Source organism: Carassius auratus, unplaced genomic scaffold (assembly GCF_003368295.1).
Source record: "Carassius auratus strain Wakin unplaced genomic scaffold, ASM336829v1 scaf_tig00018441, whole genome shotgun sequence".
Taxonomy (NCBI): domain Eukaryota; kingdom Metazoa; phylum Chordata; class Actinopteri; order Cypriniformes; family Cyprinidae; genus Carassius; species Carassius auratus.
In genome coordinates this window covers 1-110,427 of record NW_020524890.1, presented here as the reverse complement: position 1 = coordinate 110,427, position 110,427 = coordinate 1, and the positions used below count along the sequence as shown (strand labels likewise).

General features: G+C 39.4%; 1 protein-coding gene across 1 annotated transcript; it reads right to left on the bottom strand.

Annotated features, from left to right (window-relative positions):
- Positions 1-13,697: 13,697 nt before the first annotated feature.
- LOC113076046 (ELKS/Rab6-interacting/CAST family member 1-like) lies at positions 13,698-104,804 on the bottom strand. The gene is made up of 7 exons (XM_026248694.1): positions 104,645-104,804; positions 94,753-94,884; positions 82,998-83,158; positions 46,304-46,451; positions 32,590-32,688; positions 16,069-16,403; positions 13,698-13,887 (listed from the first exon to the last, which is right to left on the bottom strand). Exons 1-7 carry the CDS (start codon positions 104,774-104,776, stop codon positions 13,698-13,700), a joined length of 1,197 nt encoding a protein of 398 aa, XP_026104479.1. The 5' UTR covers positions 104,777-104,804.
- Positions 104,805-110,427: the final 5,623 nt, after the last annotated feature.

The window sequence follows — 110,427 nt, the reverse complement described above, 5'->3', positions numbered from 1 at the left end:
CACACTGGTTCCACTCTCCTCAGGTGCTGTTCTCCAGAGAACTGTTAATAGCCCATAGAGGAGGCGTCTAACGAATCAAACTGACAAAGATTGAGAAATCAGGAAACTATGGGGGTGATGACGCAGAGCGCAGACATGTGAGCTCACGAGGACCTCAGTAAGAGGGTCTCTCTCTGACTCTCTTGTCTAGCCATAAAAGCACTACTGAAAACAAATCACCTCACCAAGCACTTCTTTTTAAATCGTTATATAAAAATCAACGCTTGGAATTTGCCCGAAAGGGTTATTTTTCCACTCATTAAAAGAAACTTAAACTAAGAGAGGGATTTAACATTTTACAGCACCTCTGTCTAATGACAATCACAGGTGTGGTTATCTTTAATGCTCAATCCTTTTTCCAAATGATTTCCGTAGAGGTTTGGTGTGGAGAAATGAGAGGAGAGAAAAGGGATTCCTGGGCGCTGGCCGTGCCAAGCATGGCAGGAGCAGGTGCCCCTTAACTAACTAAAACACACACACACACACATGTGTGCACACACTGTGGCAACACAGGAAGCAGATGCTAATGTGGCCAGCAGACAGTTTATTTTCTTTCAAATGATTTAAAAAGACAAAAATATACTCTCATCAAGCGGACTAATTATTTAAACGGTGTGAGACAAAGAGAGAAGGAAAAGATTAATAAAGGGAGCTGAAGCATATGCGTGGATGATCTATTCCATAATCACTATTTTTATCTTGTTCTCCAGTAATAATATTTAAAGATCTTAAAATAATAACTTGAGAAGCAACTTGCATAACATAATAAACTAGCTTAAGATGGTAAGATAATCACTGTCTGATAATCGAGAATGTAACCGTTATGTTTATTTAACTTACCCACTGGCAGGCCAAGGAAACGTTTTCTGCATTTCCTTTGCTGATTTAGAGGAAAAACAGCAGAAGTTTGTGCAATGGGTTTCATTTTGGTAATGTTTGTTGAAATGAAGAGTAAGCAATATTTACCGGTAGCTAAAACATAATTAATATGCCAAAACATTTAAATAATAAAAACATGAATGGGTTAGGTGAAATGAATGCTATTGATTTTATATAATATCTATAAATGTGTCTAAATATCTAATGCAGTTTAGCTTAAATAAATGTATATAATAGTTTTAGAATGTTTTTTAACTGAAAACATAAAAATAACTGATTCATTTTTTAGTTTGCAGTAACAATTGCACTATTGCACTTTTAAACACACATACACAGTCTCTGATTAAGATCCCACTGAACCCAGACTGTCCGGGACCCAGTGTGTGGCCTCTATTTGCCCTATCTGGACAATCAGTGTTTTGTGGCGCTGCACTGCTTTTAAATTGCTTTTCGGATTTGAACACAAGCCACTGAACCGAAGCCCATAGAAAGTGGAATATTTCACAAAACCCACAAAAGTATTTTTTTTGGCTCTCTTGGGCTATCAAGGCCAACTTTAACAAGGTTAATGATAAAGACATCTGTAACAATAACTGGAAGTAATATTCATAGATCATAAAATATGTTTCCCTTTCATGTGTGTTATTGTGTAGGATTGTAACATACAACTATTTCATAATTAAACAAAACATGCCACGTGGGTCACTGGGGGCAAGCGGTGCGATCCTTCAGACTGTGTGTGAACAACTGTTGGGCAAACATGCTACAAGAGCCACACAGCTAGTGCTAATGCTATGCTAGGTGCTCTCAGGCTCTGAGAAGATTTGAAAAGGGATGGGTTGAACGGATACTGCCCCAAGGAAAGTCTTTCCATTCTCATGGGCCTCAGAGCTAGGAGTTGAGCAAAGGGGGCTGGGGTCCAAATCCTGGATTTCAAGATGATACATAATAATGGCAAATCACTGACAAAATGCTCAGTAAAGAAAGACAAAATGGCTACACGAGAAGTCCAATTCTGTACAATAGACTATTAAGGCCAAGATTATGGTAGTACTGAGAAACATGCAGTTGAATGATGAAAAGTTAGATGTATAAAGTCCATACAAATTAATGTTGATGCGGATAATGAAGAGGGCAGGGGTAGCTGGTGTCCCAATATAATGCTGATATTTATACATTAACTAAATGCCAAATTGTTGCCTAAATCAAATTGAAGCACCATATTTTGTGAAATATTTGGCTCAAGTTTGATGCAACGGTGCTTAAAGACTGAAGTCTCAAATGACCAAATTTTGACCAAGCCTGGCTAATATATTTGTTTTGTAAGTCAATGTTATACATTCCTGAAGAAGCTGCATATTTCTAAAATATAGCACATCAATGGAAAAAAAATAAAGAGGAGGAGTGTATTGAGTCATGAGAGGAGGGCCTCATCAGGGGCTGATGTATGGGCCTTCGTGAGGGCGCAGCTTGGCAGAGCGCCGCTGCTGTAAGCCCCATTAAGAGCAGACAGTGGAGAACTGAAGGAGAGGGAAGAAATGGCCAGGGGCCGGCTAATGCTGCCACACGTGCAGCCCACTAGTAGTAGATGGGCTAGAAAAATTGAGTGGGCATGTGGAAGTTTGTGAAGACAATGCTGCTTTTAAGCTGCTGGCAAAAATGGTTTAAGGTTACATCATGCCGTAGCTCCGGGCAGAAAGCTCAGTGGGAACGCCTGTCATGTACAGCGTTTTACACATCACATTCTGGGTCATTAATTATATTTGTGGCTGATTTGTGCTTTCAGCAACTAAAAGAGTGTGGCACACTCAGCTAGTCAGCGAGGTCAGCAAATTCAAGTCAAGTCACCTTTATTTTATAAAGCATTTTATACAATACAGATTTTGTCAGGACCATATTTAAAGTGTTAAACAGGCCAATTATTTTGTCAATAATGCAAACATAATTAAATTCTGCCTGCTAAAGCAGCTCTAAAAAGAGGACAAAAGTAAAGAGTCAAATCAGTCTATTATGGATGTATAATTATTCGAAATTAAAATTACAATATTGCGAGATGGTTTAGCATGATAATTAATCTCAAATGGTACGAGTTAATAAAAAAAATTATATAAATTTGCTGCATGTTTCAGAGTAGGGCAGCATGATTAATTTACATGCGATTGTCATTCGTGTTCTCTTTAGTAAAGCTGGTACTAAATATCCATCACCTGCTTTCAAATGGAGTGGCCACTTAATATACGTAGGTCACTGACAGGGTACGCCATATCGTGTCCATAACAAATGCGATTCATCTGCAATTTATGAACGCGATATTGCGTAGCTTGTCAGCGAACTACGGCTCTGTGTAGTAAGTGCCTCTTCATTTGGAAGCAGGTGATGGATATTTAGTACTAATCACAGAACCAGCTTTACTAAAGAGACATGATTGACAATCGCATGCAATTAATCATGCCAGCCCTATTTCAGAGTGAAGCACAGCACTGTTTTTATGAATTGGCATCTACAACAATTTTCCCCCAAAGTGTGCCGCACTACTTTTTAAAATATTTAATGAAAAATAATATCAAATTTTATTTTTTTGCTATTACTAGAGTAGTCATATGCTTGTCTTGTGGTTGTTTTTCTGAGAGGTATTTATGCTGTTTACAAGTTTTATTCCTCATAGTTTGCATTAACAACTTTACCTATAGACATTGTGCAACTTTAAATTGCTTTGTATACAATTATTAATCATAAGAGGAGTGATAGAAAGGATTTAATTCTATTGGTCAAAGTTCAGAAATGAAATTAATAGAGAAGCAATGTGTTACTTATATTGGTGTACATTTAAGAAGTAACACATATCTTTATTCATAACTTAAAACTACACTGCTTAAAAATCTGAACTTATTTCAAAATACTTGATTTCATACACTTCCCAACTATGTAAACGATTACAGAAAATCAACTGAGCATCATACAGTAAACAACTGAGGTTCGCACACTACTTTCACATTGTCCCGAACGCAACAAATGCAGAAACATATGCCTCGTTGCTAGGAGATGCATGAGAAATTAAAACAATGTGTTCTAATTTCAGCTCAAAATATCAAGCATGTTTAATATCCTCTGACTGGATGGAATCACATTCTGAAGCTAAAAATATTTCTGCCCATCATATCCTATGCAAAAAAAATTTATGAAATCTGTAGACTAGGCTTTTGTCAACTAGCAACACATCCAGACTGCAAATCAGGGGAAAAACTGTAAAATTCATAAGAGTGCCATGCATCATCCCAACATTGCTGCAAAGAAATCTGAATGTTTAAACAAAGGGACTTATAAAAATAAATATATAATTTCCTTTAAAAAGTTGTATGCAACTAACACCTGAACAAACTTTAACAAGTGCAACACAGAGGACACACACATGAAGAAACGAAGCTCTCCGGCTATGCCAAACAGGACCGTCACTTCCCTTGATTATATGGACTGTGTACTTAACCAAGAAATCCCTAAAACAGCAGCTATAAAGTAACAGATATAATGCACTATTTACAGGGAAAGTATCCATATCTGTCCCCACGCCATCCTTGACCCAAAAACATGAGGAAAGACGAGAAAATGAGAGACAGAAAGGAGGGAACAGGCAAGAATGTAGCTTATTATAGTGTTATCATTGCAGATGATTATCAGGTGTTATTGTGTGCATATGTTCAGCCTCCCCTGCCTGTCTTGATAAACAACAGCTACATTAATGAGAGCAGAACAAACACAGCAGCGGACCATCACAGCCAGTCAATGACAGGAGAGTCTGGACTGTGCTGACGGCACTGACGGTGACTCAGAATGGACGCGTTTCAACAAATGCTGGACCACACATTTTACGCCTGGAGTGGCACATGGAGATCAAGTGGCTGGTTTCATTCAAAACTGTTTCAAGCAAAAACACTCTCACATCACCCTGGATGACACAGCCTCATCTCTGAAACATATAGTCATCCAGATCGTCCAATTAGTGGGACAATGGGGAATGTTTTCTAGTTCGTTCTCAACCCTATAGCTGAGGCAAAGATGGCAATCAGGAGCATCCTAGGCCTTGGCTAACAAGCTCTAATCAAAAAAAAAAAGGACGAAAAGTGTGAAGTAAAGGGGTTATCTGGGGTTGAGGATTGACCGTCTTCTGCTAAAGCAATCAAGACTTTGTTCAATAAATCTGCATGACGAAATAACACCATTAGCCTTTTCCCTAAATGTGACACTGCTTAGAGTATATAGAGAGAAAACAATGACTCTTTTAGCACAGAACTGTATTAAAAGGTCCTCATAATTTTCGAGGAGGGAAGGGGGTGCTGATTTACTTCTCACCCCCCCCCCCAAAAAAAAAAAAACCTTAGGGCCCCTTTCACCTCTAATAAAGTAAGATGAAGTCACTCAAAGCTCCCTTTCTTGAAGGTTCTTCTTTCCAGTCCAAGCTTCAATTGGTCCCCTCTTGGTGTTCTGCTGGTTCTTGTGTGCTGTTACCTCCGCCAACCTGACACACCTCTTAGATGGAGGTTTTACCCTCTTCCACACCAATTATTTTCCAACAGGAATGAGCTAGATGAACTGGAGTCTCAGCCTCGGATGGCACACTGCCCATGGACACATAAATACTGCACATATTCCTTTATTCTGATTGGCTATACACAACTTCAAATGTGCATCAGTATACCAGGAAACAAACCCAAGATGTTGTATTTGCCAATGACAAACTTTAACCGCATCAATTTGAATTGAAAGGCACTCAAATTACTCTCACTCTTTGTTTGTGGCACTTGGGAGTCAAAAAAATATCCAAAGGTAAACTAGATATCCAAAAGCAGCTACCTTTGGATGAAGGAAAATTCTGATAAAATCTACACACATTCCTGCTATAGTGTTCTCTCTACAGCCGATCATGGTCCAACACTTCTGTGCAACTACAAGAGAGAGATAGAGAGTTTTATCATCATTATTTTGAGGTAATAACTTTTTCAGATAACCTGACCCCAAATGGTTGGTTGGATGGCTTTACTCATCAGTCAAATAGCCTCAGGATGGGTCTTGGACGGTACGAACTGCGAAAGTATCAAACCATCCACTTTGTCATCTTCCCACTGTAGATGCAGGTCTCTCAATGCAAACTATTAATAGAGAGTTATAAGAAGAGGATTTACTGTACTCTCCATCCTATCTTCTATGGTTGGGTGGCTATGCTACAAGCTCCAATCTTTGAAATCTGTTTTATCTTTTTTTATCCAAACCCAGCACTATTCTCTCTTATCCTTGCCTCGGCTCTCCCAAGCTTCTTAGCAGACACACAAACATCTCTAAAAATGGTTTCTTTGGATCATATTCAGCTCATGATGAGCTCTTTCCCCACTTCCTCCTCATTAGAGCAGGAAGCCTCTGCAGCTTTATAAGAGCCACTTAAACTGGGATCTCTCTCACCCTTTCTCTGTTTGTCTTTCCTTTGCTTATCCTCTTACTTTGCTTAAAACATCCTAGCAGCTTAACACTCCCATTTTAGCTCCCATTTTCACCTCTATTTCTGAACTAAACACTCCCAGCATGACTAGCCACAGTGTAATTATGCGAACTGCATGATTTGAGCCAATTGGAACGGAGGGGCGTGGCTGTTTTATAAAAAGCGACTGCCTAGCGACCGCATCTGATTAGAACCGCCCTCCGCCTCATCTGCGGCCGGATCTGTGCACCCCATCAGTCAAGTGTAATTGAGTTTCAGGGGGGAATGCGAACACACGAGTCGCACCCCTGCCCGCAACTTTGAATGAGGCTGCAGGACTTTTGCGGAGTGGGGCACATATTACGAAGTATGTGGTCAAGTCAGGGACGTAATCAAGTTTGAAACCCAGACTGAAATAACTGTAGTGTTAACAACCCACCACAAGTTGATGAAAGTCCCATTTTTGATTTTTGCACTGCTTAGATATTTTTTGCTTTTGTTTTTTCCCCCTCCAATGATTTAGACCAAACTGCCGCAGGGGCTTCAGGATGCATAGGGATAAATTACAACCACATTCCTCCACAGGCTCCGAGCAGCACAAACTTTCCTAGCTGCTCCTAACGATCATGCCTAGACTGTTGTGAATCCTCATTTGCTAACGAACAGGAGACTGAGCTATGTGAAATTTCACCACTGTAAGAGACAAAAAACAGCATAGCAACAAACCAATCAATTTTCTAAGGCAATTCTCTTAATGGAATGGGGCTCACCCTAAACAAACCATCCCTATGGTTAATATGGAAGCACTCTGCCTTTAAAAGAGCCCAACAGACTATTAAATATTTGTGGAAAATAACCCACTTTCAAACACTGAGTTTCATAAAACCCTTCTCAATCCTTAATGCCTTTTATTAATCTGATAGGCCCTGTATGAGCTGTAAGACACGTAATACGGCTGCCTACTGGCTTAGGCTGTGAGCAAAAAGAGGAAAGAGTAGGATACATCAGGGTATTTTTTTCCAAGCAAAAGTTCAATCTGAAACAGATGCCATGACTGTGAATGGTGTGGGTTGTGTCACATGTGACTGCAAATAAAGCCATCAGAAAGGCAGTGCTACAGACTCACAGCTCCCCTCTTGATTCATCAGCTGTCCGATAGAGTGACAAACCTCTGAAATATTTTGTGTTTAGACTGAAGCACCATTTTTCATTCATTTCAAAGGACTAAAGAACAAACAAATACATACATGAAAAATCGGAACATTGCTATGACTGAAATGTTCAGTTTTATGGCACGTCAGCTGGTGTAGTTTATGCAGTTGTGGCTCGTTCACTGTAATCCAAACCGGCAACCAGCTCGGGAACACAAAAACCTGATTCGTCAGGGTGCGAAAATCACAATAAACCTGCTAAAGTATTTCGCTGTTTGCCTTGGCGGCTTCCAGCTAAGAAAGCTCAATCGCGCTTATGGTTTCATCATTTGGGGTATTTATTTCATATATTAATCTTCCTCTCGCCCCGAGTCAAACGTGTTGAGAGACAAACCCTCGTTCCAGCTCTGGAGTCTGAGGTGCTTTCATACATATTCACTGGGTGGGAAAATAAAGGAGAAGTGAGGCCTGGAACAGACAAGCACAGGACACAGAGGGCTCATCTCACATCGCTTTGAAGACTGAACCACACTTTACCTTGCTCTGGATTTAGGGTTCGGATGAGACGTTTTGTTGGTTTAGCCGGTCAGCACCCCTTTAGGATTAGCACTCGTTGAAACAATGTATTACAAAAACACCATTTGAGAGTGGCATCTAGAAATACTCAGAACAAAAGGAACCAAAGCAACAGGACGTACTTGAGACTTCAGTTCAGATTAGAGTCTAAAAAGTAGCTTTGAATTTATTTATGTTTTTTAGAAAAATCACTAGTGCTTAACCTGCAGTCATAATTTGCTATGATTTTACTATGTGATTGCTAAGGTATTCAAAGTGTTTTTTTTATTCTCTATGATGTTTTTGTTTTAAGACATGACCTTCAAATGAACAGAATTCTTTTTATCAGTTTATTGTCTTTCAAGTAAAAACTGTAAAGGAAAAGCTGCAGATTTTATCCTTGTCTGTGTGGGATGAGCAATAAATCAAAGATTTATACTTGCTTAGATGTTTGTTAAAATCTGTAATCCTACGTATGAACAATACTACCAGTAATGCAAAAATCAATAAGTGGTCAGTCTATGACACCTCTGTGTCTCACCTCCGGTCTCTGTGAGTGTTCATTCAGACAACCGCAGTTCAGATGTCTCAACTACTTTAAACTGCCTGCAACCACACACCTCTGTGACTTATAGATGACTACTGTTATTGCTGATACACGGCATTATTTGAACAATGAAGTGAGTAAATGATAAAGAGACAGAGAGGCTCGTAATGTAAAAGCCCACTTAGAACAGATATATGCACCGGCTCCATGTGTTTTCATTAATCGTGGCTGTGCAGGTTGTGGGCTTGTTCGACTATGTTTACTCCCATTTCCTGCCTGTTTAAATTACACTGCACTTACGCAGCCCTGGATTCATGGGCCTGTCAGACGGCAGCCCGCCTCACCGGGCACAGACGCACTGCAGTCACCAACATGGCACATCAGGGGGCTGATCCAGAACCAGCTTTGGCTGCTTTTAACCAACAGTCCTTCCTGACAGGTGGCAGCCCATCAGAAGAAGTACAGGAGCCAGAGCCTCCTCAAATATCAGTTCAAATTAATGGAAAGAAAAGGGGATTTTTTTTAAAATATATTTTTTAATATAGGTACAATGTAAAACACATATGGACACAATAAATGCATTGTATCAAATAATTAATTGAAATGTAAGTACATAGTAGTAATACATAGTAAATAAGACACTGGGTCCAAAATGTTAATAAATAAATCAATTCAGTTATAAATGCTACAAGTGAATTCAGTCATCACAACATTACATTGTACAGTATGAAAAATGTATATTCTTTTGAGATTTGCTAAAGATTATATCAAACAGTTATTAAATTATAGTGTATACATTACAGAGTGTAAACCATAGTGTTTTTAAATATTTAGTGTTAGGGTACGGGTAAGGTTACACAACAGAACCACTAGATTTAAATCAGGACAGCCAGAGAAGGATCGGACGCAACTCTTTTGAACAAGCACACCTTTTCTAACAACCAAAAAATGTTGTTGCCCGCTGAGGAAGAATAGATGGCCGCACAACGATAACGACATGTGAATAATCCTGTCAACTCTAAAGCAGTACTAAAAAGCAGTGGAAATGCAAACCAATCAGAACCGTACTGAACCATGCCGAGCCGAGTCGTACCACGCAGTGGAAAATTGCCATTATGCAATATGCATAGAGTACCATTTCAGTTACAGACAAATATGAGTTTTTTTATGCAATTGACGCCTGACAGTATGTTCCCAAATGTAACCGAAAAAGGTAAAAAGCAGAAGAAACTAAATTCGCTTTCTTCTGTATCAGAGGAAAACTTTCAAGCTAATTAGTTTTTATTATCACTCTCATATGCAACAGGTGAAGAAAGATTATCAAACTTGACCAAAAAACTGACTAAACGGAGTCTATATTATTGAAGGATCTCATAAAAAAAAGAATGACAGGGCCAAATGAAAAGTTGAGGATAAAACATTAGAAATAGTCCAAAAAGACCACATAATTATCAAAAACCTACTACAATCTAGTATTGGTTCGATTTGAATATCAGCCTCCCTGGAAAACTCCCTCACGGACCACTACTGGAGCTCCGACAGGTGTGAGCCTGTGAATCATCACAAAATCTGCATGAATCCTTGCTGAACTCTTGATCTATTCGAAAGGGGAACATCTGAAAACAGATGGCTAAAATAAACATCTATCGGAGTGACAATCAGAAAGAAAACAGAGAGAAGTGAGCGAAAGATGGATGGAGGTGAGCTGAGGACGAGTGCGGAAAGAGGGAAGGAAAAAGAATGGAGGACTCAAGGCCTAACAGATTATTTCTGTTCCAGCCCTGAGGTCATTAATAATCAATCTTCTCTAGTTCATGTTTTATTCAGAGTGACCCGTAAAATGCAAGACTCTCCCCTATTTATACAGCTGCCTTTGTGCTGCCAGATCACAGCCAGACCACTTTGGCCAAGGGTGGTCAAGCACTTCGTTTCTCTCCTCCAAGATTGTAAACTTTACATACTGATCTGAGATCAGCAGTCTCTAAAGTAAACAGCAAACTTTTACATTATAAGAGAGGTGAAACTGGCCACAGAACATAACTGACTATCATCAAACACTGACTGCTCATCATAGACAGAGCTTCCTCTCAAGGAAATATTCATAGTGAGGTATTGAAAGCACCAAAAAAGTAGCATGGCATTACCAGCATTGGGTTTATACATTTATGTTATGTATATGCTCATATGAAGAGTTTGTTTTCAAAACGCAATAAAATACATATTGATTCATTTGAGTAAAAATGTGTTTTCTTTACCAAGAAAGTGCCAAGATGAAAACCACTATTTTCTGTTTCAAACTTTCACATAGCATCTTTAGGTCCGGATTTAAATTTTCAAGGATTATTTTTTTTATTGCAATAAATCCATGATAGGTTTTTTGCAATAAACCCAATGAATCACTATGAAAGTTATTTTTCATATTGAAACTGATGAAAATACACAACAGTAAGTTTATCCACATGTGGTCAATACTAATCTTATATACAGGCACTGGACTAAAAATACAGTCTGTTATAGCTTCCAACATGAATTCAACAGGAACATTTAATCTTGATAATGCTATAAATTAATTACAGCAATAAAATGACATTTAATCATGAACAAGAACATGAACAACAATATCACATTAGACCACAGAAGACTTGGTATTCGGTATTGTGATATATCACGGTAATGAATATGCTATCGTGGGCACTTCTAAATAATTATACATTACAAATTATTCAGAATTTGGGATGCATTTTAAGAACAATTTTCCCATGAACTGGTAAAAATGCATAACACTGCTGTATAATGCTTGAAAGACTTGTGTGCGCTCTGATCTAAACAAGCACACATGAGAAGCACATGGGGGAACACGTGAGAGATGGGCTGAATGAAAGCACATTCACTCTAAACTGCAGAAAACTGCAGCCATTACCCTGGAAACCCTATAAATAAAGCAGCTGTACCACTTTCTGAAACCTATTTAAATAGCCATTAAGATTTGTGGATTTGCTATGTTGTTCATCACAGTGCCAGATACTCAAATATTTAGACTTAATAGACTATTCATTTTCAAACGTTTTTTTTTTTTTACATTTTAATCTGGACTACACCATGACCCAGATATTGTTTGAAAGTTTTTTGATTCTTTATTGTTCATTCACACTTTACATTAGGGATTCATTAATTAATTAGCTAACATAAACTGCCAATGAAAAATTCTTCTGAATTCATTAGTATTCCAATATTTAATAACACGTTAAAATCGAAGGTTGGAACTGTGTTATTTAATGAGCTAACATGAACTAAGACTTGTATTTTTTAACAAAGATTAATAACTTCTATAGCAAATGTAGTTATTGGTCCATAATTGGAATGTTAATGCATTAACTTAGGTTACCTAATGAGATCTTATTGTAAAGTGATACCTACTGGTCTTTATAGTTCTTGTGCATATGCATTTAATCAGTGTAAAACATTTAACTTTATTTATATATGTATTGCTTTATTGCATTTAAATATGCATTTATTATGTTATAAGAAAAAGTTATTAAGTTGTTATATTGTATTATGCCCAAAAAATAATAAAAAAGCATATGCACCATGGTATCCAATGGATACCAATATCCACTCTTTTCTCTTTTGTAATGGTGTATTTATTATTCACAACTTAATAACCCTAAAGCTGAACTCTAAAGGCCCTATTAGATGTATAATGCACAATAATTGTGTTTTTGTTCCTGAAAACGCCAATTCTTCATCTAAATGGGGTACGTTTTTGGTGAGTCTATTGTCTTTGTTGGCTCTGTGGGTTGTATGACTGAGTGGTTCTTTCAGCGCCGGCTTAATCACCTTCCTGCATTCCAGCCATTTAAACAGAGATGCTGTAACATCCTGTGAACAGCTCAAACCAAATAAAACAACTTTACGCCATAAACAGAGAAAAAGAACAGGCAAGGAGGACGAGTAATAAAAGAAGCATTGACCACAACAGAGGATGAGCTGGCAATGAGGCCTAATAGGGCGGTCTGGCGGAGTTTAAGTACTATATGGGGATGAGTTCACAAACATGTGTTTTTGTGTGGATTATGGTCCTCTTGTGTGTTTGCATTGTCTACATCCTGATTAGTCTATGCTGCTGATGCATTGCGGGCTTATGTATAACTTGGTTGTGCAATCTTCAATTTTCCTTTCTTAGTAACTCCGCCAGTCACCATTAAAGGGACAAGAGCTTTAGAGAAGAGACCAAAAAAGGCTGGGTACAGAGATGAAAAAAAGAGGAAATAACTTATTTTGCGTTCCACAGCAGAAAGTTCAAAAGGTTTGGAAACAACATAAGGGTGAGTAAATGACGACAAGAATGTCATTTTTGGGTGAGCTATGCCTTTAAGAGAAGTGAAGCAAAAAGGACACACTGTCTTTATATGCAATAAACTGTGAGAGAGACAAAGGAAATCAGGGTAAAAAACCTCAAGTCCTACATTACCCAGCTCAGTGCCAGCTTAGAGTGCCAGGCCAGTAAAAAGGAAGCCCATAAAAACTTAATTAAAAGATCAATGTTTAGCTTCAAAGAAAGGGCAAGGGCTCAAACAGTGTACGGCCCCTCGTAAATACTTAAGAACATTTTGAATGCAAGAGGCTTGTCATTAGTAGAGGACTGGGCACAGAGGACACCAACCTCAATCCTCTACGGGCTCAATGGCAACTGTGCCACAACGGGCCATTCAATTAGTTACTAATAACTTGGTTTCTAAAAATTATGTTCAGCAAAGAGCCCCCTCCCAAATCGAGCCACTTAAGGGTCTACTGAGAGGCATACATGCCATCAAGAGACACCACAAGTAAATTCATGTGGACGTTACTAACAATAATGGACTGAACAGAATATGCTAAATTAAGCCAATAATGAGCCCAGACTTTTCTCATCAATTTGAGCATGTCATGGCCAAGCGGGCCCGTTCTGGCATCTTCCATGTTGAAGGGATCTAAATGGGCGAACTGCAGTGTGGAGAGAACGCTAATGTAATGTGCTACATTCCCAACACAACGAAAAGAAGAGAGGTCAAAGAAGACATCAATCAAATGGGCTTGTGAACGCCGGCAGCTCGTCCAGTCCACCATCTGCAACTGATTCCACCATCAGAGAAAGACCAAAAGTGTCTTCAAGCGGATTGTGTCTTACATGCAGGACATGTAACTGAAGAATGAGCAGGATTCCGTACATGTGGATACCATATGGATACAAAATGCCAAATATCCTCAAGCTATTGGATTTAGAGAGGAAAAATCAAGATATGTGTGTAACCGTTTGAGATGTAGAGCCTAACCGGTGAAACATGAAATATTCATTATCTCTGCCTTAATGTGTCCGACATGAAATTGCCATGTTGGCCAAGCCAAAACAAAACCCTGCACAAACCTGCATGCTCTTGAACAATCCTACATAATTCATTTGCTCTGCACTCACCAAAATATCTGAGAACTCATGAGAGTCAAAAACCTGGCACGAAGGTTCAGGAGTTCTTATCACCCCCCATGAGAGTGGTGCTTTCTAAACACTGTCAGTGATAGTTTGGACAAGATAAACACAGAATTGTTGACCTTAGAGAAGGTCCAGGAGGAATAACAGTTTGGAGGACCAGAGCACTTTTCAGGATAACCACTAGTGAAGTGCTGGAAACTGCGAAAATTCTAGCCCTTTTTAAGCACATCATGTGAAAGAATTAAATTCGAAAACCAAATATCAGACCTCATGTTTACATAGCGCATTAGCCTCAATTGACCAGTGGCAACACTCAGTTTGAAAAGGCTGTGCAACCTTTCAGTCCGTTCATAGTCTGATGAAAGCGGTTTCTCTCAAAGGAAAATAAAAGTACAGACATCTCTCTACTTCATATTAAACAAGTATGGGGGTGGGGGGGTACGGAGTGCCTTGGAAAGTGCCAATTTTTGGAAACAAAGTTTACTTGCAGCAAACTAAAAATCTTAAACATTATTTGTTCACTGGCCAAAGGCTTGTCATCAGGCAGCCCACATAAAAAAATGCATTTCAATAATGTCAGAGCAAGCCAAAAACCTGCCAAGCAGATAGTTCCCTGTGCAGTGAAACACATAAGCATTGTATGAGCCTTGGCACCATCACAGCAGATCACTCTCCTCTCCTTTTGGGGAATGGGGCCGATTTAAAGTGTGTATAATGTATATGTAGACTTCCAGACAATTTATTTTTATGATGTTACAAAAAGCTTAGGGGATGGATGCAGAACCAGGACACACCGACTCAGGGACTAAACCCAGTGTCCGTTTGCAGACAATTTACTGTTACGGTAGGTATGGCAATGGGTTCAAAGTGAAGTGCAGAAAACGGATCCATGCATACATTTATTACAGCGAAGGGATCGTTCATCATGGTGAGACTAAATCTAGCCACTACCTCCTCAAACACTTCTCTCTTTCTCCGTCCAAATGCTGATACTCCTTTTCTTTATCGCGCCATTCCAGTTGCTCTTTTTTTTTTTTTTTTACGTCTTTCTCACCCCCCCCTTCCTCCACTCTTGGCTCTCCTCTGCCTTCTAAGTTAGCCTTGGGTAGCATTTTGGTTTTCTTTTGTTAAAGTAACAGTAAACGAAGCTAATAAAACACAATATATTGGACAATTTATTTTCTGTAGGAACACATTCCACTCTATAAAGAGGACTAATGGCATTTACACAGAGCTGGACTGATTCTTAAAGCCAACAGCAGATTTATAGACAGTGATGGTTAGCGTCAGCTAAGGGCTGTTCGCTCCAGGCCAGATGGCTCCAATACTTAATGGGTGACAAATTCAACTACCTGAGAAACCTAGCAGTACCATGAGTGCACATATACACATAAATACACAAAGTTGTGGAATCGTGAAGAAAAGGCAAGATGTATAAAATGTTAGCTATCATTTTTTCTTTTAATGGTAACGTTTGCAATAAAGTTCAATTTAGTACCATTACTCAATGCAATATATATATATATATATATATGGAACCAGGAGGGAAAATTTAATTTAAAAGTCTTCAATTGTAGAACGCAAACTTCTAGAGGGCCCACAAGTCTGAAGTAATCAATTTAGGTAAAGGGGTGGAGTTTTTTGTAGTCAAACATCAATGCCTTGAATTTTATGAAAGCAGCTATTGGTAGCCAGTGCAAATTGATATGCAGAGGTGTGACGTGTACTCTTTTCAGCTCATTAAAAATTAATCTTGCTGCTGAGTTCTGGATTATTACTAAAGGTTTGATAGAACTGGCTGGAAGACCTGACAAGAGTGCATTGCAATAGTCCTTGATCTTCTTGATGTTGAAAATATCTGATCTATTAGAAGAAAAGAATTGTTTAAAAAAATATATATTACCCTAGTTAATGAATGCTGTTCGTGCAAGCTAATGCATTAATTCATGTTAATGCACTGAACCTCACTGTAAAGTGTAATCCTTTACTTAATGGGAATCCACTGAAAAACACAATTGCTAATGGAGCAACACTAGACAGGTCACCATAATCAATGGATACATACAATAAAAAGTGATACATTAATTGAAAAAGAGTATCAGCCTTTCTTACCTGTTCGGGGCTCATCTTCTGGAGCTCCTCCTCCCAGGCGTCCTGTTGGCTGCGGTGGTATGCAGAGGGTGGGGCCAGGTCCTGCAGGATGTGGGGGTCTCTCTCGTGGCACAGGGCTGTGAGATGGCTGATGTACAGTTTCAGTTTACTGCGGTTCTGATTGAGGTCTATGAGTGGGGGGATAATCTGTCCAAAACAGGAATGAGGAAATGGGTTAGAGATAAAGAGTCATTTTAATCTCAGTTTTCCTTTACTGTTCAAGAATTAGATATTTGTACACGAGCCAGGGAGATAAAACGGCGGCGGGTATGCAGACGCATGCTTTAATGACAACACTTTTAGCAAGCCAGAACACAAGAGTTCAAATTTTGCTTGGTCACATATGATTGCATTCAAAAATGAAGAGGAAAAAAGAACAATATTCAGTGAAAGGTTGCGGATGATTATGGATGATAGACCACAGCTGAAACACATGAATCACGGTGAGAACAGTGGTAAAATAAAAATGTGTCAGGAGAAATATTACCATTCCAGGAACACAGACAAATAATCTCAGTTACCTGGATCGCTGCCGACAGATGCCCGGTCTTTACAAAACATCTCTATACACACAGCAGACACTCACACGGCTTTTCCATATCCATCAATATAATACATACACTTGTGAAGGGGGAATCCAGAAACCATATGTCTCGTGCCATGTGTGTATCCTACAGACTTCAACAAAGGATTCGGGTACAATGCATGATTAAGCCATTACATTTGTTTTCACATCCATCTAAAAATGAGATAAATAGCAACATGCTTGTGTTGATGTGAATAAGAGTTTGTTCTATTCTTTATTTTGAATGTCGTTGCCTAGGTCTTAAAGGCTTGAACTGGAACTGAAAGGCTGTTTGTTAATATATAATAATATAATAAATAGAATAAAGTATAAAATAGAATAGAATATATATAGAATAGAATATAGTGTTCCTGTAGCTCAAGTGGTTGTACGAATTGCGTTAGCAAGTGCAAAATTGGGGGTTCGAATGCCAGGGAACACATGTTAGAAAAAAAATGTTAGCCTGAATGCAATGCAAGTCACTTTGGATAAAAGCTTTTGCTAAAATGCATAAATATATAATGACATTCAGTACAGTTACATAGATTAAGAATAAGAATTACTGTATGGAGTACGAGCCTTACTGATAAAAAGCCATAATAATATAAAATGTCTTTTTAGAATTATCATATTATATTAAATTCAAATTATTTTAAAGTACTATTAAAGTAACATTTTAATAATTTTTAATACTACGCTAACATTGCGGATGGAAAACAGACTCAGATAACAGATATTTAAGTGTCATCTACACAAAATGATCAAACTTGCACACATTATGCACAATAATGCATATCTATGTAAGAGGACAGCTTGAATCAAGATGTTACATTAGCTGGTTTTTGGCTGCAGTGGTGAACCCATAAATTCTGGGATGAGAGAGGTGAGTATTGTTTTTGAAATACTATAGTACAACACAAGACGGAAGAAGATCTATTGAAATATTGTCTTATAAATACCCGCTCAAAGAGGGCCGAGAACATAGTAGGGCTTAGGGAGCTCTGTGAACGCTCCTCATCGCTCAGTAGCAGAAAGCAAATAGTTACCTGATTGTCGAGAAGCGGGGAGAGGAAACAGAGGCTAAAACGAAAGAGTGAGTAATGAGAGAGATGTAAGAAAAGAGTCTGCTTTCGTCTGAAGCAGCCCGAGCTCGCAGGAACATTTGTGTCCCCGCACTTTATTAATTCTTATTAACCTCATCTGTATCTTTCCAGGACAGAATGTTATTCTGTTTTCGTTGGCTTGCCTGAAGCAATGAAGGCTCTCTAGGGTGGACCCTGGCCGCGGAATGCGATCAAACGAAACTGTGAAAGAACAAGATGGAAGAAGGTGGAGGAAGACCAAGGTTGAAGAGCTTATGAGAGAAAAAGAAAGGCTAAAGTGGGCCGCTGGTTCTTCCTGGCTCTGGAACCAATTAGAGGGACGCAAACTGGGTTTCTGCATAGAACCGGAGCAGCAGACGCACAGAGACCTACATCAAGCTCTCGTTAGTCTACGGTCTAGCACAGCCCGGTCTCCAAAACCTACCAAGGCACATTTGGGTGCCAAAACTCAAACCCCTGCCTCATTGTGGATGAATAATAAAGCAGGAATTCATCTGTTGAAATCATCTTTTAAATCAGCTGTGACAAAAAATGTATCTACGTAACACAGGGCAGACCAATGGCGGATTCTTTTGTATCAAAGCCAGATCTAAAACAGCTTTAAGGGGTGACATGTCCTTCCGCATCTCCATCAGGTCTTGTCTCTCAGCCAAGTGGAGGATAGATGGGGCCTCCATTTTGACTGGCAACCACAGAAAGAGGGACGAGGCCTTAAAAAGGCGGTCTGATAGAAGCCCTCCAAACCACTGTGACAAAACGGCCGGGTGGATATGCTCGAAAAAACTGCTGAGTTAAAATAAACCCAGCCTTTGCGATGGTACCACATAAATGTACGCACACACACACCATTACACAGAGACTTGCTACATACATGGTTGACTGAAAGCATGCTGTGCACTAATAAGCTTTAAAAAGGTCCAACAAGTGATGGGATTTGACGTTTATTCCCTTCCCTTCCTCCCCATCTGCTCTTAGAAAGGATGAATGGACTCCAGTTTTCAGCTGTAGACAAATGCCCAAACATAGCGATATCCGTCACACTCTGGTTGTAAGTACTAAGTCAACACCTCTTTGATGGCAGAAATGGTCCAAAAAACCTCACCTGGAATCACCTGGAATCAGGTTAGTAATAAAAGTAAAAAAAAATGTGTATGATAGGGTCATGACCAGGCTTTGAAGATGGCCAAAGTTAGACCAGCTCTAGTTAACGTAGCACTAACATCAGTCTTGTCATGGCTGGTGATGTTTTCTGTCAACTGGGTGCTGTCATAACTGTTTGGCTTGTGCCTGTGTTGCCATTACCTTAAAAAAAGCCCTGTGGTAGACTGAGATCATAAATAATGCAACAATAACAGAAACAAATATCATGCCCAGGTGACAGATTTACAGCAGGGGAATTTTCCACCCAAAGCACCATTTGTCTCGTCTTGCTTTGTACACACGAGGGATAGAATTGGGTTCCTGTTTACCCATCATGCCTTGCATGACGTCTTGGAAAAATGATCTATTTAACAGCTCGTCCATCTTTCCAAGATGTCTCCAAGACAAGGTGTGCCAATATTTTTTTTTCAATCGAATTAATTACATGATACATCAATTAATTAATTAAATGGATTTAAATCACATATATTAACATTTCCTAAAAAGCCCCCAAATTAAAGTACAGGAAATCTAAAATCTTTATATTGTTGTTTTTATATCAGATATTAACATAGGCTCATTGTTTGTTCTATTTCCATATTATTGAACATAAACACCTTCTGCAATCCACATGTTTTTTATTTTTCTTTCTCACAGACATGTAAATGCATATATCTGGTATTTTTCGCTTTAAATGTGCTACATAAAATCTAATTTTAGAATAATTTGTGGTATCACTATATAATTTATTTTTTGGGGTTAAGTTTTTTTCCAGCAATAACAACTGTATTATTGTATATACTTTCCTTGTGATATAAAATATCTATGTCATAAGAAATTGTTCATTTCACCTACCCAAAGGTTCTCACGATGTCACTGAAAATAAAAACTACTAAAAATACTGCTAAGTGTGCCCTAACACAAAAAAAGCTCAATCACCACTGAATGACCGTTGATGTGACAGTGACAGAGAAAAGTCAGAGTCAGGACCCCTGGGACCCTCTACTGACCATCCAAGGACAAAAATATCAATAGACTCGGGGTATTGACCACAAAGACCCTTGTCTGTTCTCTTGCTCTTTGCCACATTGATCACCTTCTGGACCCCACACTGTAGCTCCCGCCTAAAGACTAACATTCGCAAAAGGCTTTACAGAGGAATCTGTCCATCTGCCCTTTCATTATGTTCCCTCTAAAAGAACCTGTCTTCACCAGATGCTGCGGTGTGTTGCATACCTATTCCTACCTGTCACTGTCATAACTTGAGAACCCTCTTTCTCAAAAAGACCAGGGAGAAAGAAAAGTCAGACCCCCTCAACAATGACTGGCCTCCTTTACATTTTCCCTCTCTCATTTATCACCTATCAGCTCATCGGTCGCCATTCGATACCCACACTGAGAGGCAGGAGCCTGGATCAATGCTGTCAGTCAGGCGGTCCATCAGAGACGAGCCACTGGCTGTTTCCTCAAAGACTCCAGAGGCTCGGCAGAACAGGAAGCCCCCGACGTGGCCTTGAAGCCCAGCTCAGAACAGCTTGCCCCAGGTGGGGGACAAAGTGCGGATCGCAGGCCTCTCTCACAGTAGCCGGGCTCCGGCACACGTCCTTCCCCGTGGCTGAGAGTTTTATTGGGCTATCCTCTTTCAGACTCGCTGTGCTATGTGTCCATGAGTGTTAAGGGGATAAAGATAAGGAGGGACTGCAAAGCTTCAAACCTGCGAGATGCTGACAAGGCTTGAGGGCCTGCCGTCGTAAAGTGCTTTTCAAGAAAGAGACAAATCACCTCCGCAGCATGCAAAAATACATGAGAGAATAATGACTGTCAAATAAAGGGTAAGGGGGTGAAGAGACACACACACCTCCCCAAAGCTCACACACAGAAACATATGTAATCCGAGCACAGAGCAGATCCGGATGGCAGATTAAGAGCAGGTGAGTCAGTCTGTCTTTCTATACTGTCATTTCATAAGCAACTGGCCACAATGCTTCCATCCACAACTCTTAATATATCTCGGTAGACCCCTCATACACACACACACACACACACACGGACACAAACCAATCTTCTAATTCTATCATTTGCTCAAGCATTATAGAATAAAAATAATTATTATGGTATAATCCAATAAAATAATCCGATCTAGTAAAATATTAAATTATAAATTATGGACCAAATTTGATTCTAATTTAAGTAACAAAAATGCATGTGTTTTACATTTTTATTATGATAAAAACATATCACTTCACATATCTAGAAAATGATTAAGTAAAAAAGAATTCAAAACAAAAAAGATTCAAAACAAAAAAAGAAAAAGTACCAAAAAGGTTAGTAAAATGCATATATATTTTAATCTTTATTAATAGCAATGCATATATATTTTATAGCAAAAATATTAAAACATTAAAATAAATATCTTAATAAATGTTTTTTTTTTTTTTTAAACAAAGTTGTCCTACAGTGCCTTTTTCTCTCTCGTTTGCTACAAAACAGCACTCATGTTTTAAGAGATGCAAGATTTATGCATGTCAGGGCTCCATTGCTGTAGCTTTTTATGAACTCAGAGCTTCGTCACCTATTTACGCAGGTTTTTATATAAATGCCATTAGATTTATACTGGTGGTGGGGGGGGGGGGCGGTTATGACTGTTAACTTACATGCCAGAGCTCTCCCAGTCTCTGCCTAATAGAATAAGCAGGTCTTTAATAGCACTGGGTGGGGGAAAGCAGGACAAAAAGCCAAGGCAGAGTACTGTTGACTCTGGAGAGGGATGGAGAGAGTTTTTTCACCAAGGAACTCCCAGTGTCACCATCATAGCGCCATTTAAACAGACCATGAAGGCTGGCGTCTAGGGACAGCATTCCATTCATTGTGTGTTTGTGCGTGTGTGTGTATCCAAAGCCGTAATGAGCAAAAAAGACTTGAAGCTGCCAAAAAGAAATTAGCCTCTGGAAAAGGGAAGTAAAGCTGTCGTGTGGGCTGTAGTTTAACTCCAGGAAGTCGGAGGAGTGGCCATTGGGGTTGTCACCCTGAAGCTGAGGGGTGTTAGGGTGAAAGGAGGTCCTGACCTCTTCAAACGGAGGTTGAGGGGCATCATTAACCGGGTGTGCTGAAGAGAAATCAGAGGAAGGGGTGAACATGTAGCAAAGCTCCAGAACATCTATCCCACTGTGAGGGCCAACCAGACAAGTTAATGACTTAAAGCCAGATCTGAGCATAACTACAGGGAGCTCAGAAAACATGGACGGAAGACTTCAATCTTAACCATAAATGTGTCACATTTGACTTTAAACTTACGATCCAAGGAAGACCTTTGACTTGAGTCTGTTTCTTTAATGGCATCTTTTATCTGAGGTCTCAAAAAGCTGTCTGCTGTTTGCAGTATTTTTGTTGTTTGACCAACTTCTGTCTCCTTTGCTATATTTTTATGCCTCTGAGCATCCTAAGGAATCAAAGTTTGTCTGGAATAGCTGAGAAACTGCAGATACGATGAATGGGAATGCCAACAGATACTGTAGCTTTCTCCGGCTATTATAAGTGACTTTAAGCAATTTTGTTGCAGAAAGATCCAAACAGCTCCAACTTTTGGTGTCACTCTCTTGTCTCACTGTCAGTGCTCCATGAGAGAAGGAGTTTTGAGAACAGCTGTGGATGGAGAGATCTAAGGAGAACCACATCCTGAGGTCAAAGGTTTTCCCCTGTTTACCACTCAACACCAGAAGACTTATGCCGCTACGCATGTAAAGACGGGGCAGAGGAAGCAGAGAAGCTGAAAATGGGGTTTGAGGTGGGTTCAAGGGTGCAGACTTGGTAGAGATGGCTCTAACAGACTCCCTCTGTCTCAGAGGTAAGAAATACACAATCCTCTGCTCTCACACCTGGTCCTCAGAGACGGGAATAATTTAGGTGAGGAGGAAGTGTGTCTCAGTGGTTCAAAGAGAAATTGACATGTTCACATAGGCCTATAGAACACACACAAAGATATATAATAAATTAATTATTCTTTTTTACATTTAAATTTAATTTTATTAATTTTGTTGTTTTGACTTTAAAAAGTTAGATTTTTTTTCAGTAAACATTTTCAAGTAATGAAGAAGGCTTTCTTCACATTTTTAGTTTTACTTTAAGTTTAATTAACTATAATGACCCTGTAAATAATATAAATATTTAGATCTATTTAATTTGCAATATAATATTATTTAGGAATTTATAATAAATAAATAAATAATCATAAAATTTTAAATATAAAAAAATACCATGAACAATCAACCAATGTATGTAATTTCATAATTTAAGTGTAATATCTTCTTTAATTATAAAACACTTGAAAAGTATGTGACACATTAAAACTTATAAAATCTGCATTTAAAAAAAAGAAATCACTATGTGGATATGTGGTATCTCTATGCTTTTGATATAAGTTATCTATATATTTTATGTTTATGTAGTATACACCATTGTTTCACCTAGCTCTAATTTCAAATGTGTACTTGTGTGCTGGTGTGGTAAAAAAAAAAAAGCTCTGCACATATGTGTAACATGTTCACCTGCAATGCCTCTTTTAAGTGTGAACCACACATGGCAGGTTTCCCTTTTTATTGACTGATAATAGAGGTAGTTCTAGGCCCTCAGTTTTAGGCTTAATTGGAGAGCTGGGTAAACGGAAACAGACTGAACCCAGGGTTAGGTGGGGGAGAGACAAAGAGGAAGCTGCAACGGAGGAAGAAATAAAAGAGAGGCAGAAGTGCTGCAGTTTCCACCCGTCCGGTCTCCAGCACTCATTCTGTCCACGGCTGGTTAAGTGCTAAATGAACTGGGAGATTTAAGGTAGTTGTTGGACAGCTTAGGCAGGGTGCTGAATCTGAGTCAGCTCTATCCTATCAGCTTTAAATCAGACCAGTGGCATCCACAGGGGGGCCAGGAGCGCTCAACTTGTTCCAGGCCCCCCAGCCACAGCTCTGGAAAGCATTAAGGCATATTCAAATGTCGCAAGGATTTTTTTTAGCAGTATGAAGCTAACATTCAATGGGCGGACATTAGACATCTTGCATACATGTCTAAGCAGCCCTAGCAAAAAAATAAGAATCTGGAAGTGAACAAATCAACACATTTTCAGTGATGAATCCCGGGGATATACTGCATAACTAATACAACACCAGTTCCAGATGCATTGTTTTCCAATGAGTTTGGTTAACATGCATGGTACTTGCCTTTTACAACTTGGCGCTCACTGCAATATTCATTCTTTTCAGTCTTTGAAACGAATGACTGCATTATCAGTTAGCAGTTAGACTCTCTAAAGTCATGAGGATTTTCCACAGCTCACGGTCATGGACCATTACTGAGTAATATTATGAGCACTTTCCCCTCCTAACCTGGAGAGGGAAGCCGACGGGCACAGTGCCCAGGGTAGGGCTCCCACGTCCGCCCATTAACACATCCAGAAATGGCACCCTGGACCAGGGGGCCAAAACGTTCCGACCACATAATCCACCACAATGAGCCTCAAACTTTACTGTTTCAACAGCTTACGCAGAAACTCTGGCCATGCTAGGTTCACTGGGTTTGAGGAGGGAGGAGTCATGTGATTATTTGTTATGATAGGATTGTTAACATTCATTTGGTAATTCTGAGGTCAACAACAGAAATTCATAGTTTTATTATCGCCAGCACCCAACAATTAATGAAGATTCTGAGGGGAGATATGATGCAATGGTGGGTGAACGCAAAAAAGAGGGCACTTTCATCAAGAAGCATTCAGCAGAAATGCGGTGATTCGATTGATATCTTTAGTCTATTTTCCTACTTTACCCTCTGACATAGACTAGGCAAGCAGAACCCAGCTGGCCAGTATGTCCTTGGGTTGCTTAGTTCCAAGAGGGAAACCAGAAACACGGATGCACCATTAAAATGTATTTTTCCTGAGTGATGCATCCTGGGAGAGAGGGCCAAGATGTGTGGTTTGCTGAGGCCTTAAAAAGCAGGACAGTCAGGCAGTGAAGCAAGACCGGGCAAACAAAACTGCCCAAAAAAAGCAACATTATGCCTGAGGGAGTGAGAAAGAGAGGGAACATTAAGAACGAGTGAGAGAGGGCAAGAAAGTGTACATCAAAAGAACCACTTATGTATCTTCAAAAATGAACAAATTTTGCCCCACAAAGCAGATAAAGTCCAAACTGCAGGACTATTTATAGCTGGACTGGAAATCGTGAGAAACAGAACATGTTGAGATAACTTCTGACATGACTAGTGAACTTAACCTCCCCAAACACGTACCATCTCCAACTGAGCCAGCTCAGAATTCCTCTCAGGAAAATACATATATTGACATACACCATGAAAACCAGAGGTGGCGTGGGAAGTCATCACCTATCCGGCTGATGCTAAGCAGAGTCTCTCTCAGAATTCAGCAGAGAATGTTCAGCCAGAAGCCTTGATAGAGGAAAGATTCAATCCTATACACTCCTATACAAGCTCTTATTGGTGAGCTCATCCTTCATGACATCATCTCAATTCTTAGATGCCGCTGTCTCAACTCTCTTCCGATTGGCTATTTAAAAGTAACCGCTGCAGAACTACAGCCATTCATCTCTTGTCCAAGAGTAGTCATTGGTCTCTCATCAAGCCGAGCAAGAGGCTCCGATTACAGTGTCAGATAAAACACGTTGTATGCGTGCTTCTGGGACCAACTGGTTGATATCTGTCGCACACTTAATTGGCTCAAAGTCATTTCAGTCTACTGGCCTCTCCCGAGACACTGTGAGCAATGGCAATCTGTTAAATGACCTCTGACCCCTCGTAAGGAGTTAGGGTATGTTTCCAATGACACCCTATTTCCTAATTTCCTGTGGCATGCTCCTACTCTGACAAAGGGAGAAGCGATTCCTCTTGGAGAGTGACTGATTGAGCCATTTGGGGTACAGTGACTATCTTCTGTTCCTGGGATGTAGATCTCAGTTTCATGGTAGAGGAAGTGGGGCAGCATGGTTCAGGGGCTCCGCAGAAACCCCAAGTTTGTGCTCTGCCAAAACGAAGTCCCCTAGACTGAGTGGGGGCCCCACCACTGTCTACCCTCCTGTCTGCACCAGGCGCATGGAGCCAGAGGCCAGTTTTATATTGAAATCATATGGAGGTGGGAAGGTTCAACAATGACCCCCTGCAACTTCCCTCGCCGCCACATGTTTCCCATTTTAATCTAATTATAAATATTTGGACTGGAATCAGTTGGAATCAGAAAGAAAAAAGTCAAGCTGGAATAAACAATGCAAGTAACAAAAGGCAAATAAGAAAGCAAACATGCATTTTGGGTTTATATTAATGACTAAAACAGAGCTGTTGAAATTTTCCCCCTCTGACCACTGAGCCATTTTTGAGTTGAAAAAAATAAAAACCAAGTCAGCAACGAGGTCTCTGTTCTCTTACTGAGGGGTGGGACAGTTTTAATAATGTGGGCAAATGGTGGGTGGTTGCGCTCATGGGACGAGTTCAGCAGAGGTTACAACTTCAGAAGGGTACCCACTGACCCCTGGAATATGCGAGTGATAGCCAAACTGTTTCACAGTTTTCCATTGAATTGAACCATCCAAATGGTAAGTAATGTCTACGGTTGTCAAATAGAGGTGACACGACAATGGTCTTCAATACTTTTGTTGCTCCACATGCTAGCACCCGCTCTAGCATTATGTCGTATGTGAGTCACTTTAAAAACAAACTAGTGACAAAAGAAAGATAGAGGAATTAGAAATTTAGTGAGGCAGATACAGCAAAGGAAAAAAAGTGGTGAATTAACCTGTTTTGGGAGGATGGAAACAAATGCTCACAAGGATGTCTTGCATCCTGCTCTGGGCCTTATGGTTTTCACCGAAAATGAAATGATACAGTCAAGTTTGTGTTAGTGAACTAGGGCTGATCCAAATACCATTTTTTGAGCTTCGAAGCTTTGGTAGTAATGAACACTGAATATTTGAAGCTTCGGAGGGAGGGGGCTGAACATATTCTTCTCACAACACCGTGCCGACACCGGACGTCACGCCATGACAAAATACAAGAGAAACTATTGTGACATACTGACACAAATTTCAAATGTTTTACAGTGGTCGCTTTGTCGTTCCAGTGTAGACAAATTTTAGCTGTTGCGGCCATATAACTGTCTGGTGTAGACTCGGTGTAATAAAGGCAGGAATCTATGTGTGTCTGTCTGCATTTTTATTACATCGAGAACCGGCATACTACTTACTGAACTCTTTGTCAAACTTTAAAGGTTTTTCAATCTTGATGTTCTGTTTCAAATCGCATATTTGGCACATTTTGTCTTGTCCTCACTCAATTTAAAGTGCTCCCACACAGCTGAGGACTTCTGCATTTTTGTCTTCTCTTCCAGATGAAATGAATCATGACGCTCATGATGTTAACTCATGGGTTGGTTCATAATCAAGCGCGAATGAGAACCATTTTGCGGCAAAGGCCAGGTGTTGATAAAAATAAATAAAAAAGAACATTCAAATCTCAAAATTTAAAATCGGATGCCAACCTAATGAACAAATATTCAAGTATTCTGGTCCAGCCCTTAGGTTTTTCCCACTTCCTTTAGACATCCAGTCTAAAACTGGACAAACAGACAAGAAGCCAAGTTACTTCAAAATGGTTGATGCTTTATCAGTCCTACTGACATTTGAAGCTAACTCTGTCTTGACATTTACCTAAAGTCAGAGCTTATAAATATTCTGTTAGCGAAACAGGAATAACTCTGAAAGATCCCTTACTCGTGGGTGGCAATTTCCAGAACTCCAGAACATTGAAAAACCACACACATTTATCACACAGTGACATTGAAATGATTGAAGAGGACATCAAAAGCAGACGTGTATCAATTATCCACAAATCTACAAGAGAAAATGCAAAGCCCAAAAGTACAACACAAAACAGAGTCAAGGACCAGAGGGCATCTGTTAATACACACCTTACAACGCACCACACCGATTGAAATGGACAGCATTTCATTATAGCTAAAACCGATTCCGGGGTTGCTGTGGGTTATCATGCCAAAGGGTGAGCAATTAAATAGACCTCGACCACCCACAATTCAACATGAGGGAGATCAGAGTCATGTTCAGATTATTACCCTCTCTAATTATGTGCTTGTACGTACGACTGCAGTTTGCCCTGAGAACATGGTTCGGAGAATACGGGTGCCCTTTATGTGAGCCTTAATACATTCAGAAGCTTGGGGTCTTGATCTCCCCTGCTAAATGCCATTACAAGTTTTACATGGTCATATGAGCTGCAACGTGGGTGCAGTGGACGATCGGAATTCTCCCTCTAAATGTATCATAGAGGCTCAGACGTTAAGAACTGCGAACGAAGCAAAGACATTAGCGAAAGGGGCCCATTAATTGCTTGAAATAGGACACAGTGTATGTGGGCAGCTTTCTGATTAAAACCCTCCCTTCACACTGCCCGGACCACTGCTCACACAATTCCACTCTGTTCTCCAGCGCTCTGTTACGCCTAATTGCACTCACAGTATAGTGCACAGTTTACCACATGCGATTGTTCATGGGATGGACATGTGTTATCTGTGGGCTGCATCAACGGGGAGCGACCTGCTAATTAATTCAAGTCAAAACGCCACATGGCATTTAGCATCACCATGGACATGGGGCAACGGCTCTGATGGGAGAGCGCAACCGGCTGTGCATGTGTCCTATGGTTTGAACATGTGCAGCTCATATGTATTCTACGGTCTATCTGTTTCCTCAAAACCATCCATCAAAACTGTCAGGTGTGGAAGCAAATATGAGAATGTTGTTGTTTTTTTGGAGGGAATAGACAGGAAAAGACCAGAGCAGTCAAAAAGCAGACAGGTCGATTTGTTCCTTGGCTGTCTGTGTAAAATAATAAAGGTGAAGGGAAGAATTCAACTCTTCTGCGTGACAGAAATCCTGAATAGATGTTTGACAAGGGATGGGAAAGTAAATGTCAATTCAATAACTGCTTGAGTCATTTATCGAAATCAAGAGTGATTTTAAAGGTTTAAGCTGCATTGATTTATTCATAAAAGCAGAAAGTAAAGCAGTTGGCTTTGTAAACTTTTTTTTTTTTTGGAATAAAACACTTAAAGGGGGGTGAAATGCTATTTCATGCATACTGAGTTTTTTACACTGTTAAAGAGTTGGATTCTCATGCTAAACATGGACAAAGTTTCAAAAATTAAGTTGTACGTTTGAAGGAGTATTGTTCCAAAAAAACCTCTTCGGGTTTGTCTCAAGTTTCGGAAAGTTTTTTTCGAGTATGGGTCTGTGTGATGTTAGATGGAGCGGAATTTCCTTATATGGATGCTAAGGCACTTCTGCCGGAAGGGCGCGCACTCCCGTATAGCAGAGCAATGAGAGCATAACATACATTCACTGATCAGAGCGAGAGCATCGCGAAATGTCACAAAAGAAGTGTGTTTTTGGTTGCCAGGGCAAGACAACCCTGCACAGATTACCAAAAAAAAAACCAGCATTAAGGGACCAGTGGATGGAGTTTATTTTTACAGAGCATCAACGGAGTTGTGCAAGTGTTTTTGTTTGTTCCCTGCATTTCGAAGATTCTTGTTTTACAAACAAGGCCCAGTTTGATGCCGGATTTGCACATCGTTTATTTCTTAAGGATAATGCAGTCCTAACGAAAAAGGTTCACGATCGTTTGTTGGAACCGCAGGCGGTGAGTAAAACTGCTTCAAATATCTCTGTGTTGTTAACTTAGCTATCGGCGCGTAAGCACATCAAGTAAACAACATGCGATGTTGTCATCAAACTGCACTTTCCACATATACAGCTTAAAAAAAAAGAAAAGAAAAAAAGACGACATAAAGTGGAACTTAGTCATTTTCCAAAACCGCTAAGCAAATATATACAGTTTCAATACATACTACATAGAGACATCCTGCTGTACTCGTTGCTGATGCTGCTCTTGTTCAATTTCAGCCTCTGGATCGGATTCTGGATCATAAATAAATGGCTGAATCTGACTGTTAGCCATGGTTTGTTTTGGATGATGTTTTTTTCTTCATGGTAATGTCACAGCTTCCACATGCTCTCAACGCAAAACCCTACTCGCGCTCGTGATTCTTTAGCTCCGCCCACACGTCATGCCTCCAGGCGCTCGTGTTTTTCCGTGAAAAAACGGTACAGACTGTCTTTCTCTTATGAATATATTAAAACTAAAGACTTTTTGGAGTTATGAAGGATGCAGTACTACTCTATAGGTAACAGGATATTGAGTGAAAACAAGCATTTCACCCCCCCCCTTAAAAAATAAATACATGCATCATAAAGATACAAGAATAAAAATACAAAAGCTTCTGTAGCCTTCTATTTTTTATGTCATTCAATGTTAAATAATAATAAAAAAGAAATATAATACATATAGATGCTTCTGGTATTTTATGATATATTTCATTTATTTATTAATTTATGTTCAATTGTTTATTCATTTATTTTTTACACTTTTCTTCACTGCAGACCAAATCAGAACAGACATGTGACCTATTTTTGTGAGGACAAAGGGAAACTGTTTGTGTGTTTCTGACCATTTTCTGACCAGTTTCTGACCAGTAAAAAAAGTATTAAACAATCAGCACCAACCTATTCCGAAATGAGGCAGACAAAAAAAAACAGAATGATAGAAAAATCACAGGACATGAGAACAATGAGAGAGAGGAAAAAAGACCAAAAGAAGAAAGAAATGGAAGGACGAACTGGAAAGTGCTGGTGGAGAAAAAAAAGCACACTCAAACACTTAACACACAATGAAATACAGAAGAAGAGTGTCATTCCCCATTTATACATTCCTCACCCTTCTGAACAAAATGGCTGGGAGAGGGCATGTGATTGGCTATGCCCAAATGCCCTCCTCATCGTCCTATTGGTGGAAAATGAGTGCAGGTTTAATCCAAGGCAGCATGGGATTAAAGAAAGAAGTTATTAGTGGGTTAGAGCAGGTCATTTGATGCGCTGAAATTTCTTAAGTGACCAATTTTAGAATTTTACAAACACTCAGTGAGGAGCAGCAGAGTTTTTCCCATGAAGTGAAAAAAAAAAAAACCCCGGAATAGTTATAAATAAGAGTTAGACAATGCTCCCATTGATTTGGTGATTAGTTAGCCATTGAACCAAAGTGAAACAGCATTAAAAGCAACAGGTTTTGCCCCAAAAAGTGGCGGCTATGCTGCAACAAGAATTGAAACCATAGCAGCATGAGCTTGAAATTAGTAACACACGTGGCCTCTATCCCATCTGTCCTGGATGGCTGTGGAAAATACCTGTAATGAATGCTGTCTGAGGTCCCTGTTGGTCCCAGGTCTGCAGTCGGCATGTTTAGGTGATAACAGTGTGATCGGGGAGGTTTGGAGCGGGCTCAGGTGTTGATGTGTGAGGGGTTTCTTATTTGAGTTGGAAATATGTAAGTGAGAAATGAAGATCACAGGAAAATGTGAGCTAAAAGACAATAAATAGGGTTTGCGATGGGGGAGATGCCCTGGGATAGCTTTATAGCAGATTTCTGTGTGAACATGGGAGATTGTGTGTATAGACAGAGTTCCAATGAGCTCACATACACACACACATGTAGGTAGGTGGGAATAGCAGTACATGTGTCGAGGCCTGGGCGGAGTGTTGTTGATTGATGCGTTTCTTTCAGCATGTGAATTAGGATGTAGCACTTGAACTGGATTACTCCAGGAGCCCATGGACAGGTATGACACACAGCGTTTAACGCATCAAGTCATGTCATTTGTGCTTCCTGGGAGAGCTGGGACAGGAGAATGCAACAGGCTGTCCTTTCTCTTTGAAATTTCACTTTCTATTCATCCTTTATCATGTCAGTTCTTTCCCTTTTCTCTCGTTATGAACTAATTCCTGTTGGACAGCCATCCAGAGGAGAGGCTTAAGGCAAAGGAATTCAACATTTAAAAGCAACAAAGAACAAAGCCAGTTAAATCTTCCAGAATCATCCTGTGTGCCGGAACTATTCCAAGAAAAACACTACACTCAGGGATGTGTGTGTGCGTGCACATTCATGAATGAGAAAACGTGATCTTTTTTTTCGGGGGGTGACCCAATATGAAATATTACACAAATTGGAGCTGAGGATGCTGTGCCTTATTGGATATGAAATATGTAATTTCCTGTTGTTTACGCTTGGTTATAATGGCTTTTTTTTATAAATCAGGATATGGCCTTTAGGGGTAAATCGGATGGAGTGAAAGAAAGAAAGAAAGAAAGTTTGTGTAACTTCTGTGATTTTTTAACCCGTTTTATGGTGATGTGAAAGTTAAGCCCATTCATTTAAGATAACTTGTCTCATCAGGCTACACATAATTTAAAGGAATAATTCATATCCTTACATAAATGGCATGGGATTTAGGATTAGGGTTTGTCTAAATCACTTAACCTAAGTATGATCAATCATTTAAACCCCACTGAAGAAGTAAAGGATAAAAATGTACAAAGTGGTTCTGTAAAGTGCACTCTGATTGACTCACCTGATCTGGAGAGGGTTTGTGATTGGTCTGGTCAGAATTGGAGGCCTTGAGGTGGTCATCCTCATAGTTATCAGCTATTAACTTCATGCGGTTCTGCGTCTGTAAAAGATACAGCTCATTGTAAACTACTGCCAAAACACACAAGTACAGACACACTTTTTCCCCATCATTTCGAAATGAGCCCAGTCTGACTCTAAGCCTGGTAGTCTTGGGGCTTGAGTTATCAAATCTCCATCTCAGCCCATGCTGTTAGGAGTGGAAATTTTATCTGTATGAACTCAATTACAAGCATTATAAGCAGTGATTCTGATATTCGTTTTGATAGACAGAGTATTACTCCAAGCCCTACTGCGAGAGGGGATCACAGCATATTCACGCAAGTTTCAGCTGGAATGAATTTGAGCGGAGATCAGTGGAGATCTTTTAAACCCGGAGGAGAAGGGTGTGAAAAAGCAATAACAGAGACAGTGAGAAAAGAGCCGGGTTGTAGAGAATAGAGAACAAAACACTAGCTTCTCTCAAATATAAACACATATGCAAACTCACCTCCCTGCTTGATACAGATTCAAGCCTCCACATGTTCAAACCATTGCACAGATTTAACAAGCGCCCCAAGGTTTCCGTGTCTGTGCACCTCTTGGATTAGAAATGCTCTAATTTGTTTGAGACAAGGCTGAGCATACATGCTTTGACACACTCAGCCGTGGTGCTCATGTGGGCGGCATGAGTTTGAATACAGCATGCAACAATTAGACATAAAACAAACATTTTTCACAACTTCACATTTTGTGTTTTACATTAGAAATTGACATTTGTAACATGAGGGTATATAAATGATAACAGGAATGTCATATTTTAGGGTGAAATATTTCTGCAAACTTCAAGTTGGGGTCAATGTAATGAAGCCTTATCGGATATCATCCTTAGTTTTCGTTAAATACAGCTAATTTGAATTGACATCTATGGCAGGAATAAGGAAAAATGCACATGATTACTTCTGGCAAGCCGACCATCACAACTGACTCCACCACCGCGCAGGGATGAAATGAATCAATATGACATTACGTTCGAACAAAAGTGGACCCACACCCTGGCCTTCTGGATTCTTCGGCTTGTTTCCCGGCTGCTCCCTGACCAGAATGTGATGGTTGGGCTCCTTCTGTTTGGTTTTCTCACCCTCTTCCCTCTACCTCTCACACTTCCAATTTTTCTCTCCTATCCTCTCCTCTGTTACAGTAATAAACAATGTTAACCAACCACAGGGATACCATTGGGTTAAATGGGCCAGATAAACCAGTCTTTGTACATGTTTGAGTCATGTCAATGCAAGTGGCCTATGTAAGAGTTAGTATCTTAAAAGGACAGTCCACAGAAAAAAAATTAAATTATGTCATCATTTATGCAACCTCATGACCTATTCCAAAAATGGTTTGCTTTGCTAGGTGGAAGTCAGGATGGTCCAATGTTCTCCCCACAAAACATTCTTTAAAATATCTTCTCCTGATCTCAACAGAAGAAACAAAGTCATATAGGTTTGAGAAAATGCACAGAAAACAGACATCAGCATTTTGATGCCTCTGGTTGCCTCGATTTCTTGTGTAGGCACGACTAGTTCTTTACCTGTTAACAAGCCACTTAGTCAGAGGTTAAATAAAAATGTTGAACAAACAACCTCTGAGCAGCTCTTAGACACCTTGTACTCAACAACCTCTTAGTTTTTCACTCTGCCCCAGAGAAGGCAGCAGTCAGCATGGAGGAGGAGAAGAAGACCAGAGGCCGAGACGCTACGAGGGGAAGCTATTATAGCCCCTGGAAAAAACCCCGCAACATTTTAGATCAACTGTCACTACCTCACAAGGAAGAAAATACCCCATTCGAGACAATTTGTTCCACATGCTCAGTGGGTTAGTGCGAAGGATTCAGGGCGAGGGTTCGGAAAGTCAGGTTTAAGCTCTCTAGCTTGTAGCATGTATATCCTGGTATAGACCAACAGAAAGCATAAAAGTTATCATGATAAAGACAAATGTAGAAGAGGGGGGGGGGAAACATTAGGCATAACTGGATTTCCCAGCGTGAACATGCATTTTTCATTTCCTCTCTTGAAAAATCGGAAAAAAAGAAACATATGTACAAGAAAAAAAAGGATAGAAAAAAACCCCCTGTAAAAACAAACAGTTTGCCTTAAAGCTGTAAGATTTCAGGGTTTGAGGGCCACAGAGCACCTACAGATGACTCTGGCCACTGGAGAGAGAGAAAATCATTTGCAAAGCAAAGGAGAGAATGAGAAAGAGAGGGAGTTGGTATTTGCTCATTTGCCGGCTCATGAGTGAAGTGGTTTTCGATACCGACCGAGTTTAGTGGGGCACAGGGACTCATAAAATGTATATTGAACTGCACTGGGGAAATCTTTGCTCATAGGTTTGTACAATCGAACAAGTGTGTATATGTGCACTGGGGCGCAATTTTGTTTCTGACATTGTGACTGACTCAAGGAACAGTTCGCTGAAAAACATTTATTCACCTTCTTGTGTTCCAAACTGTATGACTTACTTTCTTCTGCAGAACACAAAAGAAGATATAATGATGGATGTTTGTTCATGCTATAAAAGTCAACAGGGTTCAAAACCTAAAAAGCAGGACATTTTTCAAGAAATTCTCTTTTTTGTGTTCCATAGAAGAAAGTAAATTATACATGAATATATGGTGAACTATGCCTTTATATTTTTGTCATTTCCTCACACAAAGTTATTGAATAGTTCAGGAGACTTGTATTATAGTTGTTTGGTTCAATTTTGCTGGGCTTTTTCAAACTTGACAGCAAGTATGGAAAAAAACAATGTGAATATTCTTCCAAACATCTCCATTTTGGGTAATAACAGTCAGAAAAAAAAGTGTATCATTTTTCATTCAGTCAAACTGTGAAAGTTCTCAGGGTTAATAAAATGATTTATGAGGCAATACTGCAAATCTGCCACAATTTTCCTAAAACATGCCAGAGTTACTTAAACATCACTAAGCAGTTCCCTCTACCTCCCTCAGGCTGACCCACTCTAACTTACTGAGAATGAAAACAAGGAGATGATTTTAAAAAAATGCTCAAGCTCACATTTTTGTTTTGAGAACAGGTGAGGAGTGTTGTTGCCACTCTCCAAGCAGAAGAGGCCCTCCGCCAGGAGATAAACTCACAACGAAGAAGAGAACGATAAAGAGGAGACAAATAGCTACAAATGTCCATGTGTGCCCTTCGACCCTTGTTCATGATCGCACCAATGACATCATGTACCCTACATTACTAGGAGCCACTATACCTCCTGGATTTACTTTGGCAGAGCATCCAACCTTTACACCAATCCAAAAGACGTGCCTTCAAAAAAGCAAGGAGGGAGGAATCTCAAAGATGTCGAGGGGGTCCACAGGGAGGTGTCTGTGTATATACATGAGGAAAGAGGAAGGTGCGGGTGTACGTTTGTGGAAACCGGATCTCCTCAAAGGGCCGGAGGGGTTCTGAAGAGCCGATCCCAGATGGTTATAGAACAGGGAGGTACACTCCAAACTTAACAGCTCATATGTGAGCCATAAAGCAAAAAAGAAAGGAAAGGTGGCCGGTGCAGGAAAAAAGAGGAGATGGTGGTGGACAAAGCGGGCTTGAGTCAGAGACAGTGAATTGGAACAGAAGGTACTGGGCAAGGGGAGAAATGGGGAGGTTGGGAAGGAATGTAAAATGGGAAAACAAAATGTTCAAGCTAGCAGGTTAACAAGCAGATGGATAAGCAAGAGCCTGTTAAGAAGCCCTCCCTTACATCCATGTGTAATAAAATTGACCATGAAACCAGATCCTTGTCTGAGTGGCTTATGGCAAGGGAACGGTTGTGTGTGTGTGTGTGTGTGTGTCGGGGGTTCAGGAATCCAGCACATGGGGCTCTGCTTCTCTACTTTGCTTCTTGTTCCAAGACCTCACTTTCCTCAAAATTCCTTCAGCTACAGGCAGTGATATGGACCTGATAAAGCAGAGCGGATGGGGGACGCACACTGAGCCCCGTTGCTTGAGTGCACTGCAGCATTTACAAAAACGCAATACAACTCCTCAAGTTACTGCCACCAGCACAAAACATCGCAAAGCTCGAAGCTGGAATGCTTCTAAATGCCACACTTTCCTGTTCTTTCTACTTCCCTTATCCGTCTTAGCATTTCCATCTTTTTGTCCTGCATACCTTGATTGCTTGTTTGGATTTTTCCTCTCCTTCTCTCACACATTCACTTTCTCTCTCTCTCTCTGCTCTTATGATAATTGTCAGGAATGCTGACCTCAATTCTTTGGTTTCCGTCCCAACTGGAGAGCTCATTTGCTCACTTAATCTAATCATTTTCACAATTATTCTACTTCTCCGCCATTATCATTTTTCTCGCCCACTTCCACCCTCCCCCTGTCTATTGCAACTCAAAAAATGCTGACGCGCTGCCAAAAAAAGGGGACAAAAATTGAACATTTGAAAAAGCACCGACTCACAATTCTCTGTTGTTGCTCAGAATTCAGTGCGATATCAAAGGCCTTTTTGTCAAGCTCATAATTGGAGTCACGGAAGTAAAACAACATAACGAGAACCTTTCCTAAACTTCCAGAGTAAAGTGACCTTTCCACAGCACCCCGTGACTTCTAGAGTTCACAACCTCAATCTATTTCCTCTACATCCCACCTTTCCACACCTTGCAAAGTTTATCTTTAGTTTCAGACATAAAAAAATACAAAATATTGTGTATACACAATGCAAAGATTTAACTATACTGGCAAGACTAAAACATCCTGACTGAATAAGCATAGACTCACTGCTTGGAAAAGCTGGAAGAGGACTGGGAGAGTTGCCAGAGATATGACATCCCCAAAGCTGCATCTGAGTTGACAATCAAAAGTTTCACACGTCAAGGTTTCCTTGGAATGGAAAGCAGTAGCTTAAACCAGAGGACAGCCTGGACAGCTCAGTGAGCTGAGCAGCAGACTCTGAATCTGAGGCTTCTGGGTTTTCAATTGCACATATTTAATGTGTGTCAAAGTACTCAATCACAATAATAACATAATGACTATAAAATTGCGTAATAGATGGGGCAGCATTTAGTATTTCAAATCATGTTTTGTCTTTGGAACAGGCATGACTCCTAAACTTTTTATTACACTGAGTAATGAATGTAATAAATAGATTAAAAAATCGGTCTGTGTAAGAAACCCAACATTTGAACCAGGTCATGGACAAGAATCAGACTTTCACAGACATTTGGATTACAGGCAATTTTGCTGTAAATAATGTTCAGTTTCTTGCACAAACTGATAGTTTCACTTCATAAGACCTCAATATATCATCGAGCCACAGATATACATGTTTTGTTGCCTAATATGCTTTTATTCTCTCACAGTCACAGTAGCTGTTGGCTTGCATTTTATGAATCACCAAAGACCATGATTTCAGCTAATAATCTTTACTGTTACACTGAAAAATCAAAAATGTCATTTTTTTCCATGGAAATATTCAAAGTGTAAAGGTTAACTATATAGAGTATTGATGTGTAAAGTATAAAGTTTGATGTAAATATAACTGCTTTTATGCAAAGGTTAAAACAAAACACTTTTACTACTTTTGGCTCATAAAGACTAACATAAATGCAACAAAACAAGCATCTTCCACTATAAACATAGGAAAACTCCAATAAAATGATGAATATTTACAGGATACTGCACTAATATTAGGTTTCCACTGTCAACTATTGAACTTTACTTTGGTTTTGTGCACTTTGATGTTTGATGTTGCTGCCCTTTACTACTCTAAACAATGAACATTAGAATAATGTGATTGAGGATGAAAAGAAAGTCACAAATAGTCAAGAAGAGTTTAGATCTCTGTCATGGTCTTTTTTCAAACCATTAAAAGTAATTACTAAGTCTCAGAAGTTGTTAAAGACGCCAAGACATCAAAAGCAAAGATAACACAAAAATACAGTCCCAGATCCCTGCATGAATAACAGTCGCTGAGATAAGCTCCTTGGACAAGCATGACAGAAAGGATTCTACAGTGCTCCCATGATTGTGAGCTGCAGTGCTTCCAGTGTTAGAGGTCTGGGATTATAATCGAACAGAACAGATAACTGGGAAATAGGTGGAAACAGAATGGTCTCTCTGTTCTGGTAGCCCAGAGGGAAGCAAACAGACTTCTTTGCTCAGTTAGAACAGCTCTTTCTCTCTCTCTCTTGCGCCATACATACAGTACACCAAATACGAAGGGGTGGTAATTGGGAAAATGTACAAACTGGTTCATATTTCCTTCAAATAATATAAAACCGATTGCATTGCATTTAATATTTTTAGATTTCTACATTATTTGATGGAAATATGAGTGGTTGTGGAGGATAAATATGACTGGGAGAAATCATAACATTTAATATGGTGGCATAAAAAAAGTGAATTTCCTTTCTGTAAAACAGTGGGTGGAAAAGTTATATAGTTTTACTATTTTTTGTGTGTGTGGTTTTAGCTAAAAAGGCACATTTACTGTATGAAACCATTGTTGTCAAACTGTATTAATGATTTTAAATGTTATTAAAATGAAATCTTACAGTTTTGGAGATTTCAGACTTTGTTCATTCAAAAAGAACAGTGAACTGACTTGCCTAAATAAAGGAACTAAGGGATTTTTTTAAGGGATTTTTGTCAAAACGGACTATATTTCAAAATCTGACAGCCAAGAAAAGCTGCATAATTTGAGGTATCGTTTGTGCCTGTTGAATAAACATGAAGGACGAGCTAAGCACCAAAGTTTGATACTTAGGATTAGAGGTTTGCTTAAATCACTAATTGTGAGGAATAGTAATAGTGATGCTTGGATTAGAAAATACCACTAATCACACCAGAAAAACATTGAGCAAAGCTTTAGAAATAATCTTAATTTTAACAAAACAATTATGTGTAACTGGCTAGGAACTGAAGTAAGAGGTGAATAATCCCAGGTCATCATTCTGACAGGACAGAAGAGCCAGAAATGGGAATCAAGGAAAAGAGTGGACAGTCTCCCACCCTCATTAGAAATCACTACTAAACAGCACTTTCAGTGCAGCAGAAAAGCAAAGTTTTACCAACTACAATTAGCGATGTTGAGTCAAAACCCTGTAATAATAAAGCTGCCAAGCCTTCACGGCTTGCCAAAGGGGCACACAACGTCCTAAAAAAATTCATTTGTCTGACCGAATAATAACAACATAGTAAAATGTTCTCCACAATCGGAGATGCAGTGGAAAATCTCCATTTCCTCTTCTCCACAACGTCACACGTTGGACGAGCTGGACACCCACAGGCCTTATTCAAACAGCCATTTAGCGGCTTGTGTTTTGAGGTCTCGTGTTCCAAAAACACAGCAACTCTTTTTTCTTAAACGAGCAGCGAGAGTTGCATCAGATCCAAGACAAATCCAGCACGGATGGGCCCGTGAGCCACGACCTCCATTCGCATGGCCCCCTCAGCTCAAGCTCTCTGACGTCTACAAGATCCTGTAATGACTTGAACGCTTGTTGATGTTGTCGTGTTCTTGTGAGCCCTTTTTCTGGATTTCTTTCCCCTTTCCCTCACTTATCATTGGCTGCAAAACGCTCTAATTTAAGCTCTGTGATCACTTTGGCCACAGCGGGGACATAAGGCACCCAGAGCTCATCCTTTGCAACAAAACATCAGCGTTTTGAACCCAATAAAGGTACGCTTTCAAACACATGCATACAGTGGCCTTGGCAAGGACTTGCCGCTTTCGCATTTTAAGTTTATTCGTGGGTAGTTGCAAGACAAAACTATTTTATTCCTCTGAGGGGTGCCCAAAACCACGGCTCTGCTGAGAACAGCAGGCCTGGAGCCCTTTACTGAATTGGCATCTTAGTCCATCCTGATGCCCGCCGTCGCCCTGAAGCCATGTGAGGACAGCGACTCTGGCGGGGCCTCGCGGAGGCACTGTAGCAGGTAATGAGAGAAAGACGTATCGACCCAAATCCGCAGTTTGCGAGGGGATGGAATTACCGACGCCATTCCAGGACTTGTGGGAACTAACACTAACACTCAATCTGCGGTTACAGAACTGCAACGAGACTTTTTAACACTGTCCCAGAGGACCAGCAAACTGTAATTGGTCTGAATCACTCCGGGTCATCTCCTTAAGAAGCGGATGGGGTTAGTCATGAGATACACCGGTTACAAACAAACGAGAGACCAAAACTGCAACTCTAGTCCTTGGAAAGCAAAAAGAGTAATGAAGCTTACCAAAATTGTCAGGTTAAATATTGTTTCCCTCCATACGTCTTGATTTTCTAACATAGACACACTCAGACGCCTGGACAAATTGGACTCTGGAGGTCTACAGAGGGAAAGGGTGAGTCGGACACTTTGGCACATCTTCAATCTCTGAATAGAGACTAAAATACACATTCACTTGACCAATGTCTCTCTCTCTATATCTGAAAAAGGCAACATGTCAGTGCAGCCACACTTCATTACACACACACTCGATATCCTCATCTCCAAAAAGGACGAGTGCGGTGTTGATGCAAACTCACTCTCTCCATCTCTCACACACACACACACACACACACACACACACACACACACACACGTGACTTACAATGGAAGAACAATAATAACTTAAACCTTGACCTTTGTGTACAAGCAAGGATGAAATTTTTTTAAAAGTGCAGTACTAAATCAATACTAAATAAAAAAAATATTTTTTTATAATGCCTTTTCAAATGCTCACATGCATATATACACACACATATATACACACACACACACACACACACATATATATATATATATATATATATATATATATATATATGCATATGTTAGACACATATAGGAAATCTTTTTAAGTGGCAATCTGCACCACAACATTTTTTTTCTTGAATCATTTTGTAGAAGAAAATTAAAGGTGACCCCATGAAAAGGAGTCTTAATGTCATGCAGCTTTAAAGCAGCATATCATAGGTTACTTTAAACACCATCCATCTATTTCCAACAGTTCATTATGTTGCAGTGTTTTTTTTTAGGTTATGTTAAGATAATACTCTGCACTATACACGGTTAAAATATAAGAGTACGTTCATTAAAAATGATAAAAAGAATTATGAAATTTCACTAGTATTGCTATCGACTACTGACTACCTAGCATACTCGAGTCCCCCCATAACACTCTCAGGGACATAAGAAAACCCAAATACACATTCATACGCATACATGTCTGCTGACATACAGTTAACAGGGGAAAAGGCAGGAAGTCTCTGCTGAGATCCATCAGGAGGCTGAGAATTATGATGGAGGAGGGGGTTGGATTCAGGAGCGGTGACCAAACTAACCATTCTACACCTTTCCACAGCACACAGAGAGCTCACTGTGCATGAGCAGAGCCTCTCACAGCCGCTGAGGTGTCGTAAAGATTTCAAATTTGAGCAGCCAGATGATTAATGGTCTGAATCATGCTCCATGATAATGGCGTGGATTAATGCAGCCTCTTCAGACCGCGCAGGGGCAAGGATGATAAATTTTAGGACTTATCAAATATTTTCTGGACGCCTTGTGCAGGTGGGAGCGTTTTCTGCGGGGTCGGAGCCAGGACAGTTTTAAGAAAGGCGAGGTTGGGTGTGGGGAGCTCAGATGGTCTGCGGTGGAGGTTTTGGTCGCCCTCCCTCGCCGGCTTCTGTTCTTGTGCTAATAACATGCAATATTTCAGCACTATGTATACTGTGCAAATATCCTGTATGAAAGGCAAAATGTACAGTATAAAAGACTGTGTATGACCTCATATAATAGTCCTAATTTGATGAATGGATCAGAATCTGATTTTTAACATTTCATATTTCACTTGTTATTTGTTGTTTCAATGAAACTAGTCATGAAAAATAACTTTGGATGCAACTTGCTATCTTCTGGCAAACTTCTTTGCTTCTTTCTATAAATATAAAACTTATATGAAATATTTGTTAAATACCAAAAATTCTTTATTTTTTTAATTAAATGCTTAAAACATAAATCATTCAGAAAAATTGTCTATATGATTAAAAGTTGAAAAACAAAACAAATAGATATAAAAGAAATATAGATAAATAGATAAAAAAAACACATGCACAAATTGTTGGGTACTTCAAAAAAAAATCCAATGCCATCCAATGCCAAATCATACGGATGACCCTGATGAAAGATTTATTGCTAAATTTCAACACATAAATATATCTTAAATGTAACTACAAACAAAATGAAGAGTGAAAAAAGTCAAATGGAACAATTTCCCTCATCCCTAACATTTGAACATACATTATCAGCCAAAACTTCATCCACACTTGACTGAACTTAGATTTTCATGATCATAAAATCCAAAAATAATTTTGATTTGATTTGGCAAAATTCAGCACAGTGCAGGGGAAGCTATTAATATCTCTGGTCCATTTTTCCAGAAGAGTGAGTTTGTGTACATGTGCATATAGTGAAGAATGACCTTTGAAGGCAGTGTATAAGTTCTGATCTCTTCTTATCCAGCTCTCCTGAAGCAGCAGTAGAAACCACCCTCCTTCCACAGCTAATTGTACCATCAATGAACCATGTGATGGCAGCGGGGAGCAGTTCTCACTCTGCCGTTTAATCTGCGGCCTGCAAATATGCACAGGACAACTCTTAAAAACCCACTCCTGTGCTCCACAGTGACATGCCGTTCCACTCTCTCAAGTCTGCTAATAAAACTTGGACAGCACATCAGAGATGGGTGAGATGTCACGGCGCGCAGTAAAGATTTATGGAAGGGGAAGAGATGTGATGGAGAGAACATTTCACTACACCGCCGCTTCAAAAGATGCTCACCAGAAATCAGTCTTATTTTTTCACTGTCATCATCACAGAGGCTGACAGACACACAGACGGAGACCAGAGAAGAAAAAGAACAAAACGGAGGAAGAAAAGAACAAAGAGTTCATTTTCTCCCTAAAATACATCAGAAAATATCTTGAAAATTGATGTATCCCAAAACAAAAACAGATATGGGATGTCTTCTCTCGCCTCTCTCTCTTCGTTATTAAAAACTTCTTTGCTTATTTTCTCTCATCTATGGCTTTTTTTTGTTTGTTTTATGTTTCATTCTAGTTCATTTCCTTCGCTCCAAATCTCTGGATCACAGAAACGGCTGTTGGTTATGCAGCATTTTGTTAGACATCAAATAGTCCCATCTGCTCGTCTAGAAAATATAATTTAAACATGATGACGGGCTCCATTTATCACACACTGAGTACATCCAAACCTGCTGCAGTGGAATAGAACAAGTGAGAAGCCACGTGATTGGCTGAAGTTTCTCAGGAAAACATGCACAAAAATGTTTACTTTCAGAACGATATTATACGATGAGTTTTAAAGGTTTATTCAAAGTCAGTCTGTCCTACTGCAAAATTACAAAACCCTGACATAAAAATAAATAAATTACAATTAATAATATGAAAAATATTAAATATTTATTATAAAGAGAGAAACTATTTTTAATTCTGAACTGTAATTATTGGTAGAAAGATTTTTGTTCAAACCTCTAATCAAAGTTGGTTAGGACCAAAAGTATAATGGAAGCAATATATTTTGTTGTTCCACATCACTTGACACCATCACACCACAGTAGCTCATGACCTGGTATAAGGCCACACTTTTGACACCATTTTTTCTCTTTTTTTTTTGACAAGATTGGACTAGTATGACCAGGAATTTCCCCTCCTCCAAGCCATTATCAGCCCTGCATCTGTATGCACATCTGTCTCTTCAAAAACCGAAAGAAAAATACTCCATTTATGTACCACTATGTCACACTCATCCCCTGTCACTCAAACCCTACGATCCTGAACCCTAACCCTAATCCAGAGGCCGCAGCAGTAGACAGCACTCGCCCTTCCCCTGGGCCACGTCAAACACCTCCGGGCTAGTTACGGCCATCCATTTTCCACAGAACAGAAGTTGCAATCTTAATGATTATAAATGACAAATAATGCCAAGAGACTGCTTGTAATGCTATCAATTAAGAGCGGAAAAACGTGTCCACGAGGGACAGGCAAACTGAGGGTCCTTAACCTTTCCAACGTTGGCTCCTAACTTTGACCCTGAAGTAAAGCTGCCCCAAAAAATTACGATTTAGGACCACCGCGTGCAACCTTTATCGCTGACCTCAACCATTAGTATGTCAGGAGAACAACCGGCCTCTGACCGGCTCTTAACCAAATTTCCCCCATCTGTGATTGACAGTGAGCAGGAGGGGGATGCGGGCTGCCCTCCTGATCTCAGGGGTGTGGGTGAGAGCCGAGCCCTAAAGCTATCTGCACTACTGACACCCATTTCCTGTGGAATGCTGCAGCTATGCAACACGCTGATAGCCTGTCATTCAGAGAAACAGCCAGGGAGGGGTGTTTTCCAGCAGCGCGAGCGTGTGCCCGTGAGCATGAATGGAGCCAAAGTGAGGATGTGTGTGTTGGTCCTCTTGCTCTTTTTGTTTTTCTGTGGCTGCTGGGTTTTGTATATGCGTGTGGTCTGCTTGAATTGGAAACGAGGATGCTAAATGTGCATGCTGGTTATGAGACTCATCTGGATGAATGGCAGCTACATCGCATTAAACAAAGATTAGAAAATGTAATTTCAGGCTTTCAACTTCAAAATTTGTTTAATTCAATGCCACTTCTTTGTATACTGAAAAAAATGGCATTAAAAAACAATGTTCACTCATAGATTGCTAGTAAATTTCACAGATAATTACAAAGAAATTACAAGTAACAAACTGAGTGGAGCAGAATGACTAAAATAATGTTTTCTTCCCAAAGTACTCCAATAATCTTTTTTTTTTTAATTTACTATTTACTAACTATGCAAAATGTTTTTGTAATTACTTGTGAAATTTGCTAGCAATTTCTGAGGGAAAACTGTATCATTTTTTTTCAGTGTAGTCTGTGTGTGTTTAAACTACCGTGTATGTATTTGCAGGTGGTTTGTGGGAACCTGGAGGAGGAGTCAAATAATCCTAAAATTGCCCTTCTTGACGGGTCTGCGGCCAGACATCTGTAGTCTGTTTGCATCTCCAAACTTTGAGATGTCATTCCCAACATGTCTCCTCCAGAAATTGTTTTTTAGCCTCTCCTTGAACTGCTAAACAGAACCACGACAGCAAGGTCAGCTGGTTACTGATACTATAAACACACCATCAGGATATCCTGTGCGATCTTATATTTCGGAGCGATCAAGACCCTCTTAAAAGAATATTCCAGGTTATTGTCAACTTAACATCTGTGGGCAACATCTGTGGCAGGCTTTTGACACACAATCATTTTGACTCATCTCTTAAGTCTCATCTCTTAAATAAAACACAGTGAGAGCCTGAATGGAAAGAGAGTCAGGGAGTTAAAAAGCAGAAAAGCAATGCTCCTATTTGAGTTACAACACAATTCGTCAGTGAAACAAAAATGTTTGTTACTTGAGCTGTAAAGTCTAAACTTTTCCTTTGAAGTGGGACTATTTTTTTTTTATGCTGACGAATGTCTGGTTAAGCTTCACCAATGTAATTCCTCCGGGTGTGGTTGCAGAACTCCACTAGGAAATTAAGAGGACTGAGGTCTGTGTTCATTTTAGTCTATGGTTTTGCCTCGTGCTTTGGTCTGGGGTGTCGACGTCCAGCATGTTGGTTGTTCTCACCTGCTGTTTGAGCTGATGTACCAGTCGGTCTTTCTCCCTCTTCAGCAGAGCCACTTCATCTTGAGTCGTCTTCTTCTTTGAGGATGACAGCTCTAGAAGAGCGATGTTGGCGTCTTTCTCGCTGATGGCTGCCAACAGTGCCTCCTGCCTGTTTGGAGAAGAAAACACAGTTAGTATTTAGATGGCTTTGGACAATGCTTTCTAAGCAAAAGTGATATGTAGCCAAGGATGGAGTCCCATACTCTGAATTTGTGCTCTGCATTTAACCCATCCCAAGTGCACACACACAGCAGTGGGAAGCCATTTCTCCGTAAATAAAAAATACAGTAAAACAAATCAAATGTAAATATTATTATAATTTAAAAGAATTATTTTCTATCTGAATATATTTTAAAATGTAATTTATTCCTATGATGACAAAGCTGAATTGTCATCATCATTACTCCAGCCTTCAGTGTCACATCATCCTTCAGAAATCATTTATGCAAGCTAACATGCTGATCTGATGCTCAACAAGTATTTTTAGTCAATGTTAAAAACAGTTGAGCTCCTTAATAGTTTTGTGGAAACAGTGATAAAAAAATTTCAGGATTCTATAGCATTTATCTGAAATAACTTTTTCTTTTTTTTACATTCCCAATGTCTTTAGTGTCAACTTTGATAAATGTAAAGTTTTCTTTCTGAACAAAATATTTAATTTCTGACCCCTACTGACCCTAAACTTTTGAATTGTAGTATATAAATAATTGAAATAATAAATTCCAGTCATCAGTCAAGTGCAGCTGGTTGAGGGAGTGAGTCCTGTTAGGTCAAAGCTGTAGTAACGGACTGAAAGGGAGGGTGAGCATCTCATACCGGCAGTTAAGAAGGTCAAAGCCTTGCACGTATTGACAAATAGAGGCAGCAAACTGGAGACTGTCTTGGGGTTAGCGTTAGTCATGTGTGCTAGAGTGTCAGTAGTGAAGTGTGTGTCAAATACATCCTCCCCGTGCCTCTCTTTCTTTTCCTCCCTCTCATTTACTCGATGAGCATGGATATATATACAGAAATTCACTGGATCCGTTCCAAAATCTAACGAGCTTCCTCACTGTCTACTGTCTACCTAGACAGTTACCTTCTACGGTAGCATGCTAACTGAAACGGAAACTCATAAGAGATTGATTTGGAATGCTCTATGTAGGTGGCAACATAAAAAATAGAACTTCTAACATGAAGTGCACTAGTGGAGTGTGGTGTTAGCATGTTGCTAAGCTAACAATGAGATAGCATAAGCATAAATATAGCAAACACCATTTGTGTGTACAACTTCTTTCTTGACCATTTTTATTAATTCAATGATTTTATGTATATTTACATTTGACAACAGACTATATGTGCCAACTGGCCGCATATTTGTGAGCTTCTGGAATAGCCGGAATGTTCTACTATAGCAAACTGTGGTAGTACCTTACCCTCTGTCATATATCTAATAACTGTCAATCAGATGCATGCAACTCGAATTTGGCCAGAATAATTGCATGAGAAGCCTTAAAATTAGCACACTTGTTTTATAATGTCACACCTGTGTTATTCTGGTGGTAAGGGTGAAACTTTCTATTTTCATCAAGGGCTTATTGCAAATTAGCTTTATCTTTGATCAGTCTCTCAACTGCTGACAAAGCCTCTCTTTTTCTTTCTCTCTGTTTCGCTGTGTTCTATTCGGTTCCTTGGAGGAACTGACTGACCTGATTCCATCCAGAGTGACATCACTGCTGTAGAAAGAAGCCTGTGTACTTGACAGAAATATACACACACACACACACACACACACACACACACACACACCATGTGATGCCCATAGGCCTCCATACAACTTTTAATTCTGTCATTTTGACCATCAAAAGCAATGGAGATGTGATATATCCCACAAAGACACGGGCCACCCAGGTCTGTAAAAACCACAGTGTCCTGGCGCAAACTAATAAAATGAAAGCTGGTGATGTTCCAGGAGGCTTCTGAGCACTAACATGTCCTGTCAGAGAGGCCTTTTAATACAGTGACCTCCTGACTAGCCATGCTCATTATGGTCAGGTTCAGACCGCAGGCAGCAGCTGCCCCTGAGGTGAGTCAGTTTACTTTGGGCAAAAAGGAACTTCCCCTTCAGCTCCATAACCTCTCTGCCTGATCCCAATGAGCCCTAGAGTATCTGCCCTGCCAAAATGCATGAGGACGGCAAAGGCTAAAAATAAAAATCAAAGCAAAAGATGAGGTGAAAACAGAAACCAAGGGAGGGCAGCATTAGGAGAGGCAGATAACAGGAAGTGGAGGGATGTGCGCTGGGATACGTAGGATAAGGAGTCTGAAATGATGGATGAGAACGAAGAATTGCTTTGTGTGTCAAATTTTCCCATAGCAAGTGTCTCCTCAGATTAATCATTTAACAAGAATGGTATTTTTCCTCCGTGATCTAATCTTTCCCATTGACTGGGTATGTTGATATCACAGATGGCCACAGGGAGACAAGGAGGCCTCGATCAAAGGAAAATTATGACTATAATCGCGACCCGCTTCTTCCCTCACTAAAACTCCTGATTTGAGAGGAGGAATAAATATAAAAGGAATACGTTATATACACTACAGTTTCTAATGTTTGAGGTCTATATTATGTATCAAAAAAATGCATCAATTGTATTAAAATAAAAAATAAATTCACATAAATAAATAAATGCACCCTTGGCGAGCCTACGAGGCTTCTTAAAAAAAAGAAATCATAAAATATTGACTACTTGGTTGCTAACTTGCGAGAAAGCAGTGCTAAAAACTGTTCAAATACAATTATTCTTGTGTGCTCTGTAGTTTCATTATATTGTACTGCTAGCTTAGCAAAATGCTAACACCAGAGTCTGCTTGTTAAGTCTGACGTCATTTTCTATGTTTCTCATGCAGGCTACATATATGGCTGCTGAAATAGTATTCTCAATTAAAAAGTGGAGAGACTTGGACACAGAAAAATATTCCTTAAGTCAGGACTTAACAAGCTGATTGGAATCAATTGCGGAGTACAAAAGCTTTATTTGTGAGGCACATGGACTTGCTGACTAGAGTGCTCCATTTATGCCACTTTCATTTGGGTTAAGATGCTACCTTAACAGGGAACTTAATAGGGAACCTCATATGTAGGCAGTAGACAGCAAGGCAGAGCTTGTATTCCTGGTACTAAAAGAAGACAAAGCCTCTTATCTGGAGCACAGGGGCACAATGGGCCCCCACACATTTGTTCCCAGACAGATAGGGAATAGTTCATATTGATCACTAAGAGGTCAAGTGGTCAATCACCTCCTCCCATGATAAAGCCAATCAGAGTGAGGGGAAGCGGCCTATCAATCAATCCATTTCATCACTCAGCACTCAATTTCCTCTCTCTGAACTCTGCATTGCTTTAAGCCTCTTGCTTTCTTCTCAGGGGTCCTCAAGCAGGCCTAAAAATACGCATCCTCCTCTGTTCGCTATCGGTTTTGTGTTTCTATGGGTGTGTACGCCAGTGGAGAGATAATGAATAGCCGAGGGGGTGGGTAGCTGTGACGGGACACACTGTGCTGGTTAAACCACCGAAGAGGAAAACACAGCACAGAGCGTCAGGAACGATCAGTTTGGCGGGTCCTAAACGTGACTTATCACAGCCATTCCTACTGTATGACGATAGCCGGACATAAATGATAGCAAAATGAGAGCGGAATGTTAAACGAATGCAGATCTGAGGTCAGCCGACATTCACCGCTTGAAATTTTTAATGGTTGCCTCAACCGGGACCATTCTGGAAGAGAGATAAGCTTCTTGGAAACACAAAGGAGGAAAAATGAGAAGCAAAGTTTGGACTAAATACTGAAATGACGGATGGACGAATGAATAGAAAAAATGATATTTCAAACTACTGCAATATTTTACCTGGATAGAGAGAGAGATGGATGGATGGATAGATGAAGAAATATAAACTATTGATTGATTTATAAATATGAATGGTTAGATGGATAGAGAAATTACTAGATAGGGGGATGGATGGATAGAGAGATTAATGGATGGAGAGAGAGATGGTTGAATGAATAGATGGATGATAGATGACCATATATTATATATATATATATATAAATGTACAGTAGGAGGTTAAAAGGTAGGTTAATGAATGGATGAAAGACAGATGGAAGTTAAATTTCTTTTAGCATAAAACAATCACAATCTAAATACCAAATCTAAAATCACAGGGCTTCTTTTACACCCAAAAATAACATTCAACAACACCTTTTTTTTCAATTTTTACAGACTCATATCGATGCAATATTTAAGCTGTAATATAAATGTCTATTCCTTTAACACCTCAATATTTGCGGGCCGCTGATTTGAAGGAGAGGGATTTAGAGGACACCATTAGCAGGGAGGAAAGAGTTCAGAGAACGCTATCAGCCGAATCCATCAGTACTAAGTCCTACCTGATACTGCCTGATCTAGCACATAAAAATAAAATACAGGCCAGCCGCGTTAAACAAACTGAGCGTTGGAGGAGCCCCAGCACATTAAAAAAATAAAAATAACCCTAACTCTCCATCACTCCCTGGCCCTGAGCCACAGCTTGGCTTTCTAGGCCCTTTTTCCAGGGATGTGTGTGTGTGTATGATGTGGGAGAGAGAGAAATACAGTGTCAGTTCTGCATTCAGTGCATGTGTGTATCATGCAGGAGACGTGTGGAGAAATATGTGTATGTTTGATGTTCATCGCTATTCTGGGGGCACGGAGGACCTTCAGTGGCTGCTTTTACGGTCTTAAAAAAAGAGAGATACATCCTCTGCTATTGGAGTTGGTACCGCTGGTAATAACGGAGAGTTATAGAGCACGCATATGCTGAACATCCTCTGTAGATGGGCACTGTGAAACATTAAAGAAAAATCGACAAACTTGAACCTTTAAAAGTAATATTGACTCACCAAAATTTCCAGGGTGTAAGCAATCTGAAAATATGGGTTTTGTACTTCCTGAACACAGTAATAGCTGTATTAATCTTGTATTATACAGAATAGGAGCGCTTGAGTGACTGCATGCAGATCCACAAGAGAGACAAAACTGGAACAAGCGAGACACCTGGAAACACATACTGAATCATATCTGGCACGAAGGCTTCCCAGATATTAGATGTGAATTTAAAAACCTGCTGTCAGCGTCGAGATTGTACGGGGAAAATCTTGTGTGTGTATAGAGGAGCAGTGTAATAATAAGAGAGCATTTAAATGAGCATCTTTATTGCTGATGTGTGGTTTTGTGATAATGAGAAATTCTCCCTTTCACACTGGTGGGTCCCTTAAAAGGAGGTGTGTTGCACAGATTTTATTTGTTGCTATAAATCAATCAATATTCACAATTTTATACACAATTTTCTATTTTTTTTTTTTTTACATGTATGTGCATTTGCGTTTATTTACTTGAATGCATTTTTCGAAATAACAAAAGCAGTAAAATGTCAAAAGTTCTGAAAATAATTATACAAAATGTATCACTTGCAAAGTAGAAATCAGGATAAGGCATAAAATAATGTCTTCAGAATCATTAATAGAAATGAAAATCAACTGAGAATTAAACAAATAATTCTAACCAGGCTCAGCCAGACACTAGTTTTTGGAATAAGCACCCCGAAATTACAAAATAACTAATATGATCCAGAGTCATGATATAAAAAAAAACAAAAAAACAACAACAAATATTTGTTCTGTAAACAATGACCAAAAAAAAAAAAGTGTGGAAATGAGACTCATACACACAGATGCTGACCCCTTCTCTTCAATAGCACTCCTGCTCTTATCAGCTGCTCTAAAGGCTGACAGGCCGAGCTTAATTAATGCTGATAGCAGCACGGCGAACGGGGGGCCAGCACATCCCTGAACCAAACACAAACACACCTATCTCCTCTGGCCCAGCCTCCTCTGGGAACATACACACGCCTGGACTGACAGCACCCAGCCATCTGGATCACATCAGCTGGAGAGCGAGAGATAGAAAGAGAGAGCGCACAGTAATCTCTAAACCCTAAGAGGAGAACGTAACTCTTGTTGAACTTTATGCAAGGTTGATGTTGAGTTTATGGAATTTAACATCATGGTCTATAAATTTCAGATTTCATAAACATTTTCTTAAAGATCCCATGCAATCAACATTATGATTTAGTGGCTTTTAGTCTTTGTGCGTTAGCTTTGAGGTCATATATATGTACAGCAGTGGCCAAAGGGTTTGAGAATGACACAGATAAATGATGTTGCCTCAGTTTTTATGATGGCAATATTTATACACTCCAGAATGTTATGAAGAGTGATTAGATGAATTGCAATTAATTGCAAAGTCCATCTTCGTCATGAAAATTAACTTAATCCCAAAAACATTACAACTATATTACAGCCTTGCCACAAAAGGACCAGCTGGGGAATGGGCTGCCCTCAGTCAGGGTGTGGCCCAAAGGTTGATTGACAGCATGCCCGGGTGAATTACAGAGGTCTTGAAAAAGAAAAGGTCAGCACTGCAAATTCTGCTCTTTGCATGAACTTATCGTAATTGTCAATAAAAGTCTTTGACACTTATGAAATTCTTGTAATTATACTTCAGTACACCATAGTGACATCTGAAAAAAAGATCTAAAAAAAAACACTGTAGCAGCAGACTTGGGGAAAATTAATATCTGTGTCATTCTCAAAATGTTTGGCCATAGCTGTATATGTTAGTTTTACATGAACAAATTTAAGCAGAATTATGCATTTAATATTAATAATGAGCCAAATTATTCATGACTCATCTTTCACTACACAGACTATTGTTTAATCAGATTCTCTCCGATCAAGAAAGTAACAAAGCAATGTTCATGGCATATTCAATGTTCGTGACATTATTGAGAAAAAAAGACAAGAAAAATGTGTTCAATGTGTTCTTTTCAAACTTTTAGTTCCAATAGCAAAGTAAAAATAAATCCATAAATGAAATCACAGGGGGTTTGAGGTCAATTGTTTATAACAAAGACTAAATAAAATACAAATGGAATTAAAGTAATTTAAATAAATAAAAGCCAAATGAATTAAATTAAAATTGAATCCATTATGGGAAAAATTTATATAATACACGTATATAATAAATTGTATATTATAATATAATAAATCTAATAGATTTATATAAAATTAATATATATTTTTAAGTCGCTCTGGATAAAAGCGTCTGCTAAATGAATAAATGTAATATAAAATAAAATAAAAATATGCAGATACTGATATTTAGAGACTATAATGGTATAAAATAATGCTGAAAAATGGGATGAAATGAAACACACACACACACACACACACACACACACACACACACACACACACACACGTGTATGTATAATAAAAATAAATAAAAATAGACAAACAGATAAAATAATAATTCTAAACAATAGTAAAAAATGGAAAATAAATTGATGCAATTAGTGAGATCTAAAGAAAATCTTGCATTCTGAAACATCCTTTGTTATGTGTTCGTTACGTGACTAAAACCAAATACTGTGAGGCTTTCCATACTGTACATCATTGAACACAGGAGGGGGAAGTAAACACACGGTACTTCACAGCATCCTGTATTTACACTCGCAAACATTATACACAAAATCCTTGACAAACAAAACCAGACCGTAGTTAGATAGACAGATAGACACGCACAGTGACAGACAGACGGAGCAGGTGGTGGAAGATGGGAAAAGCCGGTCAAACCATGACCACTTCAGCCACGCTACACGGAGCGTGACCAGGAAAATGCAGCGCTCCACAGGCCGCCCCGGCTCACCGGAGTCCACTCAAAATCCCTGTTACCTGGGAAACGTGTGGAAAGTTGCAGCGAGCAACACAGCTGGGGCCTCTAAACAAAACCAGGGAGGAAGACGAGGGAGGAGGGCAGAGCTTGCTTTCTGGGAAATGAAGCTAGTCAAGGAGTGGCACCTGCGGAAACCATTATTAAAACAGATGGAATCAGGGGAGAAAGATGCGCTCAGACTAAGCAGAAGAGATGTGCAGACACAGGAACACTGAGGCTTACCACTGGACACCAAACGTGAGACTACGCCTGTCAGTGTGACATACAGCCCTTAAGCCCAGCTCATGCTGCAACTGGCCGCTCGGTGTGGCTTAAAAACATATTTCATGTTCTCCCCCGTGACAATGTAGATGGTTTTAAAATGCATGCATGGATTATCCATATATGTTCTGCAGCTTCTGGACAGTTCATGGTTTTTATTGTGACTAATGTGGCCGTGACAAAGCTTATGAATTATTAGTGTAGTGAAGACTCTGTTGTTTCATTACGTGTTTGGTAAGAGGTTTATAGCGGATCTGCTCCGATATGAGGAGGATGACATGACAGGCCTGACCGAGCACCCTGTACGATTTTCCAAATGTAAAGTATAAATCAGACCTGAAACCTGAGGGTCGAGTGTAGATGACTGATTTTTTTATTTTTTATTATTGTGTCTACTGTACAAGTCTCCCAAATAGAAAAATATATATATATATTAAACTAAATCACAAATACCTTTCATAAATACTTATGCAATTTACGATTTAAATTTACTACTGTCAGTGTAAAATTATTCTTTATGGCTTCCAGTATCTTTAAACTCATCCTGTGTGCCATAAACTGTAGTCAGCAGAGTTGTCAGAGCAGCAGCGACAGATACTGCCACTTAGTGTCCCATGTTTCCATGCGTGTGTGTCTGCGTGTTTAGGGAAGGAAGGAAATGTTCATCCCAAAGTCAGTCACTGTAAATCTCACCTAAATCAAACAAGGCTCGGTGCAGACAAACTGCACTGTCTGTTTCTCAGGTCTAAGTCCAGAGAGAAGGTGGTCTATAACGAATTCAAGGCCTCTGATTGAAGGACAAGTTCCCGAAGTTTCTCCACAAACAGGCCTGGCAGGACAACTCCGCCTGTGGGGAACCCAGCAACCATGGAGTCGTGTGTGGTCATCTTTATAACACACACACATTCAACTCCATCATACCGCAGCACAGACAGAGCAAGTTTTTTCCATTCTCCTATATAAAAAAAAGACCCATCAGACCAAAGCCGGTTGTCGGGAAGCTAGTTTAAGGGTCCGGTTACGTCATATGGTGGATGGATGAAAAGGTGGTTTCATAAATGGGGCCATTTATTGGATCGACAAAGACAGAAGGGGTGTATGGAGTAAGGCTACCACAGACCAAAATTAAGTACCCTCAAGTACCCCCACTGGCCACAACCCAATTACCAACACCACACACCACCACACTGAATGCAGTAAAACAACTCGGGACCCAAAGCTACCAAGACTGGGCCATCCTCAACCGAAAACAAAAGCTCCAACTACCTTCACTGTTGTCTGAAGACGGGCTTGATGTAGCGGCTCCACAGAGGCCAGTTATATTTCTACCAGTGTCAGACACTTCTTTGTGTCCGCACAGCACTGCATCTGGGTTGCTTGTTTGACTAGAGATGGCAGTTTTTCAGATCCTTCACTCTCAATGAGCCCCCAATGAGTTTAGCTCATCTGTGGGTGTATAATTCGTCTCTCGGTCCAAGACCACCCTGATTTTTATCTTCCCTAACCTTTGTTAACCAGCTTGCCAAATATAGACACTTAAATGATATTTAATACTTACATGCACAACAGACACTAAATAAACACAAAATAACAAAGTGATTATTGCTAATCTCTGAAACCTCACACTCCATACAGACTTTTTTTGTATCTCAGGGTTAGTCATATTATACTGGATATCATTTAGCATTATCATGATCAAAATGGATGTTTTTACAACTACTTATATTTCAACTAAATCAATAGGGATGAAGATCAGACTCATTCTCATCAGCACTATCTATCTATTCATTAAACACATTTAATTCATTTATATCATTATAAGAAATAAATACTTTCTTTAGCCACATTAATTGATATTGACATATTAACAATGACATAACTATTAATAATACAAATTGAAATGTTTATTAAATTATTACTAATAGTAAAAATAATAATACATTAATAATAAATTATCAAAAACAATAAATAATACATTTTAAATATTACAAAAGATGAATATTTCAAATCAAATCCTGAAAAAAATGTATATATAAAAAAAAAATAACTTACTTGAGCAGTTAGAACTGTTTCTTTGAGCACCAAACCAGCGTAATGGTTGCTGAAAATTCAACTTTACCATCATAGGAAAATAAATTATATTTTAAAATATATGAATATATATTTAAATATTTGCATTACAAATGCAGCCTTGGTGAGCATAAGAGGCATCATGAAACATAAAAGAAAAATCTTACTGACCCCCGAATATTTGAATTAAAATGTATAAATAATCTTTTTGGGTTATACAGAAAAGAACAATTAAGCCATACATGTCTGGGACAACATGATGATCCAATTTGGATGGAGGGTTTTTGTTTCTGGAAGAACAATCCCTTAAGCTGCACATCTGACCAAATTTCTATCTGTCGTGCATCCAAGTCACAAGAGATGGATGACACTGGAGTGAAAGACAAGAGTAGCTGATTACGAAAATGACAAGGAAAAGCATCAGAGTAATAAGGCATTGGTGAGAATGCCAGGAGAGCTTAACCTCAGAGCCACAGTCGTAATCCCCTCCAGATCCAGCCATGAAGGTTCAAACAGTCAGGCCAGTGATGACAGAGCAAAACCACCACACCTGCCAGGCCCGTGCTGACGGCTTCTTTTCTCTCCCTCTTTCACTTGTTTTCTTTCCCCACCCACTGTTTTCCCACTCTTCTCTTTGAGGGGGCTACAGCTGTCCGGCCTCTCTGACGGCGGACAGGAAGTTTTTTCCGCTCACCAGACCGCATGTCATGATGTCACCCGTGTGGCGACACGGAGTGAGGTTGAACAGATGGTTTGGACCGCGCTCAGACCAAGCGACCCGTGGCAGCTCCGCTCAGCAACCCTGATAAACAGGGCCAAGCCACCTCTGAGCCGAGCAGCTTTAAAAAACACTTAGAAGCCCTTTATCACCCTAGCAATTGAATCCCCTTGATCCCCTAAAACAGGACCTGTAGCTGCCTGCATTCTGCTTTACAACAGGGGGAAAACTCACCCTTTAAATCACAACAGCCCACTTTCCAGGCCATTCCTTTATCTGATCCATTGATGGGCGCTCGGATACTTCTAATGGCTCCCAGTCAAAGGCAAACACCAGCGAGTGTTTTCTCAGCGATACGAATCGGATAGCAACAGCCTTCTAAAACGTCTGCTGAGGTGCTGCGGAGGCCTTCCAAATAGTTTCTATATCTGCCCTGTAAATCACCGCCGTGGGGATCATTGTTTGTCAAAATGTTTGATTTCGGCCAATTTTTCAAAGGTTCAGTAACCTGCTGTGTCTGGAGCTGCTATGACGGCACTCCCAGACCTTTGAAGTGTCATAAAAAGCGCCCTTCAAAATACGCAACTTTGAATATTATCGCCAAACCTTCCTCGCATAATCATTGCGCATTCATTTGGTTTCTATTAATTTGCCATCTCTGATTTTTTTCTGTTGCTTTATTTTATTTTAAAGGGATAATTCACCATGTCGTTATTGTATGACTTTCTTTTTTTCTGCAGGAAACAAGAGAATTTTGCAACTGTTGACATAGAGTCAATTGGGGACACTGAATTTTATTTAATTAAAAAAGGGGGTAAAAACTGATTTTCAAATATTTTAATATTTTTTATGATATTTTAAATTTGGGGGGAAACAATCCCTTCAAATTGGGAGAATTTGTAGTATAAATAAATAACTTTTATTAAAATGTTTTTCTCAATTTAACTTATAGGAACTTATAGTACCTAAAATAAAACGCTTAAACTTAACGGGAACCCAAAAAATTACAATGATAATAATAATAAAAATAAACAACTAGTCTCTTTCTCAGAAACCAGAACTCCCCATTAGCAGTTGAATGAACAAGGGGAGGAGGGTGGAGGACCATTTCCCACACTTTACAAGAGATTTAAGTTCAGTATGCTGGAAGGCAGACATATACAATCATACCATGTTAACAGCAGACAAGCTGCCATGCCCGATCGTGGTGGTACAGGATGGAGACACAGCACTTGGCACCAGCCTAGTCGACCACATTACAGATGCCAATAAACGCGCGGCGTGGTCGCCCACCGCAGCTTGCCCCATTTTTAACAGGTTGGACCTGGACAACGCCAGTGCGGCCTGTGCCAGCTCTTGTAACACCACTTTACTATGTTATTATTTGCCTTTCTGCTGTTTATTTTATTCCTTTAATTAGGGCCGGGTTTCAGTCTAAAGGCTTAACTCTGGAAAGCCGAGGTTTTAACGTGTCCCACTGCACTTGTGTTAGTGTTGAGCAATCAACAGCGAGAGTGTTTCTCACCCGCTCGGCGAGAAGGATTTAAAACATGTCAGAGCACACAAAACCCCTTAAATTATTCAATATTATAAACACGCTGAAGGGAAAAAACACATCAACTGGGCGTTTATGAAATGAATCGCATTAAACCTTGGCTTGTTTTGCAGCAATCTGTCGGATTTCACCATCGAGCCCCCGGGTTGCACTTTATAGTGCATGATATCCCCTCTGGATCCTGACCGTCTCTCACAGACTGCCATGCACGTGATTTAGCCTTATGCAAGACTATGTGATCTGATTCCTAACGCATTATGATGGACAGACAATTCACACAGAGACATTCGTAGTGCTAAAGGGGGCAGAAAGAAGTCAGGAAGGCCTCAAATTACCAACCAAATCTGCCCCCTTGCTATTCCATCATTTCACACTCAAGATGTCCATCAAACAAGCCAGTTTTGGCCGCACGGCATTAGTCACAAGAGCTATATGCCCAAGCTGATGGCTGAAATGTCCCATGAGTCCTACTGTTTGTGTGTGTTTACATACAACCTGACAGCTAGAGTTCGGTGGGGCATCTTTTCTAAAACGTGATGAGATGTCGGTGAGCCAAAGGGGGAAAAGATGCTTGACCCTCATCTACAAATAGAGAAATAAGTACCACAAGGCTTCACCTGCGAGGCAGATAATGGGTTGTGACTTCGCCTGCGGAGGTCTCATGTACGTATCCATTAAAAATGGGTTGCTCAGTATGGAGGAGCTAATCAGAGGCGGAGAGGTTCAGAACTGGTCTGTCACGGCCGGCGGCCCCCCTTAGCCCATGCTATTCCTCCTGCTTCACAAACCTCAGTTTCCTGGGCCCCTAACAAGTCCCAGCTGTGCCTGTAAGAGCTGACAAAACACAACTCTTCCACACTCTCTCAAATATACACACAGACATGCACACACACTCACATTTAGTGGATGCAAAAGCCACTGTGTAAAACATACTTTGTGTCTGCCTGGGGAAGAAAAAAAAGCCTCCCTCTTTGCCTACATCCATCTAAGGCCTCTGCTTTTTACCCTCGCCAGCACTGACAAGCTACGTTAGCCGCTCTGCATGTGCATACTACCCAGCATGCCTTGCTCCTGGGGTCTTGGAGTACGAGAAGGGCAGGCCATACAGTACATTGCATTGGGAGTCAAGTTTCACCTTTCAGGGAGCGTTCTGGATCCTTCCCACCAGCAAACCACTGCTTTACAAGACCCGCTTTACATGGAAATCCATAATAGCCTATTTACATACACATACATGTGTGTGATGTCATCATCTTGCAGTCTCATGTATATAAATATTTCAAAAGGTTAATGCCAACAACACTTAAAGATGAAAATTGCCCTGTAAAATAAAAATAAAATCTAAAATCATTAACTAATTAACAATAATATGCTGAATAAATTTATAAATTATTAATAAATTATTTGTTAAAGAATGAACGTTTTATATATATATATATATATGTTATACAAAAAAATATTTTGTCCCCCAGACATCAGTTTGAAAACCATATTATATTATATTATTATGTTTAATATATAATTCAAGAACATTAAAATATATATGTAAAAAAATATATATTGAAATATATAGATGGTATTTTTCCCCCATTAAGTTGCCGGCCAGAATAAAAAAAATATATAAATCTAAGAACCTAGAACATTAACAGCACACCTCTCCTTATTAAGCCACATGATTTGAGGCAACATTCACATTTGTATTGCAATCACTGCATGATTACTTATTTGTCAAAGTTTAATACTTAACATTAGGGTAATGCTCAAATCCCCAAGTGTGTGCAAGCAATACCACAATAACAAAATAACCAAACACAAATGTAAATCTTTCCATGATGCTCTTAAAAGATGGAAAAATACACACCAGTAGCTGTCGTGTCCGCTGCAGAACAGACAACAGAGGAAACGCAGGCAGAAAGTGTCCAGTGATTACTCGTTTGCCCCCAGAGACGGGGTGATAGGCGCAGACGCCTTATAGGTATAGTGCACTTTGTGTGTGTGCTTGTAATTCTTGAAATATCCAAAGAAAAACACAGAAACAGCCACAGTGGAGTGTGACGGACAGGCTGGGTGTGGAGGGTAGTTGGTGTGGGGGTACCAGTGACAGACAGAGATTAATGAGAGCCCGAACCCCCCTCAAATTTCCCATCTCTCCCCCTCCAGCAAACCATAATGCCTGCTAATCACCTGGGTGTCAGAGCTTATTGTTGAGATGATGGCGATCCTGCTTACACACACACACACACACACACACACACACACACAGGTCTCACACTACATCTGCCTGACTGAGTCTGCTGTTCATGGCAATGCATAATCTGCCTCTCTCTTTGATTTTAAAATCGATGTTTCCCACTCTAGCTCTTTGCATTCCTTCATTAAGACCAAGCTCTTGTGTTTCGATAAGAATCATTTTTTTGTGCATGTCGAAAATTTCTATCAGGAGAAGATGATTGAAAAAAAGAAAAAAAAGTGTCAAATCAACAAAACAGGGATAAACAGAAGCAATTGGTCTTAACGTCTGTCCGCTAACTGGATGAGATGAAGAAAAAGAATAGAGCGAGAAATCAAAAGAACAGATACAAAGGCGGACAGAAATCAGAGGTGCTGCTGAAGCGTCGTCACGCTGGCACAGAATGAGGCAGAATAGTGACTCGTCAATCAATGTCACACAGGGGACGTCCTAAGACAGTCTTAAGCACATTCCTGTTACCAGACGTCCCCTGGGACAGCCGCCATGACACTGTCATTCAGGGGTCAATAACGTGCAGTCGCTCGACTTAAGTGCTGAAATTGGACAAGAGTCCACCACTGAAGTACATATGAGAGGCTTGATACAGCTCTGTTTTATGTTTATGCTAATGGTTAAAATGTGTTTTAATTGCATAAAGAATTCCCAACATCACAATTCCAATAAATACAATAATAAAAAATAAAAAAATTGAAACATGGAAAAATTATATTTAAATTCACTTCTAATTATCACTTCAAAGCAACATCTCACTGAGAAGCACATTTAAAAACAGACACGCAACCACACACTCGAGCTCTATTTATGACTCAAATACTGCAGGGTTTGGGAAGGAAGGCCCCTGAGGGCTATATTTCTGGCCCCAGCAGGGTGTAGCAGTCATTTACAGTGGGGAGTGAGGGTCTGGATCTCATCTCTACCCAACACTTCAGAAGCAGCTCCTGGGCCTCCTTGAGCCCAACGAGCACAGGGCAGCACCGGGGGTTGGGCAAAGAGGGAGGGGGAGGGGCTTTGAAGTTTGAAGTTTAAAAATAAAAACGAGGTGGAAAAATCGGCTTTGGTGCACAAGACCGAGAGACAAAGGTAAAGTGATCGATTCGGCTTTCAAAGTGATCCTTTGACACACCTGGGTGTGTGAGGTTTCAAAGTCAAGCTTTTTCTCGGCTCGCTCAGAAGTGTTCAAGATGTTCACTTAAAAGCAACAAAGTCCCATAAGCACTTCAGCGAACTTTTAGGGTTTTTTTTTCTTTCTCAAGGGAGAACAAAAGCAGAGCAGAGGTAAGTCTCTCTGCTCTCTTCCTGCTGATGTTCGCTATCACAAGCTTCATCTTTAGAGCCACTCAGAGCAACTTTAAGAGGGCGAGCAGCTGCCGGGGAGGAAAATAGTTGGACCACACAAGCGAAAAGAGAGAGAGAGAAAGATTGAGAGACGGAGAAAAGACAAGACAGCTCAGACTCCCTCACTCCACTCCAGCTGAAACAGATGACAGGACAGAGAGCACATATCAGCCTTTCCCCCTCCAGCCATCCCAGCTAATCTTTTCCACATTCCCCTGCTCTCTCTTCTCCATTCTCTTGGTTTCTTACCCCCATATCCCCCTCTCTGTGTCAGTGATGTTAATCTGCTGAAGGAGTTGAGCGCCTTTGACAGATGCCGGTATGGCGACAGCTACAGAGTGACTTGTGACAGGAGGCCCGCACTGTAACTGTGGCTCACCTGTCAATCTAACTGGCAAAAGTTCTCCACACAAATAAGAGGGAGGAAGAGAGAATGAATGAGAGAGAGAAAGAGAGAGAGAGAGAGAGAGATTTTTTTTCCTCAGAAATGGATTTTAATGAACAAGATTCAAGGGTCTGATACTGTGGGAACCATTTCCTGTCGAAAATATGGACAAGCACAGGCTGAGCCAGCACACTGCCATGACTGGCCTGTCAATCATTTTCTTTCCCCTACAAACACACACACACACACGCTCACTAATAGATAAGCATTTTATTATTACAATAATTCAGTTTGAATCTAAAAACAATCCAAATTGTGAATGAAAATGAATGAAGCTGTGCGAACAGCTTCGTCTCCCTTTAATAGGACACCTGAGCTTGTAACTTTTTGACAGTTCAGGGGACCGCTATAGAAAAACTTTCTTAGAAATGTTGAATTTTATAAAGAAATGGGGCATAAAAAGTAAAATCTTTTGAATTACTACTCCGAATATTTTTTTTATTTAAAGTGTAAATTCAATAATTTTTGTAACGTTTCGTAAGCTCACTGTTTTCTATATCAATATATATATATATATATTTAAATGTAATACATTCCGGTAATTACAATACTGAATTTTCAGCATCAGTACTGTTTTCTGTCACATGATCATTCAAAAATCACTCTGATATGCCGATTCACTGCTCAAGAAACAATTCTTATCATTACCAATGTTGAAAACAATTGTGCTGCTTAATGTTTTTTGGGGGGAAAAGGTGAGTTGAGTGTGTGTGTGTGTGCCCGCTATTCAACTTTTTTTTTGCCTTTATTGAAAAGATCCCCGAGGGACAGATTTTGTTCACCTCCTTAAAGTTTAGCCAAGTAAACCTCCACAGACACTCACAAAAGGTAAGAGCTTAAGACTAAAAGTACGAATCTGAGAATTATCAGTCGTCTGCTGACGACTTTTAGCTTTTAGTGAGATAGTGTTCTAGATATTTCCAGAAACTGGGACTGAAAAGCTGTAATGGTGAGTACAGAGTGGAGTCAGGAAATAGGTCAGACGTCCAAGGGCACCATATAAATGATTCAGAATCATTGCTGAGAGAGAAGAGGAGAGGAACTAAAGGGACAGAGAAGACATGGTCTTGGGGTCAGAGATGAAGCTGTCGCAAAATCACCACTTTTTAAAGAGTTAGAGTAAGCAAATAGAATCCCTTTACACAAAGATAGAGAAACACGTACAATCAGTCTGATATAAACACTGAACGGCTGCAGTGCTGTTATGGAATGCTGCTTGTCCAATCAAATTAGAGAACTGCTTTATAAAACACAAACCCTACATGCAGCCTTCAACACATCTTTTCACATCAAACAGAATCTTAAAAGCGTTATTCACTGAATCTGCATGCCTGTGTGTCTAATTTCTTATTTAACCACATGCAGAAATGGCAAGATGACCAAAACGCAAAAGAAAATTCAGCATGTTTCACACAAATGGATGGAAAGTGAAGACAGGAAAAATTATAAAACGATTACTAATTAAAACTAAATTCCAAAGACAGCATGCTTCTATTGAAACACTTTGATATGAGAAGGAAAAATACAAAACGCCTGGAATAGATCTTTAGAAATTGGCAGTTTTCACTCTGGCAGTGCAAATCCGCTCAGTAGTGAAATGATTTAAAATTGACCCCATGTTCACTTGATTATGATGAAAGAAACTCACTAAAATGAGTTTGATCTTTAAAAATGGTTTAAGTTTAATATCCAGTATATTAAGACTTGTATGGTGGAGACATGAAAATGTTTAACTGCTTAACTGAAATGACCCATAGGCACCCTTCCTGCAAACGACTGATAATTGAATATCTCTTGGGGAAAAAAAAAGAGGAAAAAATGATTTTCGTTTGCTGGGATCACTTCTTTGTAAAAGGATTGCCTGTCAGTTCTACTTTGTGTTTCGTTTTTTTTCAGTCGCTGCTCTCTTTGGAAGTCAATCTTTCTTTTTTCCTTCCCTTTTTAAAGAATAGATATTTAAGGACGATAATTGCTTGGCACAGGGAACGTATAATCAACTGAAAAGGCAGCGTTTTTTTTTCTTCCTTTGCCTTTTTTGTGAAATCCGTTTTGTTAAGCAGAGATTATAGCTGAAAAAAACTGGCAATACAAGAGCAATTAAAGTTAAAAAACACAGCATGGTATTTAAATGAAGGGTTGACTGAAGAGTCCTGTGGGACTCATTTTTTTACAGCTCCATTTTCTTGATTTCGATCTCTGTCCTCTTTAGCTGAGATTTTAAAAGAGCAGGAAGAGTAAAATCAGGACGAAACAAAGCCAGCGAGAGTTTTACAGTGCCTTGGAATGGAGAAAACATGCTGAGCTCTGAATTTTTTGATATTGTATGCACAATTTCCCCAAAAGATCACACAGTATTGTAATTTTAGGGCAGCGAAAGCTGCAGCGTCTACATAATTTCTCCAAAACCTGAGCAGGAGAGAGAGTGAAATAGTGCGAGAATGCCACATTCACTCAATAAGGATAATAAAAAGTTAATCAAAAAAAGTAATTTCTGCTTTACTGTGAGAAAGTTGCATCACATTCTGACACGGTATTCCCACTTGATTTCAAACTGACCCGGCTCAATCCACACACTCTAAATGGATATTATATATTCCCAACCGTCAAAACGTTCCATCTCTAGTAATCGCCTGTAATCATTGCAATCTAGGACATTTTATAATGATCTCATAGACATAAACACTGTCAGTAATACCGCAGAAAAAGGCAGATCTGCACATAACTATATGTGTGGAGTGACGTTAAGCCCAGACAGAGTTGAGTAGTTATTTTGAGGTTGCCTTGTTTGGCAGGCACTTTATCGCCTGTAGCGTTCAGGCACGTGTTGACGGCAGCACTTCATATCAGTCGGGAGAGTTTTGGGGTGTTGCTCAAATGAATTTCCAGCACAACTACGGCCCATTAGCTACTCTGTACGAATCCAAATCAGCCAAGAACCCCCCCCCCAAAAAAAAAACACAAATGCAAACAATGCTGCAATTAGGAAGTGTGAGCTACATGTTTTCAAGAAGAAATTGAGTCCAAAGTTATCCTGATCCTAATAAACTACACTGTTTATGCATTTAACAAACCCAAGCAACAAACCATTTAACCTCTGGAACGGTGGATGTCTAGTAGCCCAGTTTCAAAAACAAGCGAGCTGCTGATAAACACAGTCATTTTAAGATATTACAGATATATTTTTTTAAATATAGATTTTTTATTTTATTTTTGTAGATAAATATTTAACAGCCTTATTATGTTATGAATGTTCAAACAACACTAATATTACATCAACAAAAGAACCACAGTAGTAGTTGTGGCCAAAAAAGAAAAAGAAAAGAAAGAATATATAACAAACATAAATAAATAAAATGTATCATTTTCGATCTAACTAAAATTGTACTATGTGTCCTAATATTTCTGTCATTTCCATGGCATCAGCTTAGCAACAAAACAAAACTACTGAAGATTAATTGATGAGCCAAGTCTCTTGTGAGTACTTTTTTTGTATCTACAGTATTGCAAATGAGTAAATTTTGATGTTCCATTCCATTAAAATGCTCCCTTAGTAGGCAGCAAGCCAGTTTACTACATTTTAGAATACAGCCAGAGTGATGGCAAATCCTCTGTAGAGGTAGAAGAGCAGGTGAAAAGAGCATGTGATGCCAATTCAGGATGCACATTTCAGTCCTCTATCACAACTGAACCAGAGTACATACTGAAGATGTGAGAGAGTGAGAGGGAGAGGAGTGATGTAGGGGAGAGTGATCTGATTCATCTCAACGTCAAACAGGGCCATTGGTTTGTGATGCTCACACAGGCCCACAGTGCTGCGCCAATCCGATGGGGGTTCTGGCCATCGGTTTATCAGATAGCATGGTGTGGAGATGAAAGGTCTGGCGAGGAGGTGGGGGTACGTGTCTCCTCTTTGTTGCAGACATGTGTTAACATCGTTGGGGATCAGTGAGCTGGACCGCGCACATGCCGATCATACCACGGAGAAAAGCAGCGGAAAATGGGACCTTTAAGTATTCATGTGTTCAGATTCACACAGTGCTCAGGCCTCAGCAAGGGGGGGTGGGAACAGAGTGCAATGGAGGGAAATACGACAACTGCTGATGAAGAAGAGAACAAAGGCTGGGAGAGACAAAAGACAATCATGGATTGAAGAAACTAGACAAAAGGAGACTGAGCTGGAAACAGAAAAGGATAGAATTGGAGGGGGAAAGGGAAGATAAACAGGTGCATATAAGATATTAAGGAATGAGTGAGATGAAATTATCAAGGGTGGGAAATAAGGGCATCACATGAGTGAGGTTTTCACAGCCGGCCACCCACCTGCATCCCCCTCCGGACTAAAATAGACTGAGCCCTTTTCCAGGCCAGACACTAATCTTCACAGGTATTCCCAGGACTGGGACCGTGAACCAGAGAGGGATGATGCAGCAGAAGCAAAACGTCTTCAAACCTGCGGGTGCCTGAGAGACAGACAGGAACAGTGGAGTAAGCTCATGATCAAAGCATGATCTACCATAAGAAGACACAAAAGACAGCAAAAGAGAAATGAGACAGACAGAGAGACAGGGATCCAAAAGTCTGAGACCACTTGTTAAAATGCTTCTGCTCTGCATTTCTCTCATTTAACACCATGACAGACTGTTATAAACAAAAATTTATTAATAAAAAGTATTACATTTTTAAATGGTTCGATTAATTAAAAAATATTATTATATTTATTGCTGCTGTTATTTTTTACAGCATTATTATATTAATAACCATAACAAAAGAAAAACTGTAACAACAACAACAACAACAATAATAAAAATATTTTAAAATAATATATATTTTATAATATATATAAATAATATATTTTATTATTAAGACTTAACAACAAAAGAACAAAAATAAACAACAACAATAATTATTGTTATTAGTAGTAGTAGTAGTAGTAGTATTGTATTTTGGTATTGTTAGACATCACGGCTGCTTTTGACACTATATCACATGCTGTCCTTCTTGAAAGACTGTCTGTATATTTAGGAGTCTCTGGTACTGCTCTTACATGGTTTACATCTTATCTTACAAATCGTTCCCAGTTAGTGTCCTTGGTGGGAAACAAATCTTTATCAACTATAGTCCAGCAAGGTGTCCCACAGGGGTCTGTGCTTGGTCCCATCTTATTTAGCATCCTTATGTTGCCTCTGGGTGACATTATTCGTAAGTTTGGTTTAGGTTTTAATTGTAATGCTGATGATACGCAGATCTATATCAGCATGCAGCCTGATCCTAATCTTGCGGTTACAGCCCTTAGCACCTGCTTCGATGCGATAAAAGCCTGGATACATGATAATTTTATTAAGCTAATGCAAGAAAAAACAGAAATTCTTTTTGTTGGTACATCAAAATTAATATTTCAGAGTTGACTACTGTCAAGCACTTGGTTACTCCGTCCCTTCAATTACGTAATCTTGGCATTATTTTTGACTCTGAACTAATGCTCGATGCACATATAAAAAAGGTATCAAAGATTGCATTTTTCCATCTTAGAAATATCGCTAGACTTCCAGATTGCCAGATGCAGAAAGGCTTATACATGCCTTTATTACATCAAGGCTTGATACTGCAATGTGTGCTATCTTGGTCTCCCAAATAAATCAATAAAAAAATTACAATATATACAAAATTCAACCACATGGTTATTGACACATACAACCAATCGTCAACATATTTCTCCAGTACTCTCTGATTTACATTGGCTGCCGATACAAGCATGTACTGAATTCAAAACACTGATCTTAACATATCAAGCTATTCATGGGATGGCTCCTGCTTCTCTCTGCAGTTTAGTCACTGCTCATATCCCAGCTCGCACTTTGTGCTCTTCCAGGTCATGCATTCTCTAGCAGTCTCGATATAAATTAAAGTCTATGGGCGGCCGAGCATTCTCAGTTTCAGCACCACGTCTATGGAATGCTCTACCACTTGTATACTGTAGCGCTTTGAGTCTATGAAAAGCACATTAGAAATAAAATGTATTATTATTATTATTATTGTTTGTTGTTTATTATTATTTTTATTATTACTACTACCACCACCACCACCACCATCGGTCAATCTTAAATACCCCACAATGCACTGCTGTGAGCTGATACACATACATTTAAAACAATTTATTATACATTTTTATTTTGCATATATAAAATAAAGAAAAAAACAACAACTTTGCTTATGATTAAAAGAACAGAGAATTAGCTTATTTTCCAAATCCTAAAACATAAAATGTTTCAGTGTGATCCCAGTCTGTCTGATCTCAGTATACTGTACAAATATAGAGCCCATGTGTCTCAATCCCAAAACCAGCAGACACTGAATATCCTCAGCCATTCAGCAAACAGCACAAAACCTAACGACTCCTAGTTTACAAACTATATAGACAGACACCCGTATCCGACTAGATGAGTAGATGTGTGTTTTTCACATAAACATGATCGCTAAGGAGGAGCCAAAAGGGAAAGAGGATGTGGAATAAAGAGAGACAAATGGAGGGAGGGAACGCAGAAGGAAAACAGATGGATGAAGGACTTGGAATGTCTCCTTGGGCTTTAAATGAAGTCCTTCGCAAGTCAATCGCTCCTCTCAGCCCAGTGGTTATGTACACAGATGTGGGGTGGAAAAAGTGGAGGGGGCTCATTGACCTTGATTTCCAGACAGAGATGCTTTAATGTGGGATGGAGGGGGCGGAGGATGCCCCCCTGTGGAAGTCAAACCCACTGCCTTCCGTATAATCGCAGCCTTGGGACGAGATGGCTTTCCTATTAGCAAGACAGGCAGATATATACACTCTAGCACAACCTAACATACGGCCACAAACAAGATATTTGTTAATGCAATACACTAACAAGAGCTTCAAAATGGCCTGCAGCCAAAACAAACATATCATATACAGATGCCACACTCTCTCCACAAACAAAGCAGCTACGGCGGTAATTACTCATGAGGAGTTTGAAGTGGGCTTAGAGATCCCCCTCATTAAACAAATGCAAACATGCTGGAATAAAGTACATATAACTAAGTATGTGAAGCTCGCTCTTTTTAAACAGACGTTCACTTTCCCTGAGCACTGCCATATGTATGTGGTCCGGCTCCGCCGCATACCTGACCAATGGGCCAATGGCGAGGCAACAGAGAAAAGCACTGGAATAAAAGCAAGAGATGAAAAGAAATAATATAAAGATAAGGGAAGAGAGGAAAATGGGGCTGCTATTAGGGAAATGAGCTCTTAAGAAATGCAGCTGTGATGCGGTCCCTGGAGGGCGGCTATCAGGAGTCCTGTTGGCCAGCGGGGCAGAAGGGACTGACACGGAGCCAGTGCTGTTAGCCCAATTAGCTTCAGATCTGTTCTCTGCCTTCTGCTCTTGGCTGGGCTGGACAGCTGCACTGGGTTTGCATTTAAATATGCAGAGAAATGAGCGCCTCGAACTGCTCCTCATTTAATCGCCTTGAAGTAAGAAGCTCACCAACGCCAACTCGTCCCGACTGTACGAAGAAAGGTACAGAGTAATGAAGCAGGATTGGGACTTGGTCTGCTTGAGAATGATTTCCTTCTTAGAAGCCACATTGAAACCTGCTATTAAGATGTTTCAGTGATCTGATCGACTGTGGGAATCTTTGGATTCGATCACTAAACACATTCAGAATAAAAAAATGCACAAAAACACAACTGCATCAAAAATGTAAACACTGATGCACACGGAGGCATCCTGAACAGCAGGATGACTTAGCTGTCAATCATTCACTGCACTCAAAAGGATTTCAACTTTGACTTTAACTGAGAAATGAATAATAACTGAAATACCAGACAATTCTACTGATAATGTTTCAAGTGCATTTAGATTAAAATCTAGGAATATTTGGGGCAAAAACAGTAATTAATTTTTTTTATTTTAGTGTGTTACAAGGTTATTAAATAAAACTAAAATCATTAAAAAAAGCTACTTAAAAAAACATTAGCTGAAGTTATTTCAGCTATTTTAAAATTATTTAAATGTATGTACTAAAATAACTAAATCTGAAATACAAATTAATAAATAACACATACAAATATAAAAAAATAACGACAATGTTACTAAAACTGTATAAATCTAAATGTTATCTGAAAATAATCCATAATATTAATGAAAACTATAAAAGTATTAAAAGATCGTAAAACTGGCATACTACCAACATGAGATAACACTGATGGAGTCAGTGCTTTAAAATATTAATAACTCAATAAATTAATACTTTTACATTAATATTCATATTAAATTTAAAATTCACTTATGTTTACATTTTCTTCAACAATTAAATTAAGTAGTTTATTTAGTCTACTGACTACAGCAGTTTCAAAGTCCACACTTTTCCTCCCAAGACAATGATCTGGAACAGACAGATGATTTGATAATGACTTCAGAAATTATTAAACTGCATCAGAATTGCAGATGAGAGGAGTTGTCTTGCCTTTTTCTGCTTTATGTAGTGTAAGAAGTGTTCTGTAGTGATGTATGCTACAAGAGTGTATCCAGTGATGTTATTCTTCTCAGATTTTCCTCAATTCAGCACAAAGCTGCCTCCTTAGTGAAAGATTCATACAAGCATCAAATGGAGAAAAAGATTAATGCCGAAAGATGGTAAGAAAGAAACACAAGAGGGAACTTCTGCAAGCATGCAAAAAAATCTACGCAATGTAGCTTTACAAAGGACTCACGTGGCATTACAAAGACAATGCACAATAGGAATTCGAAAGTTATTAAAGCTTGAGATGGCGGAAAAGCCTGTGATGTATCAGAAGTTTTCCTTCCTTGAACTATGTGCCAAGTCAGTCCAAGTGCACCCCTAAAATACAGGACAGTATTCAGTAAGCCAAATCTCTACAAGACAAGACAATCCCCACTCGTTGCTGCCCCTGCTTTGGCATCTAATTAAATTCAAGATTTTAATTTGTTACATACATGGAGAGCATATGACCAACACTGAAATGTAAGTCAGGTCCGATCCATGGACAGTGCAATTATTAAAGAATACAAAAACAAGAAAGTTATTTATAAATATGGTATGGAAAAAGTAAGATATAAAAATAAAATAAAATGCTTATAAATTTTTTTAAAAGGGGCAGGACAGTATACTGTAGACCAGGAGTCGGCAATACATAGGGATAATAGCTGGCACGCGAGCAATAGGGAAAACTGCATACTGACATACTGTACATTTTGAGGAAATAACTTCTCAGTCACACAGCCTGTTCGGAGCTATAAATACTATTTAAGTTTGAGAATTAACTTGTGCTAGTCTACTGATGCGTGCGCAAACGCTGCACTTATTAGGCAGATGTGTGAAGTCCAAGTCAGGTCCTCGGATCGCATCTGGGACATAAAGCAAAAGTAGGATTCTTTAGGGATGAGTGGATGGAAGCAGACCCCCAGTGCTGGAGAGGTGAATTTATCCCTTTCACCTTGAGATGGCAGGCAGCAGATTTAGGATGCTGTTCTGTGGGATGGGGGTCTGACATAGGGGAGTAAATAAATAAATAACAGTGGAGTGCAGGACTGTCTGAGATGACTCCGAAAGCCCTCACGTTCACTGTATGGAATGCATGAGTGTAAATTTCACACGCCCCGATTATTCCAACACACTTATATATATCATTCCAGTACATTCACCTTTACTGGACAAACAATGTCACATCTATCGGATATGGACTAGGAGCACTAGGAGCAGAGAGAATAATAAGCACATGATATTGATACTTATACTGTAGGCATTTGCCTACACTGTTAAAAATAAGTGTTCCTTATTGCCAGTCATGGTTCCATGAATGAACTTGTACTATAGGTTCATAATAGGGAACAAAGGTTATCAGAAGAGAAATCAGAAGAGCCCAGCAAACATGAGAGAAGATTTTCCATTTTGATACATTACCTATCGATTAGGGCTACAAGTCCCGAATCGCGATGGAGAATCATTCACTGCTGCTCTTCAATTAATGTGAGGTCACAGCGGGCTCCCAGTTTCCAATCCAAAACAACCTAATATTGACGCCACTGTGGAGGGAAAATTATCCTCCAGTTGCAAATCAGAGGAAACTTATAAAAGCCGCCACTAGGGTCTTTTAACATGAGCTTGCCGAGAGGTTTATTTAGCTGTATTCAGATCAAGTACAATAATCGTAAATGAGTGACAGATTAACATGCATATCAGCCGTGCCATGGACGATGAACCCGTTGCTAACCAAGCGAAATGAAAACAGAAAAAAAAAAAAAACTCGCTCATTTGTAAAATCAATTTTCCCTTTCGTAAATCAGACATTTCTGAGAAATCCAGAGGGCTTTCGTCTCTCACGTCACATGATAAAACGGCTGATATGTATTCCATTCTTTTTCCTGCGCACAGCATGATTAGTGATTTTTTTAAATCACCAAATGTAAACCATATTGCCCAGCTCTAACCTGGTAAATGTGGTCTTCTACTGTACTGTACTGTAATTTACCATAAAGCTGCTCTGAAACTTTGTGAGTTGTGAAAAGTGCTATACAAATAAAACTAACTTTAGAGTAAAACTCTGACAACCCATCAAAAACCAGTTTCTGAAATTCTCAAGACGTTCAGAATACAGTACAGTATTCAAAAAACGAGCTTCACGGTAATTATGATTCAGTCAAATATCTTAAAGCACACGAGTTTTAAGCATTTGATCTGTTAAAGCAGTTATAGTATGGTTATTTGAACTCCAGAGAGTTCAATGGGGGGAAAAAAGAAACAGGTTGACTGGGAATGTTGAATGTCCTCCGCTGTTCCATCCGCGATTCTTATCCAATATATACAGTGAAAGTAAGACACGGAGAACCTACAATATAATGTATGAACTCGGGTGCCAAACAACCACTCACTCCACAGTTAATTCATCTGATGTAGGGCAGAATGACAGGGTGTGTATAAAACAGTGGATAAAGAAATAGCCTCAGCAGCTTACACATTAATGCAAAGAAACGGCTCTGACCACAGACCCGAATGAAAATGAGAGTTACTACGATAGCAAACGTGTGAGAGAAACACATGGTTCAGACATAAATTCACAGGGTGTGCACGGAGGTCTTTTGGCCGCAGTCCACTCGTCCGTGTTGTGTTTGGCCTGAGTGGCAGCGTTCACTCCGTTTCCCTCTCTGCCCAGAAGTTGGCAGCTCTCCTCAGTTTCATCCCTCTTTCATCTTATCAAGCACCTGCCATCAACACGAGGCCGTATAGCTCCACAACACCCCTCCCTTCATTCCCTCACTCATCCTGGCACTTCTTCGCTCCCGTTTCCGACTGTTTAATTATGCTGTCCCAACCTGTCACCTTGAGCAACATCCCCCCCCCCGGGCAGCAGCCTGCGGACCACCGTGCCAAAGCAAACTGCCTCAGGAGCAGGTGTGTGTGGACAGGAGGCGCAATCAAAAAAAACAGCTCACAGTAAGTACAGTGTGTGTATATCAGTGGTCGAGTATTTTTCATCTATAAATAAAGAGAGTGAATGAGATCTTGGACATCGACACAGCCTGCCTTGATGACACGCCACCTATAACAAGTTTGACTATCCACTAACAACATAAAAAATAAAATAAAATAAAACACAAAAATAAAACTCTGTCAAGGTGCTGGAGCAGTGAGCCTCTAGTGTGAGTGCCGTTTTCCTAACAAGCAGCAGGGAAAGCTCAGCACATGGCCAAAATTATAACAGAGCATGCTCCAGGTTAAAAATAGATTTGACTCATCACTTCAGGCTGCTGTGATGGTATCTTACCACAGTAAAAAAGGAAATGAAAGCTTTTTTTAAATTTGGATGTGGCAATTTCACTGACTGAAAAAAAAAATGATATAAAAAGGGCGAAAAAACTCACTGGCTAAAATTTCCCCAGTACTATATAAAAGCCCATTTTTTCTACACTTAAGACATTTTGAAAATGTTACCATATCAAATAGAATGACAGAAAAACTAAGAGGATTACAGTCTGAACTAACATAAGAACAACTGAATTACAGAAAGAATAGATAGAGACACAGACAGACAGCTCAGACAGTGCCCATTGAGAGTACGGCTGAGCCGGTCAATGATTTCTTTGCGGACAGGAGCTGCCAGCATGAGCTCCTCGCGTCACCTCAGCACTGATAAGATGTATGGATATATGCACCCGTGAGTCGCAACCTTGAACATTCCCAAGCCGTCAGAGTGGAGCAGAAGCGGAGGAGTATTCGAATGTTTGCATTGGAGAAATACATTTTTTCACCCATCCATATGTTGTAACATCACTTTCTCCATTTGACCTCAGTTTTTTTCCCTTCAGAGTTGTCGTTAAGAGTTTTCCAGTTCACCCTTTCAAATCAGAGCATGATTTATGGGGCACTGCTAGAATCTCAACAGGGTTAGGATGGAAAAGCCAAACACTTAGATGAGTTAAAGTCCTCGAACGCTCTGATATACAAGTTCACATAAACTATAGCTCATCCATTACAGATTATCCTACGAGAACACCTATGCGTAAAAGAAGTCTGCATGATTTTCTGAATAACTGAAATGAATAAACACCACAGCTGGAGTGACAGAGGTGTAAATTCACACTTCCAAAACTGTCCTAAGATGTGGCGTAACGCTGAGATAATCCTAAGAATCTCAGTGGTGGTGGAGAATCAGCCAAGGCTGTTAGCATGAAGATGTTGGTGATTTAAGTGCAGCCTTGGTTCTCAGTCAGACAGCAGGAGTTCCCCGTAGAGAACAACTTGATTTATTCCTGCCAAACCAAATGCTGACTTGAGGCACAAGAGTCTCCTGAGCAGCAGTCTACAACAGTGCAGAGTACAAATGCAGTTTTTCTACTTTATGAATCAACCTCAATCCCACCCTGAGTCTTCCTTGGAACGTGCTTGCATGAATCGTTCTGCCTCGTGCTCATGTCTTTCCAAACTGATATGACAGGGTGTTAGGTGAATGTCCCAGGTGTTCTTTTCAAAACAAGAACAACAACAAAAATGGAGACAAGATCCAAAAAGCACCATAAAGGTTTAATATAAATAGTCTGTAAAATTTATATTACTATTTACCAAGTCCTTCGTATCCATAAAAGAGCTTTGTGTGAGGAATTTAAAAGGCCATTTAACGAAAATTCTAAAAATTCTCTAAAATTTTATTTGAAAATTTAATTTGCATTTCCAAATATTCACAACCAATTATGATTAATTAAAAGATGCGACAGCAATGGTGTATGTCAGCATTCAGAGATGAATAAAAATGAACATCACAAAAGTAAACTTTAATAACATTAATTTCTATACACTCTCAGAATAAAATGGCAAAAAAAGGACCTTTAGGGGTACAACAGTTTGTGACTATGGTACTCTAATAACAATACCCTAAAAGAGACATCTCTGAACCTTACTTACCCCTAAAAGATTCATAGTAGTACCTCAAGGGTACATATTATTAGTACAAAGTTTTTTATATTTACTTTTTAGAGGTAGATAAGCTACAAAGCTGTCCTGATCCTGAAGACCTTGATTAGTTGGTTCAGGTTTGTTTAATTGGGACTGGAGATAAACTTTGCTGGAAGGTGTTCCTATAGGAGAGGGAATGGACACATTTGCCATAAAGGTACAGTTTTGCAATTTATTTCTGACTGATTTATTTAGACTGTCTTATAGAAACACATTAAATGAAAAGTTGCACAAATTTGGCAAAAAGGACAACGCTTATGGTGCTTTTGTGCCTTTTTGAAACTTTGAAACCTCCCAAAGTCCCTATTTATTGTAACTGTGAGGAAAACACACACACACACATATATATATATACAAATGTGTCCATTCCCTCTCCTATAGGAACACCTTCCAGCAAAGTTTATCTCCAGTCCCAATATATATATATATTTTTTTTTTTTTAAGGTTAGCTGTGGTTACTACTAAGGCAAGTCTAGCTTATGATTAAGTCTCCAGTGCTGTTGAGGTTGCAATTTCCATTTCTGTAGGACAAGAGAACTGCCCTATCACTGCTGGTTTAACAACGAAAGATTAAGCCACTCTTAATGGGATGTAATTATAATGGATCCAGCAGAAGACCCCAGAGCAGCGAGCAATGTTTGATGTGATCTGTTAGGGTTATGTTATCTTTAAGCACCCTTGACATTTACAGAGACGTTACATGCATCTTTGTGCTTTCCTGACATTTTGCTGGATTATGGCTCTAGGGTACATGAGCGACAGGGTCGAGACAGGGAGGGCCGAGGCCATTATACACTGTTTAAAATCTAATCGCTGCAGGGCCCGCTTGGCCTCTCACACATGTCCAGCCTCATTGGCTCCATGCTGTAATAATCCGTGTTCACATGCTTGCTAAGATCTCCAGGCCAGGGCTTTATGGCCCCTGACTGCTCCAGCCTTCTTAGAAGAGATCATGTCAGATTCTCTCTCTCTTGCCACCCAGACACCGTAGACAAATCCGCCCCAGCGCCCCTAAGAACGTTACATCAAGGCTGCCAAGATCGGCTTGCCTGGGAGAGTTAAGTCCGTTGTTATTACACCCATTATGGCAGCTAAATCATACCACCCACTGAACTTGGCAATTTGTTTGTTAACAAAAGCATCGTTCAGTACAAGATGGTAGCATTCACAGATTACAAATCTACAAAGCCAAAGAACATTTGGACTTTGCGATTGACATCTTTAAACAATAAAAACAGGGCAGTGGGAAAAATTAAATCTTTAGAACTTCCTCGAAATCTTCGTTTGATGACACTAATGGGTGTTTTATACTGCATACCTATCAAGCACTATGAGGTGCCAACATTTTTTCCCCATCTCTCATTTTCGCTTTGTTCAGTCTAAGTGAACCAAACAACAATCCCTTTAACTGTGAATCAGTTGTGTGAACATGATAAAGCATTTTTGGGTTGTATTTTGGTTGGGTTTCATGCTGGACCTCCACAGGTTTGTTTTCTAAAGCATTCGTCCCTGTAATAAACAGACCGTTCTGCTCCGCTTCTCGAAACCAGGGTGCTAACAGGGGTAATTTGCAGCTTCACCCACCCTTCGAATAAAAACTTTGTGGGCAGACGATAACCTTGCCACCACCCCGTGTCAATTTAATCACCTTTGAACATACTCCTCACATACCTGCGCTTATGCTCAAACCTTATAATTGGACTCCCACTGGAGATGAAAAGCTCCAGCTGTGACATGAGTGGGGAGTTGTTGGGAATTTTTTTTTAAAGTGATATTGATCTACTACAGCAAGGGCAAGCGGACAACTGCTGCCGGTTTAGCAAAAGTCCACAGACTGAACACAAACCTGTACACAAAACTAAACAGCACTTTCTTACTCTGGCAAACTCTAATCTGATTGCAGCTTCTGTGATTAAGGGTCATAAACTAAAACAAACCAGCGATTTTGAATTTAATCAATGGATTAATGGATAAATCAAAGGAAGTTTTCTAGGCTAGTAGAATCAAATCTTTAAAAGTTATTCAGAGTTTCACCAAAGACGCTTAATAAAAATATTTCAATGGCATATTATACTTCATTGTACTTATTTATGTCTATGAAATAACAACAAGAATACCTTTACTTAAATTAATATTTTTCACCACTGTTTATTATTGTGGTATAATTTCAGATAAACCTGCTCTGAAAAGCAGTGTTGTTCACCATCAAGAATTCGAAGGAAATTGTCGTTTAAATTCCTGTTAAATTTTTACGTTTGCATTGAGGAATCAAACAAGATATAGAACTGCAACTTGAATTCAATTATGAAGAACTACTGTAGAATTATAATAAATTACAATTCAAAGAAATGTAACTAATTTTTAACTAAACGACAGCGCGACTGTAGAATGATATAATTTTACACAGAATGACAAAGTAAACTTCTTTCAAATCCAACAAACTGTGTGTTGTGGCCAATTCAGCTTAAAATCACACTCCAAATGAAGCCAATTGGCCTGGCTCTTTACATGTTGATCAGATGGTCTCTTCCTGCATAAGTGGATGGGTTCTAATCATGTGGACCAGACCTTTGGAAAACTAAGCAAGAGCCTGAGTTTCACAGTAACACCTAAGTTGAGAACCACTCAGGTGGTGACAGCTCTTTTCAAGTCCTAAAAAATGGACAAGTGGCTTAACGCCTTCAAGCAAACTTCTGAGGACGGACTCTTCATCAAGATCAACCCCTCCATCATCATCCACCTCTCAGGCGGCCTCTTCAAAATGTCCAGCACTCCCAAACAACAGCAGAAAGAAAGTTAAACATTTGTTCAAAGGGAGACGACTGATGTCTGCCTTTACTGAGCTGAGAAAACCTGGAGGAAACCACATCAAATGGAGGAACGCTGGGATATCACCATATCTCATATCCAGCGGTCCAAGGGCATTTCAACTGTGCTAAATGAAGAGGAAACATGAGGATGGGATGGTGTGCTGGAGATCTCATTACCTTCTCAACCCATCGCTCTAAATACTCTGCTCATTCCACAAAACAAGCCTGAATGGAAGTACCACACTGCATATAGCACAGTTACGTTCATAAACCTTGGCGCCAGCACTGCTTGAGTCCACCTCTATGCATTATCAAAGAACCCCATTGAAAGTCCATTTGGATTTTAACTGAGTGATGACCTCATAATGGTCTCTTCTCACTGCTGGTTACATTCAGTGAGTTTTATCTGAATAATGACCTCATCGTGGTCTTCATTTTACCTTAGTGGTTGTCAGTAAATTTTAATTCATAACTAATGAGCTATTTGTTGTCTAAACTGTCAATTAAAGCCCTTAGAGGTAATTTCTTACAGTTTATCCAAATAAAGATGAATTCCCTAATTTTTCATTTGTATATTTTCAAATATGGTGCGTTAAGATGCATCTTTCCAGATTTGTCAGTCCAACAATCACCATTTTTCTTATGTACTATTTTTCTAACCCAGTGGTTCCCAATCCTAGTCCTGGAGAACCCCCAACACTGCACATTTCAGATGTCTCCCAATTCAAACACACCTGATTCAACTCATCAGCTTAATAGTGAAGACTCCAAGACCGCAAATGTGTGTGTCAGATAAGAGAGACACCAAAAACATGCAGTGTTGGGAGTTCTCCAGGACCCGGATTGGGAACCACTGCGTCTAACCAAACGTGACCCTGGACCCAGGTTCAAGTCTTAAGTGTAAATTTCTCAAAATTGAGATTTATACATCATCTGAAAACTGAATAAATAAACTTTCCATTGATGTATGGTTTGTTAGGATAGGAATATATGTGGCTGAGACACAACTATTTGAAAATCTGGAATCTGAGGGTGCAAATTTTTTTTTAACCATCAAGAAAATCACCTTTAAAGTTGTCCAAATGAAGTTCTTAGCAATGCATATTAGTAAATAAAAAATTAAGTTTTGATATATTCACGGTAGGAAAATTACTAAATATCTCAATGGAAATTGATCTTAAAAAATCTATAATTTTGACCCATACAATGTATTTTTGGCTTTTGCTACAAATATCGCAATTTAAGACTGGTTTTGTGGTCCAGAGTCACAAATATCATTTGCACTTTCACATTTTCAAATTAACTCTATTTCACATTTTCAAGTTTTTCCATTTCAAACTGTGCCAATTCAAATGGCATATGCATATCATAAGACTTGTTTTGTCATACATGTTTGAGCCTGACAGCCCTTTCGCGACTATATGCTTTCATTCTTAGGGAAAACACTAGCATGAAATACAACTAAGACTTCAGAACATTTTTAGAATGCCCTTTGCAAACCGAGTTTAGGAAGAGTGCTAATTCTGCCTTTTTGTAGATGCTGAGGATGGAGAACCAGCCCAAAGGGTCGATGTCTTCACTCTTCTGACCTTAAACTTTGCGTGCGAAAGTTCAGCCTGAGGAAATAAATAAATGAAAAGTCTGTGACCTCTGCATCTGCTATTTTGTGTTCCAGAGGTCCAGTTTGTTGTCTGATGCCAGCCGGCAGGGCTTCTTCAACAGCACGAGTATACTTTCTCTGGCCCCAACTGCATTACGTTCATCGCCAAAACAGATCGAAGACCACCCTCTCCCTTCCATCCCTATCAGAGCCTTATTTTCACTCAAATACAAGATTTGTTTTTTTTAAATGTGTGGTTAATGAGAGGCTGGTGGAGATACAGAGAGCTCCCTGTCTCAGTTGAGCTGACCTTCTGCTTTCAACAGCCAAATTTGGATGCAATGGGACCCTGCTCTCCTTCTCTTTCATACTAAGTGGCAAAATGATCTTTATGGGAATCAGCATGCAGCATTAACTCAAACACATAACACCTAGATAAAGACTCCAATCATCTCTCAGCGTCCACTCTGTCTTCTTTTAATGCTAGAATCCATCATAACTCAAGCATATTGTCCCTGAGAATATGGCTGAAAAATCTAATCGCCAATCTGGAAAACACAGACAGTCCTTAAAACTCCAATTCTGACAAATTTTTCCGCAGCCATGACTATTATTTTGAGCCCATTTGATATTCAATCTTAAACAATAGTCTTGTGAAGTCAATATACAGTAGAAAAAATATTTAACTTGATGCTTTCATTTCAACTTAATGAAACATTTACATATAAAGAAAGAACATGAAGTAATAAACAACATTTTATTTTTTATTTAATATTTATATTCAATTTATTGTAAAGTGCTACCAAATTTTAATTGATAAATTGGAGGCCTAACCCCAGTTAGAGCTGAGTTAACACAACCCTCTTAGAGAGAATTAGGAGAAATTCCAGAATGGAACTTGTGCAAACTCTATAAGGCAGAAAACAAGGTCTTTTCTCCAGGGCACCAAACCCATCTCAGTGGAGCTACATTCATTTGACAGCAAGAGGGCCTCCTTTCTGCAACTCAGACTGCAGAGATCCTTTACTGAATCCTAATTCAACTGGTATAGAGACCTTCGACCTCCTACATTCCTCTATCTTTATCTAGAGTCAGCAAGTGCTCAAAACACCAAAGCAGTAGAGGCACTGATAAGAAAAAGACTGAAAGAGAGAGTGAGAAATGACAAGAGAGAGTTCAGTGAATGCTGTGGGAGAAAAGAGAGAGAGTGATTCTGATTGGATTCTGCTGAAGTGATCTGTTAGAGAGATGAGTCTGTAGAAGCTCAGTGGACGATGAGGAAAAGCCTGAAATAAAGAAGCACTCAAACACCCATTCATCCTCCAAAAAGCACACGTTCTTCTAGAGGCCTCTGGCCTACCTGCTGCATTAGGAAATCATGCCTGTATGCATGGAGCATGGACCAGGGGTTTTCAAACTGGCATCAGAAGACCCCCTTAGAGGATCCACAGAAAAATTAAAGAGTAAATATGTAAAAAAAAATATATATATATATAATAATAATAATAATAATAATAATTAAATAATATAAATAAATTATATTTGTTATAAAACCCATTTAAAAATTACTTGAAATAAAATAATCATTATCTGAAATAAAATATAAAACAACTTTGTTTTGGCTACATAGCTGCCAAGGCAACATTTCTTATTTTTATTTATCTACCTTGATGAACTACAATAATTAAAATGAACTACTTTATTTATTTTTACTTTTAATTGTAAAAAATGACAAAAGAACACATCAAAATGACAAAAAATTCATAAAAATTAAAATGAAAACTAATTCAATGAAAAATCTAATTTAAAATATAAATGAAATATATAATACAATAGTATGCAGAATCTGAACTGTGCACATTATTAAATAATGCACAATGTTTCACAAATATTTTTTTTATAGAATGGAGCCAAGTGAGAAAGAAAGAAAGAAAAATTACATAAACAAAAAAAAAATCCTTGTTGGGGGGCCAAAGCGTCAAAAAGTGAAAACCCCTGACCAAGACCACAGAATCCTTCTAACAGTCATTTTGTTGGATAATTTTTCTACTGTACTTTTAAGATTAAAATATGAGAATGGCCTCTGTTATGATTGGCTAACCCTTTTGCAAGCAAAACGAGTAATAATGTCCACGCCAAGTTATAATAGGGCTGCGCTGGTAATGATGGAATATGTCTACATACTCCTTTCAAAAGAGCAAGAAAATCCTGTTTATCATATTATATCCCTTTAAAACGAGCATCAATAGTTCTTTAAGACGGCAGTGACCGCTAGATCAGACCATAAGGGGTGAAGGACAGGCATAAAGGTCTTACTTCATTTCCAGAACCTCCTCCAGGTGCTTTCTGCGCTCTGCCCTCAGTGTGGTCAGGTGAGCCTCCTTCTCCGCCAGGGACTGCTGGGTGGAAGACAGCTTGGCCTTCATGGACTCCAACTCTTGCTTCACCTTTTCCATGGCGGCCAACAGCTCCGCCATCTGTGCATGCAAACACACACAAATAACCATGTTTGTGCTGATGAACAACAAACAAGCATTAGGACAAAACCATAATCCCAACGAAACATGTCGGATAAGACAGAATGCAAACAAATATGTTGAGTGAACACACAGCAGGCCAAGAGTGAAGCTCACAGGGGACACAAATGGATTTGTGTACAGAAAATTTGATTTATTAGACGAAATGAGTGTCCACTGCAAAAATATTAAAGAGATTCATATGATAGAGATAGAATGGGTGAAAACAAGTCCAGTGTGAGAGTGTGTTACTGCAGTTATATTAACTACATAACTTCGTGATGAGGTTTGTCATACATCACATCCCCAGAGTTATTTAGCTCTGGTTTGTTTTTGAAAAGGTGGATGTTCTCCATTCCTTTCTGTGATTTTTCTTTCTTCCTCTCCCTCCGTTTCCACACAATGTTTATAACTCAGAGTAACAGGAGCGAGTGAATGAGGAGGATAAATCAAAGTGGTGTGGCAGGTTTATGCATTTCATGGAAGGCAAGGTTTAGCGACTTGGCTCAAAGCGGTTCTCATAGCCTCCTCGACTGCTTGCGGTTCACCCAGAGTCTCACTGAAATCTCTGTGCTCGCAGGAAACTGTGAGGCTTCGGGCGAGATCTGTGCAGTCTCCTTCATCTGTTCTTGGTGTTTATCCATGTGTCCCTGCTCTGCGTTTCATCAGCTTTTGTTCCATCTACACTAGACACTTATACATAGATTCAAAACCAAAAATAGTTCACTTAAAATTCCTTTTAAGCTTCACAAAAGATGCAAAATGAAGTGGTTCATATGGCTTGTCTGCTCGAGAACTCAAGAACCAGTTTAGTCCGATTAGACTTGAACGAATCATTCGGACCAGTTTTGTGAACAGGATCCACAGATTCGTTGAAAAGATCAATCAGAAATCTGGGAAGCTTAGTCGGTGAGTTGAACTCCTAAATCTGATCAGTGTGATTCACAAATGAATCATTGAGATCAGTTTTGTTAAAAGGATCAACCAAAAGAGTGATTCATTTGCTAATTGTGCAGTGAAGTCGGTGAGTTGAACCAGAACGGTGTGATTCATGAATGAATCATTTGGACCAGTCTTGTGAACAGGATTAACCGATTCGTTGAAAAGATCATCAGAAGTTTTGTGAGATCATCAGTTTTGTGAAGAAGATTAACCGAAAGTGTGACTCATTCGCAAATTGTGCATTAAAGTCAGTGTGTTGACCTTGAGAACTAGATCAGTCTGATTCATAAAAAGATAATTCAAATCGGTTTTGTGAACAGGATCAAATGATTGGTTGAAAAGAACTGACTCCAATTTCATTCACGAATCGGCCATCACTACTTCTTTCATGAACACGTCAAGGTGTGCAATAGCAAAGATTTTCTGGAATAATTGCTTTAATTCTAGTTGTATGTCTACGAAGAAGTAGGGATATAACATACAAGTCATGCAGGTTTGGAATGAAAATAGACTAAGTAAATTAAGATGTTTTGTGTGTGTGTGTTGCTTTGACACGCAACACTATCCAAAGACATAATTATAGGTTTTCTTATGATCTGTGAGCACTAGAAATGGTTTTCAGCAGAATAGCTGGAGGCAATAAACAGAAACACCACATAAACAGGGATTTGGCTGTGATAAGAAAATATCTTTTGGAAAACAAATATAACAGAACTGTATGTGTGTGAGCACATGCTCCCAGCAGTGCTGCTCTCTGGTGGTCGGAGGTATTGCGGGATGTGGGAGAGCGCTCAAACCAGCTGTCATCATAAGTCATCTGCTTAATGTACTACACCCAAGCCAAGCCTAGTGAACAAGCTACCAAAAACCCGCTCAGTCAAATTTACTGCCATCTGCTTCCCTGTCCCGCTCTCATATGCTCGCCTTTGTCATCTCAAGGCGTTCCAAACTCAGGGTTGATCCAGCAACGGACAGGACAGGACTAAAACTTGAGGATGAGTGTACCTCCCCTAGGCACGTGAAATCCACTGGTAAATTCCACTTGACAAGGTCAGGTAAGTGAGGGCTCACTGGAATCGCTTATGTTAAGATGTGATGCATGTCAAATTAAAAAATAAGGAAGAGGAAATCATTATTCACGTAGAGACAGGACAGGCTAGCATTTCTTTGACTCAAATGGAGAGGACAGGTCACATCTTAGAAGAATGTTACTGGCGAGTGTCTGAGTGGACATTAAAGACTGTAATATTTTTCACAGATGCAATGAAAAAACCTGCATGCCTGTTTTCCCTCTCGGTGATAAAGTGAGATAGAATCGAGACTGCATGCCTCAGGCCCCACAGTATAAGCAGAGGGAAATATTTCAATGCTGGCAGCATCGGTTTCACAAGCCTGGTGTGAGGGCGGGGCAATAGGGCTGTCTGTTAAAACCAAGCAGCCAATGAGAGGTGAGGAGAGGGGGATGGAATGGAACCGTGAGAACTTTCATGCATTTTTTATTCAACAGCAAACAAAAATCTCAATGAAATCTTCCAGAGTTGTGTAACCACACATTCACATACACTCACATACACAGCGACAGCAGAGCGGTTAACTAATCAGTCCAGGATGTGCGAGAGCTGATATGGTGTCACCGTGCCTGGAGGGGAGATATGTGAACTGACTCCATCCTCAGCGACCAAACATCATCTGGAACGAATGGATTCGAATGAATTTACAGTGTGCTCGGTCAGTTTTACTGTAAAAGTATTTAGCAAGCGCCGCCAGGAGCCAAAATCTCAAAGCCGTTGAGTTAAGTCATTCATTAGAAGATAATTAACAGCTTTTAAAGGTTTGACTAACGGCCCGGCAGACAGATGGAAAGTTAAACCTCTCAAACAAACTCAAAAATTTGTACAGCCTACATTAGGAATCATGGAAATTGCAGTTCCTAGAACTCTAGCGTGTGGAATCAAAAATGGGTTCTTATTAACCAATGGACACTTAAAAAATTATAATAATAAAAAAGTAAAATAATAGTAATAATAATATTAATAATATATTATATATATCAAAATATTTTTATTACATCCAGTTCTATGGCTTCTTTCCATTAATGCTACAATGCTATGAATGAATATATATATATATATATATATATATATATATATATATGTGTGTGTGTGTGTGTGTGTGTGTGTGTGGTGTAAAATATTAAAGTTGATAAGTTATTTTAAAAATTCTAACCAATAGTATAATACAACAATTAATTTTTAATTAAATTCAAGTTTATTTTCATAGTGGATTTCAAAATAAATATTACAAATAAATATGAATAATAAATGCAATTATTTTGTATAATCTATTTCACTCAGCCCCCCTTGCAGCATGGATGAGAGCTTAAAAACCTCTGAATCAGTAAATGTTTTGAATAATTAAGATTTTTTTTTATAATTTTTAAATAATTGTAAAATAATTATTAATGAGATTAAAGAACTAATAATTTAGTGGAATAAGAACCAGAAATTCCTTTCATGTCCCATTTTCCCTTTCATGTCCCATTTTCTGAAAGAAAAACAGAAAGATTAAAACAAATGCAAACACTGCTTTCAGCAGACTTGCTCATGCTGTTGCCTTCTCTGATGGAGGAATGGATGGTGGTCTCTGTGTGTGTGTGTGTGTGTGTGTGTGAGAAAGAGCAAGGTGGAATGCAGAGCTTGTTTTCTCAGAGTACAACAAAATAACCTCAGATGTTAGTCAAGTCGTAAAAAAAACGCTGCAGTGAATTTTGACACCTTGGGTGTGAAACATTGAGCTCTTCACTAGGTGATGATAACACCACTTCCTGTCTCACACTGGGAATGTGAACCAGAAAGGCAGGAGGAGTACAGATCAAAGTGTTTGAGATGCACATCTTTTAACTGATCTTCACAGTCCAGCTCCAGCACTCTGTAAGTGTTTTTACGACTTGGAGTAATTGCTTACATCAGTTGTGACGCACCGTCTATGGAATTGATAACAGTGATTTTCTCCTTTTTGGTTTAATTTAAGGCTGAATTGCTTAAAACCGGTGTCAGGAACAGGCCTTGGGGAAAGGAAGAGGATCTGCCAGTGATCAAGGAGAAGAGTGATAAAAAGAACAGGAAAAAAGGGAAAAAAGAACGACTGAAGCAGGGTCAGAGGGGCTGGAACAGATGCCTCTTCAGATGAGGGAAGGCACGTGGAATTAAGCAAAAACTGAAGCAGTGAACTGTATACTTGCCTTTTTGTGCTACAAGAAAGCAGAACAAGAGAGAAAGAAAAGAGAAATAGGTAAAATGCAATGCACCAAAAAGAAATATCAGCAAAAAACAAAAAAAAAAAAAAAACAATGCCTGTTCAGAAAATGGCTGAAAATGTCAATTTAACCATATAAAAGTACAAGAAAATATGCGAATATCATGGTAAAATGCCAGCAGAAAATATCCAATTAAAAAAAATGAATGCAGCTTGTAAAAATAAACAGTACAGTAGATATGATGGTAACACATTGATCATTTAATACTGACCATGGTACAGAGTAATTAGTCATATTCCAGTTATTGGTATTTCAAGATGCAAAGGATACCACGGTATTGCTAAAAAGATATTTGATAAAATAAACAAATAAAAATAAAAAAATCTAATCAATATTATCTGTAGAAGAAATAAAATAAAAACCATGTACTAAAGCTCAATTAAATATAGTACAGTTATTAAGTTAATCATGTATAATCAATTTATATATATATATAAAATTACTAACCATGTCCAAAAACAAAAATAATTCCTCACCTCACATCATATTCTGGTACTGCTATAGTACTTTAGCATAAATCATAGTACTGACTGATAGCCATATTTATATACTGCATCATGGTATTTGCACAGTACTTCAATGAATACCAAGGCATAAGCATCATGTAGTGTCTCCAAAAAAGAAACTCGAAAATGATAAAAAATATTATCATGTTCTAAAAACATGGTAATACAATAGTGTTACTTTTGTAAGTGGAAAACCTCATATTGGTTTGTTATTGATGTGCACCGTGAAGTGATGAGATCACGGTGGGCGTTAGATCAGGGCCTTCTCTTCAGCTCGTGCCGAACTCAGAAGCTTCTAATCACCTCCTGTGAGAGCAATCCAGACTAACCCAGATGCTCGGAGCAGAAACATAACACTAATAAAAACTGCTCAATGCAGCAGCGTGCTGTTTTTTTTCTTGCTCTCTCTCCCCTTCTCCTCATCCGTCTCTTCCTACTCTCTCCTCCCCGGCTGCCAAAAGAGCAGCCCCATTCCCAAACGGTGATCATAAAGCCAATTTCAACAAGCTGGTCTTTGGATCTTGCTGTGTTTTGGGTGCTGAGCTTTGTGTCTGGTTGGGAATATTAACAGAGGAGGGAGTTTTATTTCCCTCTAAAGTTTTATCATAAAAGTCCAGGCTGTTTCTGACTATGGCTTTGAATACAAACTTGAGAAAGAGCAGCGGCAGCTGTAAGAGCTATTTATTCTTTGACTAATTTCCATGTCTGTTTTTGGCCAGGGCCGCTTGGAGACCTCAGGCTCTGCCGTCACGCTGCCCCCTGCAGTATGGAGGGAGAACTGACCGAGAATCTGACTGACTGCTTGAGATGTTGACAGCATGTCTTGACCAGTTCAAGCAAAGAGCGAGTATAAATTTCTCACACAAAGCTATCATGACATCAGAAGGCTATATATACACACAATAAGTTTCATAGACCACATGGTTTTTGGTGGTTTTTAGAGATTGACATTCCCTATCCTCATTCACTTCTATTGTATTGAAAAGAGCAGCTTGGACATTCGGCTAAACATCTCCTTTTATGATTTAAAAAAATAAAGTAAGTAAAATGAGTTTAAAGCAAATAAATGATGACAGAATGGTGAACTACCTCTTAACTATCAGTATAACTACTGACCGCAGGTTTATATAACATGTAGCTAGAGTTACGTGCAGTGGGGAAACTCAACATCTCCCAGTGCAGAAACAGAATTGTGCTGGACGCACTTCATAAACGTTAAATCAAAACATAAATTATCCTGACAGACAGACGCAAATGAGCATGACTTCCCAATATAATGGAAAGAAAGCAGGGGGAAAGCATAAGAGAGGTCTTCCACATAAAATAATGATCTGATAGAGCTCATCTTCAGGGAACAGTCTATAAATTGCACTGTCAGTGGTTAAGCTTCCTATTTGGAAAAGTTTGGGTTGGATCAGGACCAAAAGCCACATTTGTCGAACACCCCCATCCAAATGAGGAAAAAAAAAAGGTCACTTAGATGCAGCGATACTGATGAAAAGCACAAAACTCAAATCATTCCTTGTAAATAGAGAGGAAACATTAATCGTGCCATACCTTGAGCCACTTTAAGCCAGCGTGGCTGGAGTCACGCATTAGGTCATGAGAGCGCTTTGCACAGGCAGTGAGCAATGGAGAAGAAATAGAGAAAAAGAGGGATTACAGGAAAAAAAAGCCGGAGAGGAAACACAGACATAACAGAACAACAGTTTGAAACAAACCACGCAAAAGGAAAATTGGATCTTTAGGAAGAGGGGTTAGAGAAAGAGAAAGCACAGTAACCATGGATCCAGTGTGACAACAGGTTGGGAGCGGAAAAGAGATCCATACAGGATTGGGTCAGGCCGACAGGGAAAAAGGGGAAAGTTTGTGGTTAATGAGTAAGGGCAGTTTCGAGACATCCCATCAACCCCGGTCAACACGAGCGGAGAGATTGAGGCTTTCTTTGGTCCACTGCCTCCAGGGAAGGTTATGAAGTATGTCATTTCGCTGCTGAATCATGTCTGGAGACTGGACGTGTGTTTTCATGTGGTCTTGGGCAAACGTTTTCACTGGCCCTGCATGAGCGGCTGGTCGCTTTCGTGCATCCCAGCCGTAAATTCCACGCCAGAGCTGAGTGACTGGTGTCACTGTACACCGAGGGGCTCTGTGTAGGAAGAAAATGCCCCCCTCTTTCTCTCGGCGACCACATTTGCTCTTACTAGCACACGACTCTTTAAAGCAGTTGCTGCAGCGAGGGTTTGGCAAGACGCTAATGCTCATGAAAGCGTCAGCTAAAATGAGACAGGCTCAGCCGCTAACAAACACATTGAACAGACTGAGAAAACATTGTTTTGACACTCAATCAAATATCAATTCTGCAATGAAGATGGCGTGAGATGGAGAGAAAAGGTAAAATAGGGGAAGGCTTGACAAAATTGCGTTTATTTGTTATTATTTATTCTTCATTGCTGCAGCTCTCAGATCAAATATGCCTCAAGTTTTTGGATTACTATATAACAAGACATGCGAGAACCCACACTGATTCACGTATATGATGTCAAATCTGGTGCAAGTGTGCCATTTTAGTGATACGGAGGATTTAACGACTTAATTTAAAGTCTGTTTGCCACAAAAAGCTATCATGAGGCTTTAAAAGCCTTGGAGCATTGCATAGTTCTATGGACCATAACCATTGCAGCAACAATGTACAATAATTCGTTACCATTAAAGAATTAGATTTCATCAATGAACACAGAACAGCTATATTCTACAGCATTTATTAATCTAGTTTATAAGTAGTTTATAAGGCACAAATAAAACATACATGCAACTTTTAATAAATGTTTGGCATCATTTATTTAAATTGTCATTGCTTTCTTTTGTATTTATATGTATTTATTAATTTGATGTACATCACCTGTTGAGAGAAATTATAAATAAATAAATGGATTCATATATTTATGAATTAACATTAACAGACTAATAACTACTGTGAAAGAAAGACAAAAAAAATTATCAATATATTTATAAATTATTATTCATTATATAAATAATTATACATATTTATATTAATATAGAACATTTAATTATTTAAAATTAATTAATTATATTTATATATTTACAAATTAACATTAACCAAAATTACTAAATGCTGTTAAACTGACAAAATGTTATATTATTCTTTCGTGATACCCATGCATTAACAATCTTGACTAATTTTACCACAGACACACACGCACAACACAGCTTTTAAGTGAGCTCAACAGACGCACTTGGCTTGACGAGAAAGAACTGACTCAATTTTGGCCAGAGGTTTACTTTCATGTCAGTGTAACAAAGAGCAGTCACCCTCGTCCCCATACATTTAAGAACAACATACTGACAGCAATTTGTACAGGCACTGCACTTGGTCCAACATGTGCTCTGCACAATGAGAAAAATGAGGCGAGCAGCTATTGGAGGAAATTGAACACAGAGCTAAAGACGAATGCTTGCTTATGATTGGCACAACAGAGGGTGTGGTGAAGCAACAGAGGGATGCTAATTAAATAGTGGAGGAGAGACTGTATGTGTGTGTGTGTGTGTGTGTGTGTGTGTGTGTGTGTGTGTGTGTGTGTGTAGAAAACCGTGTGCATTTGTGTGAAGCTAATTAGAATTTGTATGGTTTAATGTAGGACCACAAATTACGCATTTAGAAACATGTCTGCCAACTGTCAGTGAGGTAAGCTGCCATTCTCTCTCTCTCTCTCTTTTTTTTTGTATAGCTCATAACTCCCTAAATATGAAACCTGGAATATAAATTCATTGTTGTATAACAGGTGCCAGGATGGAGAGGAACTTCTAATGGTGATATCCTGAGTGTGCGTAATGAGACTTGATGCGAATGGGACATCAGTAATGAGTGTGGAGACTGGCTCCGGAGGGTGGCACTTGTACTGTCCCCATTTCCCCTTCTCTCTGAGCCCAAATGAGAGGGGGCCGGCCAGGCTTAGCAGCAGTGTTGGCTCCCGCCGCAGCCCCCAACTCTAATTAACCGCTGGGGATTGGAGTGGAGGTCCATCTGGCGGTGAAGAAACTCAGTGGTGAAGGCCACGATACATTCCCTAGACTGCAACGCACACTGGGACGATGCTCAGCCAGCCATGCGAATCTTTAGAAAATGGAGAGAGAGCGAAAAGGAAGGAAACGGCAGGGTGCCAGGATCCACAGAAGGTAGAACAAACCATTAAGGGTTTAAAACTGAAGCAGAGAGTCAGTGGAGCCAAGTAAGATGGACAGAGAAGGAGAAAGGAGAGGAAAAAGTTCAGGGATTCAGGTAGAGGGGAAGCAAGATTTTGGCAGCTGCTTTGTGCTCTGTTTCAAAGCCTGACTGGCTGCTTGTGTTGTCCGGTGCATGGAGGACTAGTTTGGAAAAGGTTATAGGAGTTTGATGTTATTGCCAAAGCTCAACAGACAGCTAGACAGTGGTGCAATCTACTTTAAAAACTGGTAAGATTAGGCCAGAACAACTCCTTTGGATCAAAACATTTACAAATTATTGGCAGTTCATTTGTAAATTCAATCCATTTCCAATGTGTTCTGAGGAAGGACACACATTAGGTCTCCATTTAGTTGAACTGCATTGAATGGATAATTCACAACAAAAAATGAAAATTCTGTGATAATTTACTCACCTTCATGTAGATCCAACTCTGTAAGACTTTGGTTAATCTTAAAAAAAAAAAACTTTCTAAAACCACAATGAACTTTCTGGATCGTCTAAATTTGGTTACCTGGACTTACTATGGAGGGACAGAAACCATTCATGTATCACTTAAAATATCTATGTGTGCTGTCAACACACAGGACGTTCCTCATGTTTGCACGTTCTATGTGGCTGAACTGAATCGGACCAAAGTTAGTAGTTCTCATGCAGGCCACGTAAAGCTTATTTATGTTCGAAATGAAGACTGACTGCAGACACAAACACGTAACCCATGCATGCCATATGAATGTTCACCACTGGCACTGCGATGCAGTGCTGGCATGGATCTGGATGGTTGGCACAGCTTTTTGCTGGTTCCTGAGCTCTGTGAAGGGGGCTTTTTAATGGAAGCGATACCGTCCGCCAAGCAAAAGCATTACAGTCCACCCTGAGAGATGCTAGCCTTGCGTGGATGTGCATACAGCTCTGTTTAAACACTAGGGCGGATGTTTGACAAGGCCGATGAGGAAGTGGACATTTCCACACTGAAAAGATGGCTGTAGGGTTTGGCGAGCATCACTCTAAGTTACCGCACACATCTTGCTTCAGGTAACAAATTACAGCCTTGTTGTAATGGTACACATGAGCTCTTTAGAAACATTGCTAGTAACACTTCCATGAAAAATGATGGTTTATCATACTTCAGAAGTTATCTGGATATAGCTGGATGGTCAAACATCCCATTGAACAGAGATTTTTAACAAAACAAAAGATAAATAAAGATAAAATAATAAGAATTAATAAAATAACTAAAAGGTAGAATAAAAAGAAATGTATATAAATATATATATATATATATACTGTATATATATATAATATATATACAGTATACATTTCTAGCGGAAACTCTGATATATATATATATATATATATATATATATATATATATATATATATATATATATATATATATATATCTCAGAGTTTCCGCTAGAAAAAAATGGTGCCGGTCGAGGTTTCGTTTTCCGGACATTTTGATGATATGCCGGTCAAGTATCGCCTCTTAATTAGTCAAGAGGAGGAAAACTGGAGGCAGGCTATGTAACGTAAAAAAATGACATAATCAGGCCGCCAAATGCAACATGTTTATTAGCCTAACTTTCAAAACAGACGGAAAAAAACATTTTCTACTATGGTTAATTTCTTCATTCGGATCTATTTGCGATCCATTCCATTCTAAACAAACAAAGCAGTTTATATGCTTCGTCCTTGTTTCATTATAGATTAAGATAATAATTAATAAATGCACGCATAATTATCAGTGAACTTGATAAAAGTTGCAGATTAGAGCTGTAATCGGGCCTTAAATGTTAGGCCCGACAGGACCCGAGCCCGACAGGTTTCGGCCCGAGCCTGACAAGTAAATTTTGATTGACAGCTTGATTTTCCGCTCCCAACCTGTTGTCACATTGGATCCATGGTTACTGTGCTTTTTCTTTCTCTAGGCCCTCTTCCTCAAGTTCCAATTTTCCTTTTGCGTGGTTTGTTTCAAACTGTTGTTTCCTCTTCAGCTTTTTTTTTCTGTAATCCCTCTTTTTCTCTAGTTCTTCTCCATTGCTCACTGCCTGTGCAAAGCGCTCTCATGACCTAATGCGTGACTCCGACTACGCTGGCTTAAATTCAGGTAGGCTACTGAGTCGCTGTCCTCAGTGCCAAAGTTCGGTGAATTTTTGCTTTAGGCTTATACTCAAATTCAGATTGTGTTAGGGGCGTGGGATTATTAGGCAATTTTAATCTGACAATTTGACCGGAGAGATTTAATTTTGTAGGACATTTCATTTTTTTTTCAATTACCGGACATCAGAAACCCTGATGTATATACACACACACACACACACACACACACACACATACAAATACACATACTTCACGATAATACACTACTTCTCTGGACTCAAAGGACAAGGTACAAAGTATTAAATAAATTCGATCCAAATGTAAAAAAAAAATATGGCAAGTGAACAGTATGTAGTGTCAAAAAAAAGAAATACATGAATGAGAGAGAAAGAAAGTGCATGTTAATGATCCTTGAGCTTCGTCTCACCTGTGTTTGGTGTGTTCTCACCTGTTTCTCAGCGTTTGCACGAGCAGATTCCTCTTGTGCCAACACCATTTCTCTCTCAGCCGTGATCTGTACGCTCTCACGCAAGGCCTCCTCCAGCTCCTCGATACGCTCGTCCTTCTGCTGCAGAGAATCCTGGAGGAAACAAATGTACTGTCTCACTTAAATGCAACACGAATCTGTAACATACAACTGATTAACGAAGCTGTTTATCGACACAGATTTTTGGTAGAATGTCATGAACCAGAACTCATGAGTTGTGTTTAAAGACCGTGCACAATAAGTATGCACCCAACAAGTGCAGCAGCAGGTAGCTCTGAGAAAGCAAGTTGCAGTGAGTTCACAGCATGTGAGGTATAAACATTACGAATTCTTGGACTGCGGTAAGTGAGGGCAACCCAAGCTGTCCATCTGAGGGACATGACTCATCTGTCTGCTCCCATGATGACTCAGCTCAGATCTATGACGGTCAAGAGTGAAATCACACTACTTATCCAAGTATCCACTCTTGAGAGAATCAAGATCAAAACCTAGTTATCATGAACGTCTGCGATTGATTGTATCAGGAATCGGAAAAACAGAGGGAAAATGATGGAAACAAAGAGGAAAAACATCTGATTGAAAGTGTGCTAGAGAGCAAAAGAACACAATGGTTAGGGACTCAGATGAATAGGCATTGTGGGATACATGGAAAAATGCCAGAGCAGTGCTGAATATGGGAACAGTCTTGAGTTCATTACGCTGCTCCATTTCAAGGAACGTTCACATTTCATTTTCCCCCCACATTTCAAAATCGGCTACAAAAGTCCTGACTGGTTTGGCAGGCCTGAGGCACTTAGTACAAACCTCTACAAACATGCACACTGACGTACACAACCGAGCAAACAGCCGCTACACACACATACACACAAACTGCCATTCATACAAATGGAGCTCTACAGTGGTAATGGCCTCCATGCTGAGAAACTGCCTTCTAGCTAAAAGCATCAGCCTTCAGTATAAAGACAGAGGCCTGATGCACACAATCCCAGACGCTGATGATCACAGCGAACATTTTCATCTGGAATCCCACACCACAAATTCCTGCTAAAAGAGGCAATGTGAAGGTACACAGACAACCAGATGCTCCTGTCGCTCTGCTGCACACAATCCTGAGAGAAAAATCAAGAGGTTTTAAGCTGGTTATGAAGATTAACTGGCCAAATATAACAGAAAGAAAGAATCAAATATATCAATAAATAAAAAACAAACAAAAAAACTAAAAAAACTAAACATTGTATTACTGGTATATATATGCATTTATAATATGCATATATATATATATTGCATTCTCAGGGATATAACTAGGCATAACTGACACAGAATCAATTAGAAGACTGATCATTTCTTTAAAATTTCTTCCAACTGCATGCATCAACTTTTAATATCAAGACAAGAGGCCTGATGCACACAACCCCAGACACCATTTTCATCATTTTCATCTGGAATCCCACACCACACATTCCTGCAACAAGAGGCAATGATTCTGATGAATCGGCAGGATATTTCTGTAACCAAGGTCAGCAATTACAGGAAGTTTAGGACACGAGGAGGGTGACAGGGGTACAGATCACAGCATGTGGTATAAAGGCTCTCTCTTCTATCTTATTTTGACCATACTAAGCTCGCACTTTCCTCTCGCAGGCAGACCGCAATCACTTTGGTTTGATTTAAAGCGACAGTAATCCTTTTTGCTCGGTCAATATCTCATTACGGTAATGCTTTTGGTGCCAAAACCACACAGATGATAGAAGGAGACACCTCAGGGAAGCCACAAATCAAAGCCACATGCTGTACCGGAGGGGCCGGCCGGGTTCGGGTGGGGCTCGCTGGGGAATCTGCCCCAGCACTCTGCAGCTCGCACATCCAATTAGGAGATGAGCAGGACGAGCCTGAAGAACAAAAGCTCAGCTCACACAGTTGGGGCAGAATGACTTGCAGCTGTCTAACATGCTCTCACACACAGAAATAATCAACCATGGGTCACCTTATTCAACACGAACCCATTTCGTTCCCATCTGCAACTGAAAAACCCTGCTGGACTGTCCCAGGACTCGTGTGGTTTCAGCAGTTCATTAGGGTGAGGAGTTTAGGTCATCGTAAGGCATTATTTCAAATGGATGAGATCAACTACAAGTCTAAGAAAAGACAGCCAAAGTGGAGGGTTTGGTGGCAGATGTCTCTGTCATTTTCCCAGTGGGAGGATTCTTCTGTATCATTTTGGGTGCGAGAGCGAGCAATCGCAAATATTTATGAAAGACCCGGAAAGAGCAGCAGGTGTCCATCCTTCCTGGCTGGGGAAAGCGTAAAAGACAGCCAAAAGCATGGTAACATCAAACAACATACGCCAACAAACAGGCCCAATAAAAAGATCTTGGAAGTCTATTAAAGAAGTTAGAACATGCGGATATGATTCCCCCTACCCCCGCAATCTGATCCCGAGCTCCCAATCCTGGATCTGGTTGGAGTTGAAAAGCATGGAGACCAGCAAAATGCTTGACTAGACTGAACTGCGTTTGGTTTTGACTCTTTGGAGAGTCAAGAGACACAACAAACCAAATGTACATGAGTTCATCGGACATTCAACAAATCCACAGTTGTTTAAAACGGTAGAAGACCCATCGTACGAGGGAGAACATTTGAGAGGAAGTAGCTGAAAGTGGGCCACAATAAACTAGAGTGTTGTTAATTTGTGAACACAATCAATAACAAGAAGGCCAGGAGAGGAGGGAATTAAAGTGAGTGACAAGCAGAAAGCAATCTAAGCTTCCATGACAGGGCTTTGAAACACTCCCAAGAGAGCTGGATATCAAGCCTCTGAGTGACGTGGTTACTGCAGATCTAAGCGCTACGAACACGGTTTACTCCACTTCTATAACCTCCTGTGATGTGGTTCTTCGAAGCGATCCCTTTCCGCCATCTTCCATGTCTTTCTACAACTTTCTACAACTTTCTTTCAGTCCTCTCTTTTCTCCCATATTACATGGCTTTCTGCATGTTCAACATCATGATGATGGCTTGATGTAGGAGGAGTGGGGTAAGCTGTGTCACATCGTAAAACTAACTAACGGTGTATGATTATGTTTTTAGAAAAAGTCCATGTTATGATTGAGAAAAGTGACAGTTTTCAGTGCAAAAAAATTCTAAATTAAGTACCCACATGGCAGAATTGGATAAATATAGAAAAGTTGTTTGCCAATATATGAAATTCTGTAAATTATTTATTAAAGATTAGTCACGAACTAACTTATAATAATTTATGTAATGTTTATTATGTTATAAATATTATACATTTAACTATAATAAAACGTTTCAGAGGTGAAAAACATAAAATATAGTTATATATATATGTTATAATAATATTTTATGCATATTAAATGTATTATAAATTAAATATTTTATATATATAATAAAGAAATATGAATGTGAAGTAATACATTCATTATGCATTAGTGATATTACTTTTTCTGATATATGTCATATTTCTATGGTTATAAGTAATAGATGCTTTTTCATTTCTGGTTGATAGCAGACCAGATATAAATAAAATTGGCAAAAACATTTTTTTGCTCATTAAAAGTCTAAAATAAACTTATTTCAGTTAATATTGTTTTCTATAACAAACCCTAAAATATTTTCTATAAAAATGTTAATTTCCTGGGAGTGACAAATAGCTGATAGATGTTGGAAGAAGTATTTTAATTGCTATGTAAAAGGAATACTACTGTAAAAAAGCTATGTTATTGTTATTAAAATGTAATTGCACTTTTATTCATTTAGCAGTACTTTTACATGAAAAAAGTGCACAATACACTACCTTTGAATGCATTATTAATTTTGTGCATAACAATGCAATTAATTGGGATATTAATTGGGATATAAAATTGTTGCCCAGCATTAATATAAATATATATGCATGGGGAAGAACACTGGCCAGGTGTGTTAAGACTTTAAGCTCTCTCCACCCTCAGCCTATGGTGGTGGGAAGCTGACCTTTAATTGACAGTCCTGTGATCATTACTCTACGCTGCGTTGAATGATAGCAGGTGTTTGGGCACAACGTGTCATAAAACAGGCTCCCCAAAGCCCCAAAGTCATTATCATCAAAGCATCTCTGCGTCGAAATTCTGCCCTCAGCAGGGAAGCCACTGAGACAGTTTCAAAGCCACTAGTTTATGTACATGACAGTGGACCCAAAAAACACAAGAATGAGAGCAAGCATGTCCCACACAGCCAGAGGCTAAACACTTAGCATAAGGAGGAGGAGAAAGACTTGAGATGTAGCAGAACAAAGATGGGTGTAAACAACAAGGCTCTGTTCTAATTGAAGGGGTGGAGGGCCTGCAGATGGGACTGATGGGTATCAGATGGTGCAGTTCTGGGAAGGCAAATCTTTTTTTAAACAAGTCAGCTCACTTGGCGGCCATTTTGGATCTGGGTAACACCCTCGGGCAGTTGTTTTCTAGTCATGCAAGCTCAGCTTCTATCTACTTGCATGAATCCACTGAAGTATTTGCCAACTGGTGTTGCAATAGCATAGACTTTTTTTGTTTTTTGTTTTGTTTTACTCAAGCAATACTGCTTTAGACATTTAAACTTTATTTGAGAGAATGCATCTTTAATACAAGTATATTTTGGATACTGCACATTTCTCTTTCTTATTATAAAACCAAGGACAAAAATGTTTTTGGAAAGCCACAAAGAAAATGGCATTCCCTTCCTATTGACTGTTTTCAGCAGTCATGCTAACACACCATCTCTAAAATACACATAATAATAATTGAACTGCTGCAGCCCAATGCATCCCTACTACAACCAAACAAGGTGTTCTTGATGCCCACAACCTGAAAAGAAGGCGTTCTCTAGTCAGAGTTATCCAGGGCTTTGGAATATCAGTCTCGCGACTGGCGTCTGTTAGCTCCCTCCTGACCTGTTCGCGCTCAAAAGGTGGCAGAATCAAGGCTTTCATGTGTGAAGTACACTGCGCCTCTTGCTTTTCTTCAGAAGCTATTTCCATTACTCAGTCCCGGCCTCGCTTTACCTCTCTCTTTCCGTTTCCCTCTGAGTGTTGAGAATGGATCTCACCACAGCATTAGTGACGACGACCTTGTCGGGCTGATATTTACCGCAGTTTTGTTTCACCTCTGCTCAGTGTTACCGCTAAAGTCTGATCTCTCTTCCGTCTTCTGAGGTTTTGGAAGACAAATTGGAACATTCGAGAACATTCCACAGAGACCTCAAGAAATCAAAAAAGTCCTAAACCTGAAGCTGCCAATGCTAATTTGCCCAAGACAGTAATGTAACATCTAATCCCAAGATGGTTTCTCTACACGCACAACTTGTTGTTAGATCAAGCACAAGAAATTCGTGAGAAATATAACAGTTCCCTGCTCAAAAAACAGACAAGTTTTCTGGTCTCCCATTTGAATGTGTCCAAAACACATAACAGAACAACAACAACAAAAAAACATAGCCAAAAGCCAAACAAAATGCAACCGCAAAACAAAATTAAGAACAAAACATAAAAAAAAATTAAAAAAAAAAAAACAGCAAAAAACCTAAACAAAAGCTCAAAACAAAGCAAAAAACACCAGCTAAACCTAGCAGACCAGGTTTGCTCATTCACTGAACTGAATCACATTTCCTAAAACTGTCCTGTGCCAACTGTAACTACCTCATGGATCCTGGATGTTGCACTGCAACCAGTCTGTTATGGCCGGTTGAGAAAATGACATTTAGGCCTCCCCCCTCAGGGACAGTAATACATTCCCCCTTACAAAAGCAGTGTCGGCAGGCCACCGAGTCATAAAAGGTTCCTGCTTGACTCTTTTATATCTGCGTGTTTAAAAAGGACCATAAACCTGCGATTCGCCTGCAGCACTTTGGTTTATTAACTCCAGTGTGTCACCTGCAAATTTGCCGAACACAAGCAGCAAGACCAACGAGGAGCTGCATGATTGCATATGTGTACCCGTTACATAAATCTTCACATAAATGTGTCTAATTTCTAATTAGAAATGTGGATGAGTCAGGATGGTTGATTACCGAGGTTAACTAGTTTCTCTAGATTTTATCTATTTCGTTTTCTATCATACATTAAGGAATCCCTTGCTATGAAAATAAAATAGAATAAAATTAAATCATGACACTAAATCAACCAAAAGTACAAATTCTGTATATTCAGGATTTCTTAACCGTGCACAAATTTACATGCAAAACATAAGAGACCACCAGTGCTTGTAAGAGCACTTAGCAGCATGATCCCTAACTCACTAAATGTTATAAAATACTGTTCCACAATTGCACACTAAAAGGTGTCACTCTAAGCTCTCTGCATTTGAGTGCTGATGTTTCCAACCACACGAGAGCACATTGTGCCAAACATAAAAGAGTCTGGGAGACTTATAAACAGAAGACCTATGGCTTACAACTGCTATTCACAATGTGCGGCGCTCTGGTGTCAGTCTAATGGCTTCTCATAAGTAGTGCACACATTGCACCTGTGGGGAAACCCTATTCTGAGCTTGCTTTGATGATTGCACAAAGTATGTGGCAGAATATGTTCACCCTTTCTGAAGTGAAGCCTATTGACTGGATGTACCTTTCAGTTCTTTGACCTTTCTATTTTCTTTAGAGCTCTCTCTTTCAATTTTTTCTTTACATCTGTCTTTGGTGAAGGCTGGTCAAGGTGGAGATTGGGATTCAGTGGGGCCTTCTGGTCACAGGGCATGCTGGGAGTCAGAGCATTTGGGGCTGCATTCAGTAAGACTCTTTTATGCAGTAAAAGAGAACAGGCTCAACCACGCAGTAAAACAGGTATTTACTGGGTTTCATTATAATGTCATCTTTTCTCCCCCCGCTGTCTTACTCCATCCTGCTTCCCAACAAAAAGTCTTGATTTCTTCAGGCTGATGATATTTTATGAGCGGGAGCTGGGGGTTGATGACTCAGTACGTATTGTACATCTGGGAACTATGTATCCGGCAGAAAAAGTCTTGAATGCTGAAGAGATGTTGAGGCCTATAAAAACCCATCTCCAGTTTTATCAGGCTAGAGAGATGAATGAAAAAGGATAGGGATGATTCAGAAGAGGATAAAGTCACGCTCTCAAGTCTTGAGAGGCGTTGATCAAAGACCCTCTCTTGCATTGCAATTCTCTGCACATGCAGCGTATGCGGCCCATTTGTTCATCCTTTGGAAACTAACAGCAAAACTTAATTAACCAGACATTGACATTTTGATTCTAACCCATCAAAAAGGCACTTCCAGGACTTAGCAAAGTAGTGAGTAGCATGTTGCTATCTGATATACTTGTGTAAGTGGTTTCTAGGGTTTTTTGTTAGTAGTCGCCCAAGGTTAGAGTTGAGGTTATTTAACAATGAGCAATTAAAAAAAAATATTCAAAATGACTTCTCAATATAACAAAAATTTTTTTTATGGTTCTTCTGTAGTTCTATGGTGCTAATTATTATTATTATTATTATTATTATACTATTCACTTTCATGTAGCATTCAGATTTTGGTAAATAATTTGGTCATTAATAATTCATGGTTTAGTACAGATGAATTTTGTACCAATTTTGCATGTTTTTTCTAGTGATTTATGGAACATTTCAGAACATTGTGGGACTTAAATCATCCAACATACACTTCTGGACAACCCACTTTTGGTAATCGTTTGTGTTAAACTGTTGTTGTTAGCTCAGTATTCTGCATGTACCATGTAATTTTCATGCATGAATAATAACATTAGCTTGTATAAATTGTCAAAAAAAAATTTAGTTTTCATATGCATTGTTAATGTTTCATATACATTACCTGCGTTCAATTCAATTCGATGTAATTCAAGTTTATTTGTATAGCGCTTTTTACGATACAAATAATTGCAAATGAATTGCGTTGTATTTCTTTGAATTGCAATTCGGTCTTTTCCACTTCCTGCCATTCCAATTTCAGTTCAACTTTCAGTTCAAAGCACAATTTGAGGTATGAATCATGTCAATAGCATGCATTACACTACAAAGTTTAATAATAAGGTCTACGGGTTTGTTCGAAGTTACGGTGATGCTTGCCTAAGAAAGCACCACTAATTAGAAGAATGATTGGATCAAATCATGTGGAAGCAGCACAACGCCACCAGCAGAAAAATAAAGAAATAAATAGAAGCGAGAGTCCTTTCTTTCAGACCATCTAGCCTTCTCCAATGTCAACAGTTGCTATTCTGAATAAGTTTTCACGGCTCTGGTTCTCAACCACAACGGACCACCACACATCCCACCTCTGGGCTCCAATGGAAACCTTCTTAATTGATTTTAAAAAAAGCCATTTTTAGCACAGGGTCAGAGAGAGAAAGAGAGGATCGCTCTGGTGTCCTGGACTAACCTCTCTCTCAGCTCACCCTGACCAACAGATTGGAGCGAGACCACCGTAACCATATACCAAATCATCAAACAACAATCGGTTTCCCTTCCAAACCCGCCTGACGCGTCCAATAGCATGTGGAGATCAGCTCGGGGTTCGCCTGATCTGGAGTCTCAGGGCCTCAAGGCCAGATCGTGACGTGCCTGTGGGGGAAGGTGGTGGTTGATGGTCTTGGCTGAAAGAAGCAGCTGTTGCCGCTTCCAGACGAGGCCATAGATGCAGCCGCTTCAGGGTGCTTCGAATGGGGGGGTGCTAGCCACAATATGGGCTCATGGCAACATGACCCCATGGAGGAAGCTGGGGCCCTGAAGTCATAAATGAGCACTCTTTGACCGCAACACGTACTCATGCTCACGCACACACTGACGCACCAGTTACCAGGTACCATAGGTCGAAGTCCAATAGCACATCAATCCTGCTGTCAGAAAAAGAGCTTATGAACTCGAACGAAAACATAAAACACATGACACAGAACAAGGAAAATGTGAAAACGGAGAATGATCGAAAGAACAAACCGAAGGCCAGGAAAAACACCAGAAACCACAACAAAGGGAGGGCCGCTGTGGCATTGTTGTCTAGAGGTCTACGGCAAAGAGGAAAAACAGCCCCTCCATAAAAAGTGGGACTTTTTGCGCTGAGATTCTCACAGACATTAACTGCTGATTCTGGCTTTCTATTCGAACCCCTCACTCCCGAAGGGCGGGAACGACCACCACAAAAATAGTCAATATGATGAAAGTTACATCAGCCTGAATGAGGTAGTTTGTATTTGCAAATCGGCTTAAAATAAATACGATGACACCTGGATCTCGACGCTTCTGCTTCAGTATCGCAGATCCATAAATTCAACAACAGTTCATGCGGTTGCACTACAATTGTGTCTTATTTCACTGTTCAATTATTCTCTCCTTTTATCTTTTGCCAAAATCCAAAGCTCACAATGAGAGGATGACACAAGGTCAGGATGTGCGTGAATGTGGCCTGGGTGAGGGGAAACATGAGCTCGCTCTTTACCTGAGAAACATCCCAGCAATTCTCAAATGAGGAACCAGAGCTGACATCCAAACTTATATAATCAGAAGATGGATCGCTCTGAGGAGACGCATTTCTAGACAGCGTTAAAGGAAAACCTTTAAACGCTGCACAAAAGATTGAGCCATTGTGTATAACTCATGGTTTTTGGGGGCCTATGACCCTCTTAAAAGATTGATAGGTCTCATTATGGGTTAAGTTTCAATGTTAAGACCAAGGCTCTTGCCAGATTTCAGTGGTTATGTGTGTAAAACGTTTGCCTGAAATCCATCACAAGGCATAGGGATTCATCCTGCATTTCAATCAGGCAACATCAAATGAGTAAGGTCTGATCTGGAACAGACTCATGAACCGTATGCAAGTGTAAATGTGATTAATGTACACAGACATCATGTGGATTTACCTTGATCTGTTGAGAACTCTCGCTGATATTATCCTCTCGCTTACGAGCCTCTTCCATCAACTGAGCGTTCCTGTTCTTCTCCACCTGCTCTTTGTGCTTCAGGTTGGCAACCTTCTTGCTTTGGTCTTTCATTTGCCTGCAAGGACACACCAACAGACTTCAGTCAAACATGCACAGATGGACATTGAGGTGGACGGATACTGGAAACTGGAAGCCTTTGATAACTAACGATATAGCAATTTTTCAGCAACTATTGTAGCATTGCCAAAAGGTTTGCAGAAAGTATACTGTGCACATTATGAAATAATGCATAATGTTTCACATACTATTTTTGAAAATAGAATATGCATTTTTCTATCCAGAAGAATCTTAATAATGTTAAAATGTTGCATTATGTTTGATGAAATCAGATTACATGCCTACTGTATATTTAAAGTAATTGTAATCTGAAAATCAAGCTTTGTATATAATTAGGAATGGGTCAAAATGTAACTAAATTAAATAAAATATTAAATTAAGTTCAATAAAAAATACAATAAAATAAATACAATGTGGCATTCTGTATGATGAAGTAAGACCACAGGCTGACTGTATTTCAATTTGAATTGATTTAAATTTGAAAAAGCTAATTTAATTTTAAATACTTTAATTAGGAATGGGTGAAACCAGAAAATATAAACTGAAATGTCAACTAATATTACCGGGCCACAAGAAGAATCCAAAATCTCTTCCTCAGAGTGTTTTACATTTTTTTCTTCTTTTACACACATATAAGCAGTGAAGTACAAACAAAAGGGTCAATGAGAAAAGCCAAAAGTGGTCTAGCTTAAAAGGGAGCAGGACTGATCTCCACAGATCAAGCTGTGCTACAAATGAAAGACAGTATGTTTGTGTTTGAGCTCTGGGATTTTTCTCATTATCCTTTCCCCTCCTCCATTTGCTGTGGCATGGAAACCCGCAGGAACACAAAGCAATACCAAAAAGGAAGGAATGAATAAATTAAAAGAGCATTCAAGCTGTTTTCATTTCTGAGAAGTGTCGTATACCAACAGGTCTAGATGCTGCAGTCACTCGCCCCAATGGGTATCAGAGTTTTCCTGTTTACGTGACCGCTGTCGGTGTATTGCACACTGGCAGCATGTTGACCAGGATCGGTTACGGTTCAGCATCTTGACTTGATTTAAAAAAAAGGGAAAAACTGCATCTCTGCCCTAGAGAACAGATGTAACACTGACTATGCCAACACCAATGTCTTTAAATGAGTAATAACACAGCGTTGTGGAAAGACCTCCCTCAGCACCCGCTTGATACCACAGAGCATTGCCCAAGACACACAATATGGGAAGGTAATTGAAGAGTTATTATGGGGGCTTATGGGATATGACAAGCCACATTTACGTGTGCCAGGAAAGTGGCACCAAGGTGCTTTGGAGTAAAAATCACAAAATAGCTTTCAAATTGTGTTCACTGAAGCAAGGTGACGCTGAACAAGGCTTGGAGAAAATGGACCATGCTACTGCGCCACTAGAACCTGATCATTCTTCTGGATGAGCTGTCCTGAGCACAGTGGAGTCTCTGTGTCAAAGTACCAGAGGAAAGCCGGAGTCCTCTGGCTCCCACTGCAGATACTAGTACAACTCTGCTAGCTGCTGCCATACAAAGGTTTGGAGATCGAGTTAGCCTGGTGACATACTGAGCAACTGGTCTGAGCGTTTCTCCATCTTTTCAGAAGGTTCCCAAGGTTTTCTTTTCTTCTCTTTACTGTATGGGATTGCATGTCTCTTCAATGTGAGGATCATAAGAAGTGTTGACAGAGTGCAGGCGATGGAGAGACAAAGTCTACTACTATTCCATCCACTGTTGTTTGCAATATGTTAGAATCATACATTTCTGCAAACACAAACAGAAATCAGGTCTTGAGGCTAACAAAAACACAAAAGCTCCTTGATTCAGTTGCACCGTTAGGGTATAAATAACTAAAAGCAGCATTCTACTAACTTGACCATAGCACATCAGCTGTTTCAAAACAGTGCGGACATAACAATAAGCAGCGGTGTAGCATGACAAATGGCTTCATCGCTGTTATTTTCATCACTGCGCCCGCAGTTTTACAGCAGAGTGAACTTTGTCCTTGCATGATGCATTGGGAAATCGGATTCAATTTTATGAATCTGTTCATTCACATGGTTCATATAAATAAACGATTCACTGATTAAATAAATGATTCACTGATTTATTTAAACAACTCACTGATTTAAACAAACAACTGATTCATTTAAATGATTCACCAATTCATTTAAAACTAAAATATTTATTTAAACAATGTTTTCAGCTCCATTATATAAACGCATTTTCTAGTTTTTTTTTAGTTCGTTCTAAAGTTCTGTCCCGGATAAATGGTCTAATCTGACAATTATACTTCCAGAAAGATTGTTTTTTTCTCAAAAAGCTATTTTTAGTTAACAGTACTAGCACTACTATTCCTCTAAGTGCAGCTTGGCTGTAGTTTAACTATTTTATGAGCATCTTAACAAGTTGCAGTTCCAAAGCAGTTTCCTCAACGCTGCTAATTTGATAGCTATTAAAAGTCTATTAAAAGCACCGCAAATACATTTCAAGTCCATTCTGGAAACATCAGACAAAATGTGCATTGTCAAAAAAAAAAAAAAAAAAAACATCTTCAAGATAACACGACCATATAACAAAGTAAAAAGAAAGACTTTGTGTGTGTGCTCAAGGGAGTTTGTGTAACAGGTCATAAATATACTGGAATGTTCCTATTTGGTGTTTCCAGAAGAGGCCAAGCCATCTGCTTGGCTCCGCTACACTTGCAATAAGCATCGGACTGTTTTTTATGCATTGAGCGCCAGCCCTTTATTCAGGGTTTTGATTATATGTTTATATGTCTCCATTTGGGCTCTGATGTGATGGGATAGGTAACCTTATTTCACAGAGTTCATAGAGGAAACACTTCTACAACAATAAAGAGGAACGGCAACATCTAATACAGATGTAATTTGCCAGTCGTTCTGGTATTTTTGATATGCTTTGATAAAAGCGTAAGATAATGCAGGTACAGTGTATAACAAAAGCAATTCATAACCTTAGTTGACAGAGAGGCTTTTCTAGGCAGTTATTACTAGCATGCATGCAAATATTTCCAGCGAGCTCACTATGGCTATAAGTAATGATGGCACTCTAATCTACCCCATCCTGTCAGATTCAATTGAATGTTGATTTCAAAGATTCCTTTGATTCAAAATAAATGCTGTTCTTTTGAACCATTTATCAAAGAATTATGAGTAACAGAAAAATATTAAGCAACAACATTTTGTTTCTAACATTGATAATACCAAAGGATATGCTTCTTAAGCAGCATGTGACAAGTCTGAAGTAATGATGCTGAAAATTCAGCTTTGCCATTACAGAAATAAATTACATTTATTTTAAACAGTAACATTACTTCACAATATTTCTGATTTTACTGAACCAATGAATGCAGCATCGGTGAGCTTAAGAGATTACTTTTACAAACCTTTGAACAATACGGTAAAAAAAGAAGAAGAAATACAGGACATCTCACTCTCAAGCTATCAGTCTGGGTTCACACAGACCTAAATGGAAACATCTCTGTTTAGTGAACACAGTTACACAGTCTAAGTGTTTAAGTGCAGAGACCCCATTTAAAAGCCTTCTTCGTTTCATTTTTTTCCAATGCCACCATTTTCCTTTGCTCTAAATAAAACTCTGGATCACATAGGTAACCCCTGTCATCTTCCTCCTCTCTGTATTGAGCTTTATGTTTTATGAGCAGCCATATTAATATCAATACTAGGAAAACTGTACCATATTTGGGTGTCAATGTGGCTTCAACCAATGCCGAGAAGCAACATGAATATGAGTGGGAAAAAAATGAAAAACAGGTAAATAGGTCTATGACAAGGTGGGAGAGAAAGAAAATAAACTTTCAACACAATTTTTAGGTTGTCTAGAGGAAAAACACTAATTATACATCCAAAACGTAACATATAAATCCAAACAAAAAACACACGCTTGGAGAAAATGCGTTCAGAAGAATGAAAGATCTACACTCCAGTCTAACCTAATGCTTTTTAAGGAATCTTATTTTCATGGAGCTCAACCCCTGAAACATGATCAAAAATAGCCATTCATTATTTTGGTCCAGATCATAAATTAATAATTCATTTACAAGACAGCTCCAGGCAATGTTTACATGGTAAGGCTTGAAAGCACTTTGAAATTCTCAAGATATCGACTGAAGTGTGTGAGCAAAACATCAGAAAGTTTGCTAACTTTCGGCTATAAAGATGTTCTCAACTTCTGCATAATGACGTCTTTGAAACATGCATCTAGTAAACACCTCTAAAAACACAAAAACAAAAAAAGAAAGTCATTTTCACACGGCCAGACTGTGCCCTAGGGAAGGACAAGTCCTTGCCGACATCCAAAGCCATGGATGCTGTTGAATGACCACCACTGCAAGGTCAAGCTAGAAAAAACAAAGCAATCCAAAATGCACAAGCTCTCAAAATGACTCCTTATAAAATGTTAGCTTTTTTCAATATTTCCTTTCTCAAAATAATATGAAACCTACATTCTAAACAATGACGTTCTGCGGTCACTTAACTGGAGAAATGAGGCCGGCGGGCATTAAAGCAAACGTTATTCCAAAGTCCAATTGCACCTGACACTTAATAACATAAAACAAGACCCAACGGTAAAATTGGGTGATTTGGAGATGAATGCACAAGGAAATCGATGCTGAAGAAATAAATCCATCATCCTTTTAGGAGAATTCTGGGTAGAAACAGAAGGCGTCTTATGTCACAGAGCCAACGTGCATTTATGAGCGGGCTGCACAACGCAGAAGGCTGGAGATGGGTTACCATGCAGTGTTTTCGTCCAATTTTAAATGTCATTTTTCTTTTTCTGTTCAACTGTGCTGACGGAATTGAACATAAGTGTGCCCACACTAACAGTCCAGGATGGGATAAACGTCAAAAAAGTTGAGTAAGGACAACCTTTCTGTTTATCGCAACCCCAACCTGTCTGACCAGCACAGAACGGAGTGGAACGCCATCAAAGACTGTTTGAGAGTCTGTGTTTACTTCATCCCTCATCCCTCTCGAAGTCATCCTTTAATGTCAATTGTGTCTTTATATTGGCCGGATATCTCCTTCCTGGCGTTCAGGATATGTCCGTGAGCTCGGGACTAATAAAAGTCAGGAAATGTGGGTTCTTCGCTGACTGTTGCCATTGCTCTAGCAGCAGGTGGAGCAGAGCTGGCAAGAGCCGCTGCTTGATAGCAGGGCTCATATTCACAGTTCCGTCTGTGGTGAGTGCAAACTTTTCGAGCCTAATAGACTTGGCTTTCTGAGAAGGTTTTGGCGGCCAGGTGCACGACAGGGTGTCCCCACGACTGTTACGTACCGTCCTGTGCAATTCCCTCCGGCCCTTGACTAATATAGTTAATCATGCGGTCGAGCCTGAGCCAGGCTAGCCAAAGCACACAGAGACAACAGACAAGCGGACGTGTTCTCCGAGTCGACCGGATCGTATGCCCTCATCGACAGGCCCGGAGAAGCAGACCTCCCTGTCTGTGTGGGATTGTGGCCTTCACCTGCCGGAGGAACCCACAGCGGCAGACCAGCACAGTAGAACAACCTCTTGCAGTAATGAGACAAAACCCAGAAATACAGCCTTCTACGTCTCCAGAATGAGTAACGGTAACTTAAATTACACAAACAGAGGAAGTGGGAGAG

Excerpts from the sequence above, each read along its gene's own strand:
- LOC113076046 (XM_026248694.1), bottom strand. The coding sequence starts at position 104,776 with ATGAAAGACCAAAGCAAGAAGGTTGCCAACCTGAAGCACAAAGAGCAG. Across the intron at positions 94,885-104,644 it reads AGAGTTCTCAACAGATCAAG|GATTCTCTGCAGCAGAAGGA; the intron begins GTAAATCCACAT and ends TGTTTCCTCCAG. Across the intron at positions 83,159-94,752 it reads GTGCAAACGCTGAGAAACAG|ATGGCGGAGCTGTTGGCCGC; the intron begins GTGAGAACACAC and ends TTGCATGCACAG.